The sequence below is a fragment of the Pelophylax lessonae genome (genome assembly GCF_965119305.1).
Source record: "Pelophylax lessonae genome assembly, chromosome: 12".
Taxonomy (NCBI): Eukaryota; Metazoa; Chordata; class Amphibia; order Anura; family Ranidae; genus Pelophylax; species Pelophylax lessonae.
The window spans coordinates 222953913-223098091 of NC_138779.1; the positions used below are offsets into that span (position 1 = coordinate 222953913).

General features: G+C 45.4%; 2 protein-coding genes across 3 annotated transcripts in view; both read left to right on the forward strand.

Moving 5' to 3' along the window:
• The window catches only part of ANO7 (anoctamin 7), a 36738-nt gene extending 29986 nt beyond the window's left edge, over positions 1-6752 (forward strand). For both annotated transcript variants that reach the window (XM_082274098.1, XM_082274097.1), the window contains exon 24: positions 6426-6752. In XM_082274098.1, the coding sequence (XP_082130224.1) occupies positions 6426-6452 (27 nt within the window). In that variant the 3' untranslated portion in view covers positions 6453-6752. The remainder of the gene's footprint in view (positions 1-6425) is intronic.
• Positions 6753-28070: 21318 nt separating this feature from the next.
• Positions 28071-97884, forward strand: ARHGEF19 (Rho guanine nucleotide exchange factor 19). Its single transcript, XM_082274479.1, has 16 exons — positions 28071-28294; positions 58460-58962; positions 59248-59571; positions 62211-62304; positions 64563-64708; positions 67939-68186; positions 71442-71602; positions 81237-81389; positions 81664-81793; positions 84282-84356; positions 87430-87519; positions 87724-87887; positions 90922-91080; positions 92500-92579; positions 95859-95963; positions 97290-97884. Exons 1-16 carry the CDS (start codon positions 28290-28292, stop codon positions 97445-97447), a joined length of 2595 nt encoding a protein of 864 aa, XP_082130605.1. The 5' UTR covers positions 28071-28289; the 3' UTR covers positions 97448-97884.
• Positions 97885-144179: the final 46295 nt, after the last annotated feature.

Consider the following 144179-nt stretch of genomic DNA (forward strand, 5'->3'; position numbering starts at 1 on the left):
CACCAGGTAACACCTCCCTCCGCACCCACCAGGTAACGCCACCCCCCGCACCCACCAGGTAATGCCACCCTCCGCACCCACCAGGTAACGCCACCCTCCGCACCCACCAGGTAACGCCTCCCTCCGCACCCACCAGGTAACGCCTCCCTCCGCACCCACCAGGTAACACCACCCTCCGCACCCACCAGGTAACGCCTCCCTCTGCACCCACCAGGTAACGCCTCCCTCTGTACCCACCAGGTAACGCCTCCCTCTGTACCCACCAGGTAACACCTCCCTCCGTACCCACCAGGTAACACCGCCCTCTGCACCCACCAGGTAACACCGCCCTCTGCACCCACCAGGTAATACAGTAGCTCAGCAGCAGTGATCCCCCTCCACACTGAATGTAAGAATGGGGAAAGCAGTTCATTCATTTATTTTTTTTTATTCAACAAACAAAAAACATGAACCCCGTATGGCCTGCTGAACATTAACCCTATCTGCAATATTAACCCGAATACCAATCTAATACTCACCCTAATACTAATAATAACCCTAACACTAACATAACCCTAACACTAACCCTAATACCTTCCTAAATCTAACTCTATCCCTAATTCTAATCCTAATACTAACCATATCCCTAACACTAACCCCATCCCTAATAACTACCTAACACTAACCCTATCCCTAATTCTGACCCTAACACTAACCCTATCCCTAATTCTGACCCTAACACTAGCCATATCCCTAATAATAACCCCAGCACTAGCCCTATCCCTAATTCTAATCCTAATACTAACCATAACACTAACCCTAATTCTTATCCTAACACTAACCCTAATTCTAATCCTAACATAACAGTATCCTAAATTCTAATCCTAACCATAACACTAACCCTAATTCTAATCCTAACACTAACCCTAATTCTAATCCTAACACTATCCCTAATTCTAATCGCAATACTAACCCTATCCCTAATTCTAATCCTAACACTAACCCTAATTCTAATCCTAACACTATCCCTAATTCTAATCGCAATACTAACCCTATCCCTAATTCTAATCCTAACACTAACCATAACACTAACCCTAATTCTAATCCTAATACTAACCTTATCCCTAATTCTAATCCTAATACTAACCCTATCCCTAATTCTAATCCTAATACTAACCTTATCCCTAATTCTAATCGTAATACTAACCCTATCCCTAATAACTACCTAACACAAACCCTATCCCTAATTCTGACCCTAACACTAACCATATCCCTAATAATAACCCTAACACTAATCCTATATCTATTTTTAAACCTAATACTAACACTAACCATATCTCTAATTCTAATCCTAATACTAAACATAACACTAACAATAACTCTAACACTAACCTTATCACTAATTCTAATCCTAATACTAAACCTATCCCTAAAAATACCATAACACTAACCCTGTCCCTAATGCTGACCCTAACACTAACCCCATCACTAATTCTAATACTAATACTAACCATAACCCTAACACTAACCCTATCCCTAATACTACCCTAATAACTACTCAACACTAACCATATCCCTAATAATAACCGTAATAATAACCCTATCTATCCCTAATTCTAATCCTAATACTAACCATAACACTAACCCTATCCTTAATTCTAATCCTAACCACCATAACCCTAACACTAATCCTATCTCTAATTTTAATCCTAATACTAACCATATCCCTAATACTAATCCTAATACTAACCATAACCCTAACACTAACCCTATCACTCATTCTAATCCTAATACTAACCCTATCACTAATTCTAATCCTAATACTAAACCTATCACTAATAATACCCTAACACTAAACCTAATTACTATCTAACACTAACCCTATCCCTAATTCGGATCCTAACACTAATCCCAATACTAACCATAATCCTAACACTAACCCTTTCCCTAATTCTGACCCTAACACTAACCCTATCCCTACTAATAACCCTAATTGAAGACTAGTACTCACCATAACATCAACTCTAACACTCCCCATTTTCTGATCAGCCCATCCCCCCACTCTTCACCCCCGGGACACTCGATGTGGAAGGTTGTTGTTTTGTTGTTAATAATAATAATGGTGATTAAAGTTAAAAAAAAAACAAACAAAATAAAACAAAATAAAACAAAAGTTTGAGAGCCCCTGCCCCATACACCCCCCCCCATCCCCTTTCATGTCCCCTTCCCAGTTGACTCCAATGTATTTGGCCATGATGTCCGGATTTTTGGTGCAGTGAGAACTCTCAGTGTTGCTCCTCCGTCCTCTTGCGGAAGCCGTGTCATTCCTGAGGCTCTCCCTGGCTCTTCTCAGTTAGTTGGCCATTCGGAGGAATTCTGAGACACAAATAGATTTCCATAAATTAGAAGCTGGGGAATCAGCGGACAATGGCGGCTCTCAGCCCCGGCGGCGGGGGTGGGGGAGGCAGCCTCGTGGGTTTCATTCTCGGATTTAATCCTTTTCTCACCGAAGACGCCAATCTGGAGCACTTTCCTGAAAAGCGTGGCGTTTGACATCGGCCGCCCCCGGTACTTGCCATCGCCGCACACAAAAGGCAGAATAAGAAGAGCTTTGTGTCGCGCCAAGTTTTCTGACTCTTTTGTGTCCCAAACATTCCCAAATTCCTGGGGGGGAGGGGTGCAGATCTCCCGGTGGGGTCGCCATCTATGCAGGATAAAAAAAATTGTCCGATGATTGCGACTGTATCAAACAATCAGCTGCCATATACACCCCTAAGTGGAAATGTCCAAATTGGGCCCAAAGTGTCAATATTTTGTGTGGCCGCCATTATTTTCCAGCACTGCCTTAACCCTCTTGGGCATGAAGTTCACTAGAGCTTCACAGGTTGTCACTGGAGTCCTCTTCCCCTCCTCCATGATGACATCACAGAGCTGGTGGATGTTAGAGACCTTCCCCTCCTCCACCTTCTGTTTGAGGATGCCCCACAGATGCTCAATAGGGTTTAGGTCTGGAGACATGCTTGGCCAGTCCATCACCTTTACCCTCAGCTTCTTTAGCAAGGCAGTGGTCATCTTGAAGCTGTGTTTGGGGTCGTTATGTTGGAATATTGCCCTGTGGCCCAGTCTCTGAAGGGAGGGGATCATGCTCTGCTTCAGTATGTCACAGTACATGTTGGCATTCATGGTTCCCTCAATGATCTGTAGCTCCCCAGTGCCGGCAGCACTCATGCAGCCCCAGACCATGGCACTCCCACCACCATGCTTGACTGTAGGAAGACACACTTGTCTTTGTACTCCTCACCTGGTTGCCCCCACACACGCCTGACACCATCTGACACCAAATAAGTTTATCTTGGTCTCATCAGAGCACAGGAGATGGTTCCAGTAATCCATGTCCTTAGTCTGCTTGTCTTCAGCAAACTGTTTGCTGGCTTTCTTGTGCATCATCTTTAGAAGAGGCTTCCTTCTGGGATGACAGCCATGCAGACCAATTTGATGCAGTGTGCGGCGTATGGTCTGAGCACTGACAGGCTGACCCCTCCCCCACCCCTTCAACCTCTGCAGCAATGCTGGTAGCACTCATACATCTATTTCCCAAAGACAACCTCTGGGTATGACGCTGAGCTTCTTGGCCTTGAGCGTCAACCATCTTGTTAAACCGCTGTATGATCTTGGCTACTGTGCTGCAGCTCAGTTTCAGGGTCTTGGCAATCTTCTTATAGCCTAGGCCATCTTCATGTAGAGCAACAATTCTTTTTTCAGATTTTCAGAGAGTTAAGGGTGTTATGTTGAACTTCCAGTGACCAGTATGAGAGAGTGAGAGCGATAACACCAAATTTAACACACCTGCCCCCCATTCACACCTGAGACCTTGTAACACTGAGTCACATGACACCGGGGAGGGAAAATGGCTAATTGGGCCCAATTTGGACATTGTCACTTAGGGGTGTACTGACTTTTGTTGCCAGCGGTTTAGACATTAATGGCTGTGTGTTGAGTTATTTTGAGGGGACAGTAAATTTACACTGTTATACAAGCTGTACACTCACTACTTTACATTGTAGCAAAGTCTGATTTCTTCAGTGTTGTCATATGAAAAGATAGAATGGGAGGGGTGTACTTACTTTTGTGAGATACTGTATGTGTAGAAGAAGAAACAAATGAGTGGTTGGTCCAGCCAGGAATGTGCTCACGTCTGGGGCGGCGTATGTGAGGCCAATGTGATCCTGTTCTCCGCTAAATCACACGCATGCAGGGGGGTATTTTTTTTTTAGGGCTCATGTAGACAGATTCCCATTTACCCCAATGGCGCGGTGCAGGGGACATGTCTGGGGCTGCATAAAACAAGAAATATCCACGCTCAGGAAAATAATATGAAAAGCAGCCACTTGATAACTGTGATACCAGTCAGGCAACTTTAAATAACATAAAAAGCAGCGCTAGAGTGTACTGAATGGGCAGTGACATAAAAAACATAAATGATACTCAAATCAGAGCAAACATATAAAAGATTTAAAAAAATATACATATGAAAAAATATATATGTGGAAAAAGTGTAACAAAAGTCCAATAAAGTGAAGAAATCTTCTATAAAGTGCAAACGTAAAGCTGAATAGGGATCACCGCCAGCAGCACCCTTCAACACGCCTCTTACCAGATCCATATGCGCACAGATTGTAGTGGTCAGACAGGCTCAGGCAGGCAGGTGGATGTGGATGGTCATCAAAGGTGAAGATGTTGGTAACAGGCATTGGATCTCATGTGAACTCGGAAATAAATCAATACAAGAGCTCCCATAGTGAAGTCCATTAAATAAAATGCAATGTTTATTAACAGGATGGCTACAATCACCTTTATGTTTAAGCTGATAAAAGCCCATATAATGTGTTGTAGGTTTGGAAACCCTTCTCTCACTTGCGGTTCGGCATGCGTGATGACGTAGCCTTAAAGCCACGCCCTACGCGTTTCATCAACAATGACATCTACGGGGGACGGGCCAGTGACCATGTCTGGGGCTGCGTTTCACCTGCTGTGCCTTCTTTCAGACACATTCGGCCCCATATAAATGCGGTGCAGTTGCAACTTAAGGGCAGCTTTTTCCTGCAATTTAAGGAGATTGAAAACACCGGCCTACATGCGCCCTGAGGCCCTGCTCGCATCTTGTGATATGAAATCGCGGGTAGAATTGCCATGATTGAGCCTGAGAGTGTGTGAAATGTCATTGGGTACAATTATTTTTTTAATGGTACCCCAAACGCGATGCGATTCTGCTGTAATCTGCTTAGCAAACAAAATAGCAAACAAAGAAAAAATAATCTAGCGTATACAATTGCGACACAAGTCATATTGTAATTGAATGTTATTTACCTTTTCTTTTCAATTGGCAGCCACTGTAATTTTCTGTAAAATGCAATATGGCCGCCTGGAGGCACTCTGTACACATAATGCGTACTGACCACACCCCCCAGAAACATTTCCTGCTTGTGTGATTGGCTCCCCAATTTTCCCAAGACACAAGTCAGATTTCTGGCATCCCCTGCAACAAAATGTTTTTTTTTATTGGTTATTATTAATAATAATATGTTTTTTTTTTTAGTTCAGGACCTATATATTATTATTATTCAGGATCTATATATTATTATTATTATTATTATTATTATTATTATTATTTAGGCTATATTTATTATTATTATTATTATGGATCCATATGTTATTTATTATTACTATTATTTTTATTTGTATTCAGGATCTATATATTATTATTATTATTCAGGATCTATATATTATTATTATTATTATTTAGGCTATATTTATTATTATTATGGATCCATATGTTATTTATTATTACTATTATTTTTATTTGTATTCAGGATCTATATATTATTATTATTATTTAATATCTATACAGTACTAATATTTTTCAGGATCTATATACTATTTATTATTATTCAGGATCTATATATTATTATTATTAATAATAATATTGTTTTTAATTCAGGATCTATATATTATTATTATTCAGGATCTATATACTATTATTTGTATTATTATTTAGGATCTATATATTATTATTATTATTTAGGATCTATATGTTTATTATTATTAATATTATTAGTATTACTAATATTATTATTTTTATTCAGGATCTATATATTATTATTTAGGATCTATATATTATTATTATTATTTAGGATCTATATGTTTATTATTATTAATATTATTAGTATTACTAATATTATTATTTTTATTCGGGATCTATATATTATTACTTAGGATCTATATATTAATATTCATTATTATTAATGTTATTGTTTAATTAATGATATTTATAATAATATTTTTTTAATTCAAGATTTATATATTATTATTATTATTTTTTTATTATTAATAATATTCTTACTTTTCTTTCATTAACACACAACTAATCTGACTTTGCTCTATTTCAGCAAGCAGCATTTCACCCTGCGGCCTGATGGACTGAGTTTGCGGTGACGTATGCGGCCAGCGGCCGAAGATTAGGCAATAGATGGGATTGGGTCGATAGTAATAGAGGGCGGAGCTATCTATAGACCGCGGATCTGAGTGGAGTCGCCCGCTGGGAGAGCGTGGAGGAGGGAATAAATATTCAATGTCTTCCTTGCAGAGCACAAACACCTTTGATGTCTTCCAATGACGGACTTTTATATATTGCACCAAAAACTTTAGAAACGCACGCTGCACCCCGGACCGGTACAGACTGGATGGGAATAATAACTTCATTACTGTTATTGAAGGGGACACAGACGCACAACGGATGTCATCAGCTGAGTCCTGATTGGACGATCACCACTGGAGGGAACTTTTTTGTTGAAGCACAGAACTAAAGCACAAAGGCCAGTGAAGGGTCTCTATTGCCCCCCCCCCCCCCCCATAGTTCACATTCCTCCCATTATATTAGCCCCCTCACCCCGTTCTCCTTCCTTGTCATTGGCAATGCTAAAAGACCCAAAATATAGAAAACACGCCTCCAGGCCAGCGACGTGTCAGACAGCATGTGCACAGGTGACCTTAGCTGAGCCCATATCATGTGACCTTCTCTAGCCAATAGAAAGTCAGTTGGAGAATCATGCACTACCAAATGGGGGCGCTGACACGCCTCCGCTCATATAGTGCTGGAGGTGTTTGCAAGATGGCTTAAAGTGGGGTTCCGGCCACATTTTACACTTCCCATCATGCATAACTTTTTTACATGCTAAAAACGATTTTTTTTCTTTTTTTTTTGGTTCCTTTGCCTTATTTTTTGCTGAAAAATCTCTTCACTTCCTCTTTATTAAGCCGCACCCACCTACATAATTTCCTGCTTTGCTCCTGGGAGGAGTGTCATCAATCCAAGGAGTCAATGGACATTCCGGCTCGTAGCAAGCTGTGGGACTCACTGCGCATGCGCGAGAACGGGAGGTGCATGCTGGGTAGCCAGCATGCGCGGAATCCCGGAAGAAGAACAGTGCGGCTTCAGATGCGCAGACTGCAGATGGGCGCGCTCTGTACAGGAGAAGAATAAAGTGAGACATGCTGCACAAAAAAACGGGGGGCAGTGTACAGGATATCTCAGTGTAAATGTACGAGCCCTGACTATACCGGGGGTGTTTTAAAAAAAAAAATAATAATAATAATTCAGCCGGAACTCCGCTTTAAAGTAAATGAGGAATTTATAGCGGCCGGAGCCCGGCCGGGGGAAGAGGAGATCAGAAAAGGGAAACGTATTGTTTTTTATAACGGCTTCATTCTCATTCTTTTTCTATGCAGTTACAGGTTTCCTAATGTAATAACTCCTCCCTGATAAAAGGGGCGGTCCTGTGACACCGTGTATAAAGAAAGCACAGCTAGACCCCCATCACTTCCTCTTCTAAGTCATAGGGGCCCGGTGTGGCCCTCAGACATTTTGCGGGTGCATGGTCTGGGCTTTATGCATGAGAAACGCCATCATTATTATGCTGGATGTATCTTCCTGTCTCTTTGTAATAATAATAATAAAGCACAAGTCTGTCCACGTTTCATGCCGAGGATTTCTGGGAAAATATTGATGATAATCGGGGCTTTTCTCTCAGAGCAGCAGAGGTATCAAACTACGGCCCTCCAGTTGTTCAGGAACTACAATTCCCATCATGCCTAGTCATGTCTGTGAATGTCAGAGTATTACAATGCCTCCTGGGATGTGTAGTTCTGCAACAGCTGGAGGGTCGTAGTTTGAGGATCCCTGTCTTAGAGAATAGGTGCAGGAACTCCTCCCCCTTCTGAGTTACCCCTTGTCTCCGCCCCCTACTTACCTCTGAGCACCGCCCCTTGCTCACACCCCTTCCCAACTCCCAGTACCGCCCCTTCCCACCTCCCAGTACCACCCCTTTTAGAGAGTACAGAACCAAGTATTATTTGTATGGAATTTGTTAATGATAACAATAAAAGTATAACAGATCCCATGCAGCCAGCAACAATAGATCCTTCTAGCAAATAATAGACCCCCCGGCAACAATAGACTCACGCCCAATAAAAATATACCTCCCCAGTAACAATAGATCCTTCCAGCAATAACACCCCCCAGCAACAATAGACCCACTCCCAATAACAATATACCTCCCCAGCAACAATAGATCCTTCCAACAATAACACCCCCCAGCAACAATAGACCCACTCCCAATAACAATACACCTCCCCAGCAACAATAGATCCTTCCAACAATAACATCCCCCCAGCAATAATAAATCTACTCGAAATAACAATATACCTCCCCAGTAACAAGAGATCCTTCCAGCAATAACAAATCCCCCAAGCAACAATAGACTCACTCCCAATAACAATATACCTCCCCAGCAACAATAGATACTTCCAACAATAACCCCCCCCCCCCAGCAACAACAGACCCACTCATATAATCAATATACCTTCTCAGCAGCAATAGATCCTTTCAGCAATAACAGATCCCCCAGCAACAATAGACCAACTCCCAATATCAATTACCTTCCCAGCAACAATAGATCCTTCCAACAATAAACCCCCTCAGCAAAAATAGACTCACTCCTAAAAACAACATACTTTCCCAGCAACAATAGATCCTTCCAGCAATAACAACCCCCCAATAGGCCCACTCCCAATGACGATATAACTCCTCAGTAATAGATCCTTCCAGCAACAATAGACCCATTCCCAATAACAATATACCTCCACAACCACAAAACATCCTTCCAGCAATAACAACCCCCCTTTCAGCAACAATAGACCCAATGTTAATAACAATGTACCTCCCACGCAACAATAGATCCTTCCAGCAATAACACCCCCCAGCAACAATAGACCCACTCCCAAAAACAATATACCCCCCAGCAACAATAGATCCTTCCAGCAATAACAACCCCCCAGCAACAATAGACCCACTCCCAATAACAATATACCTCCCCAGCAAATATAGATGCTTTCAGCAATAACAGATGCTACCCCCGCTCCTCCCCCAGCAACAATGGACCCACTCCCAACAACAATATACCTCCCCAGCAAAAATAGCCCATCTGCAATAAAATACTCCCCAGCAACAATAGACCCATCTCTCAACAGTAAATCCCTCCCAACAACAATTGACCCCCCTCCAGCAACAACAGACCTCACCAGAAACATTAGACCCCCTAACAAAAAAAAAAACTCCCCAGCATCAATAGACCCATCCCTCAAAAGCAGATCTCTCCTAACAACAATTGACACCCCCCAGCAACAATAGACCCCCCACCAGCAAATATGGACCAACCCAGCAACAATAGACCCCCTCCAACAAAATACTTCCCAGCATCAATAGACCTATCCCTTAACAGTAGATCCCTCCCAACAATAATTGACCGCCCTCCAGCAACAATAGATCCCCACCAGCAGTAATAGACCTCCCCAGAAAAAAATAAACCCCCTGCAACAATATACTCCCAAGCATCAATGGACCCCCTCCCTCAAAATCAGATCACTGCCAACAATTGACCCCTTTTTGCAACAATAGCCCTCCCCACCAGCAGTAATAGACCTCCAGCAACTAAATACTACCCAGCATCAATAGACCCCCCTCACTCAAATAAAAGTCCCTCCCAACATTTTCTGACCCCTCCAGCAACAATAGATCCCCCACCAGTAGTAATAGACCTCCCCAGAAACAATAGACCCCCTGCAACAAAATACCCCCCAGGATTAATAGACCGTCTCCAGCAACAACAGATCCCCCACTAGCAACAATAGACCTCCCCCAAATATAGATGAGGAACCACAACTCCCAGCATCCTGTGTAGCTGTCCATACTGGGAGTTGTTATCCCTCCAGGTCTGGGGCCAATGTGGATCTGAAGTTTATTTTTCTTTAGGTACGATAGATACAAATTTTAGGTAATTTTTTTATTTATTTTTTTTAATGGATATCCAATAAACTCAAATCTACATAAAAGTGATAATCACAAAAAAACTGGGCAGAGATATAGCTGAAACAATTCTGCCCCTGAACATTGGGGCCCCGGGCCCCTGCCTGGTGCGCCTCAGGTATACAAGGTAACAATGTAATATATTTCTGTATACTTTGTTCTTCTCTCTGGCCCGAGCTCAGTGAGAAGATTGCACAATGTCTGCAGATGGCTGCATGTCCCCCAAACACGCTGCTGACCTCAGGAACTCTCCCGGTTGTCAGATGTAATTACAAAATTTGTACCTGTGCAAGCAATAAAATTCTCATTCATAGCCGACGCCCAGGAACCCCCCGCAGGCAGATACAACCTGCAGCCATACGTGAAGCTAATCCAACCCCCCCCCCCCCCAACAAATTCCACCGGCTCTTCCCTGTGAGCAGAAATACCCCAATATATCCAATTACTGTACAATACATCTCTAGATGCAATATCATATAAGCCTATCTATATCAGCCTATCCAATCACTAGAGAACAGTGACATCACTGAGAATGCAGCCTATCCAATCACTAGAGAGCGGTGACATCACTGAGAATGCAGCCTATCCAATCACTAGAGAGCGGTGACATCTGTGAGAATGCAGCCTGTCCCTTCACTAGAGACCGGTGACAACACTGAGAATGGAGCCTATCCAATCACTAGAGACCGGTGACAACACTGAGAATGCAGCCTATCCATTCACTAGAGACCGGTGACAACACTGAGAATGCAGCCTATCCATTCACTAGAGACCGGTGACAACACTGAGAATGCAGCCTATCCATTCACTAGAGAGCGGTGACATCTCAGAGAATGCAGCTTAGCCAATCACTAGGGAGCGGTGACATCACCGAGAATGAAACCTATCCATTCACTAGAGAGCGGTGACATCACTGAGAATGCAGCCTATCCATTCACTAGAGAGCGGTGACATCACTGAGAACGCAGCCTATCCAATCACTAGAGAGCGGTGACATCACTGAGAACGCAGCCTATCCAATCACTAGAGAGCGGTGACATCACCGAGAATGAAACCTATCCATTCACTAGAGAGCGGTGACATCACTGAGAACGCAGCCTATCCAATCACTAGAGAGCGGTGACATCACCGAGAATGAAACCTATCCATTCACTAGAGAGCGGTGACATCACTGAGAATGCAGCCTATCCATTCACTAGAGAGCGGTGACATCACTGAGAACGCAGCCTATCCAATCACTAGAGAGCGGTGACATCACCGAGAATGAAACCTATCCATTCACTAGAGAGCGGTGACATCACTGAGAATGAAACCTATCCATTCACTAGAGAGCGGTGACATCACTGAGAATGCAGCCTATCCAATCACTAGAGAGCGATGACATCACTGAGAATGCAGCCTATCCAATCACTAGAGAGCGATGACATCACTGAGAATGCAGCCTATCCATTCACTAGAGACCGGTGACATCACTGAGAATGGAGCCTATCCATTCACTAGAGAGCGGTGACATCACTGAGAACGCAGCCTATCCAATCACTAGAGAGCGGTGACATCACTGAGAATGCAGCCTATCCATTCACTAGAGAGCAGTGACATCACTGAGAATGCAGCCTATCCATTCACTAGAGAGCGGTGACATCACTGAGAATGCAGCCTATCCATTCACTAGAGAGCGGTGACATCACTGAGAATGCAGCCTATCCATTCACTAGAGAGCGGTGACATCACTGAGAATGCAGCCTATCCATTCACTAGAGAGCGGTGACATCACTGAGAATGCAGCCTATCCATTCACTAGAGAGCGGTGACATCACTGAGAATGCAGCCTATCCATTCACTAGAGAGCGGTGACATCACTGAGAATGCAGCCTATCCTTTCACTAGAAAGCGATGACATCACTGAGAATGCAGCCTATCCATTCACTAGAGAGCGGTGACATCACTGAGAATGCAGCCTATCCATTCACTAGAGAGCGGTGACATCACTGAGAATGCAGCCTATCCTTTCACTAGAAAGCGATGACATCACTGAGAACGCAGCCTATCCATTCACTAGAGAGCGGTGACATCACTGAGAATGCAGCCTATCCATTCACTAGAGAGCGGTGACATCACTGAGAACGCAGCCTATCCTTTCACTAGAGAGCGGTGACATCACTGAGAACGCAGCCCTCTAAATAACTCTACATAATAGTTTTGCTGTGGTTGTGTCTGAGCCCTCCGGTTACATCCTGGCATTCATTGTCATGGTGGGCGGAGCGGCGGACGGATTTGTAACGGTGGAGGAATAAGACGGTAATCCTCGGCCCCTCTGACACGACTTATCCTGACACCCTGTCACACATTCTGGCCAATTTACGGCTTTTGATCTTGATACAAGCTGCATGGACAAGTTGGCACAAACAGGCTGTGACAGGGCCCCCGGGGGCCACGCTCCCCCCCTCCCCCCTGGAGATGTCATCCTGTCTGGGGAAGCTCTGTAATCAGAGAAATGATGTGTAGATGGAGGTAAACTCTACAATACACACACTATAACAGAGGTAGTAGATACATAGCCTGGACCCCCAGAGCCGGCGGTACCCCCAGTCACACAGAGTACCTCCGATAGAAATAAGTGACAACCCATCAACAGAATTCAATAATAAAACATCTGACTTTGTGTTCAGCCATTGCAGGCTGGGAAGGGCTGGGTGGAAAATCTCAGATTTGGCATTCAATGCGTTCCTTTCCAGGCCGTGCAATCACATGCGTTTAAAATTACAGAATGTGGTTGAGGTCCCGGCGTGCAATTCAATTTCCTACGCTGCGATTGTGAAACACATCAGAAGAACGCTCACATCTGTTTTGGATGTTCTCGCAGCCATTTTCCCCCTCCACTAGATGCAATCACATCACCCGATTGCACAGACTGCGCTCCGAATCCCCACCACACACATAATCAATATTATACAATCCGTTATTCAGTACAACTACAATAAAATCAAAGATCCTCCATCCAATCCATTCAGTGACGATGATTGATCAGATGAAGATTGATTGAGAGCCTTCCAAGGTGATCGGCTGTGGTGGAATGTTGGTAATCACTTCTAATTGATCGATTAAATATCTGTGTGTTTTGGGAGATCTGATCATAATTCAGATCAATGAAGTGATTGTTTTTGAGAGATCATTTACATTTTGGATACATTTGTATTTTCTTTCTTTTTTTTTAAAGTTACATTTTTATTATATTCTTACAATCAGGTTTGTAATCCAGAAATATCAGCGATTGTTTATAGATTATTGAATTGTGTCATCAGGCGGTGACATTAGGAGCGAAGGACGGGAAGATTGGTCAATGTTACCGAAACTGCGACTCAGGCGTTGGGATCGCAGTTTTATATTACTAACAGTTACAGAGATAATATTACATAGAGATCCAGTCACCCCTATGGTGATACTTTGTCTTTTCTATCGGCCCTCTCACACTGATGTGCCTAAAAATGCGCTTTGCGTTTTTCAAAAGCGAATTTCATGTTTTTAACGTGTTTTGAATGAGTTGTGGTCAAATTTAGTGCATTTAGGAGTTGGCACCCGCTGGCATCCTAACAACCAGTGACTCGTCTCGGCTGCCAGCTGGGGGAAAAGGTGGGATCTGGGACCCCTTTATTGTTAAAATCCCCCACCTGCTGACCCCCACAACCCTGGCCCAGTGGGTGTGGGACTTAGGCTGGCCAAAAACTGAGTGATTTTCTTCCCTGCAGCCACAGGTTGTAGAAAAGATAATTGGTTGATTCACACAGTCAATGATAATGTGAAAATCAAGCAATTTTCCACAGGATGCAGGAAAGAAAATCATCGCATCTATGGCCGGCTTTACCTCATCTTCTGACTTTCTCTCCCTCCCCCCTTCTCTTTCCCTCTACCCCTCTCTCCCCCCTTCCCCCCTCTCTTCCTCCCTCCCCAGTCTCTCTCCCCCTCTTTCCCTCCCTCCCCTTTCTCTCTCCCTCCCCTCTCTCTCTTCCTCCCCCTTTCCCTCTACCCCTCTCTCCCCTTCCCCCCTCTCTTCCTCCCTCCCCAGTCTCTCTCCCCCTCCCTCCCTCCCTCCCCTCTCTCTCCCCTTCCCCCCTCTCTTCCTCCCACCCCAGTCTCTCTCCCCCTCCCTCCCTCCCCTCTCTCTCTCCCTTCCCCCCTCTCTTCCTCCCTCCCCAGTCTCTCTCCCCTCTCTCTCCCTCCCTTCTCTTTCTCTCTACCCCTCTCCCCCCTCTCTCTTTCCCCCTCTTTCCCTCTCTCTCCCGGATCTCTCTCCCCAGTCTTTCTCTCCCTCCCTCCCCAGTCTTTATCTCCCCCCTCTCTCCCTCCCTCATCTCTCTCTTCCCCCTTTCTTTCTACCACCCTCTCTCTCTACCCCTCCCCCCTCTCTCTCTCCCCCTCTATCTCTCTCTGCCTCCTTCCCCTCTCTCTCCCTCCCTCCATCCCTCTCCAGTCTCTCTCTCCCTCCCTCCCCAGTCCCCTCTTTCTCCCCCTCTCTCTTTCTCTCTACGCCTCTCCCCCCTCTCTCTCTCCCTCCCTCCTTCCTCTTTCTCTCTCCCCCTTCCCAGTCTCTCTCTCTCCCCCTTCCCCTTCTCTCCCTCCCCTCTCTTTCTCTCCCCCTTCCCCCTCTATCCCTCCCTTCTCTTTCTCTCCCCCTCTCTCTTTCTCTCTACCCCTCTCCCCCCCCTCTCTCTCCCCCCTCTCCCTCCTTTCCCCCACTCCGTCTCTGCCTCTCCTCCCCTTCCCCCCTCCCAGTCTCTCTCCCCCCTCCTTTCCCTCTTTCTCTCTAACCCTCTCCCCCCCTCCCTTTCTTCCCTCCTCTCTTCTTCCCCAGTGTCTTTCTCCCCCCCCCCCCCCACAGAGCCATTGCGTTCTATTGGTGGGGGGGTTGCCACTTGCAATAATCTCATGTAAAATCCGGCAGGCTGCCTGCACTCAAGTTGATCGATCATGGGTACATTCAGCCTGCCCATACATGGTTCGAATCTAGGCAGGTTCCTGCTGAAGCAAGCGAGATTCGGAACATCTGTGGCCGGCTTTACTGAAAAGGTCCTTGTCTTCATCAACATGGGGAAAAGGTGCTTTGCTGGGAGAGGAGTTCCCCCATCAAAGTTACCATCCCTTGATGAGGACATGTGGCTTGGTATGGTCGAGGAGTGGGTGATGGTTCCTGGCCTGCAATGCATGGATACAAATCGCTCCATGTACAAAGAAATATTCTTAGATGTATTCTGATACTTTGTAACACGGCACAGGAGATGTGATCACAGAGACCTCGGGACACGGTGGATGACGCAGAACAGTCTTCAGTAACATTCATTGATAAACGTTCCAATTATTTGGGAGACAATGAGGAGTGAAGATGTAAAAAGTGATATAAAAGTGATAAATAATACATGAAAGTGAAAGTGAATGAAAGTGATACAAAAATGACAAATATATATTATTGCCGGATATACATTCCACAGAAAACGATGATTGTGATCTACTACAACCTTCATCTTCTCCTGTCATCGGTTATCAGACTTCATCTCCTAATAATCATGTTCAAGGATCTCCAGCCAAAACCTTTTCTGTGGATGGAGTAGTTAAGGCGGAACTAAACTCTCTCAATCCACTTTAACTATTTTTACCCCTTATACTGCTATAATTAGTAAACTGATAGGAAGGGAGATTATATTTACTTTTTTTAAACTTTTTTTTTTTTACATTTCTTCAGTTACTTCCTGGTTTCTGGCCTAGGCCAAAATGATGTCATACAGTGCCTTGCAAAAGTATTTGGCCCCCTTGAACTTTGCGACATTTTGCCACATTTCAGGCTTCAAGCATAAAGATATAAAACTGTAATTTTTTGTGAAGAATCAACAACAAGTGGGACACAATCATGAAGTGGAACAAAATTTATTGGATATTTCAAACTTTGTTAACAAATAAAAAACTGAAAAATTGGGCGTGCAAAATTATTCAGCCCCTTTACTTTCAGTGCAGCAAACTCTCTCCAGAAGTTCAGTGAGGATCTCTGAATGATCCAATGTTGACCTAAATGACTAATGATGATAAATAGAATCCACCTGTGTGTAATCAAGTCTCCGTATAAATGCACCTGCACTGTGATAGTCTCAGAGGTCAGTTTTAAGCGCAGAGAGCATCATGAAGAACAAGGAACACACCAGGCAGGTCCGAGATACCGTTGTGGAGAAGTTTAAAGCCAGATTTGGATCCAAAAAGATTTCCCAAGCTTTAAACATCCCAAGGAGCACTGTGCAAGCGATAATATTGAAATGGAAGGAGTATCAGACCACTGCAAATCTACGAAGACCTGGCCGTCCCTCTAAACTTTCAGCTCATACAAGGAGAAGACTGATCAGAGATGCAGCCAAGAGGCCCATGATCACTCTGGATGAACTGCAGAGATCTACAGCTGAGGTGGGAGACTCTGTCCATAGGACAACAATCAGTCGTATACTGCACAAATCTGGCCTTTATGGAAGAGTGGCAAGAAGAAAGCCATTTCTTAAAGACATCCATAAAAAGTGTCATTTAAAGTTTGGCACAAGCCACCTGGGAGACACCAAACATGTGGAAGAAGGGGCTCTGCTCAGATGAAACCAAAATCAAACTTTTTGGCAACAATGCAAAACGTTATGTTTGGCGTAAAAGCAACACAGCTCATCACCCTGAACACACCATCTCCACTGTCACACATGGTGGTGGCAGCATCATGGTTTGGGCCTGCTTTTCTTAAGCAGGGACAGGGAAGATGGTTAAAATTGATGGGAAGATGGATGGAGCCAAATACAGGACCATTCTGGAAGAAAACCTGATGGAGTCTGCAAAAGACCTGAGACTGGGACGGAGATTTGTCTTCCAACAAGACAATGATCCAAAACATAAAGCAAAATCTACAATGGAATGGTTCACAAATAAACATATCCAAGTGTTAGGATGGTCAAGTCAAAGTCCAGACCTGAATCCAATCGAGAATCTGTGGAAAGAACTGAAAACTGCTGTTCACAAACGCTCTCCATCCAACCTCACTGAGCTCGAGCTGTTTTGCAAGGAGGAATGGGCAAAAATTTCAGTCTCTACTGAGTCTGAGTAGCCCCGGATGTTATGCGGTTTATATTTGTTTTATTACATGAGTTGTTTGTTCTATACCCCCCCCCCCCCTTATCTTGGGGGGTGGGTACCTGGAGGTAGGGGATGGTGTGTGATTGTGGATGTGTGGGTGTGTATGGTATGGTAAGTCTTGTTGGTATGTTCCTTTCTCCTTCCCCCCCCCCCATCTATGTGACAACCGGTTGGGAGTATAGCCTCGCAGTTGCTTGGCCCTCCTGGCTCTTTGTGGTACGCATCCCATTTCTTCCCCTTCCCCCCCTTGTTTTGGGCCGTTAGGCACATATCTATTCCCCCCCCCTTCCCCCCCCTTCTGTGGTGTTAGGTTAAGGTGTCTTCTGATACCCTTGTGTAATTTACATGCTTGCCTTACACTTGTTTTATGGGCAATGTTGCCCTTGTGTTTTCTTTTTGTTACTGTTATGAAAAAATTTTAAATAAACACCTTTCAAAAAAAAAAATTTCAGTCTCTCGATGTGAAAAACTGATAGAGACATACCCCAAGCGACTTACAGCTGTAATCGCAGCAAAAGGTGGAGCTACAAAGTATTAAATTAAGGGGGCTGAATAATTTTGCACGCCCAATTTTTCACTTTTTTATTTCTTAAAGAAGTTTGAAATATCCAATAAATTTCGTTCCACTTCATGATTGTGTCCCACTTGTTGTTGATTCTTCACAAAAAATTACAGTTTTATATCTTTATGTTTGAAGCCTGAAATGTGGCAAAAGGTCGAAAAGTTCAAGGGGGCTGAATACTTTCGCAAAGCACTGTACGTCCCAGGAGTCTTCGTGGGAAGAGGGGCTTTCTTTGCTAAGCACATCCTCCTGCCTGCATGCCTGAGCTAAGAGTAGATGGATTCCTGGAAGTAAATGCTGCATGAATCATCTGCCCTTATTGAAGATGGACACGGCCAGAAATGCTAGAGAGGGTTATTTCAAAGTGATTTCTCAACAAAATAAAGCATGGAGACATGGATGGATGCTTTGCTTTGCAAATTAAAAATGAACTAAATAACGTTTTCAGTTTGTGGTGCTCAGATATTATTATTGTTCTTCTTATTATCTGGGACTTACAGGAGTATCTCATAAAATTAGAATATCAACAAAAAGTTAATTTATTTCAGTAATTCAATTCAAAAAGTAAAACTCCTCTATTTTATATAGATGTTACACACAGAGTGATAGATTTCATGCATTTCTTTCTTTTAATGTTGATAATTATGGCTTCCAGCGAGTGACACCCCAAAATTCAGCATCTCAGAATATTAGAATATTACATAAGACTAATAAAAAAAAAGTATTTATAATACAGAAATGTTGTCTTAGTGAAAAGTCTGTCCATGTACAGTATAGGAGGAGAAGTCTGTCCATGTACAGTATAGGAGGAGAAGTCTGTCCATGTACAGTATAGGAGGAGAAGTCTGTCCATGTACAGTATAGGAGAAGTCTGTCCATGTACAGTATAGGAGGAGAAGTCTGTCCATGTACAGTATAGGAGAAGTCTGTCCATGTACAGTATAGGAGGAGAAGTCTGTCCATGTACAGTATAGGGGGAGAAGTCTGTCCATGTACAGTATAGGATGAGAAGTCTGTCCATGTACAGTATAGGGGGAGAAGTCTGTCCATGTACAGTATAGGGGGAGAAGTCTGTCCATGTACAGTATAGGATGAGAAGTCTGTCCATGTACAGTATAGGGTGAGACGTCTGTCCATGTACAGTATAGGAGGAGAAGTCTGTCCATGTACAGTATAGGAGAAGTCTGTCCATGTACAGTATAGGATGAGAAGTCTGTCCATGTACAGTATAGGATGGGAAGTCTGTCCATGTACAGTATAGGAGAAGTCTGTCCATGTACAGTATAGGATGAGAAGTCTGTCCATGTACAGTATAGGAGAAGAAGTCTGTCCATGTACAGTATAGGAGGAGAAGTCTGTCCATGTACAGTATAGGATGAGAAGTCTGTCCATGTACAGTATAGGAGGAGAAGTCTGTCCATGTACAGTATAGGGGGAGAAGTCTGTCCATGTACAGTATAGGAGGAGAAGTCTGTCCATGTACAGTATAGGAGGAGAAGTCTGTCCATGTACAGTATAGGAGGAGAAGTCTGTCCATGTACAGTATAGGAGGAGAAGTCTGTCCATGTACAGTATAGGGGGAGAAGTCTGTCCATGTACAGTATAGGGGGAGAAGTCTGTCCATGTACAGTATAGGAGGAGAAGTCTGTCCATGTACAGTATAGGAGAAGAAGTCTGTCCATGTACAGTATAGGAGGAGAAGTCTGTCCATGTACAGTATAGGGGGAGAAGTCTGTCCATGTACAGTATAGGGGGAGAAGTCTGTCCATGTACAGTATAGGAGGAGAAGTCTGTCCATGTACAGTATAGGAGGAGAAGTCTGTCCATGTACAGTATAGGGGGAGAAGTCTGTCCATGTACAGTATAGGGGGAGAAGTCTGTCCATGTACAGTATAGGGGGAGAAGTCTGTCCATGTACAGTATAGGAGGAGAAGTCTGTCCATGTACAGTATAGGATGAGAAGTCTGTCCATGTACAGTATAGGAGGAGGAGTCTGTCCATGTACAGTATAGGAGGAGAAGTCTGTCCATGTACAGTATAGGAGGAGAAGTCTGTCCATGTACAGTATAGGAGGAGAAGTCTGTCCATGTACAGTATAGGAGGAGAAGTCTGTCCATGTACAGTATAGGATGAGAAGTCTGTCCATGTACAGTATAGGAGGAGAAGTCTGTCCATGTACAGTATAGGATGAGAAGTCTGTCCATGTACAGTATAGGGGGAGAAGTCTGTCCATGTACAGTATAGGATGAGAAGTCTGTCCATGTACAGTATAGGAGGAGAAGTCTGTCCATGTACAGTATAGGAGGAGGAGTCTGTCCATGTACAGTATAGGAGAAGTCTGTCCATGTACAGTATAGGGGGAGAAGTCTGTCCATGTACAGTATAGGGGGAGAAGTCTGTCCATGTACAGTATAGGAGGAGAAGTCTGTCCATGTACAGTATAGGGGGAGAAGTCTGTCCATGTGCAGTATAGGAGGGGAAGTCTGTCCATGTACAGTATAGGATGAGAAGTCTGTCCATGTACAGTATAGGGGGAGAAGTCTGTCCATGTACAGTATAGGATGAGAAGTCTGTCCATGTACAGTATAGGATGAGAAGTCTGTCCATGTACAGTATAGGAGGAGAAGTCTGTCCATGTACAGTATAGGAGGAGAAGTCTGTCCATGTACAGTATAGGAGAAGTCTGTCCATGTACAGTATAGGATGAGAAGTCTGTCCATGTACAGTATAGGATGAGAAGTCTGTCCATGTACAGTATAGGGGGAGAAGTCTGTCCATGTACAGTATAGGATGAGAAGTCTGTCCATGTACAGTATAGGAGGAGAAGTCTGTCCATGTACAGTATAGGAGGAGAAGTCTGTCCATGTACAGTATAGGAGGAGAAGTCTGTCCATGTACAGTATAGGAGAAGTCTGTCCATGTACAGTATAGGGGGAGAAGTCTGTCCATGTACAGTATAGGAGGAGAAGTCTGTCCATGTACAGTATGGTATACACTCAGTACTTGGTCGGGGCTCCTTTTGCATGAATTACTTCATCAATGCGGCGTGGCATGGAGGCGATCAGCCTGTGGCACGGCTGAGGTGTTATGGAAGTCCAGGTTGCTTTGATAGCGGCCTTCAGCTCCTCTGCATTGTTGGGTTTGGTGTCTCTCATCTTCCTCCTGACAATACCCCACAGATTCTCTATGGGGTTTAGGTCCGGTGAGTTTGCTGGCCAATCAAGCACAGTGATCCCATGATCATGTGACCAGGTATTGGTAGATTTGGCATTGTGGGCGGTATCAAGTCCTGCTGGAAAATGAAATCAGCATCTCCATAAAGCTGGTCAGCAGAGGGAAACATGAGGAGCTCTAGAATTTCCTGCTAGGGGGTTGCAATGACTTTGGAGTTGATAAAACACAGTGGGCCAACACCAGCAGATGACACGGCTCCCCAAATCATCACTGACTGTGGAAACTTCACACTGGACCTCATGCAACTTGGATTCTGTGCCTCTCCACTACTCCTCCAGACTCTGCGACCTTCATTTCCAAATGAAATGCAACATTTCCCACAGTCAGTGATGATTTGGGGAGCTGTGACACAGTAAAGCAAGAGGGCAAAGCATAGACACAGAGTGGTACTACAGCATGAATAGTCAGTGGGGGCACAGTTCTGAATCCTTGCCCTGGGAGCTTGAGGACCCTGTCCCGGTACTGCCTCAAACCACACCTCCCAACTTTTTGAGATAGGAATGAGGGACACCTATTAGTAAAAGTATGTAGGCATAGGACACACCCCTGCCACGCCCCCTTAAAGGAGAATTATACATAAAAAAAGAAAGAAAAGTATGTAGGCATAGGACACACCCCCGCCACGCCCCCTTAAATGAGAATTATACATTAAAAAAAGAAAGAAAAAATAAGCCCTCAAGTGCTTTTTTATTTTTATTTTTTTACTAGTACTATTACTTTATACTGGTTTTTGAAATTTACCAATGCATAAATTTAGAAATGGGATGAAAGGGAAACAATTTTTGAAAGATAAATAGTGCATTTTATATACACCTATATAGCTAAGATCAAAATGAGGGACTAATAAGGAGGAAAGAGGGACAGAGGAACTTTGTTCCAAATCAGGGCCAGTCCCTCAAAATTAGGGAAGTCCCTCAAAGTCCGGGACAGTCCCTCAAAGTCCGGGACAGTCCCTCAAAGTCCAGGACAGTTGGGCGCTATGCCTCAAAGTAAGGGGAAATCTCCTTTTCCAATGAGAAACCAGAACAGGTGTCCCTACTGGAAGAGTTCTCCTATTTTCCTGTTCTGGTGACAACTGTAACATTTTGGATTATTAGATTACTTTCTGTCCTTGATGACAATGGTGACCGGGACATATAGAGAGGGTAAGTCTTTCCAGCAGGGACACAGACAGCAATACAAATCTGAGCATTATTACAAATTAAAAAAAAAAAGTTTCAGGTTTGGATACACTTAAGAAAAAATTTTTGTAGAAGGGATGATTATAATTTGATGCCCAGGTAACTTCCTGTCCTTGAGGAATTCCGCTGATACCTGTGAGCCTCATTTGCCCTCACATAGACCAGCAGACGGTACACATAGATGTCCATTCCTGTTCATCAGTGGGAAGATTTCCATCCACACCGTAGAAGGTCATTAGAAGTGTTATTGGTGGTGGTCCTTTAAATGGAAGCATGCCATATTGGGGGGGGGGGGGGGGTAAAGCGTTTGGATGTGGGAACAAACTTGCAGCTCTGCGCAAGGTACAATCACACTGTGTGCCGCGTACAAGTCTCTGCGGAGTCCCCGTGACAGGTGCTGCTTTCCGCGTCCCACATGTGACCCCTCCGGGGCGCATACTTTCCACCATCATAATAAAACACTGACTCTTGGATATAAATTCAGCGTTCAGCGAGACTGGAGGCGTTAATAAGAGACGGGACATCTTCTCCATCTCCTTCACAGAATTCGTACTGACACTCTGCCAAAACGTACTTTTTTTTTTTTTCTGACAGATTCAGAGAAATTTGCTGGTGAAGTTTGCTTCTCTGGAAAGGAGCGCCTGCGTTAAATGGCGCAAATTTGCGCCCCGCAGCGTGCTTAAAGTTCGCCCCCTTTAAGGGATGCCTTTGGTCAATGTGGACCCCATTGGTGAGGATCACTTTATTACAATCAGCTATTGGCAGGATTATTTATTATATATCTTATATTATTATAACGTCTCGCTGTGTTTACAAACAATCCGCTACAATTATCAAATGTTTCTTTAGATCTGGAAAAATATTTATTCCAATATCTTTAATTTACTAAAACTCTAAATTATAGAGATTAATTTACTGACATAAATACCCTACAATTCATCACAAGTGTCCCGTGTACCCCATGATCTGTCCGAGGTAACCCCCACAACCCTTCTAAATACTCCCACAGCCCATCACAGGTACCCTAAAACCAGTACCCACAAGTACCCCACTACCCATCACAAGTACCCAACATTCAACATGAACACCGCAACCCATTACAAATACCCCACAACCCATCACAGGTACCCCACAATCCATCACAGGTACCCTACAACCAGTACCCACAAGTACCCCACTACCCATCACAAGTACCCAACATTCAACATGAACACCGCAACCCATTACAAATACCCCACAACCCATCACAGGTACCCCACAATCCATCACAGGTACCCTACAACCAGTCACAAGTACCCAACATTCAACATGAACACCGCAACCCATTACAAATACCCCACAACCCATCACAGGTACCCCACAATCCATCACAGGTACCCTACAACCAGTCACAAGTACCCCACTACCCATCACAAGTACCCAACATTCAACATGAACACCGCAACCCATTACAAATACCCCACAACCCATCACAGGTACCCCACAATCCATCACAGGTACCCCAACAACACATCACAGGTACCCTGCTACCCATCACTGGTACCCCACAATCCATCACAAGTACTCTGCTACCCATCACATATACCCCACAGCCCATCATGAATACCCCACAACCCTTCTAAATACTCTCACAGCCCATCACAGGTACCCCACAATCCATCACAAGTACCACACAACCGATCACATATACCTCACAACCCATCACAAGTACCCAACGTGTCACAAGAACCCCTCACCCCATCACAAATACCCCACAACCCACCAATAATAACCAATATGTCACAAGATCCTACACAGCCCTTCATAAGCACCTCATAGACCATCACAACTACTCCACAACCCTTCCTAAACAGCCCACAACCCACCACAACTACCCAGCTTGTAAAAATTACTCAACAACCTGTCAAAAGTAACCCAGAACCCATCACAAGTACCCAACATGACACAAGAACCCCACAACCCTGCACAACTACCCAACAACCCTTCAAAAGCACCCCACAACCCATCACAAATACCCCACAACCCATCACAAGTACCCCACAACCCATCACAAATGCCCAATATGTCACAAGAACTCGCACAACCCTTCATAAGAACCTCATAGCCAATCACAACTACTCCACAACCCTTCCTAAACATCCCACAACACATCACAACTACCCCACAACCCTTCATAAGAACCTCATAGCTCATCACAACTACTCCACAACCCTTCCAAAACACCCCAAAACCCATCACAACCACTCTATAAACCTTTATAAACACCCCACAAGTACACAAGATATTACAGGAAAACCCCACAACTCATCAAAACTACCCCACAACCCTTCATAAGCATCCCACAACCTGTCACAACTTACCCTGAATCCTTCAAAAGCACCCTTGAACCCATTGCAAATGCCCAGTTTGTATCATGTACCCCAACAAACTGTCAGAAGTACCCCCACAACTCTTCATAAATACCCCCACAACTTTTCACAAGTACCCCACACTAAGACATTACTCTGGGTGTGTGTGTTAGAAGTAGTATTAGGAAGAGAGGGTTGTAAAGGTAAGTAGTCCTATCAAGTGGGGGCTTTAGGGGTATGTGGTACTATAAGGAAGGGGTGTGGTTGAAATAACTAGTATTAAAAGAGAGGTGCGGTAGAGGTAAGTAATCATTCTCAGGAGGGGTAAGTCGAAGAGGTAAAGTGTGTGATGGAGGTCAGTAGTATAATCAGGAAGAGGGGTGCTGTTAAGGTGAATAGTCCTATCAGGATGAGGTACAGTATAAGTAGTTATAATGGGGATATGTATTTGAGTTAATAAGTAGCATTGGGAAGGAGGTCCAGTAAAGGTAAGAAGAACTAAAAGGAGGAGAGTGTGGAAGAGGTAAGTAGTATCAGGTGGAGTAGGTAATCTCAGGAAAAGTGCATTAGAAATATGTAGTTATATCAAAAGAGAGGTGTAGTAGAGGTCGTAGTTATATTGGGGTGTGAAGTGAAATAAGTGGTACTATCAGGAAGAGGGGTGCACTAGTAGAGGTAAGTAATTGTATCAGTAGAGGTAAGAACTATCATCACAGGAGGAAGGTGCAGTAGAGGTAAGATGGTATCTATCAAAGGAGGTGTAGTAGAGGTAAGTAAAAAAGAAGGTGCAATACAGGCAGGTAGTCATATTAGGGTTCTGCGTTAGGTAATGAGGTAAGTAGTACTATCCGGAAGATGGGTACAGGAGAGATAGGCAGTTATATCAGCTAAGGGTGTGGTAGAGGTAAGAAAAATTGGGTAGGATATGTAATTTCAGAGGGGGTGTAGTAAAGGTACGTAGTTCTATCGGGGGGGGGGGGGCATAGTAGATGTAAGTAGTTCTATCAGTAGGGAGGTGTAGTAAAGGTAAGTAGTTATATCAGGAGAGGGAGGGGTGTTGTTGTAAAGCTAAGTCGTTATATCAGAAGGGAGATGTAGTAAAGGTAAGTAGTTATTTTAGGAGGGGGGTTGAGTAGTAGTTGTAAGTAGTTACAGTATATCAGGAGGTAGATGTAGTAGAGGTAAGTAGTTCTATGAGGAGGTGGGGGTTACTATTTTTTGGGTGACAAGAGATGCAGTAGAGGTAAGTAGGTATTTTAAGCTGGAGATGTATTAGGGGTAAGTAGTTATTATAGGCGGGAGGTGTAGTAGAGGTAAGTAGTTATTATAGACAAGAGGTGTAGTAGAGGTAACTAATTATAGGTGGGAGTTGTAGTAGAGGTAAGTAGTTATTATAGGTGGGCGGTGTAGTAGGGGTAAGTAGTTATTATAGGTGGGCGGTGTAGTAGGGGTAAGTAGTTATTATAGGCGGGAGTTGTAGTAGAGGTCAGTAGCTATTATAGGAGGGAGTTGTAATAGAGGTAAGTAGTTATTATAGGCGGGAGTTGTAGTAGAGGTCAGTAGTTATTATAGGAGGGAGGTGTAGTAGAGGTAAGTAGTTATTATAGACGGGAGATGTAGTAGGGGTAAGTAGTTATTATAGGCGGGAGTTGTAGTAGAGGTAAGTAGTTAATATAGGTGGGCGGTGTAGTAGGGGTAAGTAGTTATTATAGGTGGGCGGTGTAGTAGGGGTAAGTAGTTATTATAGGTGGGCGGTGTAGTAGAGGTAAGTAGTTATTATAGGTGAGCGGTGTAGTAGGGGTAAGTAGTTATTATAGGTGGGCGGTGTAGTAGGGGTAAGTAGTTATTATAGGTGGACGGTGTAGTAGGGGTAAGTAGTTATTATAGGCAGGAGTTGTAGTAGGGGTAAGTATTTATTAAAGGTGGGCGGTGTAGTAGGGGTAAGTAGTTATTATAGGTGGGAGGTGTAGTAGAGGTAAGTAGTTAATATAGGTGGGCGGTGTAGTAGAGGTAAGTAGTTATTATAGGTGGGAGGTGTAGTAGAGGTAAGTAGTTATTATAGGCGGGAGGTGTAGTAGAGGTAAGTAGTTATTATAGGTGGGAGGTGTAGTAGAGGTAAGTAGTTATTATAGGTGGGCGGTGTAGTAGGGGGTAAGTAGTTATTATAGGTGGGAGGTGTAGTAGAGGTAAGTAGTTATTATAGGTGGGCGGTGTAGTAGGGGTAAGTAGTTATTATAGGGGGGAGGTGTAGTAGAGGTAAGTAGTTATGATAGGCGGGAGGTGTAGTTTATGTAAGTAGTTATTATAGGTGGGAGGTGTAGTAGAGGTAAGTAGTTGGGTTAGTTGTGATACAGGTAATGGGGCATTGCCATTTTTACACACTGCAGTCCCTGATATTCCCTACAGGGGGCGCCTCCATCTTGCAGGGCACAGCAGGTGGCATCACTCCAGCACAGGGCACCTAGAGTCACCTTGTGGTAATTATAGGATGATACCTCTGAGTGTGTGTGTGTGTGTGTGTGGGGGGGGGGGGGTAGGATGATACCTCTGAGTTTGTGTGGATGGGGGGGTAGGATGATACCTCTGTGTGTGTGGGGGGGGGTCCCCTCCTCTGGCAGTTGCCCGGCTGGTGATGGATGGCAGGGCACTGAGTGGGCAGTAGGGGAGAGGGGGGGCTGTGTTTGCTCACTGAGCCTCTTGTTTGCTGACAATAAAAGCTCCTCAGACTGGTTTCTGGGATTCTCTGGCATCCTGACCCCCCCCCCCTCTGCCCCCCCCCTCCGCAGTGGCAATGTAACCCTTTCCCTCCTGGGGACCAGCTGACCCCCCACCATCTGGAGACACCCCTGCCTCCCAGATGTGCAAACAGAATCTCCCTGTTATTTTGGGAGCTGCCAAACCGGTTATGTGCTGGTGAGCATAGACATGTCTGCAGGGACTGAGGAGGGGGGGGGGGGTAGGCTGGGACATGTCAGCACAATACTCACCCTCCCCCCCCCCCCTCATCCCTGTCCCCAGCCTGTACACACATCCCATCTCACTCTGTGCTCTCTACACTCAGGGCGCACACCGAGGTGCACAGCAGGTGCCAAGGATGACTTAGGGGGGGAGCACAACGCAGGGGGTGTGGGGTACCGTCTGGGCTGAGATAGGATGAGAGAGGGGGGGTCGGGGCCATAGGACGGGGGAAGGGGGGCAGGGAGAGCGCGGGGGCAACGCAAAAGGGGGGAGAATGTGAAAACAAAAAAGTGGATTTACATGGAGAGAGATATCGGAGGAAGCACCTGACGCAAGGACGGGGGCCACCCCGGGGCCGGCGGGGGGCCTGGGGACACCGATCCGGATCTCCGTGCCATGAACTCCCCACCCCACGGGATGCCAGGACCCACGAGAGGACGTGACGCCCGTGGACGCTCAATATGAGGTACCGTGACTTCTCCTCTCCGACCCATCGACCAACCGACCGACCGCCACATCTAACGGACAAACTTTCCCCGGTTGGGTTCTCTTTCCCCCCCAACCCCCTCTCCCTTCTCACTTGTTGATCTGAAACTTCGCCAGGGCCCTCAGCCAGTGCCGGCGGTTCCCTTCGGACCCCCAGGGGGGGTGACTAGTCCCGGCCAGCTATGGAGAATAGGGAAAGTAGTCGGATGGTAAGAGGGGGGGAGGCTGGGCAACTTTCCCTCAGTTGTCACTCTCTCCCCACTATTAATCCCTTTGTTCCCAGAAGTTCCCAGTACACAATGCCTCCTCGCTGGTCACGTTACTGGAGGAAGGGGGGATGGGGGGGTTCCTAAAGTCCCCGTAAACCTCCAACATCAAAACAGGCCAAGGAGGAAAATCCGAGATTATCGGGATTAGGGAACCGGCACAGACCCAAAACTTCACTTTACCATTGTTTTTCTAGTTTTTCTCTACAGATTCCCCCCCCCCCTAAAAGTCCCTTTAAAAAGTCCCACCACCAAAAATTAGACATTTCAGTTACAGGTGGACTCCATCTTCCATCCTGCTAAGGTCTCGGAGTCTCACTCCTTCTGTTGCAGTATTGGGTGCCCTTCCTCCTATCACATTCCGCAGAATATACAATAAATATCCTTCAGGGATTGAGGGAGCCTCTGGTGGGCCAGCAGGTGAGCAGAACCTAAGAGGGTCCCCCAGAAATAGAATGGACTGTTGGGAGGGGGGGGGGTAACTCTCCGGGATCCCCAATATATTAGTTGAGCATGGAGCATCCATTTTTATTTAACTATTATTTATTTAGTTTTTTTTTTATTTTATTATTGTTATTATTATTATTATTATTATTTATCTATTTAGATTTATGTTATTTTTGTATTTTTTTATATATTTATTTAATTTTATTCAATTTTTGATACATTATAGCTGGTTGTGATTTTACCAAGCACGAATCTGTGATTTTATTATCTGCCCCATTTTACCTATGGCATCCCCCAGAATATAAAATAAATATCAGGCAGGAATAGAGGGAGCCCCTGGTGGGCCGGCAGGTGAGCAGAACCTAAGAGGGTCCCCCAGAAATAGAATGGACTGCTGGGAGGAGGGTGGGGGGTAACTCTCCGGGATCCCCAATATATTAGTTTAGCATGGAGCATCCATTTTTATTTAACTATTATTTATTTAGTTTTTTTTAAATTGTATTATTGTTATTATTATTATTGTTATTATTATTTATCTATTTAGATTTATGTTATTTTTGTATTTTTTATATATTTATTTTATTTTTTTTTCAATTTTTGATACATTGTAGCTGGTTGTGATTTTACCAAGCACAAATCTGTGATTTTATAATCTGCCCCATTTTACCTATGGCATCCCCTAGAATATAAAATAAATATCCTTCAGGGATTGAGGGAGCCCCTGGTGGGCCGACAAGTGTGCAGAACCTAAGAGAGTCCCCCAGAAATAGAAGGGAATGTTGGGAGGGGAGTAACTCTCCGGGATCCCTAATATATTAGTTTAGCATGGAGCAACCATTTTTATTTTAATATTATTATACATTTATTTAGTTTTATTTTATTTTTGTATTATTTATTATTATTTTATTTAATTTTTGATAGATTGTAGCTGGTTGTGATTTTACCGAGTACAAATCTGTGATTTTTTAATCCACCCCTTAGATATATGGGGCCCCATTTTACCTATGGCATCCCCCATAATAAAAACGAAATATCCGGGCAGGAATAGAGGGAGCCCCTGGTGGGCTGGCAGGTGTGCAGAACCTAAGAGGGTCCCCCAGAAATAGAAAGGACTGTTCGGGGGGTAACTCTCTGCTATCCCCAATATATTAGTTTAGCATGGAGCAACCTTTATTTTATTATTATTTATTTAGTTTTATTTTATTTTTGTATTATTTATATATTTATTTTATTACATTTATCATACATTGTAGCTGGTTGTGATTTTATCGAGTACAAATCTGTGATCTAATAATCCACCCCTTAGATATATGAGGCCCCATTTTACGTATGGCTTCCCCAGAATATAAAATAAATATCAGACAGGAATAGAGGGAGCCCCTGGTGGGCTGGCAGGTGTGCAGAACCTAAGAGGGCCCCCCAGAAATAGAAGGGACTGTTGGGGGGGGGGCATAATTCTCCAGGATCCCCACTATATTAGCTTAGCATGGAGCAACCATTTTTATTTTATTATTATTTATTAAGGGTCCCCAGAAATAGAAGGTACTGTTGAGGGGGGGGGTTCTCCAGGATCCCCAGTATCTTAGCTTAGCATGTAGCATCCATTTTTATTTCATTATTATTATTTATTTAGTTTTATTTTTGTATTATTTAAATATTTATTTTTATTTTATTTCATTTTTGATACATTGTAGCTGGTTGTGATTTTATCAAATACTAATCTGTGATTCTATAATCCACCAGTTAAATATACGGGCCCCTTTTTTCCTATGGCAGCCCCCAGAAATAAAATAAATATTTGGCAGAGGTGGATGGAGCTCCTGGTGGGCCGGCAGGTGTGCAGAGCCTTAGAAGGGTCCCCCAGGAGACTGTCAAGGGGGGAAAACTAAATACTGGCTTCCTGTGTAGCGACCTTTTAGTTTTATTTTATTTTTGATACATTGTAGCTGGCTGGGATTGTACAGAATGATACAAATTTGTAATGAAACCATCCACGGGTCAGATATACCAGGCCCCGTCCAGCTGTCCGTCTGCAGAGTGGGCCCCGTTCCTGTCCACGCTGTGCCCTTCTATTAATAGATGTCACAGGGAGGTGACAGGTGACATGTTCTGTACTGTACATGATAACACGCCAAGACATCCTTCTCTGTCACTTATCATTGCATGCTGAGGGAAGATACTGTCCACAGGATCACATAATGAGGTATTACCATCAAATCCACAAAACATTGCATGACCACATGGGGAGACGCAACAAAAACTGTGCAAGATCCGATGCAGATATGCTCAACAAGATTCTACGCAACCGCAAGGCTTCTCCAGAGGTTTTCCTCTGAGCTTCAGCTTACTGGCCTCCAATGAGATGGTGGCATTCTTCTCACTGACCACCAATGTAAGGAGAATTCTTCTCACTGACCACCAATGTAAGGAACATTCTTCCCACTGACCACCAATGTAAGGAACATTCTTCTCACTGACCACCAATGTAAGGAGCATTCTTCTCACTGACCACCAATGTAAGGAACATTCTTTTCACTGACCACCAATGTAAGGAGCATTCTTCTCACTGACCACCAATGTAAGGAACATTCTTCTCACTGACCACCAATGTAAGGAGCATTCTTCTCACTGACCACCAATGTAAGGAGCATTCTTCTCACTGACCACCAATGTAAGGAGTATTCTTCCCACTGACCTCCAATGTAAGGAGTATTCTTCCCACTGACCACCAATGTAAGGAGCATTCTTCTCACTGACCACCAATGTAAGGAGTATTCTTCCCACTGACCACCAATGTAAAGAACATTCTTCCCACTGACCACCAATGTCAGAGACATTCTTCCCACTGACCACCAATGTAAGGAGCATTCTTCTCACAGATCACCAATGCAAGGAGCATTCTTCCCACTGACCACCAATGTAAGGAGCATTCTTCTCACTGACCACAAATGTAAGGAGTATTCTTCTCACTGACCACCAATGTAAGGAGCATTCTTCCCACTGACCACCAATGTAAGGGACATTCTTCCCACTGATTACCAATGTAAGGAACATTCTTCCCACTGACCACCATTGTAAGGGACATTCTTCCCACTGACCACCAATGTAAGTGACATTCTTCCCACTGACCTCCAATGTAAGGGACATTCTTCCCACTGACCTCCAATGTAAGCCTATTTCCCCATAACAGTTGGAAAAAGCAGCTGTACACTCTTGTATAGAGAGATTCCGGCAAGATACAGACAAAGCTCACATATAAAAAGATCAGGATCCAGTAAGCTTTGATCAAGTCAACCCTCTCCCTCAAGGAAAGTTTCCATGTCTTCCAGCTTGCTACTTTGGCATTGGCATCCACCAACCTGCTTTCCCAATTTCGATGACCATAGTCAACAGGACCAAATTTGATGCCCAACACTTTAATTTCCTGCTGGGGCTCTGGGAAGGCATCCGGAAGTTCAAAGCTTTCACCATCCTTGCCCATCCAGAAAACTTCACTCTTTTCATGGTTAACTTTAGAGCCAGAAGTCTAATTGTACTGCTCTATCACAGAGACCACCTCCTGCGCCTCCTCCATCCCTGGGATAATAACGGACACATCATCAACATAGGCCACAACCTTTAAAGGCAGCACACGAGCAATGCTCAAAGGCACCCCGCACAATGATCCACCCTCTAACCTTCTTATAAAGGGGTTAATTGCGAATGCATATAGCAGGGGGCTCAAAGGACACCCCTGGCGCACACCTGAGCCAACCTCAAAATGCCGTCCAACCCAACCATTAACAATTGGGAAGCTCTCAGCTCCTTTATTTAATGTTTTCAGCCAATCTATAAACCTCCCCTGCAGGCTGTATCTACCAAGTAGCAAATACAGTTACTCATGATTGACTTGATCAAAAGCCTTCGCCTGATCCAATGCCAGCAAGTACTTTCTTCATCCAGCAGAGATCTGTCCTGGATCTCCTCCATACGAGACAAGACGATCAAGCTTCAACCGCAAATGCTGGTAGGCAATATACATACCAAGCTGCTTCTTCTTACTTATGGCCTTGAAAAGTCCAATCGCCCTTTGTTTCACAAGCTCCCACCACTCTGACTTACTGCTGCAAAAGTCCATAATAGAAACCTGTGCCTGAAAAAAATCCTCAAAGGATTGTCTTACCTCTACATCTTCCAGGAGAGCTGAATTCAGTTTCCAAGTACCCCTTCCCCTGGGTGGAGTGTCAGAGGCATTCAGAGTCACAGACAGCATACAGTGGTCAGAGAACTCCACCGCCCTCAACTCAGGAGCAAGAAAGCAGAGTTCTCCTTTAAAAAACCTATCTATCCTACTCTGACTATTCCCTCCCGTGCTGCCAGGGCAGTGATTAATGTGCACATCTACCAGGCCTGCTTGTCTATCCATATCTCCCCCACCAGCAATCAGCTGGTCAATCAGCCCTGGAACACTGGGAAACCTAGCTGAAGCAAACTCCTTGGAGTTTGAAGCCATTTTGCTTGCAGAGGGACTACTGATGTCAGCAGGAGCAGAAAAATCCATGCCTGTGGTGTTAGATGCAGGTCCATCCACATTTCTCTGACAATCTGGTGACTCCTCAGTCAGGGGTTTTCCCTGCATGTCTGCACTGGGTTTCTCCACAGCAGTAACTCCAATATGCAGCCGTTTGCAGAGCTCCTTCCCACCTGGGACACCATTTACCACAACAGGTGGGGCAAACATGTTGGATGGAAGCATGGTGTACTGGGATTTTTCCACCAGTACTGGCTTTGCTGGCTTGAATTTCCTCTTCTCATCCTCAGGGATTTCTGATGGATCATCAGCAAAGGCAAACTTGTCTGCTCTCAGGGGTGACTCCATCTGCTGGATGAAAGTCAGGGTGCCATGTTCACTCTCAACCCCCTGGCTGATTGCCGCTGGCGATTCCCAGCCCTGACATGGGGGGAGAGGTGCAGAGGCAAATGGAGCCGGGTCATCCATTACCTGAGGCTGCTGATCCATGGAACTTGCTGATGTCTGGCTGGCAAATCACCTCTCATTATCAAACCTTTCTTTAAACCAGGGGTGGGGAACCTATGGTTTGGGGGCCGTATGCGGCCCCCGAAGTCATCTGGTCCGGCCCCCCATGCAGCTGAGTCTGTGTCTCTCAGCTGATCTGTCAGAATGGAGCCGATGCTTCCTGTATAGTTCCTGCTCCATTATGACAGTCTGAGTGAGTCAAAGGCGGAGTGATATCAAATGCACTCCGCCTGTGACCAATACAGGAAACATCACCTCTTCCAGCCAGAGCCAGCAGTACCAGCCAGAGCCAGCAGTACTTACAGCAGTACCAGCCAGAACCAGCAGTACACACAGCGGTACCAGCCAGAACCAGCAGTACACACAGCAGAACAAGCAGTACTAGCCAGAGCCAGCAGTACCAGCCAGAGTCAGCAGCACCTACAACAGTACCAGCCAACAGTACCTACAGCACAGTACCAGCCAGCAGTACCAGCCTGAGCCAGCAGTACCCACAGCAATGCCAGCCAGCAGTACCAGCCTGAGCCAGCAGTACCCACAGCAGTACCCGCCTGAGCCAGCAGTACCCACAGCACAGTACCATCCATCAGTACCAACCTGAGCCAGCAGTACCCACAGCAGGACCAGCCAGTAGTACCAGCCTAAGCCAGCAGTACCCACAGCAGTACCAGCCAGCAGTACCCACAGCAGTACCAGCCAGCAGTACCCACAGCAGTATCAGCCAGCAGTACTCACAGCACAGTACAACCCAGCAGTACCAGCCTGAGCCAGCAGTACCTACAGCAGTAGCAGCCAGCTGTACCCACCAGCAGTAGCAGCCAGCTATACCCACCAGCAGTTCTTTTCAAAACTTACCACAACAAAAAAGTCGACTGCGCTCCAGATTGACCAACGCAAACCTGGAAAACCTGTTGCCAGTAGCAACATCATCAATACCATCTAACATCACACAGCTCACCAAAGAGAAGCAGTTGCAGCCATCACATTAGGGGTGATTTAATTAAATGTTTGACCAAATATAACAGGCTAATTTTTAAGGTGATAATTTTGTACGGCCCACAAATGATTTTATAAATACCCAAATGGCCCTTGGCAGAAAAAAGGTTCCTCACCCCTGCTTTAAACACTCCACTTCTGTCTTTAAGTTTTTCCAATATTAAAGATTGTTTCTTTACCCTTTCTTTTAATTCCTGTAACTCAGGCTTCATGGCTATGCAATTGTTTACTCCAGGCCTGGCAGCATTTGGTTCAGCCTTCAAAACTAAGTTCTTCTTCTGCTCTTCCAATTGCCCTAAAAATATTGATAATCTTCTGGCTGAAAACATCTGAATTCCCACCAGGGCCTGGACCCACAGACAGGTCCTCCACCTCCTCCTCACTAGGCCCCATGTCATCAGGGGGATCCCTCCCAGGGCCTCCCCCAGGATCAGGCATTGTTCCTGGACCAAACTAGCAGGCAAGGCCCAGGCTTGAAAAAGGCTGGTTGTCAGAGAGAGCTCCTTGGGTGTGTCCTCCTAGTAGTTGATGCTTGGTGCAGACTAAAGAAGCTGAGGGTAAAGGTGATGAACTGACCAAGCATGTCTCCAGACCTAAACCCTATTGAGCATCTGTGGAGCATCCTCAAACGGAAGGTGGAGGAGCGCAAGGTCTCTAACATCCGCCAGCTCTGTGATGTCACCATGGAAGAGGGGAAGAGGACTCCAGTGACAACCTGTGAAGCTCTGGTGAACTCCATGGCCAAGAGGGTTAAGGCAGTGCTGGAAAATAATGGCGGCCACACAAAATATTAACACTTTGGGTCCAATTTGGTCATTTTCAATTAGAGGTGTACTCACTTTTGTGAGATACTGTATATAAATGTACTGTATATAAATAATAATGTTTGACTGTGGGAGAGGGTACATTAGAGTGTAAGCTCCTCTGGTACAGAGACTGATGTGACTGTGGGGGAGGGGATATTAGAGTGTAAGCTCCTCTGGTACAGAGACTGATGTGACTGTGGGGGAGGGGACATTAGAGTGTAAGCTCCTCTGGTACAGAGACTGATGTGATTGGCTCAGTGATCTCTGTACAGCACTGCGGTATATGTCAGAGCTATATAAATGTATAATAATAATAGTGTGTAACTGTGGGGGAGGGGACATTAGAGTGTAAGCTCTTCTGGTACAGAGACTGATGTGACTGGCTCAGTGTTCTCTGTACAGCACTGCAGTATATGTACGAGCTATATAAATGTATAATAATAATAGTGTGTGACTGTGGGGGAAGGGACATTAGAGTGTAAGCTCCTCTGGTGCAGATAGTCTGCTCTGCAGAGAGGATCAGGCCCCTATATACATAACGTGCTGTGCCATCCACCGTCCCCTCTTATGGCAGCAGTCGCAGGTGAGCCGGAGGAGCATTCCTCCTGCATTCACTGACACTCCTCACACAGAAATGATTATAAGTCAGCCAGGCCCCGGGGGCGATGGAGGGCCGACTCTGAAACATGAATAACCTGCAGAGACAAAACACAGGAAGCGCACTGTCCCATCATCTGCGGCTGGACTCCGCTTATTAAAAGACTTCTCTTCCAGGAATCAGATTTCTGATTTGTTCTGAGGGGATAAAGTGGGGCACCCTTTGTCACCGAAATTCCCAGGCATGAGCCGCACCCGCCACGCCAACCATTCCGGGGAATTAAAGCCAGAACCTCATGAACCAGAAAACATGGTCTTACTTGGGCCATTTATGCCACAGCTGGGGTGGTTCTTTATAGAAGAGGCAACTACCCTCTCAGTGTCTCATCTAGAGATAGTCTGAGCACTTGGCTCCATAGAGAGATCCTGTTTGGAAGCAGCTTTTGTCCAGTAGAGCCACTTTTGAGGATCTAGACCAGGGGTCTCAAACTGGCGGCCCTCCAGCTGTTGTGGAACTACAAGTCCTATCATACCACTGCCTAAGGAAGTCATGCTTGTAACTGTCAGCCTTGGAATGCCTAATGGGAATTGTAGTTCTGCAACAGCTGAGGGCCACCAGTTTGAGACCCCAGATCTGGACACAAGGTCCTTGTTTATGTTGTTAGACCTGGACAGTCTGGAATATACACTCACCGGCCACTTTATTAGGTGCACCTTGCTAGTAGCGGATTGGACCCCTTTTATTAGGTCCAACTTGCTAGTAGCGGGCTGGATACCCTTTATTAGGTGCACCTTGCTAGTACAGGTTGGACCCCCTTTATTAGGAGCACCTTGCTATTACAGGTTGGACCCCCTTTATTAGGTCTACCTTGCTAGTACGGGTTGGTCCCCCTTTATTAGGTCCACCTTGCTAGTAGCGGGTTGGACCCCCTTTATTAGGTCCACCTTGCTAGTACGGGTTGGATCCCCTTCATTAGATGCATTACCATTCTTTGGAAGCATGCTTTGGAAGTACAGCTGGCGGCAGGAAGAATTTTAACCCCTTGCCGACCAGTCACTGGGACTGTACTGCGGCAAAGTTGCTCGATTCCGTCCAGCGACGTAGACCTACGTCGCTGGACTCCTCCCCTTGAGGGCGGCGCTCGCGCGCCGACAGAGGCTCGCTCCCGCTGTATTCAGTCACAGCGGGAGTCGGGCCAGGGGAGGAGCGGCGGTGATCACCGCCACTCTTCCCCGATCGTCGGGGAATCGAGTCTGGAGATCCGCCCACTTGTGTAAACAAAACGGGCGGATCTCCTAAGTGACAAACAGTGACAGATTGCACTCAGTCACCTCCCCCCACACACGTCAGTAAGCATCAGGCATACATTAACCCCTCCCTCTCCAATAAAATTAACCCCTTCTCTGCCAGTGTCATTTTTACAGTAACAGTGCATATTTTTAGCACTGATTACTGTAGAAATGTCACTGGTACCCCCAAAAGTGTCAAAAATGTCAGTCAGGGGTCCGATCTGTCCGCTGCAATGTCGCAGTCCCGCAGAAATCTTTCCCTTAGTTAGTAAACGCAATAACTTTTGCGCAAACCAATCAAAATACGCTTATTGTGATTTTTTTTTACCAAACATAGGTAGCAGAAAACAAATTGGCCAAAAATTTAAAAAAATTAGATTTTTACATTTTTTTGGGGGGGAATTTCATATAAAAAATGTGAAAAATATTGTTATTTTTTCAAACTTTACGCTCTTTTTTTGTTTATAACGCAAAAAGTAAAAATCGCACAGGTGATCAAATACCACCAAAAGAAAGCTCTGTTTGTGGGAAAAAAAGGACGTAAATTTCGTTTGGGTACGGCGTCGCACGACCGCGCAATTGTCAGTTAAATTCGCACAGTGCCGAATCGCAAAAAGTGGCCTGGACGTAAGACAGCAAAATCCTCCGGTGGTAAAGTGGTTAAATAAAACAGCCACAGTAAGACTAAAGTTAACATGGCTTACTAAACTGAGTAAAATTATGAGGCTTGGAGGCGCCACTTGCTTATAGGAATCTGATTGCTACCGGAGTTTGGTGAAGTGTTTTAAACCCTGAGATACCATCTGGACACACGCCTGTTTGACCATTCCTAACCGATGGTCAAACGATCTGGTAAGCAGACATCTTCTTTTGTGAACGTGGTTATGCATCCTTCTGATCCTGTTCTTGGTGCTGGATTCTCCTAATTTCCTGCATTTATCTAGTTCAGTGAATCATCCAGCTCTGTGGGATCTATGGACTGACCTTGAGTGGACTTGTATTCACACTGATGTTTGGTTTCTTTTATTTTTGTTCATTTGGCGCTGTACCTTTTATTATTATTAGATGCACCTTGCTAGTAGCAGGTTGGACCCCCTTTTGCCTTCATTCTTCATGGCATGATTAAACGTGCTCAGCGTCATATCTAGAGGTTGTCTTTGGGAAATAGACGTATGAGTGCTGCCAGCCTTGCTGCAGAGGTTGAAGGGGTGGGGGGTCAGCCTGTCAGTGCTCAGACCATACGCCGCACACTGCATCAAATTGGTCTGCATGGCTGTCATCCCAGAAGGAAGCCTCTTCTAAAGATGATGGACAAGAAAGCCTGCAAACAGTTTGCTGAAGGCAAGCAGACTTAAAGTGGTAGTATCACGATTTTTTTAACTTTTAACTACAGGTAAGCCTATGATAAGGCTTACCTGTAGGTACAATTAATATCTCCTAAACCGGCACGGTTTAGGAGATATTTGCAGTGCATGCAGCCGCTCGCACGAGCGGCGCATGCGCTCTGAAGGTCCGGCGGACCCTCAGCTTCCCTTGCCGGCAGCTTGCCGGAAAATCGCTCCCGCGCGCATGTGCGGGAGTGACGTAATCGCGGCTCCGGCCAATCACAGCACCGGAGCCGCCGAACCCGGAAGAGACGCCGTGGGATCATGTCAGCGCCCGCAGCGGTGTCCGGGGGTCCGTGACGGGGCTTCGTTCTAAGGTTAAGTAATTCATAATGAGCTAGTATGCGATGCATACTAGCTCATTATGCCTTTGTCTTGCAGGGTTTGTTTTTTTTTTCCTGGGTTTACAACCGCTTTAAGGCTCGTACACACTTGACGGAAATCAGACAAAATATCCTCCGATTTTTCTCTCTCTTGCTCAGCGTTCATAACCGTTTTTAGTTGACAGTGCATAAATGTTCACGAAATTTCTCGTCCTATTTTTTTTTTTTGGGACATTTGTTCCTAGACTTCCGGGTCGTCAGCAACTTCAGATCATGCGCGGTCTTTCGTATCCGATGTTTCACGGACGTACTGCATACACATTAAATGAAAATTGGTCGTCTGGGGATGGACGATAAAAATTTTGGTGTTTGTCCCTCCATTTTTTTTCGTTGAAAATGTCAGCATCGGCTGCTGAAAGGCGAAAATCGGACGATTTCACATCGGGTGGGAATTTTCGGCAGATTTTCTACTAGTGTGTACCCCACTTTAGGACATGGATTACTGGAACCATCTCCTGTGCTCTGATGAGACCAAGATAAACTTATTTGGTGTCAGATGGTGTCAGGCGTGTGTGGGGACAACCAGGTGAGGAGTACAAAGACAAGTGTGTCTTCCTACAGTCAAGCATGGTGGTGGGAGTGTCATGGTCTGGGGCTGCATGAGTGCTGCCGGCACTGGGGAGCTACAATTTCATTGAGGGATCCATGAATGCCAACATGTACTGTGACATTCTGAAGCAGAGCATGATCCCCTCCCTTCAGAGACTGGGGGGGCAGGGCAGTATTCCAACATAACGACCCCAAACACCTCCAAGACCACCACTGCCTTGCTAAAGAAGCTGAGGGTAAAGGTGATGGACTGGCCAAGCATGTCTCCAGACCTAAACCCTATTGAGCATCTGTGGGGATCTTCAAACAGAAGGTGGAGGAGCGCAAGGACTCTAACATCCACCAGCTCTGTGATGTCATCATGGAGGAGGGGAAGAGGACTCCAGTGACAACCTGTGAAGCTCTGGTGAACTCCATGACCAAGAGGGTTAAGGCAGTGCTGGAAAATAATGGTGGCCACACAAAATATTGACACTTTGGGCCCAATTTGGACATTGTCACTTAGGGGTGTACTGACTTTTGTTGCCAGCGGTTTAGACATTAATGGCTGTGTGTTGAGTTATTTTGAGGGGACAGTAAATTTACACTGTTATACAAGCTGTACACTCACTACTTTACATTGTAGCAAAGTCTCATTTCTTCAGTGTTGTCACAATGTCACGTGTTAGGGGGACCTTCTCTACTGGCCACCAATGTTAGGGGGAACTTCTCCACTGGTCACCAATGTTAGGGGACATTCTCCACTGGCCACCAATGTTAGGGGACATTCTCCACTGACCACCAATGTTAGGGGACATTCTCCACTGACCACCAATGTTAGGGGACATTCTCCACTGGCCACCAATGTTAGGGGACATTCTCCACTGGCCACCAATGTTAGGGGACATTCTCCACTGGCCACCAATGTTAGGGGACATTCTCCACTGACCACCAATGTTAGGGGACATTCTCCACTGGCCACCAATGTTAGGGGACATTCTCCACTGGCCACCAATGTTAGGGGACATTCTCCACTGACCACCAATGTTAGGGGACATTCTCCACTGGCCACCAATGTTAGGGGACATTCTCCACTGGCCACCAATGTTAGGGGACATTCTCCACTGGCCACCAATGTTAGGGGACATTCTCTACTAACTAGAAATGTTAGGGAAGACCTTCTCCACTGACCCTCAATATAGGAGGCACAGTTCTCCTGACCACCAATGTAAGGTGAGACTTTTCTCCTGACCACCAATGTAAGGTGAGACTTTTCTCCTGACCACCAATGTAAGGTGAGACTTTTCTCCTGACCACCAATGTAAGGTGGGACTTTTCTCCTGACCACCAATGTAAGGTGGGACTTTTCTCCTGACCACCAATGTAAGGGGAGGCCTTCTTCAGTGACCATCAATAAAGTGAGCACTTTCTAGTGACCACCAACATAAAGAGGACCTTCTCCACTGACCACTAATGTTAGGGGGACCTTTGTTCACTGACTAGTTTGCCTTAGGTGTCATACATGTTCAGTTCCCCAACTTCATTCCTGTATTGATGATGATTTCTCCACCTCATGGAAGTGAAGCTTCCCTGAGACCTGAACATGATTTGGGGGTTCCGCCATGTTGGGATAGTCTGCTGTAATGTGATAAGATGAAGGGTGGGCACAATGGAAATCCACTCTTCTACAATGTAGATGTGTCAGACCTTCACATGCCAAATACTTCTGTAGCAATTCTCCTGAGCTAAAAACCGTCATCCAATCAGAAGCGGTGAGGTAACATACTGTAGTAGTTGTCCTTGGTTATTCGTCATTCACCAAACCCAGCGGATGTCCTCCTGACTCGTCTTGTCGTCGTTGATATCTGTAGATGAGGAGTCCTGCATGGATGCCTCTAATACAGAGTTCATTTTTATGTCAGATTTGGATTAAGTTTTAGTCGTCTGAATTGTTTTTTGTCATCTGAATTATTTTAGTTTTAGTCATATTTTAGTCCTCTGAATTGTTTTAGTCGTATTTTAGTCGTTTGAAGTGTTTTAGTTTTAGGCGTGTTTTAGTCGACTAAAATCTCCAGTGCCAGTGTTCATTTTGTCGATGAAACGATGGGGTTCTGTTTTTTCATTTAAAATGTATGTAAAGCCTAAACTTTTTTTTCTTGTTTTGTAAGGAGCGGGGGAAGGGTTCTGTGTCCCCGCTGGGGAGGTGCAGAGTCTCCAAGCTGTGAATGTGTCCCCGTACTGTGAATGTGTCTCCGTGCTGTGAATGTGTCCCTGTGCTGTGAATGTGTTCCCGTGCTGTGAATGTGTCCCCATACTGTGAATGTGTTCCCGTGCTGTGAATGTGTCTCCATGCTGTGAATGTGTCCCTGTACTGTGAATGTGTCTCTGTACTGTGAATGCGTCCCCGTGCTGTGAATGTGTCTCTGTACTGTGAATGTGTCCCATGCTGTGAATGTGTCCCCGTGCTGTGAATGTGTCCCTGTACTGTGAATGTGTCCCATGCTGTGAATTAGTCCCCGTGCTGTGAATGTGTCCCCGTGCTGCAAATGTATCCGTGTACTGTGAATGTGTCCCCGTGCTGCAAATGTATCCGTGTACTGTGAATGTGTCCCCGTGCTGTGAATGTGTCCCCGTGCTGTGAATGTGTCCCTGTGCTGTGAATGTATCGCCATGCTGTGAATGTGTCACCTAGCTGTGAATATGTCCCCGTGCTGTAAATGTATCCCTGTACTGTGAATGTGTCCCCGTGCTGTGAATGTGTCCCCGTGCTGTGAATGTGTCCCTGTGCTGTGAATGTGTCACCTAGCTGTGAATATGTCCCCGTGCTGTAAATGTATCCCTGTACTGTGAATGTGTCCCCATGCTGTTAATGTGTCCCCGTGCTGCAAATGTGTCCCCGTGCTGTGAATGTGTCCCTGTACTGTGAATGTGTCCCCATGCTGTGAATGTGTCCCCGTGCTGCAAATGTATCCGTGTACTGTGAATGTGTCCCCGTGCTGTGAATGTGTCCCTGTGCTGTGAATGTATCGCCATGCTGTGAATGTGTCCCCGTGCTGTGAATGTGTCCCCGTGCTGTGAATGTGTCCCCGTGCTGTAAATGTGTCCCCGTGCTGTGAATGTGTCCCCGTGCTGTGAATGTGTCCCCGTACTGTGAATGTGTCCCCGTGCTGTGAATGTGTCCCCGTGCTGTAAATGTTTACCCGTGCTGTGAATGTGTCCCCGTGCTGTGAATGTGTCCCCGTGCTGTGAATGTTTCCCCGTGCTGTGAATGTGTCCCCGTGCTGTGAATGTGTCCCCGTGCTGTGAATGTGTCTCTGTGCTGTGAATGTTTCCCCGTGCTGTGAATGTGTCCCCGTGCTGTGATTGTGTCCCTGTGCTGTGAATGTGTGGACAGTCCAGGGAAGGGGACATATTCCCTGGTCCCATCCCCCGCCCCCTGAGACTCTATCCAGACAGAACCTGGCAGGGCCGTGGCTCCTGGCAGCGGAGGGGATGAGTAAGAGGGTCCGGCTGGTGATCTGCCATGTGAGTCAGCGAGAGGAGGGAGTCTCCCCACCACCACAAACACACTCTGTAATCTTCATCACTGATACATATATATGGGAGGATACAATGTAACAATGTCTGTCTGCAGGATTCACCAAGAAATTTCATCCCTTCCATTTCCTCATTGTCAGTCCGAATTCCGACTTTGTTTTTTATTAAGCTGCAGAGAGAAATTTTCCATCATTTATTCAGCATCTGAGGAATGGCTTCAATGTGCAGCTTTCATCAGATATATTGTCCTTAACCACTTCCCGCACACCGACATACCTGTCCCTGTACCTGTCCCTGTACCTGTCCCCGAACCTGTACCTATCCCTGCCCCTGTACCTGTCCCTGTACCTGTCCCTGTACCTGTCCCCGAACCTGTACCTATCCCTGCCCCTGTACCTTTCCCTGTACCTGTCCCTGTACCTGCCCCTGTACCTGTCCCTGTACCTGTCCCTGTACCTGTCCCCGAACCTGTACCTATCCTTGCCCCTGTACCTGTCCCTGCACCTTTCCCTGTCCCTGTACCTGTCCCTGTCCCTGTACCTGCCCCTGTCACTGCCCCTGCACCTGCACCTGTACCTGTCCCTGTACCTGTCCCTGTACCTTTCCCTGTCTCTGTACCTGTCCCTGTACCTATCCCTGCCCCTGTACCTGTCCCTGTACCTGTCCCTGTCCCTGCACCAGTCCCTGTACCTGTCCCAATCCCTGTACCTGTCCCTGTGTCTATCCCTGTACCTGTCCCTATCCCTGTCCCTGTACCTGTCCCTATCCCTGTCCCTGTCCCTGTACCTGTCCCTGTCCCTGTACCTATCCTTGTACCTGTCCCTGTACCTCTCCCTGTGCCTGTCTCTGTCCCTGTCCCTTTCCCTGTCCCTGGACCAGTCCCTGTACCTGTCCCTATCCCTGTACCTGTCCCTGTACCTATCCTTGTCCCTGTGCCTATCCCTGTCCCTGTCCCTATCCCTTGTCCCTGTACCTATCCCTGTCCCTGTACCTATCCCTGTACCTGTTCCTGTCCCTGTACCTATCCCTGTCCCTATCCCTGCAATTATCCCTGTACCTGTCCCTATCCCTGTCCCTGTACCTATCCCTGTCCCTGTACCTGTCCCTGTCTCTGTCCCTGTACCTATCCCTGTCCCTATCCCTATACCTATCCCTGTACCTATCCCTGTCCCTGTACCTATCCCTGTCCCTGTACCTGTCCCTGTACCTATCCCTGTACCTGTCCCCGTACCTGTCCCTGTACCTATCCCTGTCCCTGTACCTGTACCTGTTCCTGTACCTGTCCCTGTACCTATCCCTGTACCTGTTCCTGTACCTGTCCCTGTACCTATCCCTGTCCTTGTACCTGTACTTGTCCCTGGCCCTGTACCTATCCCTGTCCCTGTACCTATCCCTGTACCTATCCCTGTCCCTGCCCCTGTACGTCGGCTCAGAGAAGTGGTTGTAGGGGGATGATCTGCAGCTGCAGGCATCACCCCGGTACCGTTCTTTAGAGCTGGCGGTCGACTTTCAGAAGATAAAAACCGATGCGGCTCGGAAGCTGCTCCGCCAATATCCCGGTAAATGGGGGGGGACCTCCCCCCTACCGCCGCCTTCCGCGGCTCTGCCCGATTCTTCCGTCTGCTGGCTGGTTGGAGTCCCGGATTCGGCTTTGATTGGGTCTCCGATGTATCAACCCGGAAGGGACGGCATGATGTCACTTCCTGTTTACTCGACGGCTAACGGCGCCAAATTTCAAAATGATTCAGTATTAAAAAATGCAGATTTCAGCGTGTGGAATACATTGAAGTGCGGGGCAGGGGTTTGGTGTCTTTTAGATCCCCGATCCCTCCATAAAGAGTACCTGTCACTGTCTATTACTGTCACATTCCCCCCCCGATCCCTCCATAAAGAGTACCTGTCACTGCCTATTCCTGTCACATTCCCCCCGGATCCCTCCATAAAGAGTACCTGTCACTGCCTATTACTGTCACATTCCCCCCGATCCCTCCATAAAGAGTACCTGTCACTGCCTATTACTGTCACATCCCCCTGATCCCTCCATAAAGAGTACATGTCACTGCCTATTACTGTCACATTCCCCTCGATCCCTCCATAAAGAGTACCTGTCACTGCTAATACTGTCACATTCCCCCCGATCCCTCCATAAAGAGTACCTGTCACTGCCTATTACTGTCACATTCCCCCCCGATCCCTCCATAAAGAGTACCTGTCACTCCTATTACTGTCACATTCCCCCCAATCCCTCCATAAAGAGTACCTGTCACTGCCTATTACTGTCACATTCCCCCCGATCCCTCCATAAAGAGTACCTGTCACTGCCTATTACTGTCACATCCCCCCCCCGATCCCTCCATAAAGAGTACCTGTCACTGCTATTACTGTCACATTCCCCCCGATCCCTCCATAAAGAGTACCTGTCACTGCCATTACTGTCACATTCCCCCCCCCCCCGATCCCTCCATAAAGAGTACCTGTCACTGCCTATTACTGTCACATTCCCCCCGATCCCTCCATAAAGAGTACCTGTCACTGCCATTACTGTCACATTCCCCCGATCCCTCCATAAAGAGTACCTGTCACTCCTATTACTGTCACATTCCCCCCGATCCCTCCATAAAGAGTACCTGTCACTGCTATTACTGTCACATTCCCCCCCGATCCCTCCATAAAGAGTACCTGTCACTCCTATTACTGTCACATTCCTCCCAATCCCTCCATAAAGAGTACCTGTCACTGCCTATTACTGTCACATTCCCCCCAATCCCTCCATAAAGAGTACCTGTCACTCCTATTACTGTCACATTCCTCTCGATCCCTCCATAAAGAGTACCTGTCACTGTCTATTACTGTCACATTCCCCCCCTGATCCCTCCATAAAGAGTACCTGTCACTGCCTATTCCTGTCACATTCCCCCCGGATCCCTCCATAAAGAGTACCTGTCACTGCCTATTACCGTCACATTCCCCCCGATCCCTCCATAAAGAGTACCTGTCACTGCCTATTACTGTCACATCCCCCTGATCCCTCCATAAAGAGTACATGTCACTGCCTATTACTGTCACATTCCCCTCGATCCCTCCATAAAGAGTACCTGTCACTGCCTATTACTGTCACATTCCTCCCGATCCCTCCATAAAGAGTACCTGTCACTGCCTATTACTGTCACATTCCCCCCCCGATCCCTCCATAAAGAGTACCTGTCACTGCCTATTACTGTCACATTCCACCCGATCCCTCCATAAAGAGTACCTGTCACTGCTAATACTGTCACATTCCCCCGATCCCTCCATAAAGAGTACCTGTCACTGCCTATTACTGTCACATTCCCCCCCGATCCCTCCATAAAAAGTACCTGTCACTCCTATTACTGTCACATTCCTCCCGATCCCTCCATAAAGAGTACCGGTCACTCCTATTACTGTCACATTCCCCCCAATCCCTCCATAAAGAGTACCTGTCACTGCCTATTACTGTCACATTCCCCCCGATCCCTCCATAAAGAGTACCTGTCACTGCCTATTACTGTCACATTCCCCCCCGATCCCTTCATAAAGAGTACCTGTCACTGCCTATTACTGTCACACTCCTCCCCGATCCCTCCATAAAGAGTACCTGTCACTCCTATTACTGTCACATTCCTCTTGATCCCTCCATAAAGAGTACCTGTCACTGGCTATTACTGTCACATTCCCCCCAATCCCTCCATAAAGAGTACCTGTCACTGCTAATACTGTCACATTCCCCCCGATCACTCCATAAAGAGTACCTGTCACTGCTAATACTGTCACATTCCCCCCCCATCCCTCCATAAAGAGTACCTGTCACTCCTATTACTGTCACATTCCCCCCGATCCCTCCATAAAGAGTACCTGTCACTGCTTTTACTGTCACATTCCCCCCGATCCCTCCATAAAGAGTACCTGTCACTGCTATTACTGTCACATTCCCCCCAATCCCTCCATAAAGAGTACCTGTCACTCCTATTACTGTCACATTCCCCCCGATCCCTCCATAAAGAGTACCTGTCACTCCTATTACTGTCACATTCCCCCCGATCCCTCCATAAAGAGTACCTGTCACTCCTATTACTGTCACATTCCCCCCGATCCCTCCATAAAGAGTACCTGTCACTCCTATTACTGTCACATTCCCCCCGATCCCTCCATAAAGAGTACCTGTCACTGCATATTACTGTCACATGGGATGGTTACTCAGCCAAGGCGGAGCCACTGATTGGAGCTCAGGGACGTCTTTTTAATGATAAAAGCTTTTCTGAAAATTGATATTGTTAGTGTAAGTTTAGATGTGTGGTTGAGGAACAGTATAAAAGCACAGTTGAGCCATGTTTATAGCGCCCACTCTTGAGCTGCAATGGCAGCAGACAAGGGTGGTTACATGCGGCGGTTAAAACGCTTTGCCCCACAGCAAAAACTACCCAACACATCGCAATCTGGGGGCTGAATCTAGGGTCCCTTCGGCGATCATCTAATGGTCTGTACTGGTTCCATTGTACTGGTTCCATTTTATAGTGCTGTGCATCCTCTAGGTGGGCTGATCTCCACTGGCTATCATCTACTGGTCAGTACTGGTTTAATTTTCCTGGTTCCATTGTACTGGTTCCATTCTGTACAGCTTCTAGTGGGACAGATCTCTGGTGTCCCATTGGCGATCATCTACTGGTCTGTACTGGTTCCATTTTATAGCACTGTGCAGCCTCTAGGTGGGCTGATCTCTGGGGTCCCTTTGGTGATCATCTACTAGTCTGTACTGGTTCCATTTTAAAGCAGTGTACAGCTTCTATCGGGACTGATCTCTGGGGTCCCTTCAGCGATCATCTACTGGTCTGTACTTGTTCCACTGTACTGGTTCCATTATATAGCTCTGTACAGCTTCTATGGGGGCTGATCTCTGGGGTCCCTTTGGCGATCATCTACTGGTCTGTACTGGTTCCATTTTAAAGCAGTGTACAGCTTCTATCGGGGCTGATCTCTGGGGTCCCTTTGGCGATCATCTACTGGTCTGTACTGGTTCCATTTTAAAGCAGTGTACAGCTTCTATCGGGGCTGATCTCTGGGGTCCCTTTGGCGATCATCTACTGGTCTGTACTGGTTCCATTTTAAAGCAGTGTACAGCTTCTATCGGGGCTGATCTCTGGGTTCCCTTTGGCGATCATCTACTAGTCTGTACTGGTTCCATTTTAAAGCAGTGTACAGCTTCTATCGGGACTGATCTCTAGGGTCCTTTCAGCGATCATCTACTGGTCTGTACTTGTTCCATTGTACTGGTTCCATTATATAGCTCTGTACAGCTTCTATGGGGGCTGATCTCTAGGGTCCCTTCGGCGATCATCTACTGGTCTGTACTGGTTCTTTTTTAAAGCGCTGTGCAGCCTCTAGGTGGGCTGAACTCTGAGGTCCCTTTGGCGATCATCTACTGGTCTGTAGTGGTTCCATTGTACTGGTTACAGTTTATAGCACTGTACAGCTTCTATCGGAGCTGATCTCTGGGTTCCCATATGTGATCATCCACTGGTCTGTACTGGTTCCATTTTATAGCGCTGTACAGCTTCTATCAGAGCTGATCTCTGGGGTCCCATATGTGATCATCCACTGGTTTGTACTGGTTCAATTTTATAGTGCTGTACAGCTTCTATCGGGGCTGATCTCTGGGGTCCCTTCTACTGGTCTGTACTGGTTCCATTTTATAGCGCTGTACAACCTCTAGGTGGGCTGATCTCTGCCGTCCCTTTGGCGATCATCCACTGGTCTGTACTGGTTCAATTGGACTGGTTCCATTTTATAGCGCTGTACAGCTTCTATCTGGGTTGATCTCAGGGGTCCCTTCAGCGCTCATCTATTGGTCTGTACTGGTTCCATTTTATAGCGCTCTGCAATCTCTAGGTGGGCTGATTCCTGGGACCCCTTTGGCGATCATCTACTGGTCTGTACTGGTTCCATTGTTATGGTTTCATTTTGTAGCGCTGTACAGCTTCTATCTGGGCTGATCCCAGGGGTCCCTTCAGCGATCATCTACTGGTCTGTACTGGTTCCATTGTTGCGATGAAGGTGTGTACTGGTATAATTTATCACACAGAGGTGTTCTGCATACTTTGTATAATTTGTAGGTGAGTGACAGGCTCCCTGACAGGATGGAGGGGGTGGGGGTACGAATTCCTTCTCTAATTCCTCAAACACCTCCCAGCGCAGAAGCCTCAGAAGTGCTGCGAGGGCAGAAGTTTGTGTGATTGCCCCGGGCGGGGGAACGCCTCGGATTATCCTTTCTAAATCCTCTCCATTCACTCTCATTATCTTCCATGTCACAGGGCCATCTACATTCTCATATCCTGTAAGGTCACCAGACCCGGGGTCAAAGTCCTAGCTTGGCATCAAGGCTGACACTCTACTATCATCCTCGGGTATTTGTGGTCTAATCCAAAGCTAACCCCTGTTATCCAATCATCACACGTTGGCAGGTCAGAGAATGTTTAGGTGACATCTTCTTGATGGTAAATATCTGATATTAGACACCAAATATTTCTACTTTACATCAAAATAGTTTCATTCTTTCTATTTCTATTTCCTCTCTGAGATCCTTCTTCTTCTTTATCCTCCGGAATTCCAGAGTGATTACAAAGGACTAGCTTTATGGGCCCCTGGGCAAAGTACTGCCCTGGGGCCCCCCCTCAGCCTGCCCCAATTTACACACTTATTCTCAAGAATTAAAGTATAAATAGTCGATAGAAATAAACATTTATTTATTAGTACTTTCAATAAAATCAATTTTAAACAATTAGAAAACATGCCATAAATCAAAGACTAATCAAGACAAAGGGTACGGGGGGGTCAGAAGGGCACAGTAAAGGGATGAAGGCAGAAGGGCTCAGTACAGGGGGGGGGGGGGGCAGAAGGGCACAGTACAGGGGTGGAGGCAGAAGGGCTTAGTACAGGGAGAGTCAGGAGGGTACAATACAAGGGTAGGGGGCAGAAGGGCACAGTACAGGAGTCAAGGCAGAAGGGCTCAGTACAGGGGGGGCAGAAGGTCTCAGTACAGGGGGAGACAGAAGGGCTCAGTACAGGGGGGGCAGAAGGGCACAGTACAGGGGTGGAGGCAGAAGGGCTCAATACGGGGGGGGGGCAGAAGGGCACAGTACAGGGTGGAGGCAGAAGAGCTCAGTACAGGGAGAGTCAGGAGGGTACAGTACAAGGGGGGGCAGAAGGGCACAGTACAGGGGTGAAGGCAGAAGGGCTCAGTACAGGGGGGGGGGGCAGAAGGGCACAGTACAGGGGTCAAGGTAGAAGGGCTCAGTACAGGGGGAGGCAGAAGGGCACAGTACAGGGGGGGCAGAAGGGCACAGTACAGGGGTCTCAAGGCAGAAGGGCTCAGTACAGGGGGAGGCAGAAGGGCACAGTACAGGGGTGGAGGCAGCAGGGCTTAGTACAGGGGGAGTCAGGAGGGTACAGTACAGGGGGGCAGAAGGGCACAGTACAGGGGTGAAGGCAGAAGGGCTCAGTATAGGGGGGGCAGAAGGACACAGTACAGGTGGGGTCGGAAGGGCACAGTACAGGGGGGGGCATAAGGGCACAGTACAGCAGTGAAGGCAGAAGGGCTCAGTACAGGTGGAGTCAGGAGGGCACAGTACGGGGGGGGGGGGCAGAAGGGCACAGTACAGGGTTGAAGGGGTAAAGGCAGAAGGGCACAGTACAGGGGTGGATTCAATGACTATCCAATCAGGAAGGCTCTGCCACTACATATATGTTATATTTCTTATCACATGGTCTATCTTTAGCACCTGGCCCATCTACCAGCTCAATCCTCACATCCTTATTCCCTTAACAACCCCAGTGTGTTCTCTGGTTTCCATTCCCAACCCCTCTCTTTGAATCTACTTAAGCCCCGCCCACACACACACACACACACACACTGGAGCAGAAGAGGGAGGTTGCATAGCACAGAAGCCTGAGACAAGAGGCTGTAGCCCCGTCCTGGTGAGGGAACAGGCAGTATATTGATCTATAAGGGTAAAACAAAGTCCTCCGGTAACCATCGCCCACACACACAAAGTATATCGCTGGATTTGCGTGTTTCTTTTCGCCGCGGAGCAGTAAGTGTTTCCGCGCTCTCAGTTGGGTCTATAATTACAGTGAAAGCGATACGGCCTGATAATTATGGGATTTACTGAGAAGCTCGCCTGCCAGAATCCGGAGCCGCCGAGATTAACATGTACCGGGCCAGCGTCTTGTACTCAGGAAACCCTGCGGTGGAAAATCTGAACGCCACAAGGCGAGATTCATCACAAGTGGAGACACAAAGGGGACGGCGTGCCTCGTCTGGGCAGAACTGACAGTCCCAAAAATAAAAGGGGACCTGTCCTCCAAAAAAAATGGAGCCTTTGGATACAGAGAGGCTCATTAACGTGAATTGTAGACAAAGCCTGTCTGCCTGCGGATTAACATTACCACCAGATACTCGACGCACTTCGTGTGTGGCCGCGCCAAAAGCCTGACTCCAGGCTAAATGGTTTTCCTTCTCTCTGCATAGAGTGGGAAAGAGTTTTGTGTTCTTGTCCGCGACCCCGATGGGGAGAATTTCCTTTACTTCCTGTCTCTGTGGCACCAGGACAAGAAATGGACGAGCAATGAATTGTCGTCAGAAGTTCCTACCGTGCCTCAAATCCTCTAAAATGATGCTTTCAAAGACATTTCTCCAATTCTTACTATCTTGACATTGGAGGAATTCTCACCACTGTCCCAACTGAGACACAGATGGCAATAAAATACTTCTACGTCTCCCTCCGAAACTAGATAAAAAAAAGACGGAGTTGGGCTTGGATATTTGTGATCAGCGTACAGAGCTCTGGCCAGGCAGAGAAGGTGCCGAAGCTGTGCTATACGGCCCTGACGAAACCGAGACCCTGTGCCAGGGCCAGTACATGGGAAGGAGGGGCACCAGGTGTTCAGATGGGGGAAAAAAAACGTGTGCCATTACATGCCAGAGAGACTGTCAACTACACACCCTAACATACATACACACACACTCCCGCATATATACATTCACATACATTCACTCCTGACCCCTGCACTCTGTACATTACATACTTCTGTCCCCTGCACTCTATACATTACACACTCCTGTACCCTATACTCTGTACATTACACACTACTGACCTCCTGCACATAACATACTTCTGTCCCCTGCACTCTATACATTACACACTCCTGTACCCTATACTCTGTACATTACACACTACTGACCTCCTGCACATAACATACTCCTGACCCCTGCCCTCTGTACAATATACACTTCTGACCCCTGCATCCTATACATTACACACTCCTAACTTCTGCAACTCTGCACATTACAAACCGCTGATCCCTACACTCTGTACATTACATACCCCTCCACTCTGTAAATTACACACTCCTGACCCCTACATTCTGTACATTACATATCCCCTACCCCTGCACTCTGTATATTACATACCCATGACCCTTGCACTCTGTAAATTACACACTCCTGACCCCTACATTCTGTACATTACATATCCCTGATCCTTGCACTCTGTAAATTACACACTCCTGACCCCTACATTCTGTACATTACATATCCCTGATCCTTGCACTCTGTAAATTACACACTCCTGACCCCTACATGTTGTACATTACATTTCCCTGACCCTTGCACACTGTACAATACATACCGCTGATCCCTACATTCTATACATTACATACCCCTGCACTCTGTAAATTACATACACCTGACCTGTACATTCTGTACATTACATACCTGTGATCCCTGTACTCTGTACATTACACACTCCTGACCCCTACACTCTGTACATTACACATTTCTGACCCCTCTACCCTGTACATTACATACTCCTGACCCCTGCACTTTGTACAATACACATCCCTGACCTCTGCACTCTGTACATTACATACCCCTGGCCCCTGCTCTTTGTACATTACATATCCTTGACCCCTGCACCCTGTACATTACATACCACTGAATTCTGCACAATACACACTACTGACCCCTGCACTCTATACATTACACCCTCCTGACCTCTGCACTCTGTACATTACACACTCCTTACCCCCACACTTTGTACATTACACACCCCTGACCCCTGCACTCTGTACATTACACCCCTTCGCACTCTGTACATTACACATCTCTGACCCCTACCCTCTGTGCATTATACACCCCTGACCTCTGCCATTTGTACATTACACACTCCTGACCCCTCCACTCTGTATATTACACACTCCTGCACTATGATGCGTGGGTATGGTGATTGGGCATACACATTGGGGGCGGGTAGGACTATTGGTCACACACATCACAAAGAAGGGGCATCCTTCACCCGGGCCCTGAGTGACCTTGTCCTGGCACTGCCCCCATCCAATACATTTGGATAAACTTAATGTATATTTGGTATTTTGGGCCTATTTACTCCTTTGCAGTGCGTTACCATGCGTTCCTGAATGTGTGTTGCATTAGGCAGCTTAAATCGCACACATGGCTCTTTCTATGTAATGCAGCACATGGCACTACCATGCTTTGTGGCCACTACAACACAGGGACATTGCCTTAGTGCACTGGGGCCCAGGTGCCATACAAAGTGAATGGTGAAGCAACCCATGATATGTGCCGCAGTGTGAATCCGCCTTCTGAGTCACTAAAGGAATTATCACGGATCCCGTCATGCATTGTCACGGCCCTGTGTGTTGATAAATAGCTGTATTATGGTGGAGGAAATGGTTCTTCCTGGTTTCTTCCAAACAATAAACATTTCACTATTTCTGCCAGCTGCTGAACCAATCAGAATCCTTCATTCATCAATCCAACAATCACAGCGTTGTTTTTGGCGCTTTGTTACCTGTGTTGTGCTGATTGTTATAATTGAGAGTCTTTGCTTGTTACAATGTTGTGTCTGTAGTTGTGGAATGTTATTCTGAGGTTCTGACCATGGTGTGGAATGTTGTGTTTAGCTGGTAACAATGTTGTGGTGTGCTGTGCTTACTCTTCACCTTTCACTAGATTTGATTTATTGTCATTGGTGGTGGTGAGACGCCGCAGGTCATGTGATCACATGGTGTGAGAATGTTGGGGTTATCGAGGTGCAGAGAGGTGTTAAAATGTTTATTGTATTATCATTATTATTATATTATTAATTTATTATTATTATTGTTATTATTATTATTTGTTTTTGTCATTATTATTAATATTATTTTTAATTTGTTTTTATAATAATATAAATACTAATAATATTAATAATTATTATTATTTTATTATTTGTTTCTGCTTCTTCTTGAAATAAAAAAAATGAGCTGGCCAATCCTATTTAACGCCACATCCCAAAAAAGTAGAAACGTGAAACAATGGGGAAACACAGGACTTTAACGGTGTTGACTAGAGATTGACTGATTATCGGGAAAGCCGATATATTGAGGGCCAATCTGCACTTTCCCCGATATATCGGAAATGGCCCCTGAGGCTACTGATATTGCCGATAATTCGGGAAAGAGCTTATACCTGAGTGATGATTCCTGCAGCTAGAGGCATCACCCCGATACCGGCGTCCATAGCCAACGGTCGGCTGTCTTGTAATGACAACGGATGTGGCTGAGAAGCCGCTCGGCTGTCATTACAAGGAGCGGAAGAGGACGTCCCTCCCCCTCCCGCCGCCTTCTGTGGCTCGCCCGGGTCTCCCTTCCCACCGGGAGACCCAGGCAACTAGCCTGCACGGCCGCCGAAGAGAAGACCTGATTAAAGCCGCATTCGGCTCTGATCAGGTCTCCATGTAAAAACCAGGAAGTGATGTCATGACGCGGCACCAAATTCAAAAGAATTACAGCATTCAAAACAGCCAGTTCTGAATGCTTTTAAGTGCAGAGGAGGGGTTTGGGGTCTTTTAAAAATAAAAATAAATTTTAATGTATGAAAATATCGGCCAATATCGGCCGATACTGATATGCGATGACCAAAATATTGGTATTGGCAATAAAAAAAATGATATCGGTTGATTACTAGTGTTGACCTCCCCCTCCAGTAAAACTCACAGTAAAGATTATGTCATAAAAAAATGAACTTTAGTGTGAACATATATAGTAAAAAATATGTTCTATCATAGAATATATCATATTTATGTGATGTATTCTATGACAGAACATCTTTTTTACTATGTGTTCACATTTTTTTATGAAATATTTTTTACTGTGAGTTTTATTGGAGGGGGCGGTCAACACCGTTAAAGTCCCGTGTTTCCCCATTGTTTCACGTTTCTTCTTTTTCTTCTTCCTTATTAATATTATTTTTAGTAGTAGTAGTAGTAGCAGTATTAGTAGTTTATTATTAATTTTATTATTATTTGTTTTTATAATAATAATAATAGAAATAATAATAATTATTATTAGTTTATTATTTGTTATTATTATAATTTTTTTACTTATTATTATTTTTATTTTATTTTTAGTTCATTTGTTATTATTATTTTATTATTTGTTTAATATTATTACTATTATTATTCTTTATAATCTTTTGTTGATGTTGCTGCAGTTTTTGCCTTTTCTTGTGTTTAATCCAATCTTTTTATATTGCCTTTGTTAAATTGATTACAATGTTAGAGGCTGTATAATGTTATTTATTGTCTATTGATTGGAAATTGCTTATGTGAACCCATTGGAGCTGTAAAGTATAAGACATGAACAATATACTGCAAGTCAATTCAGTGTTTACCCCCAACAGGATCCTGGTAATCAGAGGGGGGGGGGGGGGCTGAGTCCATCTCCACTTTCCCCCCCAGGGGGCTCAGAGACCCAGTCACACCCTCCTGATAACCCTGAATAAGAAGCCCTGATAACAGCAGGAATCCCATCATTACCTCTCACCTTCCATAATAGACATTGCTAATGACCCTGACCGAGGTCAGATCCTAAACTTTACTTCCTGACCCCTGACCTCAGCCTGACAGGTGAAATGATTGACGCTGCAAATATCTCTTCACAGTCCTGGAGGTGTCCTCTATAATCATCCAGAGATATCCGAAATATAGAGCCATTTATCCAACTGTCCATCCAGAACCTCTGGTTTATAGAGTAGATACATCCTTAATATAGAGCCATTTATCCAACTGTCCATCCAGAACCTCTGGTTTATAGACCGGATACATCCTAAATATAGAACCATTTATCCAACTGTCCATCCAGAGCCTCTGGTTTATAGACCGGATACATCCTAAATATAGAACCATTTATCCAACTGTCCATCCAGAGCCTCTGGTTTATAGACCAGACACATCCTAAATATAGAGCCATGTATCCAACTGTCCATCCAGAACCTCTGGTTTATAGACTGGATACATCCTAAATATAGAACCATTTATCCAACTGTCCATCCAGAGCCTCTGGTTTATAGACCGGATACATCCTAAATATAGAACCATTTATCCAACTGTCCATCCAGAGCCTCTGGTTTATAGACCAGACACATCCTAAATATAGAGCCATTTATCCAACTGTTCATCCAGAACCTCTGGTTTATAGACCAGATACATCCTAAATATTGAGCCATTTATCCAACTGTCCATCCAGAGCCTCTGGTTTATAGACCGGATACATCCTAAATATAGAACCATTTATCCAACTGTCCATCCAGAGCCTCTGGTTTATAGACCAGACACATCCTAAATATAGAGCCATTTATCCAACTGTTCATCCAGAACCTCTGGTTTATAGACCAGATACATCCTAAATATAGAGCCATTTATCCAACTGTCCATCCAGAGCCTCTGGTTTATAGACCGGATACATCCTAAATATAGAACCATTTATCCAACTGTCCATCCAGAGCCTCTGGTTTATAGACCAGACACATCCTAAATATGGAACCATTTACCCACCTGTCCATCCAGAACCTCTGGTTTATAGACCAGATACATCCTAAATATAGAGCCATTTATCCAACTGTCCATCCAGAGCCTCTGGTTTATAGACCGGATACATCCTAAATAAAGAACCATTTATCCAACTGTCCATCCAGAGCCTCTGGCTTATAGACCGGATACATCCTAAATATAGAACCATTTACCAAACTGTCCATCCTGAACCTCTGGTTTATAGACCGGATACATCCTAAATATGGAACCATTTACCCAACTGTCCATCCAGAACCTCTGGTTTATAGACCAGATACATCCTAAATATGGAACCATTTATCCAACTGTCCATCCAGAGCCTCTGGTTTATAGACCAGACACATCCTAAATATAGAACCATTTACCCAACTGTCTATCCAGAGCCTGTGGTTATTAGACCAGACACATCCTAAATATAGAGCCATTTATCCAACTGTCCATCCAGAACCTCTGGTTTATAGACCGGATACATCCTAAATATAGAACCATTTATCCAACTGTCCATCCAGAGCCTCTGGTTTATAAAGTAGATACATCCTAAATATAGAACCATTTACCAAACTTTCCATCCAGAGCCTCTGGTTATTAGACCAGACACATCCTAAATATAGAGCCATTTATCCAACTGTCCATCCAGAACCTCTGGTTTATAGACCAGATACATCCTAAATATAGAACCATTTATCCAACTGTCCATCCAGAGCCTCTGGTTTATAGACCGGATACATCCTAAATATAGAACCATTTATCCAACTGTCCATCCAGAGCCTCTGGTTTATAGACCGGATACATCCTAAATATAGAACCATTTATCCCACTGTCCATCCAGAGGCTCTGGTTTATAGCCTAAATAGGGCAAACATTTCTGTAACTTGCCATGATGAGACCTAACAAGCCAGGAACAGTTGCATGCTGGCTGTAGAAATGGCTCAGATAATAGTTTCCTATGAACTGACGTCTTTCATCTTTTGCAGGCCTGGTCTCCCTAACACGATTTTCATGGAGTACCAAGCTCTCCCGGACTTCCAGCCGCACCACACCCCTCTCTCCTACGGGCGTGAGCGCACCATGGTGCCCGGGATTGACGTGCCGCCCCCCAGAGAGCGGCCCCGGGTGGTCATGTACCAGCAGGAGAGCTTGGCGTTCGGTGGGGTCCCCACCCTCTGCACGGAGAGACAGCTGGGGTTCAATACGGCGCATAGCCCCCTAAGCCCCACCATCCAGGGAGTGAGCCCGCACCTGCCGGATCATTGGTTCATAAACTTCCAGAGCGCGGGGGTGGAGCGGACAGAGGAGACCCCGCCCCCGAGCACAGAGGAATGCTACTCGCCACTTGAATGCCCTTCCCAGGACAGGCAGAGGACCAGCAGCACGGAGAGCGACAGCGACCAGCCAGAAACACCGAATATCGCCAGCCCAGGGAATTCCCGATCCATGTACAGGTCATCGCAGGGTTCGGACAAAGCCAAAGCTGCATGTAAGTGACGTATTATATCAAATGTATCTTTAAATATTGCTAGTATAACTATGTGAATTCCGTCTCATATTATATTCCTGCAATCCCCTGCCCAGCAGATATTGTGAGCCTACCACGCTTTTCTGCATTGCACAGTGCTGTCTAACATTCTCCGGGCACTGGGGGCTCCTACTACAGCTTACAGGGAGGAGCCCCCCAATGTAGCGTTTCTCTTTCATAGTCTACTTACCATGATGATGATGATTAAGGACTTATACTTTTTTTTTTCTTGGCTTGTCCTCATAGGGCGTAAACTCCGCCTGTACCTGCCGGACATCAGCAGCTCAGGACATGTCCAGCCCCCGGAGGAAGATTCTGTGTTTGTGGAGCCTGAAGACTCTGGGCCTCCATCAGCGGCTGACGTGAAGGAGACTCCTGAGCCTCAAGAGGTGGTGCCGGTGGCAGCAGCAGGGGGCAAGGTGGAGCAGGAGAGGTGGAGGTTCTCAGCCTCCGAACTGATCAGCAAATTGCAACTCAGCCAAAGGAGGAACAACTTCACAGCTAAAATCGGCAAATCCCTCTCCACCAAAATCACCCTGAGGGAGAAGGGGTCCTCCACCAGCCAGGAAGGTGGGTACACAGCGGGTCACTTATTCATTTCCCATATCAGAATTGGCATTCATGGAATTGTCATCCAGTTCCCAAATATTGCTGCAAAGTATTTATAGCAAGATGGCGGCACAGGCCTCTCCTTATCTCCTCAAGAGCCCCCAAATCCGGGGGTGATATCTTGCTATAAATACTTTGCATATGCAAACGCCATATGCAGTGCCATCTTAAGAGCATTAAGGGGCCCCGGGCAATGCAGTGCACTGGGGGCCAACCTACATGATCACCCACGAGAATAAAAATGCAAATGATGGATAAGGCGATATTTATTGGTACAGCAGTGCCAGGCTAATGACAGCTTCCAAGTTGGGTAGCTGGGCCCGGTGTACACACACATGGACGGGAGTCAGACCTGACTGTCCTGTGTGCGCCTGTTCCCATGGAGGCGGACAGACATTCCTACAGTTGTGGGCTCCCCCTCCACCGCCCAAGTGGCATGACAGCAGGGCAGGGCGCTTGCCACCTGCTAAGTTCGGCGATGGGATGCACACGGGAATCTGGACTAATGCTTGGCTGGGGCTGGGTCGCTGAGCAGGTGGGGCCGCCCGGCCTAGTGGGGCTCCTGGGCAACTGCCCAGCGTGCCCATTCGGTAAGATGGCCCTGGCCATATGCAAATATCAAAAAGAAAAAAGAATATCACTGTGCTTAGGCTCAGCTGGCATAAGTTGCTGGCAACAATGACAAAGAGATAAAAAGAAGAAATGCAACGCCTAAAAATTTTTATGTGTTCACATACACCCCAGGAAATCCTTGAGAAAGCGACACAGGACAGAAAATAAACATTCATAAGTCCATAGATCATAGGGGACACCCAGGGTGCAGGGCAAGCTTAACCGCAGGGGAACTGATAATCCTCCACTGGCACCACGGCACACCCGGCCTCTTACCCCAAGATATGAACCACTAGATCATAGGTGGTCACACAAGCATTCCAGCAATCCTCTGACTTGTCTTTGCTCATTAGTAGTAAAACGAATGGATCCTGTAGATCCCTCTATGTTAAATCTCTCCACAGGTCACATAAATCAAAAAGAGAAAGAACAACTCCTCATGGTGCAGTATATCAAAAACGATCAGGAATTTTATTGGCGATAGATCTAGAATATTCCTAAAAAAACTATATAAAACAAGTGTGTCATACAGTGGAAAAACGATCGGTTTTCAACCATCAAGATGGCCACAGTTCCTGCATGTTTATAGAGTGACATGCGGTAAACATAATCCACCCCACACGTTTCGTCCAATTAGAATGTCTTCAGGGGCGTCACTTACTTTGGGAGCTCATTAGAAATGAAAAGAATGGTACTGCATGGCATGGGATGGCCCATGATGGGATGGCACAGAATGGGATAGCATAGCATGGGATGGAATGGCATGTGATGACATGGTATGGCATGGGACGGCACAGAATGGGATGGTATATCATGGAATGAAATGGCATAGGATGGGATGGCACAGAATGATATGGTATAGCATGGGATGACATAGCTTGGTATGACAGAAGATATGACAGAAGGTGGGAGGGCATGGCATGGGATGGAATGGCACAGAATGGGATGGTATAGCATGGGATTGCATGACATGGCATAAGATGGGTTAGCATGGAATAGTATGGTATAGCATGGGCTGACAAAGTATGGCATGACATAAGATGGGATGGCATGGGATAGAATGTCATGGAAAGGTATGGTATAGCATGGGATGGGATGGAATGGTATGGTATAGCATGGGCTGACATAGTATGGCATGCATAAGAAGGGATGGCATTGGATGACACTGAATGATATGATATAGCATAGGATGGCATAGTATGGTATGGCATAAGATGGGATGGCATGGGATGGAATGTCATGGAAAGGTATGGTATAGCATGGGATGGGATGGAATGGAATGGAATGGCACGGAATGGTATGGTATAGCATGGGCTGACATAGTATGGGATGCATAAGAAGGGATGGCATTGGATGACACTAAATGATATGATATAGCATAGGATGGCATAGTATGATATGGCATAAGATGGGATGGCATGGGATTGAATGGCACGGAATGGTGTGGTATAGCGTAGGATGGCATAGTTTGGCATGGCCTAAGATGAGACGGCATGGAATGATATGGTATGGAATCGGATGACATAGTATGGCATGGCATAAGATGGGATGGCATGGAATGATATGGTATGGCATCGGATGACATAGTAAGGCATGGCATAAGATGGGATGGCATGGGATTGAATGGCACGGAATGGTGTGGTATAGCGTAGGATGGCATAGTTTGGCATGGCCTAAGATGAGACGGCATGGAATGATATGGTATGGAATCAGATGACATAGTATGGCATGGCATAAGATGGGATGGCATGGAATGATATGGTATGGCATCGGATGACATAGTATGGCATGGCATAAGATGGGATGGCATGGGACAGGATGGCACGGAATGGTATAGCATGGAATGGCATCAAATGGGATGGCACGGAATGGTATGGTATATCATGGGATGGCATGGAATCATATGGTATAGCCTTGGATTACATAGTATGCCTGCTTTTAATGCCAGTGTGAACTCCTAATGTCCTAATGAGCCCCTTTGTCTGCAGGTAAATCTGGAAGGAGAGAGAGGAGATGTAACAGTGCCGGGGTGACCAGCCTTCTGCAGCCACCACCCGGAGATCCGGACACCTCCTGGCTCAGGTAAGTGCGATGTATAATGGGAGCTCCGTAGTCCCCGGGGACCCAGACATAGTGTGGATAATACCAGCCAATGCCTGGCTATAACCCGAGCACACAGGCTCTGTTGTTTCGGATGGAGTGGCAGACCCTCGGTGGGGTTTGTTTTGCAGTCTGGTAATCTATTGGAGAGAATTCACCCCACTTCCTGTCCAAGTGACACCATGTGTGTGTCAAGGTGTAAGAGGGGGTCACCAGCACAGGAAGTGAGAGAATTCTTCCCAATGGGGTCAAGACCAGAATAAAACCTCAAATTCCCAATTAGAGCTGATTAGGAGGGGGATGGGAGCGGAAATATCTTATTTCTGTGCACTGAACAATAGAAAATCTCTTTCATTTGGGTCAGTATGAAGTATCTTGCCACATTCCGCTGCGCAGGATTCATCCACATCTGCCGCACATTTGCTGACATTGTGTACCAGTCCATAAAGATGAACTGCGGGCTAAAAAAATCCATCGGTAATGTGTGTTCTTCTTCAATCTCGGTACACTTTCTGTATTTCTTCCAGATCTTTCTACACACTTCCTGTAATAAAGACCACTCACTGCTGCCTTCTCTGCTTCTGTAGGGGGATAGGTCTGGTCTCCGCCCACTCCCATAGTGGGTGGAGCCTGTTCAGTCTCTCTCACAGCTCTGCTCTCTCTCCATGTGCAGAGTGACTGGTCTTATCTCCGCCCCCTTCTGTAGGTTTTTGTAGTGGGTGGAGCCTTCTTGGCCTCTCCCACAGCTCTGCTCTCTTGTCTCCGCCCCCTCCTGTAGTTTTCTGTAGTGGATGGAGTCTTCTTGGCCCCTCCTATAGTTCTGCTCTCTCTTCATGTGCTAAGTTATGGGTCTTGTCTCCACCCCCTCCTGTAGCTTTCTTTAGTGGGTGGAGCCTTCTTGGCCCCTCCTACAGCTCTGCTCTCCCTCCATATGCAGAGAGACTGGTCTTGTCTCCGCCCCCGCCTGTAGTTTTTTGTAGTGGGTGGAGCCTTCTTGGCCCCTTCTATTGCTCTGCTCTCTCTCCATGTGCAGAGTGACTGGTCTTGTCTCTGCCCCCTCCTGTAGTTTTCTGTAATGGGTGGAGCCTTCTTGGCCCCTCCTATTGCTCTGCTCTCTCTCTCTCCATGTGCAGAGTGACTGGTCTTGTCTCTGCCCCCTCCTGTAGTTTTCTGTAATGGGTGGAGCCTTTTTGGCTCCTCCTACAGCTCTGCTCTCTCTCTCTCTCTCTCTGTGCAGAGTGACTGAAGTTGTCTCCACCCCTGCCTGTCGTTTTTTTGTAGTGGGTGGAGCCTTCTTGGCCCCTCCTATTGCTCTGCTCGCTCTCCCTCCATGTGCAGAATGACTGGTCTTGTCTCTGCCCCCTCCTGTAGTTTTCTGTAATGGGTGGAGCCTTCTTGGCCCCTCCTACAGCTCTGCTGTCTCTCTCTCTGCATGTGCAGAGTAACTGGTCTTGTCTCCGCCCCCTCCTGTAGTTTTTGTAGTGGGTGGAGCCTTCTTGGCTCCTCCTACAGCTCTGCTCTTCCTCCGCAGACTAACTGGTCTTTTCCCTGCCCCTCCTGTAGTTTTCTGTAATGGGTGGAGCCTTTTTGGCCCCTCCTACAGCTTTGCTCTCCCTCCATGTACAGAGTGACTGATCTTGTCTCTGCCCCCTCCTGTAGTATTTTGCAGTGGGTGGAGCCTTCCTGGCCCCTCCCACAGCTCTGTACAGCACACTGATGATGTCACTGCTAATTTTACAAGGTAATATCTGGGATTACAAAGACACAAACTGCATTTATATCCTTTTTGGCTATTGAGGAATATATTTAAATGAAAGTATTTTGTGCCCGGAGTTCAGCTTTTATGGATGCGCAGCAAATGTGTGGCGGATGTGTATTATGTCCTCCGGTGAATATCCAGCAGAAGGATATTCACTCGGCAATCACAGGATTTATTGAATGAATGAAAACTGGTAAATCCCATCTGATGGTAGAATTATGGCAGATAATCATCCAATGTCATCATTTGGCCCTTTATAAGTGGCCCCCCGAGGGGGGGGGGGGTGGTACTGGTTCCTGTGGTGTGAGCCCGCTCTGCCGCTCTCTATGTCAGTCTGGGCTGAAACGTCTCTTTGTTTGTTCTGTTTAAGGAATTTTCAGTCCTTGCCCTTCAATTGTTCCTGGGCAGCCTCCCCTCTCTGCCTCCCCCGCCGAGGCTCATGTTGGCCCGCAGGCTCAAATGGCTTATTTTACCCTTTCAGGAGCAAATCGGTGGAGGGTGGGCAGCCTGGCAGACCACCCAGCGAGGAGGCCAGACTATCACCCAGCCAGGAGAGGCCGGAGGACGCCGAGTCACAAAGGAGGCAATCCTACTGCGAGAGGAGACAGTCCCGCTTCCTGCTCACCTGTAAGTCCCTACTGCTATTCCCAGATCACCCTTCAAGGGATTGTCCACTTCCACCTACCGGCTATGGGCTGTAATAGGAGTCACTAATTCATCACAGAATGTCTACATCACAAAAACACTGCATATTACATACACTAAATAAAATACTAGTGTAGCGCAGTCCGGTATCTGAAAATTATGACAATTAAATGAATTCTTAAAACGTCACAAACATTTTAAAATGTATAGCAGTAAAAAAAAGTTCATAAAGGTAAAATTCAAAGATGATAGGGAGAAAAACACACAGTCCACTGGTGATCCGGTGAAATAATTAATATGTGTGACTTGAGTGCTCATAAAATCCCTTCACCCGGCATTCTCTGCCTCTCACCTCCAGAACTTGACCCCACAGGGTCTAAAAGCATAGATCAATCTCCACGAAGATCAGCCAAAACGATAATTAACAGGACCAGATCGATACCTCCAGCATACCGATGTCTCAAAACCACAGAGGATAATCTTTCCCAAAATGCTCCACAACATAAGGGTAAAAAGAAACAATCTAGTGCTCTCTGTTGCGATAATCACATATTTATTGCTCATAGTATGATATTGCACTTAAATTGTGTCCCGGTTTGTTTAGCAAAATAATAGCAGAGTATGCAGCGTGCTGTGAGGTGTCTGGCTTCCGCGTTGTACGACCGACAGACCGAGTGACCAATCCCCCGTACGCGTTACGTCTGTTGGGCGTAGACTTCTTCAGCGGGGAGCCATACCCCTTCACGGTGAGCGTACGTGTTTTGTGGCCTCGCGGAATTGGGTCTCAATCCTGTGGGGCCGTATATATTGCGCTGACCAAGAGCCCTGGGTCTCCTACTAATGACCCAGGGCTCCCCACTGAAGAAGTCTACGCCCAACAGACGTAACGCGTACGGGGGATTGGTCACTCGGTCTGTCGGTCATACAACGCGGAAGCCAGACACCTCACAGCACGCTGCATACTCTGCTATTATTTTGCTAAACAAACCGGGACACAATGTAAGTGCAATATCATACTATGAGCAATAAATATGTGATTATCGCAACAGAGAGCACTAGATTGTTTCTTTTTACCCTTATGTTGTGGAGCATTTTGGGAAAGATTATCCTCTGTGGTTTTGAGACATCGGTATGCTGGAGGTATCGATCTGGTCCTGTTAATTATCGTTTTGGCTGATCTTCGTGGAGATTGATCTATGCTTTTAGACCCTGTGGGGTCAAGTTCTGGAGGTGAGAGGCAGAGAATGCCGGGTGAAGGGATTTTATGAGCACTCAAGTCACACATATTAATTATTTCACCGGATCACCAGTGGACTGTGTGTTTTTCTCCCTATCATCTTTGAATTTTACCTTTATGAACTTTTTTTTACTGCTATACATTTTAAAATGTTTGTGACGTTTTAAGAATTCATTTAATTGTCATAATTTTCAGATACCGGACTGCGCTACACTAGTATTTTATTTATTTTTTGAGGGTGTTGGATTACACTTGAGTGTTAGCTGCTGGTCCAGTTTTATATTCATTCAGCGCTGAATCTTTTACTATCATTGTTATATTACATACACTATAGTACCAAAAGTATTGATGTTACTGATAGACTATAGTACCAAAAGTATTGGGACACCGGCCTTTACACACACATGAACTTTAATGGCATCCCAGTCTTAGTCCGTAGGGTTGAATATTGAGTTGGCTCCGCCCTTTGCAGCTATAACAGCTTCAACTCTTCTGGGAAGGCCGTCCACAAGGTTTAGGAGTGTGTCTATGGGAATGTTTCACCATTCTTCCAGAAGAGAATTTGCGAGGCTCCACTCTAATTCATGCCAAAGGTGTTCTATGCGGTTGAGGTCAGGACTCTGTGCAGGTCAGTCAAGTTCCTCCACCCCAAACTCGCTCATCCATGTCTTTGTGGACCTTGCTTTGTGCTCTGGTGTGCAATCATGTTGGAACAGGGAGGGGCCATCCCCAAACTCCTCCCACAAAGTTGGGAGTATGAAATTGTCCAAAATGTCTTGGTATGCTGACGGCTTAAAGAGGAAGTAAACCCTCCTCTGCAAGTTGTACCTATAGGTAAGCCTATGATAAGGCTTACCTATAGGTACTGTAAATATCTCCTAACCATGCACCGTTTAGGAGATATTTACCTTACATGCAGCCAGTGACGTCACTGGCGCATGCGCTCTGAAGGAACGGCCGCTGGTGCCGTTCCTTCAGAGTCCCGTGCCGTGACCGTCGGCTCCCGCGCGCGTGCGCAGGAGTGACGTCACCGCGGCTCCGGCCAATTAGATGGCCGGATGCCGCGATCCCGGAAGACGGGCGACTGAACATGTCGCCCGTCATAGAGGTGAGCGGGCGGCACGGCGGGGGCTCGTTCTAAGGTAAGTATTTTATAATGAGCTAGTATGCGATGCATACTAGCTCATTATGTGTTTCTCTTTCAGGGTGAAAAAGAAAAAAAAAGAAAAAATTTGAGTTTACAACCTCTTTAAGAGTTCCCTTCACTGGAACTAAGGGGACATCCCCCAACCCCTGAAAAACACCCCCACACCAAATTCACCCCTCTACCAAATAATTAGACCAGTGCACAAAGCAAGGTCCATAAAGACATGGATGAGTGAGTTTGGGGTGGAGGAACATGACTGGCCTGCACAGAGTCCTGACCTCAACCCCATAGAAAACCTTTGGGATGAATTAGAGTGGAAGCTGAGAGCCAGGTCTTCTCTCCAACATCAGTGCCTGACCTCATCAATGCGCTTCTGGAAGAATGGTGAAACATTCCCATAGACACTCCTAAACCTTGTGGACGGCCTTCCCAGAAGAGTTGAAGCTGTTATAGCTGCAAAGAGTGGAGCCAACTCAATATTGAACCCTACGGACTAAGACTGGGATGCCATTAAAGTTCATGTGTGTGTAAAGGAGGCGTCCCAATACTTTTGGTAATATAGTGTATTCTTTAAAAAAATATACACAGACATGAGTGTGTACATTTCCATACAGTTGTGCGTTTATATTGCACATGCCGTCCAGTAATTCTTACCTTTTCTTTATCCTTTTTAAATCCGCTTTGCTCTCTGCATAGACGTCTGTTGTACTGAGCTCAGTGCAGGGCGGTAGATCTGTACCTGTTGGATGATAGAAAGACGTGTCTGAAAAGCATGATAAGAACACTTTATTCCCATCACCCCCCTCCATATAATTCTTCTGTTCCCAGCCATTCTGTACCAGGAATACAGCGACGTGGCCATAAACCGTGAGCTCCAGCGACAGAAGCGGGAAGACACGACGGGAGAGGAGGACGATGTTTCTGCGAGTCCAAAGAGCAACCTGTCCCCCAGCAGCTCGTTCCGCTCCCAGCGCTCATCCCGGGGCTCCACCTTCTCCCTGTGGCAGGATATCCCGGATGTCCGAGGAAGCGGCGTTCTGAATACGCTCACAATCCAGGAGAGGAAGCTGCAAGAGGTGAGTATCAATACTTTACAACCAATGCATCAATAACGAATATCTATCGTATCAATACCATACATATATCTTATCAATACCTGATATCTATTGCATCAATAACATATCTATTGTATCAATACCATACATATATCTTATCAATACCTTATATCTATTGCATCAATAACATATCTATTGTATCAATACCGTACATATATCTTATCAATACCATATATCTATTGCATCAATAACATATCTATCGTATCAATACAGTACATATATCTTATCAATACCTTATATCTATTGCATCAATACCATATATCTATTGTATCAATACCATATCTATCATATCAATACCATACATATATTATCTGACAGAAGTAAGTACACCCCTCCCTCTTTTCATGTGACAACACTGAAGAAATGAGACTTTGCTACAATGTAATGTAGTGCGTGTACAGCTTGTATAACAGTGTAAATTTACTGTCCCCTCAAAATAACTCAACACACAGCCATTAATGTCTAAACCGCTGGCAACAAAAGTCAGTACACCCCTAAGTGACAATGTCCAAATTGGGCCCAATTAGCCATTTTCCCTCCCCGGTGTCATGTGACTCGTTAGTGTTACAAGGTCTCAGGTGTGAATGGGGAGCAGGTGTGTTAAATTTGGTGTTATCGCTCTCACTCTCTCATACTGGTCACTGGAAGTTCAACATGGCACCTCATGGCAAAGAACTCTCTGAGGATCTGAAAAAAAGAATTGTTGCTCTACATAAAGATGGCCTAGGCTATAAGAAGATTGCCAAGACCCTGAAACTGAGCTGCAGCACGGTGGCCAAGACCATACAACGGTGTAACAGGACAGGTTCCACTCAGAACAGGCCTCACCATGGTTCACCAAAGAAGTTGAGTGCCGTGCTCAGCGTCATATCCAGAGTAGGGCTGTGCATCTTCACTTACCTCACGATTCGATGCGATTACGATTATTAGGGTCGCGATTCGATACGATTCGATTCCGCGATGCATCGCGATTACTGCCCAATGCCCAATCCCCCACAGCACTGACAAACACTGAGAGTGAGTGAGTCCCCCCCCCTTGCCCAGACCCCCACACTGACAGAGACCTGGAAGTCCCACACCTTCACCAATCCCCCACAGCACTGACAAACACTGAGTGAGTCCCCCCCTTGCCCAGACCCCCATAGCTGACTGACACTGACAGAGACCCCCAGGCCCCCACTGACACTGACTGACCCCCCTGGCTGCCAGACTGCCACAGCAGAACAGTATCCCCGGGCCCCGACCGACCGTCCCCTGTCCCAGCCCCCCCCCCCCATCACAGACATCCCCCAGAGATACAGACGAGAGACCCCCATGAATGATTACACAATTATTTGTTCGGACATACCAGCTGTGTGACTGTGTGGGTTGTTGTGCACTGCATTGCAGAGGAGGACAGGTGCTGTGCTGCTCTCTGGGCTCTGTGGCGGGCGGCTGGCGTCACTGGCAGTGGCGTGGCGGCTGGGCCTCTAGGGCCTGTCGGCTACGGTGAGGTGAGGTGAGGCTGGCGGCGCTGGCGGCGCTGGCTGCGATGGGGACGCACTTGGGGCTCCTCGCTCCTGTGTGTGGACTCACTGGACTGGCGGCTTCTGGCTTGGATGGCTGGCTGGCTGGCTGGCTTCTAGGCCGCAGGTGGGACGCCGATACACGCGGGGGATGTCTTGCTGCGCCTCAGCCCGGGTCAAAGAGGCGGAAGGGGAGGGGCGGAGCCTTTTTATTAAGCTCCCGCCACTAACCCACCAATCAGCTGCCGATCCTGCGATCTTGTGATTTTTTTTTTTCCCTTGCGCGATAGGGCGTGGCCGCGGCTGATGACGTCATTTTGTATAATCGATTATGCCGGCAGCCCGCATCGATGCAGAATCGCGAAGGGTCGAATCGCGATGCATCGATCTTTCGATTATATTCCCCAGCCCTAATCCAGAGGTTGTCATTGGGAAATAGAGGTATGAGTGCTGCCAGCATTGCTGCAGAGGTTGAAGGGGTGGGGGAGGGGTCAGCCTGTCAGTGCTCAGACCATAAGATATATGTATGATATTGATAAGATATATGTATAGTATTGATAAGATATATGTATAGTATTGATAAGATATATGTATGATATTGATAAGATATATGTATAGTATTGATAAGATATATGTATAGTATTGATAAGATATATGTATGATATTGATAAGATATATGTATAGTATTGATAAGATATATGTATAGTATTGATAAGATATATGTATGATATTGATAAGATATATGTATGATATTGATAAGATATATGTATAGTATTGATAAGATATATGTATGGTATTGATAAGATATATGTATGATATTGATAAGATATATGTATAGTATTGATAAGATATATGTATAGTATTGATAAGATATATGTATGATATTGATAAGATATATGTATGATATTGATAAGATATATGTATAGTATTGATAAGATATATGTATGGTATTGATAAGATATATGTATAGTATTGATAAGATATATGTATGGTATTGATAAGATATATGTATGATATTGATAAGATATATGTATAGTATTGATAAGATATATGTATAGTATTGATAAGATATATGTATGATATTGATAAGATATATGTATGATATTGATAAGATATATGTATAGTATTGATAAGATATATGTATGGTATTGATAAGATATATGTATAGTATTGATAAGATATATGTATGGTATTGATAAGATATATGTATGATATTGATAAGATATATGTATAGTATTGATAAGATATATGTATAGTATTGATAAGATATATGTATGATATTGATAAGATATATGTATGGTATTGATAAGATATATGTATAGTATTGATAAGATATATGTATAGTATTGATAAGATATATGTATGATATTGATAAGATATATGTATGATATTGATAAGATATATGTATGGTATTGATACAATAGATGTTATTTATGAATATGATAGATGTCCAGTATTGATAAGATATATGCATGTTATTGATAAGATATATGCATGGTATTGATAAGATATATGCATGTTATTGATAAGATATATGCATGGTATTGATATGATAGGAAAGACTGGGGAAATGTCTCCTCCTGCCTGCAGCAGACTGATGACATCATCTCAGCTTCAGGGGGAAAAAGTAATGAAATAATATTTGTAGGTGCCTGTGAGGTGTGTGATGAATCTTATCGATTGATGTCTGTGCTCCACCATCTTCCCGCAGGCCAAGTTTGAGTTGGTGACCTCGGAGGCGTCGTATGTGAACAGCCTCTCCATCGTGGTGGACCATTTCCTCAACTCACCTGAGCTCAACGAGTGTCTGGGGGCCCAGGAGAGACAATGGCTCTTCTCCAAACTGCCCGAAGTAAAGGAGATCAGCGAAAGGTACGGAATCCCATCCCCCATTGTACAGAATCCCACCCCCACTACATGGAATCCCATCCCCCACTGTACAGAATACCAGCCCCCACTGTATGGAATCCCATCCTCCACTGTACAGAATACTGTCCCCCACCATATGAAAAACCATACCCCACCGTACTGAATAACATCCCCCGCTTTACAAAATCCCATCCCCTGCCATTTAAAATCCCATCCCCCACCATACAGTGTAGTATCATATAGCTCCCAACTGTCCCTGATTTCAGGGGACAGTCCCTATGTCCCTGGCCCCGCCCCTTTCATTCATCAGATTTAAGTTCTTACAATCATGGAGGCTCACCATCACATGTGGGCGTTACCTATGTGACGCAGGGTGCCATGATGTTTTCAGGAAGCTATGTTCAGCCCCCTGCCGGCCCCTCCCCCCAGCCATGATCTGCCTGCATTGCATAGAGAAGCACTGAGACACAGTGATGACATCACATGGAATAAAATAGGAATGTCATGAAAACAGAAAGGTTTTAAAAATGCCATTATGATGTTGATTGGGGGGTGGGCTAGGGGAGGTGGGATCAGGGATGGTGACACATAAGCAGATCAAACTTCAAAGAGGAAATCCTCCTTTTCTCTCGGTGACAACTGTCTATGAGGGGATTTCTTCTCACTTCCTGTTGTGTCTCTAGGACAGGAAGTGGGTGGAGATCTCCCCAGTTCTAACACTTCCTGAATGTAACTACAAATGTTTCAGCTTTGGATGCACTGTAATTCCCGCTCAGCAAAGTCAGGAAAATCCTCCATAAGGAGATGCGTCAGAGAATTCCCGCTCAGCAAAGTCAGGAAAATCCTCCATAAGGTGATGTGTCAGAGAATTCCCGCTCAGCAAAGTCAGGAAAATCCTCCATAAGGTGATGTGTCAGAGAATTCCCGCTCAGCAAAGTCAGGAAAATCCTCCATAAGGAGATGTGTCAGAGAATTCCCACTCAGAAAAGTCAGGAAAATCCTCCATAAGGTGATGTGTCAGAGAATTCCCGCTCAGCAAAGTCAGGAAAATCCTCCATAAGGAGATGTGTCAGGGAATTCCTGCTCAGAAAAGTCAGGAAAATCCTCCATAAGGTGATGTGTCAGAGAATTCCCGCTCAGCAAAGTCAGGAAAATCCTCCATATGGTGATGTGTCAGAGAATTCCCGCTCAGCAAAGTCAGGAAAATCCTCCATAAGGAGATGTGTCAGAGAATTCCCGCTCAGCAAAGTCAGGAAAATCCTCCATAAGGAGATGTGTCAGAGAATTCCCGCTCAGCAAAGTCAGGAAAATCCTCCATAAGGTGATGTGTCAGAGAATTCCCGCTCAGCAAAGTCAGGAAAATCCTCCATAAGGAGATGTGTCAGAGAATTCCCGCTCAGCAAAGTCAGGAAAATCCTCCATATGGTGATGTGTCAGAGAATTCCCGCTCAGCAAAGTCAGGAAAATCCTCCATAAGGAGATGTGTCAGAGAATTCCCGATCAGCAAAGTCAGGAAAATCCTCCATAAGGAGATGTGTCAGAGAATTCCCGCTCAGCAAAGTCAGGAAAATCCTCCATAAGGAGATGTGTCAGAGAATTCCCGCTCAGCAAAGTCAGGAAAATCCTCCATAAGGTGATGTGTCAGAGAATTCCCGCTCAGCAAAGTCAGGAAAATCCTCCATATGGTGATGTGTCAGAGAATTCCCGCTCAGAAAAGTCAGGAAAATCCTCCATAAGGTGATGTGTCAGAGAATTCCCGCTCAGAAAAGTCAGGAAAATCCTCCATAAGGTGATGTGTCAGGGAATTCCCGCTCAGCAAAATCAGGAAAATCCTCCATAAGGTGATGTGTCCGAGAATTCCCGCTCAGCAAAGTCAGGAAAATCCTCCATATGGTGATGTGTCAGAGAATTCCCACTCAGAAAAGTCAGGAAAATCCTCCATAAGGTGATGTGTCAGGGAATTCCCGCTCAGCAAAATCAGGAAAATCCTCCATAAGGTGATGTGTCCGAGAATTCCCGCTCAGCAAAGTCAGGAAAATCCTCCATATGGTGATGTGTCAGAGAATTCCCGCTCAGCAAAGTCAGGAAAATCCTCTATAAGGTGATGTGTCAGAGAATTCCCGCTCAGCAAAGTCAGGAAAATCCTCCATAATGTGATGTGTCAGAGAATTCCCACTCAGCAAAGTCAGGAAAATCCTCCATAAGGAGATGTGTCAGATAATTCCCACTCAGCAAAGTCAGGAAAATCCTCCATAAGGTGATGTGTCAGAGAATTCCCGCTCAGCAAAGTCAGGGAAATCCTCTATAAGGTGATGTGTCAGAGTGGAGAGCCAGCTGCGCGTTCTTTGGGTGCGGCAACTGGCAATCATGAGACATCTGGAGGGAAGATGTGTGAGGACGGAGGGGGGGGGGAGGAGTCACTGACACACACGTGTGAACGTTGGTTGTATCTTTCAATGCAACACTGCAGAGTTTTTCTTCTGATATCGTCCTGGGGGGAGGGGGGCTCACATAAAGCTATCTCTGTGACATGTTTCAGTTCCGGGGGGGGGGGGGGGTGTTCATATAAAGCTATCTCTGTGACATGTTTAAGTTGTGGGGGGGCTCATATAAAGCTGCCTCTCTCTGACATGTTTCAGTTCTGGGGGGGGGGGTGGTCATATAAAGCTATCTCTCTGACATGTTTCAGTTCTGGGTGTAGTCAGGCCATTTTTCCACCTTACAGTAGAATCCTCCATGATGTGCAGCATTAGGAGAGACCCCGGATCTCATTCTATTCATAGAATATTCTTCCTCTGATCCGCACACTGCGATTCCTGTGGATCCGATCGGCAAGCCAAGGGCCTTATGTGGCTCCATGGAAGTTGCTGTGTGGCCCTTTGCAGATTACATCAGTCAGCAGCGGAAACATTGATTTGTAAGGAGGAATGATTGGGTGATAGTCCCATTCTCTGGTGCTGGTGAATCTCCGGGTCTCTGTGCTTTAGAGGAAGGTGATTGGTTCTCCACCAGTGAATCTCCATTCATATTTGTGCGATTTCAAAATAATGTGATTTCCATTGCGACTTTGGCTTTGACCAATAAATGGTGTGCCACAATTCCTATTCCTGCCGCAGTGATTATGGCTAGGGTTAGGGTTATGGCTGGGGTCAGGGTTATGGCTAGGGTTAGTGTTATGGTTAGATTTAGTGTTATGGCTAGGGTTAGTGTTATGGCTAGGGTTATGGTTATGGCTAGGGTTAGTGTTATGGCTGGGGTTAGGCTTATGGCTGGGGTTAGGGTTATGGCTAGGGTTAGGGTTATGGCTAGGGTTAGTGTTATGGCTGGGGTTAGGGTTATGGCTAGGGTTAGTGTTATGGCTGGGGTTAGGGTTATGGCTAGGGTTAGTGTTAGTCTAGGGTTAGAGTTAAGGCTAGGGTTAGGGTTATGGCTAGGGTTAGTGCTATGGCTGGGGTTAGGGTTATGGCTAGGGTTAGGGTTATGGCTGGGGTTAGGGTTATGGCTAGGGTTAGTGCTATGGCTGGGGTTATGGCTAGGGTTAGGGTTATGGCTAGGGTTAGTGTTATGGCTGGGGTTAGGGTTATGGCTAGGGTTAGGGTTATGGCTGGGGTTAGGGTTATGGCTAGGGTTAGTGTTATGGCTAGAGTTAGTGTTATGGCTGGGGTTAGGGTTATGGCTAGGGTTAGGGTTATGGCTAGGGTTAGTTTTATGGCTGGGGTTAGGTTTATGGCTAGGGTTAGTGTTATGGCTGTGGTTAGGGTTATGGCTAGGGTTAGTGTTATGGCTAGGGTTAGTGTTATGGCTTGGGTTAGGGTTATGGCTGGGGTTATTGTTATGGCTAGGGTTAGTGTTATGGCTAGGGTTATGGTTAGTGTTATGGCTCGGGTTAGTGTTATGGCTAGGGTTAGGGTTATGGCTGGGGTTAATGTTATGGCTAGGGTTAGGGTTATGGCTGGGGTTAATGTTATGGCTGGGGTTAGGGTTATGGCTAGGGTTAGTGCTATGGCTGGGGTTAGGGTTATGGCTAGGGTTAGTGTTATGGCTGGGGTTAGGGTAATGGCTAGGGTTAGTGTTATGGCTCGGGTTAGGGTTATGGCTAGGGTTAGTATTATGGCTGGGGTTAGGGTTATGGCTAGGTTTAGGGTTATGGCTAGGGTTAGTTTTATGGCTGGGGTTAGGGTTATGGCTAGGGTTAGTGTTATAGCTGGGGTTAGGGTTATGGCTAGGGTTAGGGTTATGGCTAGGGTTAGTATTATGGCTGGGGTTAGGGTTATGGCTAGGGTTAGGGGTTATGGCTGGGGTTAGGGTTATGGCTAGGTTTAGGGTTATGGCTAGGGTTAGTTTTATGGCTGGGGTTAGGGTTATAGCTGGGGTTAAGGTTATGGCTAGGGTTAGTGTTATGGCTGGGGTTAGGGTTATGGCTAGGGTTAGTGTTATGGCTCGGGTTAGGGTTATGGCTAGGGTTAGTATTATGGCTGGGGTTAGGGTTATGGCTAGGTTTAGGGTTATGGCTAGGGTTAGTTTTATGGCTCGGGTTAGGGTTATGGCTAGGGTTAGTATTATGGCTGGGGTTAGGGTTATGGCTGGGGTTAGGGTTATGGCTAGGTTTAGTGTTATGGCTGGGGTTAGGGGTTATGGCTGGGGTTAGGGTTATGGCTGGGATTAGTGTTATGGCTCGGGTTAGTATTATTGTTAGGGTTAGTGTCATGGCTAGGGTTAGTGTTCTGGCTAGGGTTAGTGTTATGGTTAGTGTTAGGGTTAGTGTTATGGTTATGGCTAGAGTTAGGGTTATGGCTAGGGTTAGGGTTATGGCTAGGGTTAGGGGTTATGGCTGGGGTTAGTGTTATGGCTGGGGTTAGGCTTATGGCTGGGGTTAGGGTTATGGCTAGAGTTATTGTTATGGCTAGGGTTAGTGTTATGGCTAGGGTTATGGTTAGTGTTATGGCTCGGGTTAGTGTTATGGCTAGGGTTAGGGTTATGGCTGGGGTTAGGGTTATGGCTAGGGTTAATGTTATGGCTGGGGTTAGGGTTATGGCTAGGGTTAGTGTTATGGCTCGGGATAGGGTTATGGCTAGGGTTAGTATTATGGCTGGGGTTAGGGTTATGGCTAGGGTTAGTTTTATGGCTGGGGTTAGGGTTATGGCTAGGGTTAGTGTTATAGCTGGGGTTAGGGTTATGGCTAGGGTTAGTGTTATGGCTGGGGTTAGGGTTATGGCTAGGGTTAGTGTTATGGCTAGGGTTAGTATTATGGCTGGGGTTAGGGTTATGGCTAGGTTTAGGATTATGGCTAGGGTTAGTACTATGGCTGGGGTTAGGGTTATGGCTAGGGTTAGTGTTATGGCTCGGGTTAGGGTTATGGCTAGGGTTAGTATTATGGCTGGGGTTAGGGTTATGGCTAGGGTTAGTTTTATGGCTGGGGTTAGGGTTATGGCTAGGGTTAGTGTTATAGCTGGGGTTAGGGTTATGGCTAGGGTTAGGGTTATGGCTAGGGTTAGTATTATGGCTGGGGTTAGGGTTAGGGGTTATGGCTGGGATTAGGGTTATGGCTAGGGTTAGTATTATGGTTAGGGTTAGGGGTTATGGCTGGGGTTAGGGTTATGGCTAGGTTTAGGGTTATGGCTAGGGTTAGTTTTATGGCTGGGGTTAGGGTTATAGCTGGGGTTAAGGTTATGGCTAGGGTTAGTGTTATGGCTGGGGTTAGGGTTATGGCTAGGGTTAGTGTTATGGCTGGGGTTAGGGTTATGGCTAGGGTTAGTGTTATGGCTTGGGTTAGGGTTATGGCTAGGGTTAGTTTTATGGCTGGGGTTAGGGTTATGGCTAGGGTTAGTGTTATAGCTAGGGTTAGGGTTATGGCTAGGGTTAGGGTTATGACTAGGGTTAGTGTTATGGCTGGGGTTAGGGTTATGGCTAGGGTTAGGGGTTATGGCTGGGGTTAGGGTTATGGCTGGGATTAGTGTTATGGCTCGGGTTAGTATTATTGTTAGGGTTAGTGTCATGGCTAGGGTTAGTGTTCTGGCTAGGGTTAGTGTTATGGTTAGTGTTAGGGTTAGTGTTATGGTTATGGCTAGAGTTAGGGTTATGGCTAGGGTTAGGGTTATGGCTAGGGTTAGGGGTTATGGCTGGGGTTAGTGTTATGGCTGGGGTTAGGGTTATGGCTAGGGTTAGGGGTTATGGCTGGGGTTAGGGTTATGGCTGGGATTAGTGTTATGGCTAGGGTAAGGGTTATGGCTAGGGTTAGGGGTTATGGCTGGGGTTAGGGTTATGGCTGGGATTAGTGTTATGGTTGGGGTTAGGGTTATGGCTAGGGTTAGGGGTTATGGCTGGGGTTAGGGTTATGGCTGGGATTAGTGTTATGGCTAGGGTAAGGGTTATGGCTAGGGTTAGGGGTTATGGCTGGGGTTAGGGTTATGGCTGGGATTAGTGTTATGGTTGGGGTTAGGGTTATGGCTAGGGTTAGGGTTAGTGTTATGGCTGGGGTTAGGGTTATGGCTGGGGTTAGGGTTAGTGTTATGGTTGGGGTTAGGGTTATGGCTGGGGTTAGGGTTATAAACAACAAATATAAAAAATACTGTGGTTAAGTCAATAAGGTAGGAATAGGAAGGCAGCACTAGAAGTCAAAATACAAAACTCCAACACAGATTATATATAAATTGGTGCAGAAATAAAGTAGATAGTCTAGATACAAGTCATTCATTGAAATATGAATAAAAAGTTAATAAAATAAATGAATGTCCATAGGAAAAGAAGTGAAGTGAATCTTTATCCAAATCCCGTGTAGTAACAGGTACAGAGAAAGTGATATCCATTGAAGAAGAAAGGTCCTACTCCACACCCGCAGCGTTTGTTACAATCTGATTACCAGATGTAATTGACCACTGTGTTACAGTTGGCCAAGTTGGGCGTGAATAAAGTAAGGTCTCCCTCAATCTGTATACACGGTCTCTCCCCTGTACTCCTCCAGTGAAATTCATATGGGAAAACAAAGGAGCACTTCCAGAGTGAAATATGTATAAACACAATTATTAGTAAAAATAAGGGGGTTGCACTTTTAGGACATCCAGATAAAACAGCCTATGATGAAATCCTAAAGTACAAGTAAAGGTTGCGGCGTCCCTCTGGGTTCTCTCGTAAACTGACCAATCAGAGATGTATTCACGTGATGACGTCACCATCGTAGGCCCCACCCTACGCGTTTCATCACAAAGAACGTCGTCTGGGGATAGGCCTAGATGACACAACATCACATGTAACAGCTTTATATAGAGCCGCAGCACCATTTTAACTATTGGCCATCTATCGCCCTAAATAAACAACATGCCAGCAAACGAATGCCAATATTAGAAAGGCTTTCAAGAGAGAAACGGGATCCGCATAAAGGAATTGAAGACTGCCATCTAGTGGAAAAACACGGAAACACTCAAAATAGTTCAGAAAGAATCAGGAGGGAAAAACCGTAGGAGCGCGCAATGAAAACAAATTATAATATAAAAAAAACTATAATAAAAATAACTTAAGCATTATTAATAAAACAATTAAGGGTTAGGGTTATTGCTAGGGCTAGGCTAGGGTTAACATTATGGTTAGGACTATGGTTAGGGTTAGTGTTATGGTTTGGGTTATGGCTAGGATTAGGGTTATGGCTACAGTTAGAGTTAAGGGATATGGCTAGGGTTACGGTTCAGGATTATAGCTTAGGGTTAAGGTTATGGCCAGGGTTAGGGATATTGCTAGGGCTTGGGTTAACGTTATGGCTAGGGTTAGTGTTATAGCTAGGGTTAGGGTCATTACTAGGGTTAGGGTTATGTCTAGAGTTAGGGTTATTGCTAGGGCTAGGGTTAAAGTTATGACTAGGGTTATGGCTAGGGTTAGGGTTGTGACTAGGGTTAGGGTTATGGCTAGAGTTAATGTTATGGCTAGGGTTACAGTGATGGCTAGCATTAGGGTTATGGCTAGGCTAGGGTAAGTGTTATGGCTAGTGTTAGGATTAGGATAATGGCTTAGGGTTAGGGTTATGGATAGGGTTAGGGTTATGACTAGGGTTAGGGTTGTGGCTAGAGTTAGTGTTATGGCTAGGGTTACAGTGATGGCTAGAGTTAGGTTTATGGCTAGGGCTAGTGTTATGGCTAGCGTTAGGATAATGGCTTAGGGTTAAGGTTATGGCTAGGATTAGTGTTATTGCTAGGGTTAGGGTTATGACTAGACTTAATGTTATGGCTAGGGTTACAGTGATGGCTAGCATTAGGGTTATGGCTAGGCTAGGGTAATGGCTTAAGGTTATGGCTAGGGTTAGGGTTATTGCTAGGGCTAGGGTTAACATTATGGCTAGGGTTAGGGTTATGGCTAGGGTTAGTGTGATGTCTAGAGTTATGGATTAGGGTTACGGTGATGGCTAGGGTTAGGATTATAGCTAGGGTTATGGATTAGGGTTATGGATTAGGATTAGGGTTATGGATTAGGGTTAGGGTTATGGATTAGGGTTATGCATTAGGGTTAGGGTTAGAGCTTTTTTCTCTTGCAGATTGGACACCAGGAACAGAGATGGATGGACAATTTGCTCGGGAAGGGTTTCACTGCTGAGGGGATGGGCTGGGACATGGGTTCAAAAGCCAACTATGTTATTATTTGTGCTTTACAAAGTCGCATGAATATCATGCAGGTGCAACTTTCATGCTACTTTTGAGGGTTTACATTGAAGTCTATGACCCTCAAGTCTCATGAAAGGCAGTCCAAAGTAGTGCAGGAACTACTTTAAGGCACTGCGACTTTAAGTAAAACAGAAATGAACGGTATTGGGAAACCTGGTGTGCGACCCCAAAGTCATATGACAAGTCACACAAGTGTCAATGGGGTCTTATAGTCACATTCTCTGCAGGTAAATCTCCCCGGTCCGGATGTTTTAGATGCAGATGATTGGTTCTCCACCAGTGAATGTTGGATGATAGTCACATTCTCTGCAGGCGAATCTAATAGTGAATATTGGGTGATAGTCACATTCTCTGCAGGTGAATCTCATAGTGAATATTGGGTGATAGTCACATTCTCTGCAGGCGAATCTCATAGTGAATATTGGGTGATAGTCACATTCTCTGCAGGTGAATCTCATGGTGAATATTGGGTGATAGTCACATTCTCTGCAGGCGAATCTCATAGTGAATATTGGGTGATAGTCACATTTTCTGCAGGCGAATCTCATAGTGAATATTGGGTGATAGTCACATTCTCTGCAGGCGAATCTCATAGTGAATATTGGGTGATAGTCACATTCTCTGCAGGTGAATCTCATGGTGAATATTGGGTGATAGTCACATTCTCTGCAGGTGAATCTCATAGTGAATATTGGGTGATAGTCACATTCTCTGCAGGTGAATCTCATGGTGAATATTGGGTGATAGTCACATTCTCTGCAGGCGAATCTCATAGTGAATATTGGGTGATAGTCACATTCTCTGCAGGTGAATCTCATGGTGAATATTGGGTGATAGTCACATTCTCTGCAGGTGAATCTCATAGTGAATATTGGGTGATAGTCACATTTTCTGCAGGCGAATCTCATAGTGAATATTGGGTGATAGTCACATTCTCTGCAGGAGAATCTCATAGTGAATATTGGGTGATAGTCACATTCTCTCTGTCGCAGGTTCCTGAATGACCTGGAGAACCGGTTGGAGGAGGACATCCTGCGATTTGACGTCTGTGACATCGTCCTGAGACATTGCCCCGAGCTGCGGAGGGTGTACCTACCTTATGTCACCAACCAGGCCTACCAGGAACAGACCTACCAACGGCTGCTGTAAGTGTTCCTCCCCCGGGAAAGAGTGTCTGCTTGTCCTTTATGGGCCAATTTCAACCAATGGGAGGGCGGCACCTGGGGGGGGGGGGGTAATATGGTGGAGTCCTTTAGAAGAAAGTATCAGGTGACTCCTTATGTTGGGGCCCTTTGAATTGCATGAAGCCAGCAAGTGACTCCGCCTATAACTGGACTGACGCTAATCTTGTGACAGGTGAGCTTTGTAGAATGTAGAGCAGAAGGCTGACCTGTCCTTCCTTCCTCTTCTCTCCCCCAGACAGGAAAATGCTCGTTTCCGGGGGATCCTGGCCAAGCTGGAGGAGGACCAGGTGTGCCAACGTCTCCCTCTGACCTCCTTCCTCATCCTGCCCTTCCAGAGGATCATGCGGCTGAAGATGTTGGTGGAGGTACGGGGCCGCAACTGTCCCTGTGTAGGGGCCGCAACTGTCCCTGTGTAGGGGCTGCAACTGTCTCTGTGTAGGGGCTGCAACTGTCCCTGTGTAGGGGCCGCAACTGTCCCTGTGTAGGGGCCGCAACTGTCCCTGTGTAGGGGCTGCAACTGTCCCTGTATAGGGGCTGCAACTGTCCCTGTGTAGGGAGCAACAATTGTCCCTGTGTAGGGAGCAACAATTGTCCCTGTGTAGGGGCCACAACTGTCCCTGTGTAGGGGCCGCAACTGTTCCTGTGTAGGGGCCGTAACTGTCCCTGTGTAGGGGCCGCAACTGTCCCTGTGTAGGGGCCGCAACTGTCCCTGTGTAGGGGCCGCAACTGTCCCTGTGTAGGGGGCAACAACTGTCCCTGTGTAGGGGCCGCAACTGTCCCTGTGTAGGGGGCCGCAACTGTCCCTGTGTAGGGGCCACTACTGTCCCTGTGTAGGGGCCACAACTGTTCCTGTGTAGGGGCCACAATTGTCCTTGTATGGGCCGCAACTGTCCCTGTGTAGGGGCCGCAACTGTCCCTGTGTAGGGGCTGCAACTGTCCCTGTGTAGGGGCCACAACTGTCCCTGTGTAGGCGCCAAAACTGTCCCTGTGTAGGGGGCCACAAATGTCCCTGCCCCCCCCCCCCCTGCTCTGCTCAGGGTAACGGTGAGGCAAGTGAGGCACCCAAGATGACCCCATTTCTTGCTACTTAACAAATCCACCTTAGACCTGACTTCTGGCGCCCCCTTCAGTCATGCACAGGTATACCGGCTCCTCCCCTGGACTACAACGGCTCCCTCTGATTTCACTGCACACTGTGAGCTTCTCACAATGTGCATTAGAAGCTGCAAGTCACATAGAGTCCACCTCCTCCCCAGCCTGACAGGCCCTGGCCCCGCCCCTTTCATTCATTGGATTTCAGTTCCATCAATAGTGGAGGCTCAGCATCACATGTGGGCGTTACCTATGTAAATACAGCCTGCCTAGGAAACACCCACTTCTCCAGATTAACACCCCCACATCTAGGCAGTTTGATATTTGTATAACCCCTCCCAATTCTTGCATAAGAGGGCTCTTGAGAGGAGCACTGAGTCAGGGTGCTGTGATGTTAGCAGGAAGTTATGTACCGCCCCCTGCCGGCCCCTCCCACCAGCCATGATCCGCCTACATTGCTTAGAGAAGCAAAGAGACCCGGTAATGACATCACCAAGTATAAATTAAGATATGTAATGAAAAGGGAAATGTTTAATTTATTAATGTCATTATCATGTTGATGGGGGAGGGGTGGATCAGGGAAGGTGGCATATAATCAGAATACATTTTATCATTAAATGTTACAATCTGATCTGTGCAATCTCCTTTATCAATGATCTGATTGGCTGCCTATACAAGCTGTTAGTATCCAGCCAAGCAGGACCTTGCTTTCCATTTTTATACTCCAACGGACTGTGCCAATTATAGCCTGGGATCAAAGATGGCCGCCCAGCCACCTGGGAAATTTTCAGTCTTAATCCCTCGTTGTCAGGAGGGGCGGGGAGTCCAGGCCAATAGCCCGATGCAATTTATCTGATCGAGTTTCCCTGATTGGTCAGTTGATTCATAACGACTCTCTTAACGGGGGGGGGGGCGAGCTATGCGTCTTTTATTATCAGGGCGACTAATCAGCCCACCGACGCACCCGGGGAGCTCCGCCCATAATAATAATTTTCTTTGAAGTATAAAGGGGATTCTTCTATTTTTGATTTGCAGTTGAAAATGGCGGTTTAAAAGTAGTGGATAGGAGCGCTTTTCTGTCCCCGTGCCAACCAGCAGCTGCAGGAACACAGGGTCCGCAGGAGCAAGATGGTCGCCGCACTTCTGGAACCACCATGGAACGCAAGGGCCTAAAAATGACGTCAGAAAGGGGTCGGTGATGCGTTTCGGTGCACGCTCAGAAGCTCCCGCTTCAAAACCTCGGAGCATGCCCTGAAACGCGTCACCGCACCCTTTTTAACGTCACTTCCGGCCATTGCGTTGCACGGTGGTTTCCGGAAGTGCGGCAGCCATCTTGCCCCCTTGGACCCTGCGTTCCTGCAGCTGCTGGTCAGTACAGGGACAGGGAAGACCATTCCAGGAGCACTGAATTTATTGTTGAGCCTGCTTACTTCTACATCCCGTAAATGTTTTTAACCGTTAGGTCTTTTCTCTGTATATGAAAATGCCGGTTTGCCTGGCTTCCTCTGAGCCATCTGGGCCAGTGACTGAAATCAGAGACAGCCAGGAAATCTGCATTATGAGCTCCAGCAGGAATCCAGGCAGACAGCATTTTTACAATGAGCAATCCATCAATTCGGCTATAGAGAGAGGGCTGGAGCAGAGCGCCCCCCACAGCTGTCCCATATTTCCCTTTTTTTCATGTTGCAGCTGCTGTCACCAGACGCAATGTGTTGGTTTTGGGCGGAGCATTTTCTCAGCGTTCTCCTCTTATTTCTGCAGAATATCCTGAAGCACACGGCGCCCGGATCCCAGAACGAAGAGTCGGCCAGCCAGGCGTTCACCGAGCTCAAGAAGGTAACCCAACCACTAGCGACAGAACTGGGGTGTCCATTATATTCATTGTAAGGCTCTACTGATCTGTAATATCAGACAGTTCAATCATAGGCCAGAACAGCACTCTGGTGACACCTGCTGGACACTTCAGGGATAGTCTGTGCAGAGATCCCCTTTATATAACATCTCAGCAGGAACACTGACTATGCTTCTAGACATACAGTGGGAGATGTTAAGTCTTCCCTATAAAGGGAGTTTTTTTTGGAAAGATTTTTGTCTCAGATGCGACCCCCATGGTGTCTCAGAGGGGCAGCTGTCATCCTGTGAAGGGGGTTTATTGACACACAATACACAGCAGACTGTTTGTATCCGGCATACCGGCAGCTGTGGTCAGTTTTCAGGAGTGCGAGATGTGACACCTGGGTGTGATTCTGGGGTGTCACTGGGTGGGGGTCGGTGGGAGACGTGCCACCTGCCGGGACAAACAGAACATTCTGACGCAGACCCGCTGACCTTTGCCATCCTACATGCCACAGAAGCTTCTGATCAATAACATCTCACATCATGGATCAGAAAATGTTCTAGGACATTCCACAGACCATTACGTTGTCCAGAACCTTCACTATGATTGGACACCAAATCTCCATTAACCCCTCCTACTTAGTAAATGCCATACCTAAAAAGTCACCACTGTGAGATATATCACATTTGGGCTGATAAACAGCTGGTTGGAAATACTACAACGCCTCAATGAGTTGGGGCTGCAAAATTCATAGTTTTCGCTTTGCCAAAATTTTGGTAAAATTTTCAATATGTGAATGGGGAGGAATGAAGGTGTTCTAAGGGTGCAATGAGCAATAAATGGCTCCTGAATGTTTCCTTCATTCGATTTTTATTGCATTTTATTATTTTTTTTATGTTTTTTTTCATGGAAGGAACAAAAATAATCCAAAAATAGTCACCTAATAAAAGAAAAAAGCCGTATACAGGATTGAATTTGTGTTTTTTCCTTATTCTTTATATGTAACAAAATAGAAAAAAAAAAACAATACGTTCATAAACATTGTTATTTAGTTTTATGTTTTTTTTTTTTATTGTTTAAAAATGTCAAATGCTGACAAATACACCAAAAAAAAACTTCTGGAACTTCTGTTTTGATGGTATTGTATGAATTATGCGTCTTAGGGAGTCGGTTGGATCATCCACCAAGCCCTGTGATCGTCTGGTCTGTGCTGGGCTAGGCGCTCCTGACTTCTAAAGAGGAATTTTGTTTTATGGTAATTTCACAACACGGTAAACTCAGAATTTTACAAAATTTTGGCAAAGACAAAATCCCTAATTTTGCAACAAAATGTCGCACTAATTTTGCAAACACGTTCTCTGAAAACACTCCACTCGTCCCTCTCCATGATTTCTGTGATCCCCCTCCGTCATCCCTCTCCGTGACCCCCCTCCTTCATCCCTCCCCGTGAGCCCCCTCCGTGATCCCTCTCTGTGATCCCCCTCCATCATCCCTCTCCGTGACCACCCTCCGTCATCCCTCCCCGTAAGCACCCTTCGTGATCCCTCTCTGTGATCCCTCTGTGATCCCCCTCCATTGATCCCTCACTGGGATCCCCCTCTGATCCCTCTCCGTGACCCCCCTCCGCGATTCCCCCTCCGCGATCCCTCTCTGCGACCCCCCTCCGTGATCCGGCGTTTTGTCTTTGTGTTGGAAGGCTTATCCAAGGTTTATTCCATTATCAGCTGATGGTTACAAAGTGCCGGGCATTTCATAGCCAATCATCTCCGTCACCAGAAAAAGGGGGATTCATAGGGCAAAGCAACTCAAGCACACATTGCTGTGTAGGTGATCAGCACCAAAATTCAGAAGCTGCCTGAATTATCCTTCCATGACTACTTAGAGCCCCGAGAAAAAAGCATGCAGCCAGTGAAGTGTCAGGACTCCAGATATACAGTTTTTAGTTTAGCTTTAAATTGTTTAGTGCATTAAAATGTAGTCCAGGTGGATCTGAAGGACATCTGTGGCTGTGGCAGATAGAAGGGATGGTCCCATATGGAGTAGGGGCAGATAGGAAGGATGGTCCCATATGGAGTGGGACAGATAGAAAGAAGAGTCCCATATGGAGTGGGGGCAGGTAGGAAGGATGGTCCCATATGGAGTGGGGGCAGGTAGGAAGGATGGTCCCATATGGAGTAGGGCAGATAGAAAGAATGGTCCCATATGGAGTAGGGCAGATAGGAAGGATGGTCCCATATGGAGTAGGGCAGATAGAAAGAATGGTCCCATATGGAGTGGGGCAGATAGGAAGGATGGTCCCATATAGAGTAGGGCAGATAGGAAGGATGGTACCATATGGAGTGGGACAGATAGGAAGATGGTCCCATATGGAGTGATGGCAGATAGGAAAATTGTCCCATATGGAGTGATGGCAGATAGGAAGGATGGCCCCATATGGAGTGGTGGCAGATAGATATAGAGGTCCCATATGAAATGATCGTAGATAGGAAGAATGGTCCCATAGAGAATAGGGACAGATAGAAAGAATGGTTCCATATGGAACGATGGAAGATAGAAAGAATGGTCTCAGATGGAGCGTGGCAAATAGGAAGGATGGCCTCATAGGGAGTGGTGGCAGATAGAAATAATGGTCCTATATGAAATGGGGCAGATAGGAAGAATGATCCCATATGGAAAAATAGTAGATGGGAAGAATGGTCCTACATGGAACAATGGTAGATTGGAAGAATGGTCCTACATGGAATGATGGTAGATTGGAAGAATGGTCCTATATGGAATGATTGTAGATCGGAAGAATGGTCCTACATGGAACGATGGTAGATTGGAAGAATGGTCCTACATGGAACGATGGTAGATAGGAAGAATGGTCCCATATAGCAAGGGGGCAGATAGGAAGAATGGCCTCATATGGAGTGGGGGCAGATGGGAAGGACGCTCCTATATGGAGCTCTCAGGACAAAGAGCAGAAATGGAGGGCGTGTGGGGTGTTTGTAGGAGCTTACAATCTAATGTCTGGAAGAATATGGCGTCTTGTAACTAGAGTGTATCTAATGGCGGGTTTTTACTCCTCAGTTGGTGAAGGAATGTAACGCCAGCGTCCAATCTATGAAGAGGACAGAAGAGCTGATCCACCTCAACAAGAAGATCCACTTTGAGAGTAAGGTAAGGCGGGGGTGAGGATAGGCTGGGTTGGGAAGAGGGTCTGATATCTGAGCCAGTACGGTTGGTTCATGGCAGGATCAGCAGGCTGGACGTTGCCATAGAAAGGCTCCATCTCCATGTATGGACCCCTTATAGCCTTACCATGATTGGTAGCCACAAAGGGGCCCCTATAGATCATCTGACTGTCTCCCCTTTCCTCCTCAGATCTTCCCTCTGATCTCACAGTCTCGTTGGCTGGTGAAGCACGGGGAGCTGGTGGAACTGGACATGCAGATCCCCAATGCGGCCGGATCCCGCTTCAAACTCAGCCCCAAACCCGTCTACCTGCACCTATTCAATGACTGCCTGCTGCTCTCCAGGAAGAAGGAGTGAGTACTGCCGCAAAGAGCACCCGTCTCCTACACATTGTCCTCAATCAATAGGACCAAAGTCTACGAGGGACCAAGAAGGCTGAGCGCTCCATTATATTAAAAAAGAGTAGCGCACACATGCAAAAGAAATTAATACCAAATTAGAAGACAATCCATAAATAAAAATGGGGATTTGGTCCCACCATATGGCCATATAGTGCTCAAGCTCACCACTACGTCAAAGTACCCCATTATCAGTGGGTCCTACACTATCCATGAAAAAGCGCTCCATTAAATAGCCCATAGACATGTGCCGAACAAAAAAATTCTATTCTTTTTAAAATTCAAATTTCAGAAGACAGCTATATTCTATTTTCTTCTATTCTATTTTTTTTCTATTCCATCCTATTCTATTTATACTTTTCTATTCTATTAATTTCTATTTTCTATTATATTCTATTCTGTTCTGTTCTGCTTTATTAAATTCTAATTTTGGAAGACAGCTATATTCTAACACTGGTACACACAGTCTTTAACCACAGTCTTTAACTCACAGGGGCGACCTGTGAGGCGACCTTGTCGCCTCACAGGTCGCCGTAGGTCGCCTTCCATAGGGAAGCTGCGGACCCGTTCTAATAGGAGCGACACAAGTCGCTCCAACTTAGAAAAAGGGTCCGGAGCTTCTTTGGGGCGACCCGGAGCGACCGTCATAGACTTCAATGTTATGAAGTCCGTGCCGGCCGCTCCGAGGTCGCGGCGCGCTGCTCGCACCTCGACCTCGGAGGTCGCCCCTGGAAGTCGGATCGCCCCAATGTGAACGGGGCCTTAAGGCCCCTCCTGCGCGAGCCGACTTAGTTCTACATCCGTGGCACCTGTTGCTAGGGGGCGAGCGTGTGCTTAGATTGCCGCCAGGCACCCGCGATCGCCTCCGCTGTTGTAAACACAGCTGACCGTTCTTCTCTCTGGAATGATCACAGAGCGCCAGTGATCCTTCTATATAGGAACACATGTCTCTATGGTCATTTCACAAGACCCTTCCCTCCCAGTCAGTAAAAACCCCCTAGGCTCACATTTAACCCTTTGATCATCCCTAAGTTAACCCCTTCGCTGCCAGTATCGTTTCTCCCCCCCCCGCTAGTTTGTAGACGCGATAACATTTGCGCAAACCAATCAATATACGCTTATTGGGATTTTTTTTTACCAAAAACATGTAGCAGAAAACAAATTGGCCTAAAAGGATGAAAAAATTAGATTTTTACTTTTTTTTTTTTTGGGAATGTTTTATAGCAGAAAGTAAAAAATATTGTTTTTTTTTTTTTTTTCAGAATTGTCGCTTTTTTTTTGTTTCTAGCGCAAAAAATAAAAATCACAGAGGTGATCAAATACCACCAAAAGAAAGCTTTCTTTGTGGGAAAAAAAGACATCAATTTTATTTGGGTACAACGTCGCACGACCGCGCAATTGTCAGTTAAAGTAACGCAGTGCTGAATCGCAAAATATGGCCTGGTCATTAACCACTTTACCACTAGAGCATTTTGCTGTCTTACGTCTGGGCCACTTTTTGCGATTCGGCGCTGTGCGACTTTAACTGACAATTGCACGGTCGTGCGACGCCGTACCCAAACGAAATTGACGTCCTTTTTTTCCCACAAACAGAGCTTTCTTTTGGTGGTATTTGATCACCTGTGCGATTTTTACTTTTTGCGCTATAAACAAAAAAAGAGCGTTTATTTTGAGAAAATAATATTTTTCACATTTTTTTATATGAAATTCCCCCCAAAAAAGATGTAAAAACCAATTTTTTTTTTAATTTTTGGCCAATTTGTTTTCTGCTACCTATGTTTGGTAAAAAAAATCGCAATAAGCGTATTTTGATTGGTTTGCGCAAAAGTTATTGCGTTTACTAACAAAGGGAAAGATTTTTGTCATTTTTGGTGTTTTTTTTTTTAACGCGTAATGGCGGCGATCTGCGATTTTTTTTTGCGGGACTGCGACATTGCGGCGGACAGATCGGGCCCTTGACTGACATTTTTGACACTTTTGGGGGTACCAGTGACATTACTGCAGTAATCAGTGCTATAAATATGCACTGCTACTGTAAAAATTACACTGGCAGGGAAGGGTTTAACTTTATTGGAGAGGGAGGGGTTAATGTATGCCTGGTGCTTACTGACGTGTGGGGGGGGGGGGGGGAGGTGACTGTGTGAGACAGGGACAGATCGGATGTCCAGCTATGCTGAACACTCCGATCTGTCACTCCCTGTCACTGAGGAGATCTGCCCGCTTGTGTTTACACAGGCGGGCGGATCTCCACACTAGATCCCCGACGATCGCCGCTGCTCCTCCCCTGGCCCGACTCCCGCTGTGAATGAAAACAGCGGGAGCGCGCCTCCGGCGGCGCGCGAGCGCCGCCTACAGGGGAGGAGTCTGACGACGTAGGTCTACGTCGTCAGATGGGAACGAGCCACTTTGCCGCAGTACTATTACAGTACTTAGCGGTAAAGTGGTTAAGGGGGTAAATCTTCCGGCCCAGAAGTGGTTAAGTTCTATATATAACTATTGTTATTTGGAAATTCGGACACATCCAAATCTCCGACTAATGAAAACTTTGTCTGAATTTTGATTCAGAAGGAAAGGAACTGCACATTTCTATTGGTCCATTGCTTTGCTCCGCCCTCTGGCCGGCCATGAGGAACAAGCTGGAGTGATTTGCTGGAGTTCACCAAAATAGCTAAAAATTGCTAAATTCTCCCAATTTTCACCACAATTTTGTGGAGATGAGACTCTCATTGCTTCTTCTGATGGCCAGCTTGGCCCGGAATCTCTTTAATTAGGAACAAGCTGAGTGATTTGCTGGAACAGAGTTCACCAAAATAGCAAAAAAATTGCTAAATTCTCCCGATTATCGCCCAAATTTTGTGGAGATGAGACTCTCACTGCTCCTTCTGATGGCCAGCTTGGCCCGGAATCTCTATACGATTGTATGGATTATAACAGCGCTGGATATTATATTTTGTTTTCCTATAATAATCGTTTTTTCTGCTCCCCCCAGGCTGGGCCGGTTTGCGGTCTTTGCACACGCTCAGGTGAGTGACCTGAAGGTGACAGATCTGAGCTGGAAGCTGCAGGAGGTCCCAGGCGAGGTGTTCCATGTCCAGCTGTGTCACGAGCAACGACCGAAACACCAGATCCTGCTCCGAGCGCAGAGCGAGTGAGTGGAGCCGGAGGAGGGGTATCAATAATAATACCAATAGGACAATTCTAGGGTGTCAGAAGCTCTGGTACCTTTTCTGAAACTCATCTTTAGATTTATTTGAAGGGAACCCAGGGATGAGCTTCTCCCAATGTGCATTAGAAGCTGCAGCAAGTCAGATAGAGACCACCTAATTTTGTGGCTGGGGGACATCCAGCATCATCTAGCTCAGGGGTGTCAAACTGGCAGCCCTCAAGCTGTTGAGGAACACAGCCAAGAACCGGCCAGTTTTTGGAAGGAAAGGGTTCCTGATGTACCAGAAAACATGGTCCTACTTGGGTCACTTATGCCACAGCTGGGGTGGTTCTTTATAGAAGAGGCAACTACCCTCTTGGTGTCCCATCTGGAGGTAGTCTGAGCACTTGGCTCCATGGAGAGATCCTGTTTGGAAGCAGCTTTTGTCCAGTAGTGCCGTTTTTGAGGATCTAGACCAGGGGTCTCAAACTGGTGGCCCTCCAGCTGTTGTGGAACACAGCCAAGAACCGGACAGTTTTTGGAAGGATAGGGTTCCTGATGAACCAGAAAACATGGTCCTACTTGGGTCATTTACTCCACAGCTGGGGTGGTTCTTTATAGAAGAGGCAACTACCCTCTTGGTGTCTCATCTGGAGGTAGTCTGAGCACTTGGCTCCATGGAGAGATCCTGTTAGGAAGCAGCTTTTGTCCAGCAGAGCTGTTTTTGAGGATCTAGCCCAGGGGTCTCAAAACTGGGGGCCCTCCACCTGTTGAGGAACTACAAGTCTCATCATGCCTCTGCCTGTGGGACTCATGCTTATAACTGTAAGCCTTGCAATGCCTCATGGGACTTGTAGTTCCGCAACAGCTGGAGGGCCGCCAGTTTTCCTCCCCAGCCCCGCCCCTTCCATTCATTGGATTTTAGTTCTTTTAGTCATGGAGGCTCAGCATGACGTGGGCGTTACCTATGCAAATATAACCTACCTAGGGAATGCCCACTCCTCTAGATTGACACCCACCCATCAAGGAATGTCGATATTTGTATAACTCCTCCCATGAGCCCGCCCACTGCTTCCATCAGGACTAAGGACTCTTGGGAGGACGTGCTGTGATGTTTTCAGGAAGCTATGTACCGCCCCCCCTGATGGCCCCTCCCACCAGACATGATTCACACAGAGAAGCACAGAGACCCGGTGATGACATCATTGGGTATAAAAAGAAAAGGAATGTAATGGAAAGGTTTTATTTAAAGATGTCATTATCATGTTGATGAGGGGGAAGGGAAAAACAAAAATGTAAGCAGCTTTAAAGTGAATTTTCAGGTGTAAATTTGAACCCATAAGATCTATAAATATGACATTTCAGTGTCGCGGCGCTCAGAATGCAGCCCAGGTGATCCTAACCTTTCCCGTCTCTCCGCAGGAGCCAGAAGCAGCGCTGGATCTCCGCCATGTGTCCCTCCAAGCCGCTCATCGACCTTGAGAACCTCTCCGACGGCGAAGGTGCCTCCTATTATCTCTTCACCTGCAGGGAGTCATGGGAAGTGCATGCAAATGAGGCCCAGAGGTGGATGATTAGCATAATTCCTGGGAGAGCGCGAGAACGCCGCCGGATAGCGAATAAAATAACAATCTGCATTAATAACCGGCGCCGGGAAAATAACCTTGAAAAGCGACTTTCAACTTCTTGGTGACGTGATTACCAGCTGATCGCAGAATTAGAGCGGAACTCCACTTAAAGGCAATCCGCCATCTTTCTCATGATTTCTGTGATCCGCTTCATTTTACTAATTATATCCGTGAAGATTTTATTATCTTTATTTCTGTAGTCAAACGTGCAGATCAGCAGCGGCCATATTGAATAATTACAGGCGATGCTTCTCTTAATGTTGCCAGCTCAGACCAGCTAAGGCCCATTAACCACTTCCCGCACACCGACGTACCTGTCCCCGTCCCTATCCTTGTTCCCATCCCTGTCCCCGCACCCATCCCTGTCCCCATCCCTTGTACCGGCCCTGTTCCTGTCCCCATAGTTGTATCCGTCCCTGTACCTGTATCTGGCCCTGTCACCGTCCCTATACCCATAACTGTCCCTGTACCCACCCCTGTTCCTGTCCCTGTACCCGCCCCTGTTCTTGTACCCATCCCTGTTCCTGTACCTATACCTGGCCCGTCCCTGTCTCCCTCCCTGTCCCCATACTTGTATCCATCCCTGTACCTTTATCTGGCCCTGTCCCCATACCCATAACTGTCCCTGTACCCGCCCCTGTACCCATAACTGTCCCCATCCCTGTACCCATAACTGTCCCTGTACCCATAACTGTCCCTGTACCCGCCCCTGTACCATCCCTGTTCCTGTACCTATACCTGGCCCGTCCCTGTCCCCATACTTGTATCCGTCCCTGTACCTGTATCTGGCCCTGTCACCATCCCCATACCCATAACTGTCCCTGTACCCGCCCCTGTACCCATAACTGTCCCTGTCCCCATCCCCATAACTGTCCCTGTTCCCATCCCTGTACCCATAACTGTCCCTGTACTTGCCCCTGTTCCCGTCCCTGTACCCATAACTGTCCCTGTACCCACCCCTGTTCCTGCCCCTGTACCCATCCCTGTTCCTGTACCTATACCTGGCCCGTCCCTGTCCCCATACTTGTATCCATCCCTGTACCTGTATCTGGCCCTGTCACCATCCCCATAACTGTCCCTGTACCCATAACTGTCCCTGTACCCATAACTGTCCCTGTACCCGCCCCTGTACCCATAACTGTCCCTGTCCCCATCCCTGTACCCATAACTGTCCCTGTTCCCGTCCCTGTACCCATCCCTGTTCCTATACCTGGCCCGTCCCTGTCTCCGTCCTTGTACCCGTACCTGCCCCTGTACGTTGGCTCGGAGAAGTGGTTGTAGCGGGATGATCTGCAGCTGCAGGCGTCACCCTGGTACCGCTCTTTAGAGCCGGCGGTTGGCTTTCAGAAGATAACAGCCGATGCGGCTCAGCAGCTGCTCGGTCATTATTCCAGCGAGCGGGAGTGGACATCCTCTCACCCTCCCGCGGCTCTGCCCGGGTCTCCCGCCCCACCGGAAGACTGGAGCAACCAGCCCATACGTCCGCCGGCTGGTTGGAGTCCCGAACAAAGCCGAATTCAGCTTTGATGGGGTCTCCGATGTAGTAATCCGGAAGCGACGTCACTTCCGGTTTACTCGGCAGCTAATGGCGCCAAATTTAAAAAACTGTCAGTATTCAAAAATGCAGATTTCAGCATTTTGAATACATTGAAGTGCGGGGGATGGGTTTGGCGTCTGTTAGACCCCCGATCCCTCCATAAAGAGTACCTGTCACTGCCTATTACTGACACAAGGGATGGTTACATTTCTTCTCACAGCATTAAAAGTGATCAGATTTTATTTTTTATAATACAGTGCTAAGAAAAAAAAAAAAAAATGTAATGAAATAAATAGGAAAAAAAAAAAAATGTAAAGCGCCCCTCGTCGCCGTGCGCTTGCGCATGAAAGAAAACGCATATGTAAGTCGTGCCCACAAATGAAAACGGTGTGCCAACCACACATGTGAGGTATCACTGCGATCGTCAGAGCGAGAGCAATAATTCTATCCCTAGACCTCCTCTGTAACTCTAAACTGGTAACCGTAACAAAAAAAAAGCTGGCACAAAAACTTTTTATTTAAATATATTGCTCAAATAATATAAATCCACTCTGTGCATATCAAATGCATTTGCAAACCCAGATATTACCTTGTTAAAATAGCTGTGACATCATCCCTGTGCTGTACATAGCCTGTGCAGAGAGCAGAGCTGTGGGAGGGACCCAGCAGGCTCCACCTACTATAGAAAACTACAGGAGGGGGTGAAGACAAGACCAGTCACTCTGCCTAAGGAGAGTGAACAGAGCTGTGGGAGGTGCTTAACAAGCTCCACCCACTGCATAAAACTCCAGGAGGGGGCAGAGACAAGACCAGTCCCTCTGCCTAAGGAGAGTGAACAGAGCTGTGGGAGGGGCCCAGCAAGATCCACCCACTGCATAAAACTCTGGGAGGGGGCGGAGACAAGACCAGTCACCCTGAACAAGGAGAGGAAGCAGAGCTGTGGGAGGGACCCAGCAGGCTCCACCCACTACAGAAAACCTACTGGAGGGGGCGGGGACAAGACCAGTCATTCTGCCTGAGGAGAGTGTACAGAGCTGGGGGAGGGGCCCAACAAGCTCCACCCACTGCATAAAATACAGAAGGGGCAGAGACAGGACCAGTCCCCCCGCACAAGGAGAGAGAGCAGTAGTGGGCGGTCTTTATTAGAGGAAGTCTCACACTTAATTACTGTACAGATCTGGAAGAAGATTCCAGAATCCAGAAGAAGTCACATGACCGATGGATTTATTATCCCGGGGTTCAGATTTAAATACTCCATATAGTGAACTTGGTGCAGAGATTTTCACTTTAAGATTATTACACAGGACATGGGGGAGCTCTTTGATCCAGAGGAAAAAAGGGGTTCAGTCCTGCCTATGGAAAGGCTTCTTTACAGTAAGAGCTGTGACAATGTGGAATATATCGTACATCATAATGAAACAATATTAGGTATATTAGTATTATTAATACATTAGGTATAGGCTCAGGAGCCTTCAATGTAGATGAGGGTTCACAAACATTTTCCTGTGTCACTATTACAATTATGTATTTGTAGCACGGTGCAGGATTAGCACAGTTTCCAGCAATCTGCTGACTCCTCCCATTGGTTCACCTCCCTCCATGTCTCTCCTCCCCAGACGCTCCTCAGGTCCAGTGCATTAAGGGGTACACCGCCCAGGAGCACGATGAACTCACCCTGGAGAAAGCCGACATCCTGCGCCTTACAGCAAAGACCAGCGATGGTAAGAAGGGCGGGGGAGGGACAGGGGAAAGGCAGGGGAGGGACTGGTAAAAGGGAGGGGCACTTTCCATCTTTTGCTTCACCGCAAAGACCAGCGATGGTAGAAAGGGCGGGGGAAGGATGGGGGAAATTCAGGGGAGGGGCACTTTCCATCTTTGCCTCACCGCAAAGAAAAGCGATGGTAAACAGGGCAGGGGAGGGACGGGGGAAAGGCAGGGGAGGAGCACTTTCCATCTTTTGCCTCCCTGCAAAGAAAAGCGATGGTAAGAAGGGTGGGGGAGGGACAGGGGAAAGGCAGGGGAGGGAAACTTTCCATCTTTTGCGTTCTACTGATCAGGTTGGGAATTTATAGAGCCAGTTCTAGAAACAAACAGGACAGGAAAGTGTCTTTGCTACTCATAACAACCAATGAGAGCCTTCCTTTTATCATCCTCCACTATAAAAAGGGGCGTCTCAGATCCGATTGGTTGTAGTGATATATATATATATAGGATTATAATAATGGCGCCTCCCGACTCCCGAGTGCATAGCAGAGTTCTGTAGTTCTTTACATTCCTTGAACTACACAGAGCTATCTGATGCTATGCGCACTCAGGAGCTGGGAGACAGGCGGGTGAAAACTGTCAGATTTCAGGTGACTCTCAAGCGGAAGTATCGGGTTCAATGTAATCAAAGAGGACAGATAGAAATCTCTCCTAGTTGAGTGGGGGTGGGGAAGGGTGAGAAATGCTGTCTGTCTCCCCATTTGGGAGATTTCCCTTCAACTCCTTTCCACGTGAGGGGAGTCCTACATGGGGACACAAACCACGTCCAAAGAGAAAAGAAAGGGAAGTAGAAAGGAAAAGAGAAAAGAAAGGTAGAAAGAAACTGAGAAAGCAAGAGAGAAAAGAAGGAAGGAAGAAATAGGTGGGAAAAGAAAGAAAAAGAAAAAAAAAGTAGAAAGAGAAAAGAAAGTTAAAACAAAAGCAAGAGAGGAAGAGAGAAAGAAAGAAAAAGGTAAAAAGAAAGAAGGAAAAAAAAAATAAAAAGGTAGAAAGAAAGAAAAAAAGAGAGAAAAGAAAGTTAGAACGAAAGAAAGGGTAGAAAAAAAAAAAGAGAGAAAAGAAGGAAAAAATAAATGGAAAGGGAACTCCCCCAGCACTGGTGATCTCTGAATATTAATCTGAGTCCGGGAGGGGGAGGGCGTCCCTCCTCCGGTAATAACTTCACATCTGCCGGGGAATAGCATTGACCCCCCCAGGCCCAGGCAGATGCTGCAGATCGGATTACGTGGCTGCTGTGCGCGTCCGCCAGGTGCTGACATTTTCCTCTTTGCTCCCCTCGGCAGGTTGGATGGAAGGGATCCGACTCTCGGATGGAGAGAGGGGCTGGGTGCCGGCGACGCATGTTGAGGAGATCACCAACAAGAACGCCCGGCTGCGCAACCTGCGGGAGAACAAGCGGATCAAGCATGCCACCAGCAAACTGGAGATGAAGCCGCCTTAGAGGGGACGCGCGGAGGAGGACCGCGCCCCTGCAGGGGTAGCCCTGCCCACCTGTAGAACTTTCTAACGTCCTGTACATTTCAGCCGCCCGACTGTATGACGGCCGCGGCATCGATCGCACATGACTGCTGCAGCACGCCGGCCCCCGGGTCTTATTCTACAAAGTACTTGAAATATGGGCGATCTGTGCCGCTCTCAGACCGCCCCCGAGGAGCCTCTTCATCATCCAGACACCGAGAGGGGTTTATCGAACGATCTGCAGCATGAAGATGATCGCACAGACTCCAGTCCTGGATGGGCTGAGAACTGTACCCTGGGGGCCCTCAAAACTGTACTATAATCCTGGGGGAGGGGAGGGGGAGGGGTCTTGTCACCCAGGGAGCGACACTAAACTGTGTAAATATTTCCACATTACAATGTAATTAAATTTGATTCTGAACCGCATTTTGGGGGCCGCCATCATTTGTCACAGCACTGCTTAGCAGACATGGACCTTCAGAACTGATACATTGTTACTCTTTTACTCAAACTTTTTTTTTTTAAGCAGACCCGAAGGTGGTAGTTTTTTTGGTAAATTTTGGTGTGGAGGGGGTTCCCCTCAAAATCCATACCAGACGTGAAGGACCTGATATGGATTGGGGGGACCCCATGTTTTTTTTTTTAAATTTGGTGTGGGGGGTTTCCCCTCAAAATCCACACCAGACATGAAGGGCATGGTATGGATGGGGGGACCCACATTGTTTTTTTTACATTTTGGTGTGGGGGTTCCTTTGGGTTTGGAATGGATTTTGGGGGGGGGGGGTGGCCCAATCCTTTTTTCTGTTTCATTTTGGTGTGGGGGTTCGTCTCGCAATCAATGTATGGAATTTGGAGGGGGCAACACCCTAGCCATTAAAAAATGCCCACAATTCTTTTTACATTCACTCAGCGGCCGCCCACTCCTTAGCAACCAGCTATTTACACAGTTTGTTAAGGACGTCGGCTACCGTCCAAAGTAAATTGGGCTTTCACTACTAAAATACCGCATGACTTGATGACATCGCGCTGGCGATATTTTAGTGAACGCCAAAAAAAGCTTGAAAAATGCTGTGCAGTAAAAAATAGCAAATAAAAACAATAGAAACATAATGTATAAAATGACGACACGAGTCAGATTGTAATTGAATGTTATCAGAAATGATCTTTCCTTTCCAATCTGCAGTCGCTGTCATCTTCTGTAAAATGCAATATGGCCAAGGTGAGGCGCTCTGTACACCGAACACTGCAATCACCCCCCCCCCCCACCCCCTCCAGAAATGTCATTTCCTGCTTGTGTGATTGGCTCACTGATTTTCCCAGAAATCTGCACTAGATGCAAGTCAGATTTTTGGCATCCCCTGCAACAAAAATGTAATTTTTGGCGAGATACTCCCAAAGGGAAATCACTAAAGGGAAGCAGACCCCGCCACTTTCCTCAGAGCCCTACAGGTGCAGCGGCTGATTGATAATTATAAAGTCACTCCCATTCACTTTACACATGGACGCAGAGAAACAAACCGCTATTTCTTCAGAATAACAAAAGGAAGGAATCTGCAACAAAGTTTATCACAATCCCTGCAATGTAGAGATCACCCAGAGTGGGAGGGGTTTATTTATCAACAAAAGTGGAGTTACTCTTTAAGGCCGTCTGTTTATTTGAACCGGCTGTTTCATGTCCTATAGATTGTAAGGCAGCGCACCGCGACACGTCCGATAGCAAGGTGCATTGGAGTGCCATTAGGAAGCGCAATGTGAATGTAAAGAGAACCGGTCACTAAGTAAGCAGCAATGCATAATGTGCGCTAAATAAACCGGCTTCAGATCTGGATTAACTGACCCGACTCTCTGCAGGATACCCAGATTACCCGACCCGCTGAAACAGGTAAGAGCTTGTTCAGAACAGGAATTCTCTCCAATGGGCCCTCCTGTTTCGGTGACAACCACCCTCCCAATTCCTTCTATGGGTGGCATGGGGACAGGAAGTGACGTAAATCCCCCCCCCAGAGGGGTCACTCGCTAACCCAGCAAAATCTGTTCTGTTTGCAACCCTTTCCATTCACATTGATATTGTGGAATACGAGTTTCCCGGTCGGAATTTGCACGAGAACGCCCTGAGATCCTCGGACGCCGTATTCCCCTTCCATACGATGTGTGAACGCAGCAGGTCAGACTTCCAGGATCTCTTCCCAATGGCTGAAGCTGCCCAAAGGAAATCCTGAAAACCTGCCCTGTCCACCAGCAGCCGGATCTTCCTGATTAGCAGCCGTATGATGTCCAGGTGCCACCAATTCATCTTCTCCACAGAGAGGCGCTGAGATGAAGTTACTTCATTTTCCCAACAGATGAGGCGTCAGAGAGAGTTAACTGGGCCGGTGTCCTGGAGAAAACTCCAACCTGCTGAGAACTCCACCCACGTCCCTTCCGGTGACTCTACACCATGAATAACTGGAGATTTCCACCACTTGGTGTCTTCACAGAACAGCGGCAGCGTATACATTCCGATACACCCTATAAAGAGCGGACATTTGTAGTCCACCCACTTTTAACCAAAAACATGGCCGCCACCAAGGCAGCGACAACTAGCAGGCGGACTAACACCGTCCACTCGTTATAGCATGTATCGGAGTGTAAAGGCTGCCGGGGTTCTGTGACAAAACCAAGTGGTCAAAATCTCCAATTATTCCTGGTGTAGAGTTTTCGGCAGAACACCGGAGCTGTCCCATATTTCTAGTGCCGGGGATTATGGGGGGAGGGGGGTTTGTAGTAATGACCCCCATCGGGGCCTACCATGGTGGTCCCAGCATTGGGAATCTATTACCCAACGATGGCCGAGAAACCAAAAATAATTACTTATCAGTACTGACATCAAAGTCCCTCCACCCAGATCTGAGACTTCCAAATTAAATCTGGGGATTCCCACCATCCCTGTGCTGAGTTTCTGGGTCTGTACCCCCGCTGTGCCCATTATGAGGGGTTCCCACCATCCCTGTGCTGAGTTCCCTGGTCTGTACATCCGCTGTGCCCATTATGAGGGGTTCCCACCATCCCTGTGCTGAGTTCCCGGGTCTGTACACCTGCTGTGCCCATTATAAGGGGTTCCCACCATCCCTGTGCTGAGTGCCTGGGTCTGTACCCCCCGCTGTGCCCATTATGAGGGGTTCCCACCATCCCTGTGCTGAGTTCCTGGGTCTGTACCCCCGCTGTGCCCATTATGAGGGGTTCCCACCATCCCTGTGCTGAGTTCCCGGGTCTGTACACCTGCTGTGCCCATTATAAGGGGTTCCCACCATCCCTGTGCTGAGTGCCTGGGTCTGTACCCCCCGCTGTGCCCATTATGAGGGGTTCCCACCATCCCTGTGCTGAGTTCCTGGGTCTGTACCCCCACTGTGCCTATTATGAGGGTGGTGACATTACATATTGAGCTCAGTAATACCCGGCCAGTCACTTCTCTGACCCACGAACAGGAATATGAGGAATGCTGATCACTTCTATATGACTGCCTGATATCCCAACAAAGTGTTCATGTAGTACTGAAAGAGGTCACCAGAGGGCAGCATATGCACATTTATAATCATCTTCTCCTGTATGCTGGGTGTAATTCTCAGTATCTGTTCTTATTCTGTATGTATGGACTCTGCACAGTACCACTTCTCCTATCCTGTACGCCAAGCCAAGGTCAGCAACAAACAGGCAGAACGATTACAGTCGGAAGGCAAGCAAAGGTCAGCACCATGTAGTCAGTAGAATCGTGGTCTGGGACAAACAGAGGTCAGGAATGGATAGGCTTGCCTCTTGACCCCAATCCTGCTACCTATACTTTGCTGACCTTGGCTTGCCTCATGACCATAATCCTGCTACCTATTTGTTGCTTGCCTCATGACCATAATCCTGCTGCCTATTTGTTGCTGACCTTTGCTTGCCTCCTGACCATAATCCTGCTACCTATTTGTTGCTGACCTTTCCTTGGCTCCTGACCACGATACTGCTGCCCATCTGCTGCTGCCCTTGGCAGCAATGGGGAAGCCAAGGTCAGCAACGGTTAGGCAGCAGGGTCATGGGGAAAGCCTATCCATTGCGGACATTGAATTACTTCATGATCACGATTCTGCTGCCTATGCATTCATGACCTCAGCTTTCCTCCTGACCATTGTCCTGCTGCTTATTTATTTGCTGACCTCAGCTTGCTGCCTATCCATTGCTGACCTCGGCTTGCCTCCTGAGCCAGATCTTGACATGTGCCTTTCGTTTCGATTCGTTTTTCCAGACGAAAATTTGATTTTAGGAGCAGAGGTGTAACTAGAACCTTTAGGACCCCGATGCAAGAAACCATCACAGCCCCCCACCCAATCAGTCCCAAAGCCTTGTCTTCTGGTCCTGTGGCCTTGTCGCCCGAGTCCAGGGCCCTTCCTACAGATCCCCAGCAGGTCCCTTTCAAATTTTCCTGCCTTCTTGGCCCCCCCCCCCCAATGGTGACGGTACTTGCCCAGTCAAAGTGCAACCTTTGCAACCCTAGCAGTTCCGCCTCTACATGCGCACACACATACAAAACACACATCTGCGTGCATAAACTTCTGCACTTAGTGAAGATTTTCCAAATATTGAAAAAAGAAATATTTATAATAAAGTATTAAGAAAGCAGCAAACTATAATACATATCAATACGCAAAAACTTCAGAGAGAACATAATGCTAAATAGATGCGCTAACTCCTCCAATCAGTACAATGTGTTACCAGAAGCACATATTTATGCCATAAAAATTCATAAACACTGCGAAATGTGCAAGAAAATATGAGATGTGCAATAATAAATTAAAACATCAAATTCATATTCATCCACAATCCTGCTGCTATCTATTGCTGACCTTGGATTGCCTCCTGACCAGGATTCTGCTGGTTATCCATGACTGATTTCAGCTTGCTTCCTGACCACAATCCTGCTATCTGTTGCTGACCTTGGCAACAGGATCATGGTCAGAAAGAAAGCCGAGATCAGCAATGAATAGTCCGCAGGATAATGGTCAGGACCAGAGGCGTAACTAGAACCTTCAGGGCCCAGTGCAAGAAACCATGAAGGGCCACCCTGACCCCAATCCTGAGGCTCGTCTCACTGATCCTGGAGCCATGGTCACCAACCAACACCCCCCCCCCCTGCCCTCTCTTTGCTATCCCACTCCCTCCCCCTTCCTCTCTCTCTCTCTCTCTCTAACCCTTGCCTCTCGCTAATCCCCCCCCTCACCCAGTCTCTCTCTCTACACCCCCCCTCCCTAGTGTCTCTCTCTCTCACCCCCCTCCCTAGTGTCTCTCTCACCCCCCCTCCCTAGTGTCTCTCTCTCTCACCCCCCCCTCGTGTCTCTCTCGCTCACCCCCCCCCCCCCGTGTCTCTCACTTTCCTATCCTGTGAAGCTCTTGCTGCACTCTCATCATATCTGTCATCTTTTTTGTTTCTCCTCTCTTTCTATCTCCATTTTTCTCTCTTCTCTCCTACTATACACCTTCGTTATTTGCAGAAGCTCTTGCTGCAGCCTCATTATCTGTCATCTTTTTCGGGTTCCCTCCTGTTCCTTCTCATCCCTGTTCCATGCATGCTCTTTTCCAGTCCTCCCCTTTCCCATTCCTCTATGGTTTTCTGTTCTACCTCTTTTCCTTGCCATCTCCTTTTTTTCTCTTTTCTTTCCCGCTAGCCTGCTTTTCTCTCCTGAAGCTCTCGCTGCAATCTCCTGTCATCAGCCATCTTTTTTGGATTCCTTTCTTGTTCCTTCACATCTCTGTCCCATGCATCAGTTATTTCCCGCTCCTCCTCTCGCTCCCATTCCTCCATGGTTTTCTGTTCCTCCTCTTTTTTCCTGCCATCTCCATTTTTCTCTCTTCTTTCCTGCTAGCCAACTCTGAGATTCTCTGAAGCTCTCGCTGCAATCTCCTGTCATCAGTCATCTTCTTCGGATGCCTTTCCTGTTCCTTCTCATCCCTGTCCCATGCCTCATCTCTTTTCTCTTCCTCCTCTCTTTCCCAATCCTCCATTGTTTTCTGAAAGAGAAAAGAAAAAAAAAAAAAAAAAAAAAGGGAAGGTAAGTGAAGTACAGATTTAAACTGCATTCAAACTTTTTTTTTTTTTTTTAATGGATGGAGCGGGGAAAGGGTTAACATTTTCCCAAGGTTTTAAATGTTTTCTGTGTCCTGACTGGGAAAGTTCCCCTTTCACTCCCTGTAATCTTAGGAGAAGGGAAGGTGAGCAGAAGCCTCCCACAGGACCTCAGACAGCAATAAAACCCAAGGTGCTAGCCCTTCCCCCGTTCTATCTAAAACTTAAACTGTCTCGTTTGGAATTCCACTTTATTATAAATGATTTAAACATTTTTACAAAAAGCTTCCAATCAATTGATGACAAGGTATTTCAAAGAGGAAAGTTTGGATTTTTCACCCCTTTCTACATAGGAGTCATCCCTTTTCTTGTTCCACCACTTTATCCACCACCAACTCTTTGGCCTGTGTGCTTCTAACTTTGCTAACCTCTTTTTTCTCTCTTCCTCCTCCGTCTCCCAGATCTCATCTATCCTGCGTTCCTCCTCCCAGATCTCATCTATCCTGCGTTCTTCCTCCTCCTGCTTTTTTCCCTGTTCCTCTTCTTCAGCTGTTTTTCTCTGCTCCTCTCTCCTGAGCTTCTCTATCTCCCTCTCCTCTCCTCAACACTTATCTCTTTGTCCTCTACACTCCCGACCCCTCAACTGCTCTCCTGCTTGCCTCTTCTGTTATGGCCATCTCCTCTACTCTGCTGACCTCACCTACTTTGCCAATTGGCCTCCTCTAATGTGATGGCCATCTTCTCTAATCTGATGGCCACCTCATCTACCGGCCTTCTCTAATCTGATGGCCCCCTCATCTACTGGCCTTCTCTAATCCGATGGCCACCTCATCTACTGGCCTTCTCTAATCCGATGGCCACCTCATCTACTGGCCTTCTCTAATCCGATGGCCACCTCATCTACTGGCCTTCTCTAATCCGATGGCCACCTCATCTACTGGCCTTCTCTAATCCGATGGCCACCTCATCTACTGGCCTTCTCTAATCCGATGGCCACCTCATCTACTGGCCTTCTCTAATCCGATGGCCACCTCATCTACTGGCCTTCTCTCATCTGATGGCCACCTCATCTACTGGGCCTTCTCTCATCTGATGGCCACCTCATCTACTGGGCCTTCTCCCATCTGATGGCCACCTCATCTACTGGGCCTTCTCTTATCTGATGGCCACCTCATCTACTGGCCTTCTCTAATCCGATGGCCACCTCATCTACTGGCCTTCTCTCATCTGATGGCCACCTCCTCTACTGGGCCTTCTCTCATTTGATGGCCACCTCATTTACTGGGCCTTCTCTCATCTGATGGCCACCTCATCTACTGGGCCTTCTCTTATCTGATGGCCACCTCATCTACTGGTCTTCTCTAATCTGATGGCCCCCTCATCTACTGGCCTTCTCTAATCTGATGGCCACCTCATTTACTGGCCTTCTCTAATCTGATGGCCACCTCATCTACTGGCCTCTCTAATCTGATGGCCACCTCATCTACTGGCCTTCTCTAATCTGATGGCCACCTCATCTACTGGCCTTCTCTAATCTGATGGCCACCTCATCTACTGGCCTTCTCTAATCTGATGGCCACCTCATCTACTGAAAATTTTCATATGAAGTGCAGCACAATAAATCCTAATAGGGGAATAGTCCAGAAAGTCCCAGAGGATCCATAAAGTGCATAGAAAGATGGTCACCCAAGTCCCTCCACCAGTGAGGTATACACCGCGCTCACCTGAAAGTACATAAGCGCCTGAAAATGGTACCAAAGGTATATCCAGGTAACCAGGGCATATGCAGGGGGGAGACTCTCCACAGAAACATCCAGGCAGCCAAATCTTATGCAGGGGAACCTCCTCACAGAATCCAGACTTTGCTATTTCACCAGTTAACCATATAAATGAAAGGACAACATCTAAGTACTCTCCATTTGATAATGACTTTATTTTAAAATCAATAGAATTCACACTCACATTAGATAAAACAAATTCAGCATGCAAATTGCCTCACGGACGGCGTGAGCGGTGCCGCTACATAGACCGCAGCTTCCGGCATCACAGGCAGCGTGAGAATAGCAGTGGGTGACAGGCAGCTTCCACCTCCCATACGGGTGACAGGCAGCTTCCACCTCCCGTACGGGTGACAGGCAGCTTCCACCTCCCGTATGCGTATCGTCCAACATACTTCGTCAGCAGGGGTGGAGCCACGCCGTCACCCTATTAAATAGCAACCCGATCGTCAAGGAGACCACAGGCAGCTGGGGTAAATCTCACAGTGCCTTCAAGTCATGAAACATGATTAAAACACCTAAACGAATATAGGATACCAGATCAAATTTGTACCAGAAGAAATCACCCGCTACTATCCTCATCCGCCAAACATACTAAATTACAATTAAACATCTCATGTTGCATAAACATTTAAATAGCATAAATACAAACAAAAACCAAACATAAAAACCTTCACTAAAAACAAAACTAAAATGTATATATTACATCAAAAATCATCTGTCGGAAATAAAACAATTGAGGTCAAACTCTACGTTTAACCCCAAAAGGAGACAAGACACCTGTTTCAAAAATCCAGAAGGACTCCCTCTGGCTGAGCCTTCTGATGAATTGAACTCCCCTCTAATGTTTTTTAACCCGTTCTATGCCCCAGAATTTAAGACCTCTAGGATGCCTATTATGGTAATTACGGAGGTGTTTGGAAACACTGAGTGTAGTTTTCCCCTTTTTGATATTCCCAATATGTTCGGCAACTCTAACATGTAGAGCTCCAGAAGTTCTGCCAACGTATTGGAGGCCACAGTTGCATTCCAACACCAACACGGACAACATGTACACCACCCCCTCCGTGTTACATGTGATGAGGTCCTTAATACCATAATTTTTTCCGGTGCTGTGAGCAGAAAAATCTTTACGCTTTTCAATATTTCACTTGGCCTGTTTGCAGGCGGAACATTTTCCGCAAGCAAAAAAAACAGAGAGAAAGGAAAATAATTGTCTCCTTATGCACAGGGGGATCAATGACTGCTGGGGCAATTCTGTCCCTAAGCGTATAGGAGCATGCCTATACACAAGCTGTGGGTGTGGGAGTAGGACTGGTTGATGATAGACCAGGCAAGGTCAAGCGGCAGCTGCCAAAGCCGGCAGAATATTAGCATGCATAAAGAAAGGGATGTATTCCAGAGATAAGTCTATAATCCTTCCACTTTATAAAACTCTGGTCCGACCGCATCTGGAGTATTCTGTCCAGTTCTGGTCACCAGTCCTCAGGAGGGATGTGTTGGAGCTGGAGAGAGTCCAGAGAAGGGCAACTAAACTGATTAGGGGATTGGAGGACCTTAACTATGAAGAGCGTCTGCAATCGCTCGATTTATTCTCCCTGGAGAAGAGACGCCTGAGGGGGGACATGATAGCAATTTTTAAATATCTCAATGGGGATCTCAGCTTAGAAAAAAAAGCTGTTCAGTCGAAGGGATTGCATGAGGACTCAAGGGCATACAATGAGATTAGAGGGGAAGCGTTTTAACCTCAGGCAACGTGGGGGGTTCTTTACTGTTAGGGCTACAAGAGTGTGGAATTCTCTACCACAAGAGGTGGTTTCTGCGGGAAGTATGGTGGCTTTCAAAAGACTCTTATGCCCCGTACACACGTGCAGATTATCTGAAGACTTTTGTCTTCAGATTTACCTTTTCTATGTAGTGCACAGGCCTGCCGGATTGCATACAAATTGAAAGTGTTCAGGTTTGACCTCATATTATCTGGTTTTGGTAAGTCTACAGACAAAAGTCTTCAGATAATCTGCACGTGTGTACGGGGCATGAGACGTACATCTCAAGGATCAGAACATTCAGGGGTATGAGAGAGGATTACAGCTACACACACCTACACAGGGGGAACTGGATGGACTATTGTCTTTATTCAACCTCACCTACTATGTAACAATACCCGGTCCTTAAGCAAAATCCACCAATATTTAGAGATAACTCTCTCCACTTTTTTAAAAACGGACATTATAGTCCAGAATAGTTTTAAATTCTTGCTAACCCTTCTGTTTCTCTTTCCTAGAATCTCCTATTGAAACATTTATATCCAGGTTCCCGACCTTCTCAACCTCCGCTTCCAGAATACCCTTACTATAACCCTTCTGAACAAACCCATTGGTCAAGATCTGAGATTGTGAAAAGAATTTGTCCTCCGTAGAACAATTCCTTCTCAGGCGAATGTACTGGCCCTTCGGAATGTTGCATAACTACGAGGCATGACGACATCTAGTGGGATTTACCCATTTCTGTCCGTAGGTTTGAAATAATTGCGTGTACGGAAAACACTTCCTTCCTTAGAGATTTCAAGGTCTAAAAAGACAATTTTTTCTTTATCAATGTTCCAAGACTAAGAGATGTTCTTAGGATTTCCATTTCACTTATCCATAAAAGCCTGCAGACTGGTATGATCACCCTCCCAGACCATGAACAGGTCATCTATATACCTGTGATAACACACGAGTTGCTCAGGGTGCTGAGAGAAAACTGCCTCCTCCTCCCAGTGCGCCATAAAGAGATTGGCGACACTGGGAGTGAAGCATGCGCCCATCGCAACACCCATGATCTGTAAAAAGAACTGGCGATCATACCAGAAGTATTTCCGATTTAGACAGAATTCCAGGCATTTTATTAGATATTTTTTACGGACATAGGGAAAAGAACTTTCCATAGCCCATTTAACCGAGGACAAGGCCTCTTGATGGCCTATTATAGTATAGGGAGAACTCACATCAGCAGTTACCAATATACTATCAGAGGAGCATGCAAGATCTCCCAGAACCTGAATGATATGCTTAGTATCTCTGAGGTAGGCTTTGGTTTCAGACACCAGGGGTTTCAAAAAATAATCTATGTATTGGCCCACTCAAGCAGAAATGGACCCAATCCCATTAACAATGGGTCGCCCTGGTGGTCTAGTAGCATCTTTATGAATTTTTGGGAGAAAGTAAATGATGGGAGTTCGAAAGGAGATGGGATCCAGATAAAGAGATTCCTTTTTATTCAGGATGCCCAACTCCTTTCCCTTTTCAATCAAAAAATGTAACTCCTCCTTAAAGCGGAGTTCCACCCAAATGTGGAACTTCTGCTCATTTGCTTCCTTCCCCCGCTCTGGTGCCACATTTGGCACCTTTCAGGGGGGAGTACCTCTCCCCACTTCCCGGAAACAGCGCCGCGGCGAAAGTGAGGACCCTCCTCCTACCCTCTCCCGGCGAGCCAATCCGAATGCACAGTAGGGATCCGCCCGTGAAGACGCAAGGCTTCACTGCCGGGTTCCCTGACCGGCAATGGTGGCGGGAGCACCCGACAAAAACTTCGGCTGCGGTGCTGACATCGCTGGACTCCAGGACAGGTAAGTGTCCTAATATTAAAGCAGCTACAGTATGTGTAGCTGCTGACTTAATTTTTGGAGGGGGGCCGGATCTCCGCTTTAAATTCAAAGATCGGATCAGATTTAAATATTCTGTACGTAGATCTATCACTTAACAGCCTTACCATTTCCTCCTGATAATATTCTTTAGACAAGACCACCAGGCCTCCTCCCTCATCTGCTGGACAAATCACAAGGTCACGTTTCTTTTCAAGAGACAGAATACCTTTCAGAATATAGGAAGGATCATGGACCTTTTTAACATTTAGATTTTCCATATCCTTTACCACCATGTTCCTAAATACCTCTACATGGCTGTTATCTTTATTTAAAAGGGGTTGAATACTGACTTGTTAGTAAGATTAGAATCTACTTCTACAGGAGGGAGATGGGTCCTCTCCCTGGGTTTCGACAAAAAATATTTTTTAATCTTTAATGTTCTAACAAATTTTTGAATACTCACATAAGTCTGGAATTTGTTTAAATTCTTAACAGGGGCAAACTTGAGCCCCCCCATCAAGAACTTTAATCTCATCTACTGGCCTCTCAACTTCGAAGGCCACCTCATCTACTGGCCTCTCAACTTCGAAGGCCGCCTCATCTACTGGCCTCTCTACTTCGAAGGCCGACTCATCTACTGGCCTCTCTACTTCGACGGCCACCTCATCTACTGGCCTCTCTACTTCGACGGCCACCTCATCTACTGGCCTCTCTACTTCGACGGCCACCTCATCTACTGGCCTCTCTACTTCGACGGCCACCTCATCTACTGGCCTCTCTACTTCGACGGCCACCTCATCTATTCTGCTGACTGCCCTTTTTGTGATGGCTGCCTCCTCTACTCTGTGGGGCACCTTCTCTGTTCTGCGGTTCAGGTTCTCCGATGGCCACCTTCTCTACTTTTCTCATTTGCCACAACACTTTCAATACTCTCTCTGCCACATTCCCTCTAACAATGGTCTGCTCACCGCCTTCTGAATTCTCCACACCAAATCATCATCTCTCTTCACTTCCTCCTCTCTCCTCCTCGGCTTCTTCTTCATAATACTTCTCAGGGCACCTTTGAGTCTCCCTACCCCCCGCTTCAGTCCCCTTATCAACATCATTGGTCTTATCATGTCCGTTGACTCCGCCTCAAGTAAACCTATGAAGGAAAAAAAAAAAGGAAGAAGGTAAGTAGAAGTACAGATTTTAAAGTGGAACTGCATTCAAAGCCTTTTTATTTTTTTTAGAATGGATTGAGCAGGGTAAGACCCCGTTCACACTGGGGCGACGCTACTTCCCGGGGCGACCTCACAGGTTGCGGTGCACAGCTCGCACCACGACCTCGGAGCGGCCGGCACGGACTTCATAACATTGAAGTCAATGCAGGTCGCTCCGGGTCGCCCACAGAAGCTCCGGACCCTTTTTCTAAGTCGGAGCGACTTGTGACGCTCCTATTAGAACGGGTCCACAGCTTCTCTATGGAAGGCGACCTGTCAGGCGACCAGGTCATCTGACAGGTCGCCCCAGTGTTCCTGACTGGGAAAGTTCCCCTTTCACTCCCTATAATCTTAGGAGAAGGGAAGGTGAGCGGAAGCCTCCTACAGGACCTCAGACAGCAATAAGACCAAGGTGCTAACCCTTCCCCCATTCTATCAGAGACCCTAAAAACGGTCTAATCAGGAATTCCACTTTAATACAAAAAGTCTCTAATCAATGCTGCGCTCCCTATAACCCTATAATCAAAATAAAAAATAGTGAAATAAAGAGATATCATCGGACTATAAAAATAAATATTGCCAGCTACATAAAATACCAAAAACACTCTTTGTATAACTTCAGAATATAAAATTGTGAATCAAATCGCATACGTGGAACAAATTATCGCTGATATAGTCCACATCCATGTATTTTAAAGTGAAATGTATTTATGGTATTCTTCCCCGTCACCGGAATCCATAACATGCAAAGTCCACACTCTTACTGCTCCTTCAGTGCAGTGTTCTTCTAAGAAGGATTACGTCTGTATCACCACAAAAACAGCACCCCCCCCCGGTTGGATCCTCACCTTAAAATTGTGTGACCTTGCATTTAAGCTTTGTCAAAATGCATTTTTGGCCTCGCCCCCTACAGGCTCTTTGGCAAGTGACGTCACTTTGCCTGTAAGCGGCTGCGTGCCGCAGTAAATATACAGGAGGCGGTCGGCAAGTGGTTAATAAACACCTACAGTGCCTTGAAAAAAGTATTCACACCCCTTGAAATTTTCCACATTTTTTCATGTTATAACCAAAACCGTAAATGTATTTTATTGGGATTTTATGTGATAGGCCGACACAAAGCCAATCACAGCACCCTCTACAATGTATCGCATAGCTCTTCTGAATGAAACTCGATTATTACAGTTGAAAGAAGCATTGATGTTACAGCGATCATCACTAACAGCTACTGGTGTTAAAAAAAACAATATATATATATATATATATATATATATATAGTGTGTGCATATTATATAAAATATATATATATATATATATATATAGATACATACATACATACATACATACATACATACATATATATATATATATATATATATATATATATATATATATATATATATATTTTTTTTTTTTTTTTTTTAAATACCTAATAAAGTCAATGCAAGTCGCCTCCAGGTCGCCCCAAAGTAGTACAGGACCATTTTTCTAAGTCGGAGCGACTTGTGTCGCTCCTATTAGAACGTGTCCTGTACTGTTCAATGGCGAGCGACCGACCGCGACTTGTCAGGCGACCAAGTCGTCTGACAAGTCGCGCTAGTGTGAATGGACCCTTAGACAATTACATTTGTTTTTTGCTGTTCTTCATACTAAGCGTTAGCACGGCATTTCTATAAATCAAACATTTTTTACTTTTTTTACTTTCTGCTATACAACATCCAAAAAAAAAAAAAAAATCTAATTTCATAAATTTAGGACAATATGTATTCTGAAACATATTTTTGGTAAAAAACAATACTAATAAGTGTATATTGATTGGTTTGCACAAAGGTTATCACGTCTACAAAACTATGGGATATTTTTATTTTAATTTGTTTTACTAGTAATGTCGGCGATCAGCGACTTCTAGCGGGACTGCAATATCACGGCAGTTGGACACCTGCACCTCTTCTTTGGTGTTGATCTCTTCTGTCCAAAGTTGCTCGGCTGAGACCTAGAGAAGAAGGGTGGAATGTCATGGCTGGATGTCAACACCGGCCAGTAGGATTGAGCATTGCCCCAGTGGCCAGGGTGGTGAACCCCATTGTGGTGGGACATCATGGCAGATGGTGGGATCGCCAGCCCCCCTGGAGAGGTGCCAATTCCTATTGCCAGCATGGCAATGTGGGCTGAGCATCTTGTTGTGCCCAGGTGGTCCATAGTTCTGCAGGCTCTTGACTTTTGTAGATGGAGCCCAAGCTATTGCCTACCGGGTGGCAGTCAATGGGGGACAAGCTCTGCCCCATTCCAGTCATGTCCTTGTAAAGGCTGTACAGGTTGTTCATGGAGTGTATCCCCCCTGACATCTCTCATCAGGGGGACGCTACAACTGACATTGCCAGAGAGCCGCTGGTGGTGATGCTGATGGTGGGGGTGGTGGAATTTGTCTGACACAGTGGAGATAGGGGGTAGTGGCTGGAGGGGGTAGTGGCTGGAGTGCTGCTCATGCCCATCCCAGTTGGTGAGGAATCACAGGGCATGGTGCTAAGGGGATAGACAGCTCAGGACGGTAGTCTCCAGTCCCATCCAGGATTGAAGCCATGCTGGAGACCATAGCAGACCTGGACGATGGTAAAGGCAGCTCCTGGTGGATCCTCCTGTGGTGGTGAGGACTGATTATCAGAGTCGTACTCGCGGCTGTCCGTAGTGATGAGCCTCTGAGTTCAGCGGGCGTGGGGGGAGGTACTTCCAGGCTCATCCTCTAGCATGGCAGGCAGTAAGGGGTGATGCGTGTGCCGTGCTGGGACATGTCAGTCTGGGCCTGATGTCACCCCTCTAGCAATGCCACTGGCCAGGTGAGCTGGGTTATGGGAGCTGCTGGTACCGCCAGATGTCAATGACCTAGGACAGTGGTCAACCCTGGTCCTCAGGGCTCACTAATAGGCCAGGCTTGCAAGAGAACTGAAATACATCCCAGGTGATATCATTTGCTGCTCAGTGATTGCAGTACTCTAGTCTGCATCTCCCCAAGGTAATACTTAAAATCTGGGTACCTTGAGAACGTCACATCTGACGAAACGTACGTCGGTCGCGGCGTGCTGATGTCACCATTACGAGTCTGAGGACGGGCGGAGGAGCCGACCGGCCGGCGGCTCATTCAAACCCCACGCCTTTTTCACCTTGATGTTTGTAATTTGCTCTCCTTTATTTTGATATTAAAGTCTATGGTTTTACACTATGGAGCGCTTTGTTTTCTTTGCATAATCTTGCCATTGGACAATTTTGGAGAACCCTGCAGAGTCACCTTGGCCTTGTTATTTTGAGGACATCCCCAACAGACCGATATTGGCTTTCTTTATACCTTCGTCTGAGAAGCGGCTGTGGTGTTGGTGGTGATCCCCTCTGAACTTTATTGGGCTAATTCCAGTTGCTCATTTCCCTGGCTTTTGGCTAGATTATTTTTTTCTTTTGGTAAGCAGATTGGATCTAATGCCTCGTGCACACGCAACGATTGTTGGCCGTGAATTTTCGGCCACCGTCCGATCATCGGCTTGTTAGTATGATGCTTCCGACAACCGACTGCGACTTTTCGGCCGAACAAAATCTAGTGTGCAGGCTATAAAATTTTTGTTGGCCGTCAACAGAACGGCCGATTGTTCCTCAGTCAGGAAGCCGCCCAGCCCCCGCAGCTGCCTGGGACATGTGGGTGTCACCCGGGTGCAGCCCGCAACCCCCATGCGAAGCCACTGTCCCCCCCGCAGCTGCCTGGGACATGTGGGTGTCACCCGGGTGCAGCCCGCAACCCCCATGCGAAGCCACTGTCCCCCCCGCAGCTGCCTGGGACATGTGGGTGTCACCCGGGTGCAGCCCGCAACCCCCATGCGAAGCCACTGTCCCCCCCGCAGCTGCCTGGGACATGTGGGTGTCACCCGGGTGCAGCCCGCAACCCCCATGCGAAGCCACTGTCCCCCCCGCAGCTGCCTGGGACATGTGGGTGTCACCCGGGTGCAGCCCGCAACCCCCATGCGAAGCCACTGTCCCCCCCGCAGCTGCCTGGGACATGTGGGTGTCACCCGGGTGCAGCCTGCAACCCCCAATACGAAGCCACTGTCCCCCCCCCCCCCAAAGCGATACCACTTCCGGCATCCCGAGTATTTCTGGCCAGAACCGATACTTGCAAAAATGCTTTGTCTCAGCATCGGAGCGACCCTATTAGTGACCGCATAGAAACACAAAATTGTGGAAATAAAAAAAAAAATGTAATTCCTTCATTTCCAAAAAAATACATAGAACTTTGGCCACGCCTCTCACTAAATATCCCCGGTTGACTGCTTAAAAAAAAAAAAAAGGGGTGATTTGGGGGTATTTGTACCATCTTTGTGTTTTTGGGCCTCAAGAAATGAGATCGGCCGTCAGTACATCGGGATCGATCGATTTTCAGATATATATCCCATAGATTGTAGAGTAGACTATCACACAAACCAATCAATATACACTTATTGGGACTAGGGGTCCGGACATTGGGGATTATGGGGACAGGGGATTATGGGGGACGATTATGGGGGGGACGGAGGGGGATGATTATGGGGGGACGGAGGGGGATGATTATGGGGGGGGACGGAGGGGGATGATTATGGGGGGGGACGGAGGGGGATGATTATGGGGGGGGGGACGGAGGGGAGGATTATGGGGGGGGGGACGGAGGGGAGGATTATGGAGGGACGGAGGGGATGATTATGGGGGGATGATTATGGGGGGACCGGGGGATGATTATGGGGGGACCGGGGGATGATTATGGGGGGACCGGGGGATGATTATGGGGGATGGAGGGGATGATTATGGGGGGATGATTATGGGGGGACCGGGGGATGATTATGGGGGGACGGAGGGGATGATTATGGGGGGACGGAGGGGATGATTATGGGGGGGACGGAGGGGATGATTATGGGGGGGACGGAGGGGATGATTATGGGGGGGACGGAGGGGATGATTATGGGGGGATGATTATGGGGGGACCGGGGGATGATTATGGGGGGACCGGGGGATGATTATGGGGGGACCGGGGGATGATTATGGGGGATGGAGGGGATGATTATGGGGGGATGATTATGGGGGGGACGGAGGGGATGATTATGGGGGGGACGGAGGGGATGATTATGGGGGGGACGGAGGGGATGATTATGGGGGGGACGGAGGGGATGATTATGGGGGGGACGGAGGGGATGATTATATGGGGGATGGAGGGGATGATTATGGGGGGGACGGAGGGGATGATTATGGGGGGGACGGAGGGGATGATTATGGGGGGGACGGAGGGGATGATTATATGGGGGATGGAGGGGATGATTATGGGGGGGACGGAGGGGATGATTATGGGGGGGACGGAGGGGAGGATTATGGGGGGGACGGAGGGGAGGATTATGGGGGGGACGGAGGGGATGATTATGGGGGGGACGGAGGGGATGATTATGGGGGGGACGGAGGGGATGATTATGGGGGGGACGGAGGGGATGATTATGGGGGGGACGGAGGGATGGGGATATTGGGGGGCAGGGGTTATGGGGTTTTGGATCTCAAAGTGAATGTTCAGCCCTAATCCCATTACCGTTGGACCTCTCAGCCACATTCTAAGCCGGGGAGCCCCCTGTAGCCCCCTCAGGACCCCCCCCCATAGTTTAATCCCCCAGTATTCTCCATAGTTTGACACCTTAACCCCTCCCCTCCCCCCCCCCCAGGTCACACAGATGATGCTGCAGTTGCACTTTTTGTTCCTGGGACTGGGAGTTATAGGGGGGGGGGGGGCAGCATCAGGGGAATTGAGTCAGGGGGTGGGGGTGATAGGAGGGGGAGTAATTGGAGGAGGGGGAGGGTAACATGGCGGCTCTCTCCGGTGGTATCCGCAGGGAAGGGTCAGGAGAAGCTTACCGGACCGCTGGAGGAAGAAGAGTACAGGTGGAAGGACGGGAGGTGATTACCAGGCCGGTCACAGCGGCTCCTCATGTGAGGTGATGACTCTCCGCTCTCCGCACAATCTCCTCACACACTGAACCAGGAAGATGGACCTCAAAGAGCCCGCCCACCATTGCATCTTTAATGACAATTTCCCCCACCAATCAGCAGCGCGATAGAGAACGTGAGGCCCCGCCTCCTTTTGCTCACATGACTGAAAGTTCTCTATAAAAGGCAGAGCAGCGCTTCTATTATTCTCTGCGCCTCACAACTCCGCCCACATTTTATATCCTCATTTATTATTATTTATCCTTTTTTTTTTTATTTATCCTCATTTATAAATATTTATCTTCTTTTTTTATTTTTCCTCATTAATTATTTTTTATTCTCTATTATTTATCCTCATTTATTTTTATTATTTATCCTCATTTATTATTTATTATTATTAATCTTTATTATTTATCCTCATTTTGTTATTATTTATCCTCATTTATTATTATTAATCTTTATTATTTATCCTCATTTTTTTATTATTTATCCTCATTTATTATTATTAATCTTTATTATTTATCCTCATTTATTTTTATTATTTATCCTCATTTATAAATATTTATCTTCTTTTTTTATTTTTCCTCATTAATTATTTTTTATTCTCTATTATTTATCCTCATTTATTATTATTATTATTAATCTTTATTATTTATCCTCATTTATTTTTATTATTTATCCTCATTTATTATTTATTATTATTAATCTTTATTATTTATCCTCATTTTTTTATTATTTATCCTCATTTATTATTATTAATCTTTATTATTTATCCTCTATTATTATTAATCTTTATTATTTATCCTCATTTTTTTATTATTTATCCTCATTTATTATTATTAATCTTTATTATTTATCCTCATTTATTTTTATTATTTATCCTCATTTATAAATATTTATCTTCTTTTTTTATTTTTCCTCATTAATTATTTTTTATTCTCTATTATTTATCCTCATTTATTATTATTATTATTATTATTATTATTATTAATCTTTATTATTTATCCTCATTTATTTTTATTATTTATCCTCATTTATTATTTATTATTATTAATCTTTATTATTTATCCTCATTTTTTTATTAATTATCCTCATTTATTATTATTAATCTTTATTATTTATCCTCATTTATTATTATTAATCTTTATTATTTATCCTCATTTTTTTTATTATTTATCCTCATTTATTATTATTAATCTTTATTATTTATCCTCATTTATTTTTATTATTTATCCTCATTTATAAATATTTATCTTCTTTTTTTATTTTTCCTCATTAATTATTTTTTATTCTCTATTATTTATCCTCATTTATTATTATTATTATTATTATTATTATTAATCTTTATTATTTATCCTCATTTATTTTTATTATTTATCCTCATTTATTATTTATTATTATTAATCTTTATTATTTATCCTCATTTTTTTTATTATTTATCCTCATTTATTATTATTAATCTTTATTATTTATCCTCATTTATTTTTATTATTTATCCTCATTTATAAATATTTATCTTCTTTTTTTATTTTTCCTCATTAATTATTTTTTATTCTCTATTATTTATCCTCATTTATTATTATTATTATTAATCTTTATTATTTATCCTCATTTATTTTTATTATTTATCCTCATTTATTATTTATTATTATTAATCTTTATTATTTATCCTCATTTTTTTATTATTTATCCTCATTTATTATTATTAATCTTTATTATTTATCCTCTATTATTATTAATCTTTATTATTTATCCTCATTTTTTAATTATTTATCCTCATTTATTATTATTAATCTTTATTATTTATCCTCATTTATTTTTATTATTTATCCTCATTTATAAATATTTATCTTCTTTTTTTATTTTTCCTCATTAATTATTTTTTATTCTCTATTATTTATCCTCATTTATTATTATTATTATTATTATTATTATTATTAATAATCTTTATTATTTATCCTCATTTATTTTTATTATTTATCCTCATTTATTATTTATTATTATTAATCTTTATTATTTATCCTCATTTTTTTATTATTTATCCTCATTTATTATTATTAATCTTTATTATTTATCCTCATTTATTATTATTAATCTTTATTATTTATCCTCATTTTTTTTATTATTTATCCTCATTTATTATTATTAATCTTTATTATTTATCCTCATTTATTTTTATTATTTATCCTCATTTATAAATATTTATCTTCTTTTTTTATTTTTCCTCATTAATTATTTTTTATTCTCTATTATTTATCCTCATTTATTATTATTATTATTAATCTTTATTAATTATCCTCATTTATTTTTATTATTTATTATTATTAATCTTTATTATTTATCCTCATTTATTTTTATTATTTATTATTTATTATTATTAATCTTCATTATTTATCCTCATTTATTTATTTTTATTATTTATCCTCATTTGTCATTATTTCTCCTCATTTATCTTTAATATTTATCCTCCTTTATTTATTTTTATAATTTATCCTCATTTGTTATTATTTATTTTTATTATTTATCTTTATTTATTATTATTATTATTAATAATCCTCATTTATTAACGCTATTGGAGTTTATTCATTATAAATCAGACAGATAGAAGAGGTGATACATGGGGACAGGCAATCCCCTCACCTGCGCTGCTTGTCAACCCCAACTGATATTTTCAGATGAAATCGGCCAATCGGGGCATTAAAACAAAACAAACTCCATGCAGATCTTTTATCTTTCAAAAAGCTAAGCATTTCATCCAATTTCTAAACTGCTGAAAATGAAAATGTCAAAAGCCAATATAAAAAAAAAAGGCACTTCTGGGTTCACCTAATAATTTTTTGTTCTATATTTCCCCTTTAAGTGGGTGTAGCAGGGTGTGTGTCCTATGCCAAATGACATTATTATATTATATTATATAGCATATTATAGTGGATTTGTATTGTGCACTGTGCAGCATTGCGACAGGTGTGGTGACTGAGCGTTGCTGCAGCAATACTACAAACAGTGACAAAAGCACTTTTAATGTATTATAACTGGTGTGATAGACCAGTGGCCCCCCAATACCACATATTGAAGTGGGGTGTTATTTAACAGTATACTTTTCTAAAAGTGTATTTTAGTCCTGCAAAAATGTGGCCTCTTTTGCTGTGTTAACTCTGCTACACACAGTGACAACAGTTACTGGCCAATTATTTGTAGAACTGGTGTAATAAACCTGTGGCCCCCCAATACCACATATTGAAGTGGGGTGTTATCTGAGTATACTTTCCTAAGTGTATTTGTGTCCTGCAACAAGATTGCCTCTTTTGCTGCGTTAAATCTCATACACACAGTGCCAAACTCCCTGACCAATTTTTTGAACAACTGGTGTGATAGACAAGTGCCCCCCCAATACCACATATTGAAGTGGGGTGTTATCTGAGTATACTTTTACAAGTGTATTTGTGTCCTGCAACAATATTGCCTCTTTGAAGACAATCCATAAATAAAAATGGGGATTTGGTCCCACCATATGGCCATATAGTGCTCAAGCCCACCACTACGTCAAAGTACCCCATTATCAGTGGGTCCTACACTATCCATGAAAAAGAGATGAATCCAGCCTTTCTAACCCTTGGAGATAATACTCCTTGCTGGGAAAGATGTGCAAATGCACTACAGGGGACTCCTCCTATATCTACTTGATAGTGGACACCGATAGAGTACAGGTGTGTGTGGGGGGTGGGGTGGGTTGCTCAACCTCGGTAGTCTGGTCAGACTGAATACATAATAAACAAGCAAAAAATCAAGTAGATATAGGAGGAGTCCCCTGTAGTGCATTTGCACATCTTTCCCAGCAAGGAGTATTATCTCCAAGGGTTAGAAAGGCTGGATTCATCTCTTTTGCATGGATAGTGTAGGACCCACTGATAATGGGGTACTTTGACGTAGTGGTGGGCTTGAGCACTATATGGCCATATGGTGGGACCAAATCCCCATTTTTATTTATGGATTGTCTTCAAATTTGGTAGTTTCTTTTGCATGTGTGCGCTATTCTTTTTTAATATACATGTCTCTTGGTTCATAGCTGCACCAGCTTTAGAAATACATGGGTATGCTCCCCCAATGTTTTGCTTGTTTATTATGTATTCAGTCTGACCAGACTACCGAGGTTGAGCACCCCACCCCACCCCCCACACACCTAATAATAATAATAATAATAATAAATGAGGATAAATAATAGAGAATAAAAAATAATTAATGAGGAAAAATAAAAAAAGAAGATAAATATTTATAAATGAGGATATAAAATGTGGGCGGAGTTGTGAGGCGCAGAGGAGAATAATAGAAGCGCTGCTCTGCCTTTTATAGAGAACTTTCAGTCATGTGAGCAAAAGGAGGCGGGGCCTCACGTTCTCTATCGCGCTGCTGATTGGTGGAGGAAATTGTCATTAAAGATGCAATGGTGGGCGGGCTCTTTGAGGTCCATCTTCCTGGTTCAGTGTGTGAGGAGATTGTGCGGAGAGCGGAGAGTCATCACCTCACATGAGGAGCCGCTGTGACCGGCCTGGTAATCACCTCCCGTCCCTCGCACCTGTACTCTTCTTCCTCCAGCGGTCCGGTAAGCTTCTCCTGACCCTTCCCTGCGGATACCACCGGAGAGAGCCGCCATGTTACCCTCCCCCTCCTCCAATTACTCCCCCCTATCACCCCCACCCCCTGACTCAATACCCCTGATTCTGATAGTGTAGGACCCACTGATAATGGGGTACTTTGACGCAGTGGTGGGCTTGAGCACTATATGGCCATATGGTGGGACCAAATCCCCATTTTTATTTATGGATTGTCTTCAAATTTGGTAGTTTCTTTTGCATGTGTGCGCTATTCTTTTTTAATATACTTGTCTCTTGGTTCATAGCTGCACCAGCTTTAGAAATACATGGGTATGCTCCCCCAATATTTTGCTTGTTTATTATGTTATTTAACAGTATACTTTTCTAAGAGTGTATTTTAGTCCTGCAAAAATTCAGCCTCTTTTGCTTTGTTAACTCTGCTACACACAGTGACAACAGTTACTGGGCAATTATTTGTAGAACTGGTGTGATAAAACTGTGGCCCCCCAATATCACATATTGAAGTTGGGTGTTATCTAACAGTATACTTTTCTAAGATTGTATTTTAGTCCTGCAAAAATGTTGCCTCTTTTGCTGTGCTACACACAGTGACAATTGGGGGGGCCACAGGTTTATTACACCAGTTCTGCAACCAGTTCTATCTCTCAGGTACTTTTCACTCGCCCAGAATAGATATGGCATTTGTCAATCCAGCCTTGTTATCCTGGGTTAAAGATGCCACGTATGTTGCTGGGGGCATATCAGATCATACATTTCTCCAGATTACATTGCAATTACCTTGTCCCAGGTCGGCACGCACATGGCGCCTCCAGCCTGGCTGGGTGAAGGAGCCCGAAGTTGAACCAGTAGTGACGGCGCGATTTGCTGCTTAATGCTGCCTCCTCCACCCTGTAGATTGTTTGGGATTCATTCAAGGCAGTCCTACAGGGAGAGTATATCTCGGCCATCAAGGCTGCTAGACTTAAAGTGATTGTAAAGGTTCACTTTATTTTTTAAATAAACATGTTATACTTACCTGCTCTGTGCAAGCATTTTGCACAGAGCAGCCCCAATCCTCCTCTCCTGGGGTGCCCTGGCGTAGCTTTTAGCTCCTCCTGCTCTTCATTGGGTGCCCCCACGAAGAGCTACTTTCCATGGGGGCACCCACGAGTCCCACTGCTGCATCCATTGACACAGACAGCAGGACTTGGCCCCGCTCTCGTGTCACTGGATTTGGATGACAGCAGCAGGAGCCAATGGCTAGGGGGTGGGGAGGGGTGTCTGGGGGCAGCTGCAACCAAGAAGGTTTTTCACCTTAATGCATAGAATGCATTAAAGTGAAGAATCTTGAGACTTTACAACTGCTTTAACCAGAATAACACTATACAGATGTTACAAGAGAAAGCTCACGCAGATAATCCCTCTCCAAATTCACTAGCATCCTTACAACATGATAGAGGGGATGTTTCATTGCAGTTTTATAATCTGACACAATGTATCGCCCAAAAACATTCTGAAAGCTTGTTTGAGAAGGGCGATTAAAAATGGTAAATTGCTATCCTTAATGACTGCAGACAGACATGCTCCAATGGTCATCCCCTGTGTGTATTCCCCAGATGGGACTCTCCAGTCCTCAGGAGAGGGAGTTCTCCAGGCATTTGTGGAATTCTATCGTTCACTGTACTCTCCCCTGCCTAATGTGGATCAATCCGACTCATTGGACTTTCTAAATAATAGACCCCTTCCGTTTCTTTCAGATGAGCCGAAATCTATGCTTTATGCACCGTTTACCATGGAGGAGGTTCTCTTAGCTATAGGTTCCTTCCCTATTAACAAGTCTCCAAGACCCGATGGGTTCCCAGCAGAGTGGTACAAACACTATGCCGAGGATTTAACGCCTAAACTCTTGCAGTTGTATAAAGAGTGCCTACTTACAAATCGCTTATACCGAAGTCATTTTATGAAGCCTAAGTGGTGCTTCAAGCGAAAACGGATAAGGATCCCCTTACAATGTGCGTCATATAGGCTCATTTCTCTTCTCAATATGGACCTTAAAATTCTGACTAAAATCCTAGCCACCAGACTCATGAAAGTTCTGAACCTCCTGGTCTCCCCTGACCAAACGGGTTCCAGGCCTACCAACAGATATAACATTTAAGGAGGGTGTTTACCCATACTGAGATACAAACTGATCTCCCAGATAATCCCATTATGGCTTTTTTAGACTTGGAACAAGCCTTTGATGCAGTAGATTGGGTCTATATGTGGACAGTTCCCACTAAATTTGGGTTTGGGGAAACCTTCCTTCATTGGATTCAACTACTCTATTATAAAAACTGGTAGCTTCCATTAAAACAGGTGGTAGAATATCTCAATTCTTTACTGTTGGCCGGGGTAGCAGGCAAGGCTGTCCCCTGGAACCTTTGCTCTCATGATGGAGCCTATTGCTCTGGCGTTGCCGGCCTCCTCTGCAGTACATGGTATTAAGGTGGGCAGTCTGGAAGAGGAGACAGCATTATATGCTGATGACTTGGTTTTATACCTAGATGAATATTTTAAACCGAATAGCTCCGCTTTCTGGTTTAAATCAACTGGCACAAGTCGCAGATGATTCCTCTAAATGCAGAAACCAGACTGCCATCTCCAGACACTTCACCTCTACAGTGGGTAACGCAGGTTAAATAATTGGGTCTACATATAACTAATTCTGTCACAGACGTTATAAGACTTAATATCTCCCCTCCTATTATACATCTCAAACAACGCCCCTTTCTCCTTTTACTTATTTATATGATACGGAATTCCCCGGTGTGGATACCTAAGTCCCCGTTCACACTGGGGCAACCTTGTCGCCTCACAGGTCGCCGTAGGTCGCCTTCCATAGAGAAGCTGCGGACCCGTTCTAATAGGAGCGACACAAGTCGCTCCGACTTAGAAAAAGGGTCCGGAGCTTCTTTGGGGCGACCCGGAGCAACCTGCATAGACTTCAATGTTATGAAGTCCGTGCCGGCCACTCCGAGGTCGCGGCGCGCTGCTCACACCGCGACCTCGGAGGTCGCCCTGGGAAGTCGGATCGCCCCAGTGTGAACGGGGCCTTAAGGTATATTTAACTCCTTACATCAGGGATCTTCAAACAACGGCCCACCCAGCTGTTGCGGAACTACACATCCCATGAGGCATTGTAAAACTCCGAAATTCACAGACAACACTAAGCATGATGGGAATTGTAGTTCCTGAACAACTGGAGGGCCATAGTTTGATACCCCTGCCTTAGTGTAATGTCAGATATTTTATGGCAGGGCCGTACCCCCTGGATTAAATTAATGACATTGCAATAGCCTTGGAAGGAAGGGGGCCTGACAGTCCCCAATTTTTATAAATATTGAATAGCTGGGCAACTCGTTTTCGCACACAGGGGGCTAACTGGTCCATCAGATGATGCAGGGGTAGCCCTAGAAGCTGCAGTGGGCTCTTATGAGGCCCTGGCCTATCTGGCACATAGAGGCAGTAGATCCCCTCACACTTAGACGGTCTCTGAGATCTGTGCTTCAAGCCTGGCAAATAGCTCATGGTGTTGATTTTGGGGGGCCCTCCTCACCCCCCACTCCACATACTCATCTAGGGATAAACCCGACTCTTCCCCATTTCTCCAGCTATGCTGATCCAGTGGTGTGGACGAGATATGAAATTAAAATACTGGCTGATATTACACACAATGGGGGACTCTGAACTTTTGAGAAGTTAAAATCCTTATTTCATCTCCCAAATCTTAGGTTCATACAATTAGGATATGCCTATCAGGCACAACTTGGGGGTGCCTCGATAGAAATGTAATCTTCAGGGCTGGAGACCCTACTAAGGGACGAGGACCTAGCTAAGCCTTTATCGGTTCTATACAAATATCTTTTCCCAGAAACCACCAGGCTCCTTAAAACCTGCAAATCCAAGTGGGTGGCTGACGTTCCAGATCTGGATGAGGAAGACTGGGAGGAGGCATGGGAGGCCCCATTTGTTAGACTTATATTAGCAAGAGACCAATTGATACATTATAAATCCTTACATTGCATATATTTGACCCCCGCTAAATTGGGGAAAATCTATGGAACAGTTCCGTCCTCTTGTTGGCGATGCTCCGCCTCTGGAGCAGACTTTTACGCATATCTTTTGGGAACGTTCGGTTATTAAACTATTGGAACCAGGTGATCCACTGAATTCAGTTAGTTACTACATTAACAATTAGGCCATCCATCAGCATTTGTCTATTGAGCTCGGACGATGGATTGGCTCCCACTAGGGCAATACGCACCTTGCTCAACCTTTTATTATTTTATGCCTCAAAGTTAATAACACGGTCATGGAAGAAAACATCTGCCCCTAAAATTTGACAAGGTAAGGGGGGGATGGGTTGAGTCCCGCCAGTGTTGCCAACCCCCCGGAGGGAAATTTACTGGCAGAACGTCCAAAATTTACGGACGGCACCAATTTTTTACTGGCAATAAATCATGAAATTTACTGACCAAGCCGCATTTTTTACGTACACTGAAAAAAGTACCTAAAATAACAATTTTCAGTGCTAAACAGTGCAAATATCAATATTTTAACTATAAACATATAGCTAGTGCTATTAGCAATGTGTTAAAGTTAAACAAAAGTCAAAAAACATATTTCTCAAATGTACATGAAGGTTGGGTTACCATAACCCAGCCAGCACAGAGTTCCCCCTTACATCAGAGCCTTCAGACTCTGGTCAGACACGGTATAGGAGGTGGTCAGACACTGCGGACATGGTACAGGAGGTGTCCCCTTCCTCCATTGCTTTCTTTTCCTCCTCTGCCTTTCTTTTCTGTTCCTCCTCTATATCCTGCTGTCTCCATGCCATCTCCTTTCTTTTCTCTTCTAGCTTTTTACTCAAATCCTCTATCCTCTGCTGCTGTCTCGCAATACTCATATCAGTTGTCATCTTTCTCGGATTCCCTTTCTGTTCCTTCTCATCCATCTCCCATGCCTTATGTAATCTCTGATTCTCCACTCTTGGCCATTCCACGGTTGCTTTATATTCCTTCTAGACTGTCTAGACAGGAATTCCACTTTAACCACTTTACTACCGCTTACGGTAATAGTACTGCGGCAGTGTGGCTCGTTCCCGTCCAGTCACGTAGTATTAACGTGACTGGACTCCTCCCCTTCTGGGCGGCGCTTGCGCGCCGCCGGAGGCTCGCTCCCGCTGTTTTCATTCACAGCGGGAGTCGGGCCAGGGGAGGAGCAGCGGCGATCGCCGCTGCTCTTACCCGATCGTCGGGGATCGAGTCTGGAGATCCGCCCGCTGTGTGTAAACACAGCGGGCGGATCTCCATAGTGACAGGGAGTGACAGATCGGACTGTTCAGCATAGCTGGACATCCGATCTGTCCATGAATCACATAGTCACCTCCCCCCCTACACGTCAGTAAGCACCAGGCATACATTAACCCCTCCCTCTCCAATAAAATTAACCCCTTCCCTGCCAGTGTCATTTTTACAGTAACAGTGCATATATATAGCACTGATTACTGCAGTAATGTCACTGGTACCCCCAAAAGTGTCAAAAATGTCAGTCAGGGGTCCGGTCTGTCCGCCGCAATGTCGCAGTCCCGCAAAAAAAATCGCAGATCGCCGCCATTACGCGTTAAAAAAAAAACACCAAAAATGACAGAAATCTTTCCCTTTGTTAGTAAACGCAATAACTTTTGCGCAAACCAATCAAAATACGCTTATTGCGATTTTTTTTACCAAACATATGTAGCATAAAACAAATTGGCAAAAAACTTTTAAAAAAATTGGTTTTTACATCTTTTTTGGGGGGAATTTCATATAAAAAAATGTGAAAAATATTGTTATTTTTTCAAAATAAACGCTCTTTTTTTGTTTATAGCGCAAAAAGTAAAAATCGCACAGGTGATCAAATACCACCAAAAGAAAGCTCTGTTTGTGGGAGAAAAAGGACGTAAATTTCGTTTGGGTACGGCGTTGCACGACCGCGCAATTGTCAGTTGAAGTCGCACAGCGCCGAATCGCAAAAAGTGGCCTGGACGGAAGACAGCAAAATCCTCCGGTTGTAAAGTGGTTAATATTATAAAGTATTTAAACATTTTTACAAACAATTTCTAATCAACTGGTGCCTAAAGTATTTCAAAGGGGAAAGTTTGGATTATTCGTCCCTTTCTACATAGGAGCCATCAAATATAAAGGTATTGTATAATCTATAATCTATCCATTATCTATCTCAAATCAATAAACTCCATGAACAATGAGGAGTGAATAATAGAAGATGTGGGTGGAGTTTATCTCCCATCAGATTGGAATAATAGGAGAATATAATATACAGTGCCTTACGAAAGTATTCGGCCCCCTTGAACTTTGCGACCTTTTGCCACATTTCAGGCTTCAAACATAAAGATATAAAACTGTAATTTTTTTTAATGAATCAACAACAAGTGGGACACAATCATGAAGTGGAACGAAATTTATTAGATATTTCAAACTTTGTTAACAAATAAAAAACTGATAAATTGGGCTTGCAAAATTATTCAGCCCCTTTACTTTCAGTGCAGCAAACTCTCTCTAGAAGTTCAGTGAGGATCTCTGAATGATCCAATGTTGACCTAAATGACTAATGATGATAAATAGAATCCACCTGTGTGTAATCAAGTCTCCGTATAAATGCACCTGCACTGTAATAGTCTCAGAGGTCCGTTTAAAGCGCAGAGAGCATCATGAAGAACAAGGAACACACCAGGCAGGTCCGAGATACTGTTATGGAGAAATTTAAAGCTGGATTTGGATACAAAAAGATTTCCCAAGCTTTAAACATCCCAAGGAGCACTGTGCAAGCGATAATATTGAAATGGAAGGGTTATCAGACCACTGCAAATCTACGAAGACCTGGCCGTCCCTCTAAACTTTCAGCTCATACAAGGAGAAGACTGATCAGAGATGCAGCCAAGAGGCCCATGATCACTCTGGATGAACTGCAGAGATCTACAGCTGAGGTGGGAGACTCTGTCCATAGGACAACAATTAGTCATATACTGCACAAATCTGCCCTTTATCGAAGAGTGGAAAGAAGAAAGCCATTTCTTAAAGATATCCATAAAAAGTGTTGTTTAAAGTTTGCCACAAGCCACCTGGGAGACACCAAACATGTGGAAGAAGGTGCTCTGCTCAGATGAAACCAAAATCCAACTTTTTGGCAACAATGCAAAACGTTATGTTTGGTGTAAAAGCAACACAGCTCATCACCCTGAACACACCATCCCCACTGTCAAACATGGTGGTGGCAGCATCATGGTTTGGGCCTGCTTTTCTTCAGCAGGGACAGGGAAGATGGTTAAAATTGATGGGAAGATGGATGGAGCCAAATACAGGACCATTCTGGAAGAAAACCTGATGGAGTCTGCAAAAGACCTGAGACTGGGACGGAGATTTGTCTTCCAACAAGACAATGATCCAAAACATAAAGCAAAATCTACAATGGAATGGTTCACAAATAAACATATCCAGGTGTTAGAATGGCCAAGTCAAAGTCCAGACCTGAATCCAATCGAGAATCTGTGGAAAGAACTGAAAACTGCTGTTCACAAACGCTCTCCATCCAACCTCACTGAGCTCGAGCTGTTTTGCAAGGAGGAATGGGCAAAAATTCCAGTCTCTCGATGTGCAAAACTGATAGAGACATACCCCAAGCGACTTACAGCTGTAATCGCAGCAAAAGGTGGCGCTACAAAGTATTAACTTAAGGGGGCTGAATAATTTTGCACGCCCAATTTTTCAGTTTTTTATTTGTTAAAAGGGTTTGAAATATCCAATAAATTTCATTCCACTGCATGATTGTGTCCCACTTGTTGATTCTTCACAAAAAAATTACAGTTTTATATCTTTAGGTTTTAAGCCTGAAATGTGGCAAAAGGTCGCAAAGTTCAAGGGGGCCGAATACTTTCGCAAGGCACTGTATATCCGGAATATGAAGGGACAGACTACAGAGAGAGAGTGATGGGGATAAGTGGCTGCAATATAAAAGTAATGCCTGTTGTAAGAACCCTTCCAGGTTCACGAGGCTGAAGTTGGTTTCTTATTCGTCCAGTTTCTTATTCACTGAAGTTGGTTTCATATTCAGCAGTTTCTTATACATTACTATGACAAATAAACCTTTTTTCCTCTTATTCCTCTGCAGTAAATATGTTTTTTTTCCACATAAATGTTAAATATTATTTGTGAACAATCAGATTAATAAAAAAAAAATCTAGATTATTTGTGTTTTTACTGAAAAAAACGATAGTGAAAAATGGATGAAAAAATATGCATTTTGAATAAGTAACTGAGGAATTTAAGGGGTTAAACGCTGTTGGGCCACTAATCTAAGGGTGGAAATATAAAGAGTAAGGGCCCCTCCATTATAACCAACTGTACCCAGCCTGGCCCAAACTGTGGATTGGCAAGAAAACAGGTGCCAACCTTGCCAACTATATACATTTTCATCATTTTGAATAAGTAACTGAGGAATTTAAGGGGTTAAATGCTGTTGGGCCACAGACTTAAGGGTGGAAATATAAAGAGTAAGGGCCCCTCCATAATCCCCTTAAATTCCTCAGTTACTTATTCAAAATGCTGAAAATGTATATAGTTGGCAAGGTTGGCACCTGTTTTCCTGCCAATCCACAGTTTGGGACAGGCAGTTGGGTATTATGGAGGGGTCCTTACTCTTTATATTTCCACCCTTAGATCAGTGGGCCAACGGCGTTTAACCCCTTAAATTCCTTAATTATTAAAAATGCTGAAAATGTATGTAGTTGGCAAGGTTGGCACCTGTTTTCCTGCCAACCCACAGTTTGGGCCAGGCTGGGTACAGTTGGTTATAATGGAGGGGCCCTTACTCTTTATATTTCCACCCTTAGATCAGTGGGCCAACGGCGTTTAACCCCTTAAATTCCTTAATTATTCAAACTGCTGAAAATGTATATAGTTGGCAAGGTTGGCACCTGTTTTCCTGCCAATCCACAGTTTGGGCTAGGCTGGGTACAGTTGGGTATTATGGAGGGGTCCTTACTCTTTATATTTCCACCCTTAGATTAGTGGCCCAACAGCGTTTAACCCCTTAAATTCTTTAATTATTCAAAATGCTGAAAATCAGTAAGGTAGGTACAGGGTTTTAGCAAGAAAAGTAACTCACATGCGTTTTTAAATTCGCGAAATTTTTTGCGATCGCCTGTAAATACCAAAGGAGGATTTATTTTGGGTTCAGGGGACTGAGCAGTGGTAAGTTGTGTCAGTCTAATTACCTGCTGCGACAGAGCCTGATTGTCTTCTTTTAATTCAGCAAGTGCGTGTATTAACGCAGGTACTTGCTGTTTTAATTGTGTCATCTGAGTGGTTATTTCTGCTGAATCCATTTGTGGTTCGTTCAATCTGTAACGCTCCTGCGTTTTACGTATGATGTGGATTTTCAGCTACAGAAATATTCCACTTCAGTAGTCATGTAGAGAAACGCTGAGACACCATTCCCAACTCTCAATCACTCATCATGTGTGGATGATCTCAATTCAGCAAGTAAATACACACACTCAATAAGATGTTTCCTAGAGTGACTTATGTATATAGTAACACAGTGATGATAGGCTGAAGAGACAGGTTGGGTAGAGATGGTAGATGACAGACACTTGAAAGGAAATGTTCTTGAAAGTAAGATAGTAGCAGATGGGATGCAGATAGGTTTAGCAATCATGTATGGTAGTAGATGACAGAGTAGCAGGTGGACATACAAGAGAGATCAACCCAGTGCAAGAACAGGTGGTAGTAGGCTCAAGAGCTAGCAATCTTAGATAATGCAGATGTAGTAATAGTCCTTAGTATGCAGAGCTAGATAGTGTAAGCTTTAGTATAAAGGTTATAGAGGTTTCCACTGTGGGGTACTTATCACTAATAGCAATGTAGCAGAGGAGAGGTTCGGCAAGAGCGGATGATCCGGTAGCGGGATACAGGGATCAGCGCAGCGTGGTTCCGACAGCGAGGTATGCTTGCAAGCATGAGAGCTTCAAGACAGGTTAGCATCAAGGCACAAAGCAGTTTGAACGAACACATGTGAGTGAGAGCCGGCGATCTAAATAGCCATCCAGTCCGGCGCTCAGTGATGACAGCATCAGTCTTAAAGGTGTATGCGCACCTTACCAAAAGAGAATGGTGGGGCGCATACACTTATGAAAGAGTAATTAGGGTACCCAAAGGTACCAGAACATTACATGGGCACAGTACACTCTGTGGACCTGACAGTCACTGGCACCCAGGCAACTGCAATTATAAAAAAAATATATATATTTTTACTTTGCAAGCTGCTGTGCCACCGTATATATATATATCTCAGTGGTGGGTGGGCACGCAGTGGCACTACAGTGGGCACAGTACACTCTGTGGACCTGACAGTCACTGGCAGCCCAGGCAACTGCAATAATAAAAAATATATATTTTTTTTCAATTTGCAACAAGATGCTGTGCCACCGTATATATATCAGTGGTGGGCAGTGCACTGCAGTGGGTACAGTGCACTCTGTGGACCTGACACAGCACTCACTGCAATTATGACAGAGGAAAAAAAAAAATATTTTTTAAAATGCAAGGTACTGTGCCTGTGCCACCCGAAATGAGTGTGGTGTGCACACAGTACAGTCTGTGGTGGGTCTGTGGCCTCTCACACACAGCGGGCAGGCAACTGCAGTGTACAATAGATATATATATATATATATATATATATATATATATATATATAAAAAGAAATAACTCAATTACCAGCCCTTAAAAGGGCTTTTGGGGACACTAGATATATATATATATATATTATAAAAAAAATCCTCAATTACCAGCCCTTAAAAGGGCTTTTGGGGACACTAGATAGATATATATATCTATCTCTAAGAAGAAAAAACTCAATTACCAGCCCTTAAAAGGGCTTTTGGGGACACTAGATATATATATATATATATATATTAAAAAAATCCTCAATTACCAGCCCTTAAAAGGGCTTTTGGGGACACTAGATATATATATATATATATCTATCTATGTATCTAAGAAGAAAAAACTCAATTACCAGCCCTTAAAAGGGCTTTTGGGGACACTAGATATATATATATTATAAAAAAAAAAAGCCTCAATTACCAGCCCTTAAAAGGGCTTTTGGGGACACTAGATAGATATATATATATATATATATATATCTAAGAAGAAAAAACTCAATTACCAGCCCTTAAAAGGGCTTTTGGGGACACTAGATATATATACATATATATCTATTAAAAAAAAATACACAAATACCAGCCCTTAGAAGGGCTTTTTGGGGTGCTGTCAGGATGCTGTCCTTACAGCAGTAGTGGACCAAGAACACTGACTAGCAAGACCAGGAACAATGACTAACAACTGTCCCTAGCTTAACAGCAGCAGCAGCAGCAGCTCTCTCCCTGCTCTCACTAACGCACACTGCTTCAGAATGATCTAAGATGGATGCTGCCCTTGCTTATTTATAGGAGGTGGGAGGGTGTGGGAGGGAGGTATGCTGATTGGCTGGAAATGTGCCTGCTGACTGTGAAGTTCAGGGTCAAAGTTTGCCTCAATGATGTATTATAGGGGGCGGACCGAACATCGCATATGTTCGCCCGCAGCGGCGAACGCGAACATGCTAAGTTCGCCGGGAACTGTCCGCCGGCGAACAGTTCGGTACACCTCTACACCTGACCACAAATCACACTTATACAGGTATATAGGTAAATGCTATATGCTGTATACAGTGTGTGTTGTGTCAGGGGATGTAGGGGTTAATCGGGGGGGGGGGGGCGATCGGGGGGTAAATGTGCCTATCTAGCTGTGTGTGACTGTGTTTGGTGCAGTACTTACAGTTAGAAGTGCTGTCCTCTCGAGATGAATCCAAAAAGGATCATGGGAGAGGAGGGCACGTCTTTTCTGAGTCTGTGTTTACATTTCACAGACTCAGAACAGGATCTGATTGGGCAGGACCGATCTACAGGTCCAGGCCAAAAATCATTGGCCTGGACCTGATGACTGATCGGTTCTGAACCCAATCGAGCCATCGGTGTCGGCGGGGGGGGGGGGGGGGTTGTCGCGGGAGCGAGCACAGGACCGGCGGGAAGTAGCGACGTAGACCTACGTCACTCTGCCTGGCCGGGGCTGACTGCCGCAGTAAATATACTGTGCGCAGTCGGCAAGTGGTTAACTCCTTACGTCAGGGATCCTCAAACTACGACCCTCCCAGCTGTTGCGGAACTACACATCCCATATGAGGCATTGTAAAACTCTGAAATTCACAGACAAGTCTAAGCATGATGGGAATTGTAGTTCCTGAACAACTGGAGGGCCATAGTTTGATACCCCTGCCTTACATAGTGTAATGTCAGATATTTTATGGCAGGGCGGTAACCCCATGATTAAATTAATGATATTGCAATAGCCTTGGAAGGAAGGGGGCCTGACAGTCCCCAATTTTTATAAATATTGTATAGCTGGGCAACTCGTTTTCACACACAGGGGGCTAACTGGTCCATCAGATGATGCAGGGGTAGCCCGAGAACAGGGGTGGGGAACCTATGGTTTGGGCGCCGTATGCGGCCCGCAAAGTCATTTGGTCCAGTGCACTCTGTGGACCTGACACAGCACTCACTGCAATTATGACAGAGGAAAAAAAAAATATATTTTTTAAAATGCAAGGTACTGTGCCTGTGCCACCCGAAATGAGTGTGGTGTGCACACAGTACAGTCTGTGGTGGGTCTGTGGCCTCTCACACACAGCGGGCAGGCAACTGCAGTGTACAATAGATATATATATATATATATAAAAAGAAAAAACTCAATTACCAGCCCTTAAAAGGGCTTTTGGGGACACTAGATAGATATATATATCTATCTCTAAGAAGAAAAAACTCAATTACCAGCCCTTAAAAGGGCTTTTGGGGACACTAGATATATATATATATATATATATATATATATATATATATAAAAAATCCTCAATTACCAGCCCTTAAAAGGGCTTTTGGGGACACTAGATATATATATATTATAAAAAAAAAATCCTCAATTACCAGTCCTTAAAAGGGCTTTTGGGGACACTAGATAGATATATATATATATATATATATAAAAAAAATCCTCAATTACCAGCCCTTAAAAGGGCTTTTGGGGACACTAGATATATATATATATATCTATCGATCTAAGAAGAAAAAACTCAATTACCAGCCCTTAAAAGGGCTTTTGGGGACACTAGATAGATAGATATATATATCTATCTATCTATCTATCTAAGAAGAAAAAACTCAATTACCAGCCCTTAAAAGGGCTTTTGGGGACACTAGATATATATATATATATATTATAAAAAAAAATCCTCAATTACCAGCCCTTAAAAGGGCTTTTGGGGACACTAGATATATATATATATATATATATATATATAAAAAAATCCTCAATTACCAGCCCTTAAAAGGGCTTTTGGGGACACTAGATAGATAGATATATATATATATATCTATCTATCTAAGAAGAAAAAACTCAATTACCAGCCCTTAACCACTTAAGCCCCGGAGGATTTGGCTGCTAAACGACCAGAGGGCATTTTGCGATTCGGCACTGCGTGACTTTAACGGACAATTGCGCGGTCGTGCGACGCTGTACCGAAACGAATTTGGCGTCCTTTTTTTCCCACAAACAGAGCTTTCTTTTGGTGGTATTTGATCACCTGTGCGATTTTTTGATCACGCGCTATAAACAAAAAAAGAGCGTAAATTTTGCAAAAATAGCAATATTTTTCCCTTTTTTTTATATGAAATTCCCCCAAAAAAAAATGTAAAAATCAAAATTTTTTAATATTTTCGGCCAATTTGTTTTATGCTACCTATGTTTGGTAAAAAAAATCGCAAAAAGCGTATTTTGATTGGTTTGCGCAAAAGTTATTGCGTTTACTAACAAAGGGAAAGATTTTTGTCATTTTTGTTGTTTTTTTTTTTAACGCGTAATGGCGGCGATCTGCGATTTTTTTTGCGGTACTGCGACATTGCGGCGGACAGATCGGACCCTTGACTGACATTTTTGACACTTTTGGGGTTACCAGTGACATTTCTACAGTAATCAGTGCTATACATATGCACTGTTACTGTAAAAATGCACTGGTAGTGAAGGGGTTAACTTTATTTGAGAGGGAGGGGCTGTGTGTGTCCCTAGGGGCGTGATTCTAACTGTGATTGGCTGTGGCTTCAACTGTATGAGGAGTGATCAATGGATCTACATAGTAGATCCATGTGATCAGCTCTCATACAGAGAGGAGAATGACAGGCAGCTTGTTTACACAAGCTGCCTGACTATCTCCCTCTCCCCCGCCGATCGCAGAGTGGCCGGCGGCGATCGGGTCCGCCGGTCACGCGCGCGGGGGGGTCCGTGACCACGCGGGAGCGGGAGCGCGCCTCCGGCGGCGCGCGCTCGCTCCCTAAACCCTCACAGGCGAGCGACGTAGACCTACGTCACTTTGCCTGTGAGGGGCTGACCGCCCACGTAGATAGTCGTGCGGCGGTCGGCAAGTGGTTAAAAGGGCTTTTGGGGACACTAGATAGATAGATATATATATATCTATCTATCTATCTAAGAAGAAAAAACTCAATTACCAGCCCTTAAAAGGGCTTTTGGGGACACTAGATATATATATATATATATATATATATATATATCTCTCTAAGAAGAAAAAACTCAATTACCAGCCCTTAAAAGGGCTTTTAGGGACACTAGATATATATATATATATATATTATAAAAAAAAATCCTCAATTACCAGCCCCCCACTCCACATACTCCTCTATGGATAAACCCAACTCTTCCCCATTTCTACAGCTATGACAATCCAGTGGTGTGGACGAGATATGAAATTAAAATACTGGCTGATATTACACAATGGGGGGCTGAGAACTTTTGAGGAGTTAAAATCCTTATTTCATCTCCCAAATGCCCAAATCTTTAGGTTCATACAATTAGGATATGCCTATCAGGCTCAACTTGGGGGTGCCTCGATAGAAATTTCACCTTCAGGGCTGGAGACCCGACTAAGGGACGAGGACCTAGCTAAGCCTTTATCGGTTCAACAGAAAAGGCTTGGTTTTTTACTAGAAAATTACTTTGAACCCTCAAACATTATATATTTCTTTAAAGCAGAGGCCCTATAGAATAAAATGGTGGATGTTGCAAATTTTTTTGTCACAAGGTATTTGCGCACAGATTTTGCAAACGCAATTTTTGCGAAAAAAATACATTTTTTTTTAAATTTATTGCACAAATACACTATATAATTCCAATTTTTTTGGTAAAATTTAAAAGATGATCTTATGCCGAGTACATAGATACCAAACATGACATGCTTTAAAAATTGCGCACGCCTGCGCAGCGGCAACAACGTACGTGCATTTTTAAAAACCTTTAAAAGTCTCTACAGGTTACCACTTTAGACTTACAGAGGAGGTCTACTGCAAGAATTACTGCACTCCATCTGGCGTTCGTGGCGATACCTCACATGCATGCTGCAATTGTGGTTTACATATGACACTAGACCAACGCTTGCGTGCGCCATTGAGCGCAAGCACGGGGGAAAGGGGGGGGGGCTCGATTTTTTTTTCTTTTTTATGTTATTTTGACACCTTTCCTTTAATTTTTTTTTTTTTTTAAATCATTTTTATTGTTATCACAGTGAATTTAAATATCCCCTATGATAGCAATCTGTGGTGACGTACTCTTTTTTAAAAAAATTGGGGTCTTTTAGACTCTAGATCTCTCCTCTGACCTTAACGCATCTGACCACACCAAAATTGGTGTGATAAAATACTTTCCCAATTTCCCAATGGCCCTGTTTATTTCTGGCGAAACAGAAGTCATGAAATGCTCGCAGCCTCCGGTATCTTAGGCCATAGAGATGATTGGAGCCATTCTCATCTCCAATTAGCTCTATGGTTAGATAATTGAACCACCGGCTGCACTCTCGGGTTAACCGGTGGGACAGGAGAGCCCGAGAAAAACCACGGAAGGCTGCGGAAAGTGGGGGGGGGGGGGAGGCCCCTCCCACTGCATGTAAAAGCAGTCTAGCGGCCAATTACCTGCTAGGATTGCTTTTACATGTAAGCCGACCGCTGGCTGTAAAAAACGATACCAAGATGATGCCTAAATCTGCAGGCATCATCCTGGTATAACCACTCAAAGTCCAGCAACGTACCAGAACATTGCTGGTCCTTGTTTGGAATATAGGTTTTTTTTTTTTTCATGCAGCCTGTGGGCTGAACGGAAAAAAAGAGAACCTATCAGAAATCAGCACAGGAATAATGCGTAGTATTACTCATCATTAACCGCCCAAACATCCAAACCCACTAAATTTAATGATGGGTATACACGACACTATCCACGTATACCAAAATAGGATTTTAACTGCAGTGCTGAAATCAGAAAATCACCACAATTAAGACATGCCTATCAGGCTCAATTTGGGGGTGCCTCGATAGAAATTTCACCTTCAGGGCTGGAGACCCTACTAAGGGACGACCCTACTTAAAGAGGATTAGTCAATAGTGCCCTTCATAGTTATTGGTTCGGAGTTGTGGGGGGGGGGGCTTCCTAATCCTGTATAATTTTTGGGTGTTTTGTGTAAGTGACAGGCAGACTGGGTGTGTTCATTTCCACCAGGAACGGGGGTTTAGGTGTATGTTTTATTATTCAACTGATAATTGTCTTGTGTGGATTGACAGTCTTACTTTCTGTATGTAACTTATAAAACTTTCATAAAAAGAATTAAAAAAAAAAACAAACAAAAACACTTTTACCACAGCATATAGATATTCAAGAATTTATCGAAGTTTTTATCCAAATAATCAAATTAATAATCGGTTATGAAAATATTCTTTAGGTACATAGGTTGAAAAAAGACACAAGTCCACCTGGTTCAACCAATAAAAAATAGTCAAGTAAACCCAACCATGCAATCCCCTATACACAATCATATACCCGCCCCAACCATGCAATCCCCTATACACAATCCTATACCCGCCTTAACCATACAATCCCCTATACACAATCCTATACCCGCCCCACCATACAATCCCCTATACACAATCATATACCCGCCCCAACCATGCAATCCCTTATACACAATCCTATACCCGCCTTAACCATACAATCCCCTATACACAATCCTATACCCGCCCCCACCATACAATCCCCTATACACAATCATATACCCGCCTTAACCATACAATCCCCTATACACAATCCTATACCCGCCCCCACCATACAATCCCCTATACACAATCCTATACCCGCCCCACCATACAATCCCCTATACACAATCCTATACCCGCAGTTGATCCAGAGGAAGGCGAAAAACCCCAGCAAAGCATGATCCAATTTACTACAGCAGGGGAAAAAAATTCCTTCCTGATCCCCCGAGGGGCAATCGGATATTCCCTGTATCAACTTTACCTATAAATATTAGTACCTTTTTATATTATGTACTCCTAGGAAAGAATCCAGGATTTGTTTTTTTAAAGCAATCTACTGAGCTGGCCAGAACCACCTCTGGAGGGAGTCCATTCCACATTTTTACAGCTCTTACTGTGAAGAAACCTTTCCATATTTGGAGACTAAATCTGTTACCCCCCCCCCTTCTCTCTCTGTCACCCTCCCTCCCTCTCCGACCCTCCCCCTCTCTCTGTCACTCCCCCTCTCTCTCTCTATGTCACCCCCTCTCTCTCTCTGTCACCCCCTCTCTCTCTGTCACCCTCCCTCCCTCTCTGACCCTCCCCTCCTCTCTTTGTTACCCCCTCCCTCTCTCTGTCACCCTCTCCCCTCTCTCTGTCACCCCCTCCCTCTCTCTCTGCCACCCCTCTCTCTTTCTCTGTCACCCCTCCCCCTCTCACCCCCTTCATGCAGTCATGCCCCCCCCCCCCACCACAGTCCTGCATGCAGTCATGGCCCCCCACCACAGTCCTGCATGCAGTCATGGCCACCCCATCACAGTCCTCCATGCCATCATGGCCCTTCATCACAATCCTCCATGCAGTCATGGCCACCCCACCACAGTCCTGCATGCAGTCATGGACCCCCATTACAGTCCTCCATGCCGTCATGGCCCCCCATCACAGCCCTCCATGCCGTCATGGCCCTTCATCACAGTCCTGCCTTCAGTTATGGCCCTCTATCAGTCCTCCATGCAATCATGCCCCCCCCCCCCCCCAATCACAGTGCTTCCTGCAGTAATGCCCTCCCCCCCCGCCCCCGCCCCCCATTCTTTTCTGTTCCTTCTCCCTTTCTTTTCTGTCCCTCCTCTTTTTCCTGCATTCTCTCTGCCATCTCCTTTATTTTCCTGTCTAACTTCCTTTTAATCTCCTCTATCCTCTCATACTGTCTCCGCAGTCTCATATCATCTATTATCTTTTTTGGATTAATTTTCTGTTCCATCTCATCCCTGTCCATCCCTCACCTAATCTCCGATCCTCCACCCTTTCCCATTCCTCTATTCCTCCACCCTTTCCCATTCCTCTATTCTTTTCTATTCCTCCACCCATTCCCATTCCGCTATTCTTTTCTATTCCTCCACCCTTTCCCATTCCTCTATTCTTTTCTATTCCTCCACCCTTTCCCATTCTTCTATTATTTTCTATTCCTCCTCGTTTTCCCATTCCTCTATTCCTCCTCTCTTTCCCATTCCTCTTTTCTTTTCTATTCCTCCACCCTTTCCCATTCCTCTTTTCTTTTCTATTCCTCCACCCTTTCCCGTTCCTCTATTCTTTTCTATTCCTCCACCCTTTCCCATTCCTCTATTCTTTTCTATTCCTCCACCCTTTCCCGTTCCTCTATTGTATTCTATTCTTCCTCCCTTTCCCGTTCCTCTATTCTTTTCTATTCCTCCTCATTTTCCCATTCCTCTATTCCTCCTCTCTTTCCCATTCCTCTTTTCTTTTCTATTCCTCCACCCTTTCCCATTCCGCTATTCTTTTCTATTCCTCCACCCTTTCCCGTTCCTCTATTCTTTTCTATTACTCCTCGTTTTCCCATTCCTCTATTCTTTTCTATTCCTCCACCCTTTCCCGTTCCTCTATTCTTTTCTATTCCTCCACCCTTTCCCATTCCTCTATTCTTTTCAATTCCTCCACCCTTTCCCGTTCCTCTATTCTTTTCTATTACTCCTCGTTTTCCCATTCCTCTATTCTTTTCTATTCCTCCACCCTTTCCCATTCCTCTATTCTTTTCTATTCCTCCACCCTTTCCCGTTCCGCTATTCTTTTCTATTCCTCCACCCTTTCCCATTCCTCTATTCTTTTCTATTCCTCCACCCTTTCCCATTCCTCTATTCTTTTCTATTCCTCCACCCTTTCCCATTCCTCTATTCTTTTCTATTCCTCCACCCTTTCCCGTTCCTCTATTCTTTTCTATTCCTCCACCCTTTCCCATTCTTCTATTCTTTTCTATTCCTCCTCGTTTTCCCATTCCTCTATTCCTCCTCTCTTTCCCGTTCCTCTATTCTTTTCTATTCCTCCACCCTTTCCCGTTCCTCTATTCTTTTCTATTCCTCCACCCTTTCCCATTCCTCTATTCTTTTCTATTCCTCCACCCTTTCCCATTCCTCTATTCTTTTCTATTCCTCCACCCTTTCCCATTCCTCTATTCTTTTCTATTCCTCCACCCTTTCCCATTCCTCTATTCTTTTCTATTCCTCCACCCTTTCCCGTTCCTCTATTCTTTTCTATTCCTCCACCCTTTCCCATTCTTCTATTCTTTTCTATTCCTCCACCCTTTCCCGTTCCTCTATTCTTTTCTATTCCTCCTCTTTTTCCTTGCCATCTTTCTTCTCTATATTTTCTTACACATGTGCGCTATACTTTGACGCTGTCTATGCATTCTCATAGTATTTGTCATCAATTTTGGATTCCTTTTATGTTCCTGCTAATCCCTGTGCCATGCCTAAGCTATTTTCCATCCCTCCTCTCTTTCACATTTGTCCATGGCTTTCTTTTCCGCCTCTTCTTTTGTTTTCTGTCCCTTCTCTCTTTCCTTCTTTCTCCTTTCCATCTCATTTGTTCTCTTGTCTAGCTTTTCATACATCTCCTCTTTCCTCTGCTGCTGTCTCTGCAGTCTCATATTATCGGTCATCTTTTTAGGATTCCTTTCCTGTTCCTTCTCATCTCTCTCTCTCTCTCTCGAATGCCTCCTCTAATCTCTGGATCTCCACTCTTAGCCATTCATCCCTTGCTTTATATTCCTGCTCTCTTTCCCGTTCCTCCAGTGCTTTCATTTCCTTCTCTCTTTCATGTTTTTCATTTATTTTCCGTTCCTCTGTTCTATCCACTTCCTTTCTTTTCTGTTCCTCCTCTATTTCCTGCTGTCTCCATGCCATCTCCTTTCTTTTCTCGTCTAGCTTTTTACTAAAATCCTCCATCCTCTGCTGCTGTCTCGCAATTCTCATTTTAGTTGTCATCTTTCCCGGATTCATTTTCTGTTCCTTCTCATCCATCTCCCATGCCTTATGTAATTTCTGATTTTCTTCTTCTAGCCATTTCTCCATTGCTTTATATTGCTCCTCTCTTTCCCGTTCCTCCATTGCTTTATATTGCTCCTCTCTTTCCCATTCCTCCATTGCTTTATATTGCGCCTCTCTTTCCCATTCCTCCATTGCTTCCTTTTCCTCCCGTTTTTTATTTCTTTTGCATTTCTCCGATCTTTCACATTCATTCATTGCTTTCTTTTCCTCCTCTCTTTCCTGTTTTTCATTTATCTTCCGTTCCTCTGCTCTGTCCCCTTCCTTCCTTTTCTGTTCCTCCTCTATTTCCTGCTGTCTCCATGCCATCTCCTTTCTTTTCTCGTCTAGCTTTTTACTAAAATCCTCCATCCTCTGCTGCTGTCTCGCAATTCTCATTTTAGTTGTCATCTTTCCCGGATTCATTTTCTGTTCCTTCTCATCCATCTCCCATGCCTTATGTAATTTCTGATTTTCTTCTTCTAGCCATTTCTCCATTGCTTTATATTGCTCCTCTCTTTCCCGTTCCTCCATTGCTTTATATTGCGCCTCTCTTTCCCATTCCTCCATTGCTTCCTTTTCCTCCCGTTTTTTATTTCTTTTGCATTTCTCCGATCTTTCACATTCATTCATTGCTTTCTTTTCCTCCTCTCTTTCCTGTTTTTCATTTATCTTCCGTTCCTCTGCTCTGTCCCCTTCCTTCCTTTTCTGTTCCTCCTCTATTTCCTGCTGTCTCCATGCCATCTCCTTTCTTTTCTCGTCTAGCTTTTTACTAAAATCCTCCATCCTCTGCTGCTGTCTCGCAATTCTCATTTTAGTTGTCATCTTTCCCGGATTCATTTTCTGTTCCTTCTCATCCATCTCCCATGCCTTATGTAATTTCTGATTTTCTTCTTCTAGCCATTTCTCCATTGCTTTATATTGCTCCTCTCTTTCCCGTTCCTCCATTGCTTTATATTGCGCCTCTCTTTCCCATTCCTCCATTGCTTCCTTTTCCGCCCGTTTTTTATTTATTTTGCATTTCTCCGATCTTTCACATTCATTCATTGCTTTCTTTTCCGTCTCTCTTTCCTGTTTTTCATGTATCTTCCGTTCCTCCACTCTGTCCCGTTCCTGCATTGCTTTCTTTTCCTCCTCTCTTTCCTGTTTTTCATTTATCTTCCGTTCCTCCACTCTGTCCCGTTCCTCCAGTGCTTTCTTTTCCGTCTCTCTTTCCGGTTTTTCATTTATCTTCCGTTCCTCTGCTCTGTCCCCTTCCTTCCTTTTCTGTCCCTCCTCTATTTCCTGCTGTCTCCATGCCATCTCCTTTCTTTTCTCGTCTAGCTTTTTATTCATATCCTCTATCCTCTGCTTCTGTCTCGCAATTCTCATATTAGTTGTCATCTTTCTCGGATTCATTTTCTCTTCCTTCTCATCCATCTCCCATGCCTTATGTAATTTCTGATTTTCTTCTTTTAGCCATTTCTCCATTGCTTTATATTGCTCATCTCTTTCCCGTTCCTCCATTGCTTTATATTGCGCCCGTCTTTCCCATTCCTCCATTGCTTCCTTTTCATTTATTTTCTGGTCCTTCTCTTTTGCCTGCTCTTCTCTCTCCTTTTTCTCCACCGCAAGCCTGTAAGTATGTCTCTGCAGTAATATCTGATCTGCTAGGTTTATATCCTTTCTTTTCTGTTCCATATAACTTTTCCTGTTCCACCACTTCATCCACCACCAACTTTTTTGCCTCCATCCTTTTAACTCCGCTAAAATCTCTTTTCTCTCTTCCTTATCAAAGATCTCATGTGTCCCGTGTTCCTCCCCTCTTTCCTGTTTTTCATTTCTTTTCCGTTCCTCCTCTCTGTCCCGTTCCTCCATTGCTTTCTTTTCCTCCTGTTTTTCATTTCTTTTCCGTTCCTCCTCTCTGTCCCGTTCCTCCATTGCTTTCTTTTCCTCCTGTTTTTCATTGCTTTTCTGGCTCTTCTCTTTTTCCTGCTCTTTCTTTGCCATTGTCTCCTTTATTTCCTTTTCTCTCTTTTTATTCTCCTCCACTAGCTTGTCATAATGTCTCTGCAGTAATATCTGATCTGCTAGTTCTTCATCCTTTATTTTCTGTTCCATATACCTTTCCTTGTTCCACCACCTCGTCCACCTACTTTCTTGCCTCTGCGCTTTTAACTGCGCTAAAATCATTTTTCTCTCTTTCTCTTCTCTATCCCAGAACTCATGTGTCCTGCGTTCCTCCTCTTCCTCCCTATCTTGTTCCTCTTTTCTTTTTCTCTCCTTTTCTCTCCTCTTCTCCAGCTCTTGTTTTCTCTGCTCCTCTATCTCCCTCTCCTTCTCCTCTACACGCCTGACCTCCTCTACTGCTCTCCTGTCTGCCTCTTCTGTTATGGCCACCTCCTCTACTTTGCAAATTGGCCTCTCTGATCTGATGGCCACCTCATCTATTGGCCTCTCTGATCTGATGGCCACCTCATCCAATGGCCTCTCTGATCTGATGGCCACCTCATCCATTGGCCTCTCTGATCTGATGGCCACCTCATCTATTCTGCTGACTGCCCTCTCTAATACGATGGCCATCTCCTCTATTCTTTGGAGCACCTGCTCTGTTCGGATGCTCTGGTTCTTTGCTTCGATAGCCACCTTCTCTGCTCTAAAGGCTATCTCCTCTACTCTGCGGAGCACCTTCTCTGCTCTGATGCTCTGGTCCTTGGCTTCGATGGCCACCTTCTCCACTTCTCTTCTTATTTGCCTCATCACGTTAAATTCTCTCTCTGTCACATTCTCCTCCCTCTCTAAGAATGGTGTGCCCACCGCCTTCTGGGTTCTAGACACCAACTCATCCTGTCTCAGTCTTCTTAACATCTTCATTGTTTTTATTATGTCTATTAACTTCGCCTCAAAGTAAAC

Coding starts and splice junctions, on each gene's coding strand:
- ARHGEF19 (XM_082274479.1), top strand. Junction 91,081..92,499: donor CTGCTCCGAGCGCAGAGCGA/GTGAGTGGAGCC, acceptor GTCTCTCCGCAG/GAGCCAGAAGCAGCGCTGGA. Junction 92,580..95,858: donor GAACCTCTCCGACGGCGAAG/GTGCCTCCTATT, acceptor TCTCCTCCCCAG/ACGCTCCTCAGGTCCAGTGC.